This window comes from Leptosomus discolor, chromosome 9 (genome assembly GCF_034619465.1).
Source record: "Leptosomus discolor isolate bLepDis1 chromosome 9, bLepDis1.hap2, whole genome shotgun sequence".
Lineage (NCBI taxonomy): Eukaryota > Metazoa > Chordata > Aves > Leptosomiformes > Leptosomidae > Leptosomus > Leptosomus discolor.
Window position 1 is genome coordinate 393,457 of NC_141399.1, and position 110,630 is coordinate 504,086.

The 110,630-nt window shown below is 45.0% G+C and overlaps 1 protein-coding gene and 1 long non-coding RNA gene across 3 annotated transcripts; both read left to right on the plus strand.

Annotated features, from left to right (window-relative positions):
- The first annotated feature begins 1,094 nt into the window (after positions 1-1,094).
- On the plus strand, positions 1,095-19,346 carry LOC104345821 (uncharacterized). The gene is made up of 3 exons (XR_015183759.1): positions 1,095-1,138; positions 4,863-5,109; positions 19,296-19,346. It is a non-coding gene; the product is annotated as an uncharacterized LOC104345821 (long non-coding RNA).
- A 638-nt stretch (positions 19,347-19,984) lies between these two features.
- TMCC1 (transmembrane and coiled-coil domain family 1) lies at positions 19,985-104,423 on the plus strand. Of its 2 annotated transcripts, XM_086469685.1 has the most exons (5): positions 19,985-20,142; positions 22,074-22,785; positions 93,649-94,583; positions 101,015-101,150; positions 103,303-104,423. In XM_086469685.1, exons 2-5 carry the CDS (start codon positions 22,240-22,242, stop codon positions 103,615-103,617), a joined length of 1,932 nt encoding a protein of 643 aa, XP_086325811.1. In that variant the 5' UTR covers positions 19,985-20,142; positions 22,074-22,239; the 3' UTR covers positions 103,618-104,423. The 2 variants fall into 2 exon arrangements, with proteins under 2 accessions (XP_086325811.1, XP_086325812.1); XM_086469686.1 differs by lacking the exons at positions 19,985-20,142; positions 22,074-22,785 and adding an exon at positions 58,300-58,322.
- Positions 104,424-110,630: the final 6,207 nt, after the last annotated feature.

The following is a 110,630-nucleotide window of genomic DNA, read 5'->3' on the forward strand; positions in this document are numbered from 1 at the left end:
AAGGAGCCCTTCTGAAACGTGTACAGTACAGTCTGACTGTTCGAGAAGCTTCTCTATGGCTATCACAACCCTACGCACCAGTGGCAAGCTAGAGGCCACAAACCACTTCACAACCTGACACGGTCAGTGAATCCTTCCCGGAGCACTGTTGCGCAGAGCCCCTCGGCGGCTGCAGAGGGGAGGCCGTGCTGCCCCTCGGCAGGGCTGCGGGGGCGATGAAAGCCCCGCGCCGAGGTAGCTGGGGTGGCCCAAGTTACTCCGCACCGTGGAGCTCTGGCGCGGCAAAGCTGGGCCGAGTGAGGCCTCTCCAGCAACGGCTGCAAACGCGGGGCCTGCAGGGCCAGCGCTGAGCGCACGGGAGGAGTGAGAGCGGCCACAAAGGCGCCCCGAGAGGCGCAGGGAGAGGAGGGGGCGAAGGCCCCTCTGCTGGCAGAGCTGCCGGCTGGCGGTGCTCGGCAAGGCCAGCGACGCCTCCGGCGGTCACCGCTGCGGGGCCGTGTGCCCGCCCTGCGCTCGGCCAGCGCGGGGCCGCGCCTCCGGCAACACCCTCGGCCCGACGGAGCAGCCGGCCCGGGCCGGCTCTCGCCGGCTCTCCTGGAGCCCTCCTGGAGGCCGGGCCCAGCAGAGGGGACTCCCGCCGACGGGGCTCCCCCACCGGGCTCCCGGCTCCCTTTAAGGGGCCCGGTGACCTCGGTGTGTCCCCAGGGAAGGGCTCGGGGAGCGGCGCCACGGGGCGGCCCATGGCGGAACGCGGCCTGCTCGCTAACGGGCGCCTCCCTGCAGACTGCCGGCAGAGGCCCGGTGGGCAGGGCCAGCCGCAGAGCCGAGCCACACCAGAGGAACGGAACGGACGGCGGCCCCAAACCGGCGGCAGCGGCCCCAAACCGGCAGCAGCGGCCCGGCCGCAACCACCGTCCAGGGGCGTGGCACCACTGGGGCGCGGCTCCGAGGCGCAGGGCTGTGCCGGGAGTGGGCGTGCTCTCTGGCCTCGCCTCGCCCCCGACGGCTGACGTCGTCGCGCGCGCCTGCCTCTGAGGCTTCGCGGTGGCGTCGCGCGCGGCCGGGGACAGCGGTTTGGCGGCGCGCGCGGGGATGGAGCAGCCGCTGGCGACGCGCTTGGGGCGCCTCCGCTCGGCCGGTGAGTGATGGCGCGGGCCGGGCCGGGCCGGGCCGGGCCGGGGCCGGGGGGAGGCCCCGCGGGCCGGGCCCGGCTGCGCCCGTCGCGGGAGGCCTCATCCGCCTCCAGACCTGTTGTTCGGCCGCGCTTTCCCAGCGCCGCCGCCGCCCCGTTTGTCTGTGGCCCGGTCGGAGCCCTCCGGGAGGCGCCGCGGCCCAGCCGCCTCGCGGCCGCCTGTCCTAGTCACCCTGTTCTGGCCGTCGGGGGCTCGCGGGCCTCGTTGCCGGGCCCGGCGCGGCGGCCGGGGGCGCAGGTGCGCCCAGCGGGGGCGGCCGCCTCCCGGGGAGGGCGGGCTGGTAGCGTCGCCTCCTCTCCAGCACCGGGGCTCCCGCCCGTTGCCGGCCGGTGGAAGGAGCGAAGCCCTGGCAGCCCCCGCGCCGCTCCTGGGGGGCCGCGGGCCCGGTACGCGCGTGCGGAAATGTCCGCGGCGGCGCTGCTGGTGGGGGGGGCTTTTGGAGGAGTCGGCCGCGCCTGGCCTGGCTGATTTTTAGGACAGCTGGGGTTTTGGTGTGTTCCTCACCTATTCCTTGTCGCTTAGCTGAATTTTGTGAGATAATTAAGATACTATTTTTTTCGTTGTGCTGACATGAAAGTGAGCTCAAATTTTGATGTTCTAAAAGCGCCTTTAAGGCCTCTAAAAGGCCTTTAAAGCAGAGAGCTTCAGATGTAAGGCAGTGGTTTCTGAACTTTATAGTTGCCAGAAGTCATGAGGCTTAGAACTGAAACTGTTTGTCAGATGGATTTGCATGTACAGCTGCTGTCATCGATGACACCAGAAATACCTGCTGTGCATTTTAACAAATACTGTGGCCAGCAAAGCACGGGTAGTGGGTTGGGGCCTCGCTTTCGCTACAGGATTCGATCAGTGAGGACACTTAAGGAGGACAAAAGGGTGTAAAGGTGTGAAGTGAAGGTACAAAGATCTGAGTGGAAGTGTAGAGGAGGAGGAGAGTAACGTAACTGCCACTGCATCAGAAACAGTGTCCATCGGCCGCAAACCTTAAAATCGTATGTTTCTGCAAGATGGAAGCCCTTGGTGACACACCTCTGGGCTACAAGTGTGGCCATTGGAGTAGTAACAGCCTGAACCTGAGCTGGTGCAAGAGGGCCCTCCTGAGTGGGGAGCAAGTGGCGCTGTCCTTGCTGCTTGCTGCTAGTCCTGCCTTAAGCAAGATTAACGTGTTGTGGGTAGCTCTGTGTTTAGTCAGCAGAGCATTGCTCCTTCATTGTCCCTCTGGAAGTGTCCAGAGGTGAGGAAAGCTGGGTGTACTGGCTGGGGGGATTGTTCCTTTCTTGGTGCTGGCGGACTCTCTCTTCTCTCTTGACTGGGGACAGGGGGGTGCCCCAGCTTGCAGGACCTGCACTGCACAGCAACCACCGCAGCCTCACAGGGTTCTTGTGCCAGATAGACAAGTTTGTAGGAGCTTCGTATCAGCTGTGTCTAGTTTAGTGCCTGATATACCCCCTCAACCAATCAGGAAGCCATTCACAATGTGGAAACAACCTGAAGATGGGAGGAAGATCTACTTTGTGTTGATTTTTGTATTAGAAATAAATTGGGACTTCAGGCTTTCAAGCCTTTAAAAAAAGTTTTTTGTTATTAAAATGTCTGGGGTTTCACCCCTGCCATGTACCACATAAAAGTTGCTGAGATTTGTTTCTTAAACAGGTCTCTGTCATGGTTTGGGCTCTCTTGCATCTTATTTAATCATAGCTAAAGATTGGGTAATGAAAAGCTGCATCTAATTCAGATAGAAAATAGAAATAATTGAAAGGCTACTTTTTTTTTTTTCCCTGTGTGTTTAAAGAGGTACTTTCTTTAGGACATGGGGTATATCTAGCAAGTAACTCCTGTTCTGGTCTGGTGAATGGTTTGGTGCCTGTCTGTACGATGGTGGTGTTTGTATTGAGTGAGCTGCTGCAGCTTGCACTGGAGTTAGGAGAACCTTGTACTAGTGTCTTATCTGGTCTTTCAGAGAGTTGTTTTTGAACTGCTCAAAAATAATTGGTGTGATAATATCTTGGGCTGGGTTTCTAGGAATTTTTACTTGGAGCTCTGTGGGAGGAGTCTTCTCTCTCTGCTTGCTTCTCCACTGTGTTTTCCCGATCTGGTGCGTTCTCCTCAGCTGGTTTCATAGCTGTTGTCTTCTAGTGAAAGCTGGGCTTTGGGAACTGGGTCACTGAGTTTAAGCTGTTGCTCAGCTGAGCCAGCTACATGGCTTCCCCTTGATGGACCTGAAGTCTCCTCACCTCTAAAATGTGGCTAGTGGTTCTCCCTTATGTCTGTCCTCTAAGGCATTGCAAAAGCTGGTCACTGAAGTGGGCTTGGATACTTACTGACTAAATGGTGCTTACAGAGACGACCGTACCCTCTGGATGAGGATATGAGTTCTTCAGAATGAATTGGGGGCTCATGTTAACTCTAGGGCGAGAGAGAGCGTGGGATTTCAACAGTGAGACATGTTAAAGTGATTTGTGAGCAGCCAGCTCTAGGAGGCCCTGTTTTAGCAGGAGGTTGGACCAGATGACCTCCAGAGTTGTTTACAACCTCAGCTAGTCTGTGGTTCTGGGAACTCTGCGCCATGTTTAGTAGCGGGTAAACTGACAGCTTTGGAAAAAGTGAAGATACGTGAATGAAATACAATGTGAGGGTGGCAGGCTAGACGTGATTTGTCAGCACTACTAGAAAGTGAGTAGTCTGCTATAATTTAAATACTTAAATTAAAATTCTTAACCCCCCTAAACAGTCAAGACATGGGATGTTGTCATAGCGTAGTGAGCTGATTCTTTAAACTTGAATATAATCTCCAAATTGTTAAAATTGTTCCTCCAACCAAGCATGTTAAAATGGTCACAGAAGAAAAAGGAAAGAAGGAAACAAGTGATGTATGGAGTTAAATGTTTGGGTGTTTTGGTTTGTTTTTTTTGCAAAATGAAATCTCTTCCAACTTTCAGGAGCATTTTGTGATAATTCAAAAATAGCCGACCTCTTTTATTTGTAAAGAATAATCCCATTGTTGTACCAAAAGTACAAAAAGTTGTATGACAGTAACATTGAACAGATTTGATTTGGAACCTAGGCCTGCTGTACTATGTGAAATGCAAACACAGAATAGGAGGTCTCTGCCCTAAAGAGTTTACGGTTTATTACCCTAAACCCAAATTAGGTAAATTCAGAAGTACGCCAGCACTCCTAAATGTTTCTGCCATGCAGGAGCTCCCCTAGTACGTACCTTATGTCTGTGCTGTGTTGGACCTCCATCGCTCTCTGTGTTGGTCCTCGTTTTGGACAGCAGCTTCATTCTTTAGTCTGATGCTGGTCACACAAGCATTCCTGGGTGAAAATACTCAGGAAACATCAAGGCATCTAATGAGCTGGGAAGTTTTGTCTGAAAAAAGGCACTTTGCGGTGTGGCATTGTATTGCATGCTTTGTTATGATTAAACATTATCTGAATGTTTCAAGAATTTTCCTGATTGAGATAATTTAATAGGTTCAGGTACTCCAAATATGAGGTAACTTCAGAGTCTGCTTCTGATTTTTAAATACATCAAAGCTAGTGGAAACCAAATATTTCAAATAAGAGTTAATTCTTTTTTCTGAAGGAGACTCTGAATCTGTGGTGCTGTTTTGTTGCTTATCAGATGTTAATGGTCTTTCTTACTATGCTTGTTAATTTTGGCAGGTCTTTCTCCTCGACAAAGAAGCTTTGTTGCCAAGATTTACTCTGAAAGTGACTTACGCTACTGACTGCAGATGTCTGCAAATGTAGAAGCTGATAAATCATATCTCCTTCCTTCCCCTGACTTCCCTGTTCCCTGTGGAATTTATACTTCTAAGTACTTTTTAAATTAGACCTGTGTTGAAGACATTTGGATTACAACTGTGAGCATATCTATGCAAAGAGACGAGCTAGCCTGAGCAATTCAGAGGTATGTATGCCTACTACAACTTAGAACAAATGGGAAGAAAAGGCCATCTGATTATAGGGCAAAGAGAACACCAGACATACATTCTCTAGATTCAGATTGATCTGCACCATTATTCATGGTTTTAGCAGTGGAATATACATATGCACAGTGAGACTGTACAAGCACCAGAATATCCAGCTGGCGTTGCATGGAGGTTGACCTTGTTTGAACCTGCTGTAGGAATATTCAAAAGATTCCTTTCAGAAGAGCTTGTGTTGTATGACCTGAGCCTTCACTGCTTACCCGTTCAGTTCGTAAATGCCACCAAGGTCTGTGGACATTTTCTTCTTCCAAGCATTTGACAGATACTTGAACAGCATTGAAATGCACCTGGGAGGTGATGGTGGTTTCTCTGTTGGGTTAGATGAAGTGTTCAGATGAAGTTAGAAGATACCTGCCTCGAATTGGAAAGCATCTTCAGAAAAGTCTAGAAAAGGAGATCTTGCTTGCCTTCTCATGCACAGGTCATAGCGCGGAGGTCTTGTTGCACACGGAAAGCAGCAGTCTCGTAGGGCCGTCTGCCTGTAGTGTACGAGACTAGCAGGGCTGGATGGGCTTTGCTTTGTGACCGTGCAGCTTTGTCCCACACAGGTAACAGAAGATGGAGAGCCTTATCTGTGTCGGCAGTGCAGAAATTCACCAGCTTCGTAGCTGTGCTTTGCCTTAAGGCTTTTAGCTGTACTTCCATGTTGAATTCTAAACCTGGAATGAGGAAGTCAGCTAACTTCCTCCTGTGGGCTGAAAGAGGTCAGTGTGCGCTGGTAACATCTGTTGACCCCTTTCTGAATAACTGGACATGGTTATCTTTTCTGTGGTGTAGGTGTTCTTGCTAACGCTCCAAGGCAGTGGCTGTCTTATCCTTTTAAACCCAATTAATTGTGGGTTTCAGCAAAAGGTAGACAAACATCTTTGTCTTCCAGAAGAGACTGATTATTCATCAGTCTTTTTTTTTTTTTTTTTAAAAAAAAAAAAAGGAAAACTAATGTGCTGAAACTAGATACCTGACTGAATCATTCAGCATGCTACATTGCTGTACAGTATATATTTAGCAGATGCGCTTTTCTTTTGAGAATAAGAGCTTTTCTTCATGAGCTCCATGAGTCAGGCTGAGGCAATACTGGAGGGACACAGATCTAACCTACCTGCCTGTCTGGCTTAATAGCCTGGTGGTGGTGTTCCCGTAAGCAGAAGCCAAAATGGACTGTCTGCAGTGCTGCTGTAAACTGTAACTGGCAGCGAGGTGCTGTGGTTGAGAAAGGGATCCCTCTCTGTACTGCAGTTACGCCTCCTGTTGTTCTCTTACAAGCAGAGCTGGGTCAAGGGATGATAGCTTGAATCTCTCTATTACAGTGGGCAGAAAACTTAAATGTGTTACTCAGTCTGACCTGGGTATTTTTATTTGGCTGTGGTAGTTCTAAAATAGCACTGGGCAGAAAAGTGGTTTTATTTCCTGTGAACTGCTTTCATGAAAACTGGAAAAATGCACCAGAGCTTCAGGAGTGAAATGGTTTGCTGAGCTGCCCACTGCAATCTTAGTGTCTGTTTTATATAGTGTACCAGGGACTTGGATTCTGTAACCCAACTAGGTGCTTTTTTTTTAGTTCTGTATAAATAAGTTATTGTCTTTCTAATTCCATCAATTAAAATTGATGTGCATTTCCCAAAGCTGCTATTCTGAGAAAATTCCTGCAGTAGCTCTGAAAGCCTGTAAGAATACATAGATTCTGTGTGTCCCTGACTGTATATCCCTAAGCAAGGTATTAATCTATTTCCTTATCTGTAAGATGAGGTTGATCTACCTTTGTAAAACAGTACATTTCATGAAAAGCATCATTTGAGTGTTGTTATAACAATAACTGCAATTTCATTATTCAAACTCGTGTGACTAAAAGTGAATACTAACATGTGAAGTGGCAAAGAATTTGAGTATAAGGTAAAGTTTTCTTCTGATACAAGGAAATAGTCTGAGAGGTGAAATTGTGTACACTGGAGAATGTTGCCCTAAAACTGCCTTACAAGGTGTCTAAAAGGTTTCGAAGAACATTAAAAGGGCACTGAGATGTTGAGATGGATGGTAGTGCTATTGATTCAACTTGTGTGATGGGCTATGATAAGAAGTTTCCAGATGCCTGCTTACAGTTTCTTCAGAGATAAATTTGGCAAATTTCAGTATTTTTCAGATTTGTGTGAGCTGGTTGGTCTCCCTTAACAAATTCCTTAGTAGCCTGTCTTTGTCCAGGAGTTGTTGGCTGTTATGTTCCTGGAAGCTGGTTGCCATGGCGATTATCCTGTTAGCAAATAAAGGTGTTTTTCATCATCTCCAGATGTACTAGTTTGGAGCAAAAAGACTTTTCTGGGATTGATGGAAGTACTGTGCCCCTAGAGGGTCAGCGTTTCCTGTGGGAGAACGCTGAACAAGCATCTTGTGCTGTAGTGGGTCGTAGCAGCATAACAGGTGTAGTAGCATTTATCTGTAAGGAGCAGCGAGTGTGTGTTACCATGGGCCTGAGGCTGAATGGTGGTTAAAATTGGAGAAATTAAAAAAGAGCAACTTTTGGTCAGGATCTGTTATGACTGAACTTGCCTGATTCAGTCCAGTAATGGCTGACTGACTACTAAGGTGAAAGTGTCATTGGTGCAAGAGAGTCCCTTCAAGGTGTGTGGTGCTCTGATCCTCTGCCCTGTCAGCTTTCAGTTGGGGTAACCTCTAGCTTCAGTTTTCAGCGTTCCTGTTGGAGCTGGGGTGCTATTCGTTTTGCAACTGTTTGTTTTCAGCTCCTTAAAGCTGGGGCAGTGACAGTGGCAAGGTCCAGAGCCATAAAGACTCCTTGGTGAAGGAAGACCAGGTTAGGAAACGCTTCAAATGAGTTCATGGGCATAAGCAAGTCCATGATACCTGATGGGATGCACCCATGAGCACTGAGGTAGCTAGTTGATGTCACTGCAAGGCCACTTGGTTATCTTGGAAAGGCTGGTTCAGCTAGTTTCCCATCCACCCCGGTGTCCGCATATCTAGCCCATACTTCCTCAGTTTGTCTGTGAGGTTTGTAGTCAGAGCAGCACGAAGTCCTGGTGGAGGCCAGTCAATAGTGGGGTTGATACTGGGTCCAATACTGTTTAACCTCTTCATTAATGGCCTAGAGAATGGGGCCAGGTACACTGTGAGCAAGTTTGCAGATGATACAAGATGAGAAGTTGATATACCAGCTAATTGTGCTGCCATTCAGAGGTACCTGGGTAGGCTGGAAAAATAGGTAGACAAGAACCTCATGAAGTTCAACCATGGGAAGTGTGAAGTCCTGCACCTGGGGAGGAACCACCCTGTGTAGCAGGTGGTGTACCCTGTATAAATGCTGGGGGCCCGACTGGCTGGAAAGCGGGTCTGCAGAAAGTAACCTGGGAGTTCTGGTGCACACTACGTTGAATAATGGCTCTGTAAGGAGCGGGTAACATGGGTCTTGGTTTTGGCTGTGGTTATAAACCTGCATCTCCTCCTCAGTGGTAGGTTAACTTCAGCCTCATTTCAAACAAAACTGCTCCCTTTTTGTGCTGCTTTGAGTGAAGATTTTGTGGATTTCTTTTCATGTGGACTCTGCCATGAATGTGGGAGGAAACATTCTGATTTTGGCTAAGGCTTTAGATGTATGATTACTTGATTCCCATTGGCAAGCAAGTCATCAAGCCCAATTTCTTTATACCACAATCACAGAGTTAACTACTGTCTTTGTGCAGTTGGATGTGGAGGTGGATATTGAAGAGCTAGCATATTTGTGTGTGACTGCATCGCTGTGCTGTGTTTTTGCAGTTTGTGTGTTCCCTCTAAAAAGGCATAATTAGATCTGTTAGAAGAAAAGGACCATAGACGGGCATCAGTATTTTTATTAAGTCTGAAAAACCTTTATTCCTTTTAAGAAGTTTTCTCAAGACTAGTCGGCTAAAGTTGAATGTATCTCACCTTGCAGTGAAATATTTGATATGTGTGTGCCAAGAAAAGTGATTAAAAATAAATATGGAACAGTGATCATACTTCTGGTATATCAAAACTTGCACAAAAAAGGTCCCATGCTAGGGCACAAGCAGTAAAATAAACCTCAGCATGCTTGGGATGCATGTGTTTGTGTTCAGTGGAGGAAGTAGGGAGGTCACAACTCTGTGTGGTAACAGTGTGTCTACAGCTAAGCCAGACTCTGCTTCCACACCATGCTGTTGTGCTGTAATGAGCAGCTGTGGCTGTGCTGGGTTCCTTCCTCAGCAGTAGAGGAGAAGCCTGGCAGCATGCCTGTGTACTTCAGGACAGGTACTTGGGTGTGTTCCTGAGGCACAAGGGCTAGTTTGCCATTATTTGCTTGAGCGGGTCCAGAAGAGGCCATGAAGATGCTCTGGGGGCTGGAGCACCTCCGCTGTGAGGACAGGCTGAGAAAGTTGGGGTTGTTCAGCCTGGAGAAGGCTCCGGGGAGACCTTCTAGCGACCTTCCAGTGCTGAAAGGGGGCTTGCAGGAAAAGTGGGGAGGGACTCTCTGTCAGGAAGGGAAGTGATAGGATGATGGGTAACGGTTTCAAACCAAAATTTAGGTTTAGATTAGATGCAAGGAAGAAGCTCTTCCCTGTGAGGGTGGTGAGATCCTGGCACGGGCTGCCCACAGTGGCTGTGGCTGCCCCCTCCCTGGCTGTGCTCAAGGCCAGGCTGGATGGGGCTGGGAGTGACCTGGTCTGGTGGAAGGTATCCCTGCCCAGGGCAGGAGGTGGAACTGGATGGTCTTCAAGGTCCCTTCCAACCTAAACCATTCTGTGATTCTATGACTATTTCTACCTGGTAGGGTACATACATACTCAGTTATATTGTTCTGTATCTCAAGCTGTGCTTGACCACCCGAGACTTGGAGAAGTGGCTGTAATGAGTCAAGTTAAAACCATGTTATGCCTGTATCCTATTCCTGTTGGCAGCAGATTCCTAGGAATGGGTGTAGGTAAGGAGGTGTGGATAGGGTAGTCTTTTACTGGTAGGTCCTCCCAGCCTCTGTCAAGTGTTGGCTGAAGGGACTCCAAGCAGTGTATATTGGGCAAACTGAACATCTTGTTTGTAGTGAGGGACTTGCTAATGCTTAATTAGAAAAAAAAAAAAAAGAGCCATTTAAACAAATGAGCCCCAGATTAAGGCCATTACTGTTATACTAATATAATTTTTCAAGAGTTGCATTTAATTAAAAGCTTCCTGGACTACTTCACTTGAAGAAAGATCAGGAAGGACAGTTTTCTTCTGAAGAGGAGGGATGAACTGTCATATGACTATGAAAGACAGTTTGGAAGTGGTAGAGCAACACAATGCAATGCAGGCCATCAGTTTGTTAGAGTCCTGTTAACTTCTGATCAGAATTTGTCCATCTTGCCTCTTTTGTGTCACATTTCAAGCAATACCAATGCAATGAGCTGTGAGGTTTTGCAGCCTGCAAGCAGGTTTTTCCAATGACAGTGGTCTTCAGACAGTAGAGCTGAGACAACTATCACGTATGAGATGCGTATTGCTTCTTTTGAGTCCCAAGTTTTATGTCTGTAGAGAGTGGTTAAGGTACTCTGTTTAGATCAGACGAGTTAAAGATCTGGGTTACAGTATGGGGATGGTTATCAGTGGTTTGAATTAGTAGACTTTTCCCTGTTTTGGGACTAAATATGGTTTGAGTTAGTCTGTGTAAACTGTTTTAAGTCAAACTTCTACTGGCTAACTCATTTGATGCTAAATATCAGTGGAAGGCTTTCATATACCTAGTACCAAGAGCACCTGCATTAATGGGAAAAGCTGTGATTTTGCTGAGCCAAATGAAAACTTCTTTTGATCAGTCTTTTAGCCTCGGTAAATTGAGTCAACACTTCTGAAAGATCGGAGAAGTAATACTGGTTTTGAGTCATCAGGGGGAGTATTTTACTGCTCTGTGCCAGGTTAGTTCTACTTTCTTCTTTCACGAGTCATTGTAAATATGATACCTTCCAAAATTCAGGGCTAAAAGCAGATGTTAAAATCACATGTAGCGTGGGTTGGTGGTAGATGATATCTTTCTTTACAAGCCTGCTAATTTAACTTGCTTTAACCCTCTTACAATTCCAAGCCTGGAATAAACCTTTCTTTTAGAACTGTGCTAAATCTTGCCAGCTTCTGTGCTGGCATTGTCACAGATGAATCTGCTAGGAGTTAAAATGAGAGACCATAGGTCTTTTTTTTTTCTTTTTTTTTTTTTTTTTTCCTGTGACTAGCATGCTTAAAAGTCTCTCTGCAACACCTGAAATAGCTGTAGTGTAACCTTTTGTCTTCCCTTGGAAGTGGAATGAAAATACCTGTATTTCCACTTTGTGGTTCACTTGTTCCTGACATTTGAGTCAGCTTTGACATATTGAAAGTGGCAGCATCTCCTGGCAGACAAGCAATGAGGATAAGAGCAGCTTTGATCTCTTCCTCCCTACCCCTTCCTCTCCTGAAAAGATCTTGCCAAAATGTTTGGCACTGCCTAGTAATGTCACATTTTTCCAGAGGCTGGAGAATCTGATCCAGATAATGCAAATGTTAATAGGAAAAGTGGATAGTAGGAGTGCAACTGACCACAGAAACATTTGAGATGCTTCAAGGAATTATATCTGTTCCAGTGACAGATTAAAGAGGGAGAAGCTAAAAGAAACTGAATTACTGCTTTTCATCTTTGCATACTCATTTCTTGTTTTAAGGTAGGCTTTTATTGTTGCTGTTCTGCTCTGAGCAGGCTCAGTATAGGCTCCTGCCTGTGAAGGAAATGCCTCTGTAGCTGGACTTGACCACATTAATGAAACAGTTGCATCTGCTGCAGTGAAACTGGAGTGTACTTCTGGTGCTGTATATCTCTTCAATAGTGAAAATTGATCAAGCAGCTTAAAACAGTTTCTTCAGAAAACAAGCTGTGGCTTGTTTTGACAAACAGGACTGGGCACTTAAAGCTGCATTTTAAATGAGGCAGACACTTGGGAACATATATTGCTGTAGCAGTTTTTCCTTGTCATGGGCCACATAAGCCTGGAGCTTTCCCCATCCCCGAGTTTATAGGGGAGCAGATTGTGTCAGTGACCATGTTTTCTCTCTGTTCCTTATGCATTTTCCCTAAACATCACATATCTTAACTCATCTTCACTGTCACCTTCAACTTCATCTTCCACTCTTGCTGTCCTCTGGGCTGTGGGGCTTTTAGCTTCCCTTTGATTTTGCTCTTTGCCTCAGGGAGCCTGCCTCCAGGCAGCTGGGAGGGACCTAGCTGCTGCTGCTGCCTGGTTTGGGCTGTGCATCTGAGACTGGCTTGTCTGTGTCATCTTTTTCCCTGCTGGAGTCCTTGATAATCACACTGCAATTCCTTATGACTTTACTGCATACTGGAATGTAGAGAATTAAGCCGTATTGTTATAAACCCCGTAACTAATACACAGATATTCATTATTTGTCTACTCAGTTGTGAGCTCTGGCTTCAAATTGTGAATAAATGCAAGTATCTAGTGAAAAATTACTTGTTGCTAGTGATAATGTTAGCCAGTACACCTCTCTTGTAATCCTGGTCTATTTGTTCCTTGTTTACATACATACAGAGCTCTTTTCTTTGTGGAAGACCCAATATTTTGAATATTCGCTTACTCCTTCTTCACTCTTTTCCTCCAGGGAAGGTAGCTTCTCTGTTTACAAAATGCTGCATTTGAACTGTGAAAATGAAATTATTTTTGTTTAGATGAGTCCTTACTGAAGCTCATGTGAGTTCCAGGTTCTCCAGCTGTTGTGGCTGTAGCTTCAGATATGAGGTTTTTGATAACAGCATTTTGGAGTAGATGTGCCCTGTCTCTGTACTGCCTCCTTTCTTTAACCTTATCCCAGTGTTGTTATAACCATCTCTGTGATCAAATTCTTCCCCCAGTCCTGTTTTCCTTCAAAGTGGAGTTCATTTTTTTGTTTTGATTCACATCGCAGCCCTGGAAACAGCTGTGCCCACAACTGCTAAAGTGATGGGGTCTCATACTGTGGGACTGAAAATGAGCCACAGGGGGCAACAGTGGTTGGAAATTCTTCAAGTTGCCATTTCTGGTGTACTTCTTGTATTGCGACAGGCCAGCCTCCAATCCCTGCTTGGACTGTGACTGGAGATGGTCCCTTCAGATGCCCTCCAGTGAAGAACTCAGTTCAGAATGTGCGGTTGACTGGTTTGTAGAACATGTAAACATGGTTACAGGTGTTTTTCCTTTAGCAAAAGGCAGGGTAGACATGTTCTTGAGGAAATGCTGCAGTTTGGCTTTCCTTTCAATGTGGTTTTGGAGAAGAGTGTGTGAGGATGTGGCTTTTCTGAAACAAATGACTAAATCGAGTGAAAGTGTCAGCTGTCAGTCATCTCTTGGCAAACTGCGCAGTTGTGAATCACAGCCTTGTAGCTTCTTCCACGATATACGTACTTGTGGTGGACACAAGGTAAAACTACTAATTTTTAATCCGTCTTGTTAAAAGAAAGACTTGCTAATAGGCATGTTTCGTCTTGTGTCTAGTAAAACAGATGGTCTTTATAAGAATTCTTTGCATATACCTAGATCTGTCAAATTTCTTTTTCTTCTAAACTACCTGCAGGCTGCATTTTTAGTGTTGTCTCTGAACTTTTAAGCACATTCACCAAAAAAATTTATGGAAAATGTTATGATGTATGTGATTGTGAATGTTGGCAAATCAGAAGGCTCTAGTTAAATCTTTATTTAACCATGATTTAGCTTTCTTGAAGTACTGTTTTTATTAATTTGTTGGAAAATAGGCCGTGTGTAACCTATCCCAGGAAAGGATATTTTTTGAGTGGTTTTGGTAGGTTCCAGCTATGGTACTGTACACTGTTCAAAAGCAAATCAGAAGGTGGCAGCAGTAAGAGATGGTGTAAGTATGACATTAACCTTATGAGGGTAAATTTTAAGTTTGGTTCTCTGCTGCCATAGTCTTACATAACCTTACGGTAGTTTCTTCACCTTTCTGTGTTTGTGTTTTCATCTGAAAACTAGGGAAGTAATGATAATTCAGTATAATGTAGGAACATTCCAAGGGAAAATTCATAGACTGCTCACCTGTTAGGGTAACATAAACCAGTAAGTACTTTATGTAGCTAAGAAATTCATTGGGGGGAAGGAAGTGCTTTAAAGATAACCAGCGCTTTCTAGAAAGAAGGACGAGAAGCTCTGCCAAACTGTGGAAGTAGTAACATTGCCTTGCAGCCAGACTATTATGGAATACCAGCTCTAGAGGCAGCACCACAGTCTTGAAAGTCTTCTAATAAATTCACAGGTCACAAGCTATAGAAATATGGCTGAAATATTTTGCTTTGAAATGCAAATGTTTACAGGATATACCAAAACCTGAATGATTATGTATTGGTAGCTCTGCATGGTGCATAATTTTGGGGAAGACTTACCCTCTACTTCATAGCTTTGATTCAGACAACAGCGTAAACACTGAGTTATTGGAGTGTTCAAAGAGGGATGGAAAAGATTTCAGTGGCGATTGGTTGTACTGCAAAGCGGTTACTGAAAAACAGTCACTCAACTTTAAGCCACTGCTGATTCCTAATAAGGGAAACCACCTCATCTTTGGTATTTGTGTCTATGGTCCTTACACTGTGAACTTCTAACTTTGCAGAAGAACCGTTGGTCTTTATATTCACAGCAATCAATGAGCAGTACTTCTTATAGGACAGCATTAGTTTAGAGGTTGCCCATGGGTGGTATTGAAGATGCTTGATTCTGATGTGGGTGTATTCAGGAAGGTGTTTCTTAAAACGTAATTGGAAGGAGAAAAAGATCTATCACTTGTTAAGAGAGTATTTGGTATCAGCTCATCTGTGACTTCAGTGGAATTTTCTCTTATCTACAGGACTAATATTTGAGCTCTCAGGAACAAAAAACTGTGTGTTATTTTTGTTGGTCAGCAGTATTAAATATAAAGTTGCAGGAAGGAACTATTTCAACAGGATGTGGATCTGAGAAGAGGCTGATGTTGAAAAATCACCTTCTGGTATGTCTGTGAACATGCTGCCCTTGCACAGTACGAGCATGTGAACCGCTAATGGATGTAGTGGTAGAAATGGTGAATACGTTTCAGTGGGCCAAAGCATTTTATTAAAGTACCTTCACTGGTATTACCCTCAGTGTTTCTCCCCTTCTTCAGCTTGCTGGGTTGTTCATATTTTGCTTGTAGGAGAACATTGGGTGCAGAGGCTGCTTTGCTCAAGATCTTCTAATAAGGCTGACAAAGCTGGTTTAGCCCAGGATGTCTGGTCCCTCGGCCTGTACTTCAGCCACCAGATTGTGTTCCCACTGAATCCGCGGTATGAGAAGGCAGAGTGAGGACAGCAGAATTGGCATCATTCAGCTGACTTCCTTCTTGACTTCTGGATAATGTTGGGAATAGGTCAGAGGGTTTAGGGAAATCATTAGGCAGAAATCAGTAAAACCTATTGTTATCCTACTATGTTGGTTTTGCCCTGTAACTGTACAATTCACGTAAAACCAGTCTGTAGGTCTCCTTCTTTGCCTTGTGTCCCTTCTTCCTGTTAGAGTGGCAGTTTCTCTCTATTGCAGGCGGCCTTTCTCGCTGTGTCGAACAGTGTGGGCCCCCTGTCTGGAGCTCTGTGGGTTGGTTCAGTGAAGTCCTTGGGGCATGCCACCTGCTGCTCCTTACTGTTTCGTTGAAAGTAGCTGGCTTTGGGCTATTCCTCTTTTCTAAAATCTTAGGTGCAGAACCGCGGCAGAAGTTTGGCTTGCTTTACACATACTTGAAGCTGTTGGTTTTTTGTTTTCCCCGCATGTCTCCCAGCTGCACTATTTAATATGCTGAGTCTTTCTGTTTTTGTCTTCCAATTCGCGCTTTTAGCTGTATTTCATTTCTGTTATTGCATAGAGTACTGTCAGGGTTGTGGCGAGGTGGGGGGCTTATCTATATATCTCTATATCTTTGTTTCTTTTGTCCCTGGTTTTTCTTTTGGGCTTCACTAGAATTCCAGGAAATCTTTTCTTGGGTGAATTTTGGAGGAGGAGGAAGAATTGTGCCTTGAAAACTACATATATCCTTTCCATTAAAAATAGTATTGTTTTCTGATCTTTTCCCCCCTGTATTCTGCCATCTTACCTATGTTCTTTACATTTAATTATTTCTTGCATGTCTTTTTCTTCCATTCTTGCCCCAGTTCTCCACTTTGACTTTTTAAAAATTGTTCTGTTCTGATAGCTAAACATGCCTGTTTCTCCAGGTTTTGGGTAGTCATGCCACTATCCAATTGGGTTTCTTTGGTCAAATTATTTACTCTATTACTATTGTCTTTCTCTTTGAATGTTTTCCAAACCACAGCCCCCTTGAATTTTACCCATTCCTGTTTCTCCAGAGTTCCTCTTTCTGACAGGGTTAGCTGTGAACACCTAGAGCTTTCTCTCGTTATTTGCTCTGTTGCTTGTTGCTGCTGAACAATGATGCGTTTAAAGTATTCAATCTTCCTGGGGATATAAATCACTTGCTAAGGTTCCTAGTTCCTGTAATATGTGGCTTTCCAGTCTGTGATTATTGCCCTTTTAGTCTTTCTTGCTAAACTGTTTCCCTTGTTACAGAATCCATTTTGGGATGAGTTTCTGAAAATAATCTGGGATTTCTCAAACTAAGCTGGGCTGTTTCTTAACAAAGATCATTCTTACTGTGAAGCAACTGAAAAATGTTTTTCTCGTGCTGCATAGGAGGAATGGGAAGCATTTCCTACCTAAGATACCTGCTGGCTGTGGACTTACAACTCTCTGAGCTGTTAAACTGACCTGTTTATGCAATAAAACAAATATGAGGGTTCCTTAGGTCATTGTACTTCAACATTAATCTTAAGGGTTTGAGATGTTCAAATACAGCATAAATAATAGGTATTTGAAATATTGTACAAAGAGGCAGAATCTTTTCTGTTTTCTTTTGTTGAAAATAATTTTTCTTCCTGTTTCTGCATTTCTGTACTGTTTATATCTGTAATGAGCTGACTTAGCTGCAACTGGAAAACTGAGCTGGGTTTCAGTGGTAATTTCAGAGTTCATTTTATTTGCAAATAACTGTGGTTTTGAAGGGAATTCATTAAACTGATGCATTTAGAGTAAACTTCTGCTTGAATAAAGTTTAACTAAAATCTAATGGGCCAAAGTTTTTTTCAGACTTCTGATCTTGATCTTAGATACTTGTCAAGTTTTTGAAATTTTCTTTTTTTTGAAGTTGATGAAGAAAAATGAAAGAATGGGAAGAAACCTTTTCTCTATATAGATGATCTAGCTGTCTGGAGCAAAACAGCACCAGCAATACTTGATTTATTTCTGCTTCTCCAAGTTCTCTCTAATATGTATGTGTAGCATTCATGCTAAGTAAGTGGCTCTGCAATAAAGCAATTATGTATGCACAAAAAAAAAGCTAAGATTGTGTCTATTCTTCATAAGTACTGGAAAGTGAAGGAATTTTGATTAGCTCAATGCAGTAGCTTTTCAAAGTTTAGGAAAAAAAATGAACATTCTGACAGAAAATGAGAGATTTGTTTTGTATGTCAGTGAAGGCTGTGATTCACAAGGGAGAAAATACAAGTAGTTTCCATGACCTTACATCTCGAAGCTCATCTGTGGGTGGTCTGGAAAGTGGACTCTGCAGTATAAAGGCTGGGAATTAATTGGAGTCAAAAGCACCTGTTGACTTACAAGGTCCTATAGTGCTCTAGGGCATGTCTCTGAAGACCTCATTGGCAGAAGCTCTTAAGCTCTTATGAAAAACGGTATTAAAACTAAAAGAAGACAGGTAGAATGGCTACTATGTCCTGTTAGGGGCACCTCATATGTTAATAATACTTCACACGTTGTGCCTGGTTCTCCACTCATACTATTGTAGAAATGTAATTTCGTCTGTGTCAAGATCTTTTTTAAAAAAATGCGTTCACTCATTTATTCTAAGTTCTTCATATTTGCTGTCATCACTTTCTTCATATTCTAGCATCCCACTTCAGTGGTTCTGATTAACATTTTATTTCTCTCTACTTTTCTCTCTGTCTTCTTGGAGGTGGGAATCTGATGTGTAATAAAATAGTCAAAATACCCCAGTTGTGCAGAGTCTTGTACTATTCTTCTGAGTGGTAATGTATTCTGAAGCTTGTGTCCCTGTTTTCAAGAGCGAGTTGAGTAACTAACCACCTTTGGAAAATCTGGGTGATTTAGCTGTGTTTCAGAATAGTATGTGAGTCTGGGTAGAGAAGTGTAGTCATTCTATCTGCTCTCAGATGTCGTCTTGTCATCCTCTGTTGTGTTCTACAAGCATCTGGCCTTACCTTGGGCTTCTTGTAGAAACATTAACCAGATCCTCAAAATGCTCTTGAAATACTCTGTTTCCCCCTTTAGGAAAGGGGAGAAAGCCAGGATGGTGTCGGGTATGGTGTGCTTGGCCTAGGTTGGACTCAAACCCTTGAACCTTCACGCCCCTTCTGTGAGAAGGCTGTGGCTGGATCCGTTACCACGTCTCCGCACAGAGGGGTTCAGTGTGTGGGTGCTCTGCCATTGCGGAAGGGTGCTGTGCAGGGGTGGTTGCTGCAGGGGACGGGTTGGTTCTGCTGGGCTCCTGGCAGAGGTTGCTGTTGCGCACAGCAGCCGTTCAGCCCAGGTGACAGAGGCTTCCCTGTGAAATGAGCTGAAAGGTGCTCGTGTCTCAAAGTACCCTCGTGTCCTGTTGGGTGAACTCCAGATAAACAAGAGCAAGCCGTTTGACTATGCTCAGAACATTTGAGTGACTAAATAGGAGGAGAAAATAAAACTGTGAACCAGCCTGACCTTCAGGCTACAGCCCTGAAATCTACCCGTGCTTTTGGCACATACTGGTGGCCATAAACCCCAAGAGAAAACGTTCCTTCACCAGAACTTCTTGATTAACTTTTCACGATGCAGTTTTAACTTCAATTACATTTGTATCCCTTCAGTTAATTGAGTTTAGAATAGCCCAACTTCCAGAGGCGCTTGCATTTCAATGGGAAAAAAAAATAAACTAAAATTAGAAGTTGGAACCATGCTTACTGTGTTGTTTGTGTACATCTTTCCTCCCATTTCCAAGAATTGCATCTCATACCTAATTTCTTTTGCAGTTTTGTTCAGTGGAGGGACTGCTGTATGTCAGCCATGCTAAAGGGCAAGTGATGGAGGCAAGTACTAGTTTATATATTCACAGTTATCTAATGTTGTTTTTGCCAGTTTCTCCTTTTGAACTGTCTTGTTTCCCAGTGCTGCTGTGAGATAATTGCACAAATTAAGGACTATATTAGCACGTTCTGGGATGTAGTAATGTTATAACATCTGCTCAGCGTGACTGTATATGGAATTGTGAATTTTCTCTGATGTGTTGTATTCTTGTATGAATAAGGAATGTATGTTTTTGAACTTCATGCTATGAAGTACTCAATTTCCTCCCTCCAACAGAATCTAAAGGTTGTTACAAGTGTGGGGGGAAAAAAGGCACAAAATTTGAATCCTAATGCAAATAAGTGTGCTAATTAATTCTGCTGATTCGCAGTTCTTCACATTTATGGTTTTTTTTCCCCAAAAATAGACACTAGGACAAATAAGTTGTTTTAAGGATCTTCATACCAGATAGTGCAATTTGAAAACCTCTTTTCAGGCTTACAACGGACTCATATGGAAATACAAAAAGGCAGATGACCACAAAGCTCCCTATAGAAGTCTCTTAGAGAGAAGAGTCTGTGATTTCAGAAATCAGTCACAGAATACATGGGGGTAGTAGTGGCTTGTTTGTGAGCTAACTGTAGGCTGATTTGTTTCGGGTTGGTTTGTAAATTAACATAAGGCTAATTTAAGCATGTTAATGGTTTCCAGCAGATAATGCGTGGAACTCTACTCAGACTGCAGTGGTGTTCTTTAAGATCAGCAGTATTACCAGTGGTAATCTGGATAGAAAGCGCGCAGGAGATCAAAAAGGTACTGGTTAGAGAGTATATGGGGCATCTTTGACAAGAACTGCAGTTCTTCAGTGAGTCCTGACTGAAAAATGAATACTGAGGGAATTAGCTAAAATGAAAAAGGCAGTTATGGGTCAACTGTCAGGTTTGTATTTTATACACCAAATAACTTTGAGACTCTTGCTTTTTAAAAAAGCCAGTGAGGTTTGTTCGCTGAACCACTTGGTCTGTTGGGTGAAAAGGAGAATCTAGTTTTGCCTTTTTATTCCCCAAACTTAAATTGAGTGGAGACCTGCAATTCAACTTTCAGGAAAACCTGTTAAATGAGAAAAAAGAAATATTAAGGAAGAGTGAGCTCAAGTGTCAAAGCATACTATTAGTCATAAAGGCACTTGAGGTCATTTAAGAAAGTGTTAAGTATGTAAAAAAAAAAAAAAAAAAAGGTTGGTTGCACGTTTTTTTTATTCTGACACACAATTTCTGCATGAATATGAGTAAATATATTTTTCTGGGATGTAGTTTATTACTTTACATTTAATGTGTATTGATTAAACTGGCCAATGTATTTAGACTCAATGCTTATAACCTGTTCAAAGTACTGAGATTAAATCCTATATGATTCCAGTGTTTTGCTTTCTGTAAGTACTGAATTTCATCTTGCCTCCAGCTGACAGCAACGACATTTGAAAAAAAGAGAGTGTGAGGCAGCTTTTCTGTTATTTTGGATGCCAATTTGGAAAGCATTTTGGAATGTCTGTTTAACCCGTTGTGTCAGGTTTCAGATGCACAAAATTGAGAGTACTGTAATTGTAACCTCAATGCATTATGTTTCTGCAGCTGTGTTAAGATAAAAATGAATGCTTCCGATTCCCAAACATATGTTGCATTTCAAATAAATTTTTTTTTTTAAAAGCACAGGCTGCTTTCTGCCAAGATTGAGGTAGACCTCTGTGATCTGGTTTCTGTATTTATAGAAGCCTAATCAGAGCTTTCTCCTGCAAGAAAACAATGATCAGCTTCTGAGCATGTGATCTCATGGTGCTGATGTGAAACTCTTTCAGATACTGCGTCAGTCCTTCCTTCCTTCCTCATTCCTTTGCTGTACTTCTCCAATAGTATGTTGCTGTATAAGTGCTCAGCTGCAGTGTCGTGTAACCAACTCCTGCCTGAGCCCAACTGATAGGTAAGGTTGAGCTCTCAGAGAAAAGCTGTGTGTTTCCTCTCTGCTAGAGACTGAGCTACACATACGTGGTGCTGCTCCCTTTCAGATAGGTTGCTTAAACTACTTTTTAAAACGCATTTTTGTTTTCTCCGAGAACTATGTAAGACTATGCCAATCGAAACCATTTCACTTTCCTATTCATGCTTGAAGACAGATTTTCACATCTGGTTTCCAGTGCCATCAGTGGATGTTGGCAACAATAAGCCATTTCTTACTATTTGGAAATGCATAACTGATTTGGAAATGTTCTGGTTTGCATATGTTAACTACTGTGAAGTTAGGCATTCTACAGGAAGATCAGGTGGGCAGAGCAGACATTACATTTGAAACACAAAATATCAGATCTTTGTCAAGGAACAAAATTCTGCCAAAGAGACTAGCATGCTCTTCAGAAGTTTAACCTCATGTTCTGTTAGACGTTATGGGCTTGTTCTTAATAAAGAAAACCCCATTGGTTTCTCCTTGGTTCTCCCCCTTCTGAACAGCTTTTTTACCTTTCTTGCTTTCCTGTTTCCTTTGTGCTGGGCTTCTTCCCCTAGGCGATGAATGACTTGTCTCATACAAGCTTTGGCTTCTGCATACAGCCTAGATGCAACTAATACCACGTGAAGGGATGCTTGGAAAACCGATACGTTTTATTTTGTTAATGGCATGGTTTGCGCATTGGATTTTTTAACCCACTACTTTCTGCATGGATGTATAATAATGACTCTTTTGTTTAACATTAGATAAGCATGAGATCACCGTGGCACAGCTGCATGTGTAGTCACTCTTGAAGCAATTGCACACCTAATTGGCTGACAATCTTGGCATTTTTAAAACAAACACAAGCCTTTTAAAGACAGGGGACATATTTATGTATGAATAGTCAAGTAAACGTGTTGGGTGTCATCAATGGAGCCCTCTGGCACTGAACAGTTGTGTGATGACCCTGATCCTGGAGGCAAATCCCAAGATCAAGAGACCAAAAAACAGCATGAATCAGAGCAAAAATTATCCAAAATAACCCATAATGCTTTGGAGAACATTAATGTGATTGGTCAAGGCTTGAAGCACCTTTTCCAGCATCAGCGCAGGAGGTCGTCTGTTTCTCCGCATGATGTTCAGCAAGCTCAGGCTGATCTGGAGCCTGACATGGATTTGGAAAGCCAAAGCGTCTGTGCTGAAATTGATGGTGTCTCCACCCACCCCACAGCTCTGAACCGGGTGCTTCAGCAGATCAGAGTGCCACCTAAAATGAAGAGAGGCACGAGCCTGCACAGCAGGCGGGGCAAGGCAGATGCCCCGAAAGGAAGCCCACAGATCAACAGGAGGTCTGCCCAGGATATTCAATCAGGTCGGCCCAGATCGTCATCTACTACAGATGCTCCCACGAACTTGTCTGTGATGGAGATTGCTTCTTCTGTCTATGTAGGTGGAGAGGAGGCCACAGCAGCAGCAGTAAGTTACTCAGATTTACCTTTTTTCTTTATCGTCTCCTTGTATGTTTTCTTAAGCCTTTTGAATCTTGTTTTTTAAAAGCAGGTTTCTTTCAGCAAACACTAATGCTACTGTGTTCAAAAGCTTCTTCAGTGGTAAAGCAAAGAGCTTAAAAGATGCAAACATTAGTAATTTTTTCACATGGCAGGTGGCTTATTTTATATGTATTTGATCAGTGAAATGCAAGCTACTGTGAAACACGTTAGTTTGGCTGGATAGCACACCACAGTCAAAGGAGGAGTGATGGGAAGAGCAGCAGCCAGAGTAGTCCTCCTTAGCAGCTGTTACGTAGTTCCCACAACAAAACCTTGCATTTACGTAGACAACTTTTTTTCTTCCCCTATTGTTTTATTGTGTATTTTATAAAAATGAGGATTTCCAGTTTGAGCAAATGGTGCTATTGTTCTGGGCTGTTGAGAGGCTCTGGGTACACTGGCTGCAGCGTGCAACTGAGCTGCAATGCCAGGTTGACTGAATCTGATTTAGATCAGCCTGGCTACTGTGCCAGTAGTGGTACGGGATCACTGCTGTCTTTTAGTTTGTCTAATCTGTGTGGAAAAAGTGTTCACTGAAATGAGAGTCTCTGTTCTGGGACATGTTCTTGCAAAGCTATGCATATCGGCTTATTGATGATATCAAGAAGTAGTGTTTGTCTTAGAATCTCTCTTCTTTCCCAGATCAATTTAGTTGAAGCACTCTTTTTTTTTTTAAAAAAAAAAACAAAAAACCAAAAAAACCCAACTAAGTTTCTGATTTGTCTTTAGCTATAACCTGTATGTTCCTAAAATTCATTGTGGCTTGTTCACTGGAGTACAGACCCTTTGATAAAGATAGGAAGCACTGTGAGACTGATTTTTTGGTTCATATGCTCTTAACTAGAGAGGGTCTGACCACAACTCTTGGACCAAGAGAAACAGTCTTGCTAGTGTCTGCTGATGATGAGATAGCATGGTTCTGAAGCTTGCATAGATTTTTTTCATTATGAAAATTTTTCACATAACTACAGTTTCTTTGGTGTTGGCTAGATGACGATGGATTGGGGCTGAATAAGATCTCCTCAGTCATCCGCAGTTTGCCTCACGTTGCCTCTGCAGCAAGGTTGTTCCCTTGTATGTTGTTCTCCTCCCTTGAAGCCTACTTTGAAATACTCCAAGGGAAAACCTTTTCAGAGTATTCGGCAGTATAATATGCTTTCAATGTGTTTCCCTGATAGTTGTCCGGAAATTAGCGTATCTTGCATTTATAGATGGTAATTACAAAGTATTAGCATAAATTACAATATCATTCTAAGGCAGTAAGTAAAGTTTCCTCTTGGGAGAAGCGTTGAAGGAGTCTGCCTGAAGCTCTATCTGAGGTTTTTGTTTCTTGCCAACAGTTAAAAAAATAGAAATAGTGATAAAGTAGTTAGGAAAAGTGTACACTCGCCTAGGATGGGTAACTTTGCAGCTGAGCCATGCCAGTTGAGCTATGAAGAGGCCTCTTAATAGCTTCAGGTTTATTTGCTGCTGTCTCTCTTTTCATTGTGAGTGAGCTCATGGTCTTTGTTTCAGGAGAATTTTGGGGAAGTTGATAGTTTTCAGAGTTTGCACCCAAATCCAGCAACTTAAGTTCATGAGGCAAGCTCCGGTTTGTTGGTTTAAAACTGTAGTTCCTTTACTTCATGTATGAGCAGGGAGATTGAACAGGTCTAAGCACGTTAGGTAAATACTATGGGAATATGGGAAAAGCCATGGAGTGAGGTATTCTTTCTCCCAACTACGTCAGCTGGTCTGATGAGATGTTACCATCTTTGCCTAGACCAGCGGTCTCAAAGTGGAGTGTGTGCAAGACAATCCATTGGAGTGTGGGAAGAAAATATTTTTGTACCATTAATAAGTAAAATAATTTTTTGAAATAGTTTGGTTTATCTTTCTTTTCCTTTTTAACTTCTGTTATTGCTTATGTTTTATAATGTACATTATTAGTTCAGTAGTGCGTGTATATAGTTTATAAATCAATACACATGTATTAGCAGTCCATGCTCAAAAATTTTTGACTGATTGGGGTGTTCAGTCAAAGTTCGGAAACCACTGGCCTGAATGAGTTGGATCACTTGTCAGGAGTGACTGGAAAAATGAGAACTATTAATGTGATAGTACCTGCATTCTGCTACATCTGCTATGTGTGAGAACAAATTTAGGAGTCAGTCTTTGGTAGATAATGGCCTTTCATTATTGAGAAGCAGCAACTGTAGCTGTTCTTCCTATCGAGAAGTGTTTTCTATGAGCGGTGGCTCTTCTGCTACCTAACCAGGTAGTCATCTCAGAGGTGGATGTGAGAGCAGGTCTCGCTGCTGTTTGCCGTGTCCTCAGCTGGTGTGCCCTGTGACTTGAGGAAAAGGGGCTGTGCAGGCTTGCTTTCTTCCATATCCAAGAGTGAAGGGAGGGGACTGGGGTTTGAAAAGGGAAACTGAAATGTGTTTGAGAAAAGGCCTTCTTTGGGGGCTAAGCCACGCAGAGACCTCCATGACCAGTTGTTCTTCTGTAGTTTAGTGACTTGCCAGCTGCTTTTTAATATTTGCATGTTGCACCATTTTTCTGGCAGACAATAGATGAATACTGGGGGCTAATGTGACATAACCAAGGAAATACTGCCTTGCTTTTTCATCACACTTTGCGGAAATACACCTTTGTCCAATTTGGGCATTTTGGTCTGATGGAGAAGCTTTGCACAGCATTTATAGTGTGTTGAGCTGACCTCAAATTGAGGTTTTGCTCAAGAGGATTTTCCTGTGTGGTAATGAACCGATGGGTGTAGTGGGGAGAAAAGGGGACAGACAGTGAGTCTGTTGGACCAGCAGTCTCTGGGTTGTACCTGGGGCATAGCTCCCTGGGCTGTGACTGTAATGTAGGCTTTTGGAAGAGCAAGGATAACTGTACACTAAGCTGGGTTAAAAACTGGCTGGATGGCCGAGCACAGGGAGTGGTGGTGAATGGAGTTCAGTCCAGCTGGTGGCTGGTCACAAGCGGTGCCCCCCAGGGCTCAGTATTGGGACCGGTCTTGTTTACATCTTTATTGATGACCTGGATGAGGGGATCAAGTAAGTTTGCAGATGACACTAAATTGGGTGGGAGTGTTGATCTGCTCGAGGGCAGGAAGGCTCTGCAGAGGACCTGGACAGGCTGGATCGATGGGCTGAGGCCACTGCAATGAGGTTTAACAAGGCCAAGTGCCGGGTCCTGCACTTCGGTCACAGCAACCTCATGCAGCGCTACAGACTGGGGATGAGTGGCTGGAGAGCTGCCAGGCAGAGAGGGACCTGGGGGTGTTGACTGACAGCCGGCTGAACATGAGCCAGCGGTGTGCTCAGGTGGCCAAGGCAGCCAACAGCATCCTGGTCTGTATCAGCAATGGTGGTGTCAGCAGGAGCAGGGGGGTGATTGTGCCCCTGTATTCAGCTTTGGTGAGGCTGCACCTCGAGTACTGTGTCGAGTTTTGGGCCCCTCACTACAAGAATGACATTGAGGTGCTGGAGAGGGTACAGAGAAGGGCAATGAAGCTGGTGAGGGGTCTGGAGAGCAGGTCTGATGAGGAGCAGCTGAGAGGACTGGGGTGGTTTAGTCTGGAGAAGAGGAGGCTGAGGGGAGACCTTACCATTCTCTACAACTACCTGAAAGGAGGTTGTAGTGAGGTGGAGTCGGTCTCTTCTCCCAAGTAACAGATGATAGGACAAGAGGAAATGGCCTCAAGTTGTGCCAGGAGAGCTTTAGATTGGACATTAGGAAAAATTTCTTTACTGAAAGAGTAGTCAAACATTGGAACAGGCTGCCCAGGAAAGTGGTGGAATCACCGTCCCTGGAGGTATTCAAAAAATGTGTAGATATGGCACTTTGGGACATGGTTTAGTGGGCATGGTGGTGTTAGGTAAACAGTTGGACTTGATCTCAAAGGTTTATTCCAACCTTATGATTCTATGAAGGATGAAGAGTGACTAAAGTTCCTGATGTACCTGGACAGAAAGGAATCTTTTTAAAATCTTCGGAACAGGAGAATGGGAAATCTGATATACTTGGTGTTTTTAAATATAGCTTGCTTTCTTACAATCAAACCGCTATTGCCAGAAAGTGCCAGCAGCAATCTCCCCGATGCATATGAGCAAGAGGGAGGCAATCAGCTGTTCTGGCAGAGTTCACATGTTCCTTTGTAGTGGCACTTGGACCTCTGTGTGTGTGTGAGCAGGGTGGGAGCCCCTTGTCACAGCACTGAGGGAAGCTGTGGAAGCAAAGTTAATGCACTTCAGCATAGCTCCCCTCTCCCGCATGATCCAGAGGATGTGTGCTGCTTCGGGGTGTCATACCTCACCCTCCTTAACCTGAGTCTTCCAGTTCACCATTCTAACTGGGAATTGCTTCCTGATGTGCATCCTGAAAACTATGGATGCAGTCATAGATAGACTCCAAATAAACACTGTGGGAATTTTTCCTTTTTCTGAGCAATTTGAAATCCTGCTGACGCTTTGCTTTTGTGACTTGAAGGGCCTTCACAAATGCTATCTCAGTTAATAGCTACACTTCTGGAAGTGACTGAAGGTGTTGCTAAAAAGCAGTACCATTCTACTTGAACAGATGATATAGCAAGCTGGAGCATAGGAGTTTCCACATTAACATAAGGAAAAACTTCTTCACTGTGAGGGTGGTGGAGCACTGGAACAGGCTGCCCAGAGAGGCTGTGGAGTCTCCTTCTCTGGAGACATTCAAAACCCGCCTGGACGCGTTCCTGTGTGACCTACTCTGGGTGGTCCTGCTCTGGCAGGGGGGTTGGACTAGATGATCTTTCGAGGTCCTTTCCAACCCCTAACATCCTGGGATTCTGTGATTAAGAAATCTCAAATATAGTCTCTCCCCACCCCAGTCCTGCCTGAAACTTTCTCATCTCTTCCTGGAAGATGGGTGTGTGCATATGTTGTGAATGTATCCCTAACCAGCTTCAGCTATGATTGGAATTGATCAGTCTCTGAAGGAACATCTGGTTCCTGCCTAAGGCTGGTGATACAAACAGGTACTCTAAATAACTAAGAGGGTAAAGGAAAACAAAAAATGATGTGGATTCCAAACAGTAACTTTCTCTGATGTGTAAAATACCAAAACAAGCAAGAAAGGAAGAAAATTGGTTCATACATTTACTGGCTGTAGTGATCTGATCGAGGGACTTGGAGAAACCATGGTTTCTCCAGCATGGAGCTGTGCCTGCCATTCCTATCCCAGGCAGTGAGACAGCGTAAAATTTGGAAAATAAAAATGCTGGTTTGTTGTGTTATATTTTCCACAGAGGACAGAATGTTGTCTGTTCGATAGCCTATGAAAAGCGCTCTGTGTGTTGCCATATTAACATAATATGTTACAGTTATTCTGATCTGAGACGTGCTGTCTTACCTATGGCATGTGTCTGTAGGTATTAGGCTTAAAGTGTGTTGATTCCGCATGAAGTTGAAAATTAATGGTAGACAACTCACAGGCTAAGTGCAGATGATTATACACCTTTAAATAACATACGACAGCTTTTACTGACTAAATCTACAGTATAAAGATGTAACGTGTTTAAAAATCAGATACCCATAAATTCTAAATGTCTGATATGATTACTAGTAGAGCTTCTTGGTTTACGATTCAATGGAATCGGGAAAGCATGATGCAGCCACTTGTTAAATCAACCTTATAAAAGACATCAGTGGTTTTGGCATTTGAGAAGCCAGCTTAGCATTTGGTCTGCCACACTGCCATAATTTTTGACTGAATTCATGAATTGCTAAATTGCTACAACTGTAACTCTTTGTTCAACAGTTTGTATTGCAAAATTAGTTACAACACAATCCAAATGATAGTCAGTAAAGAGCCAGGTAAAATCTGAAGCTGTCAGAGCAAACCTAAGCACAACAGAGATGAAGGTAAGTGTGAACTCAACTTTAAACACTGTTTTTAAGTTATGAGATACCTGAAGTTGTTTTGCACAGTGTTACTTTAACCCTAAATTTTCCTCATTTATTTAATCTCATTGAGACTAAATTATTTAATGAAACTTAAGGAGTAAAATAATTTATTTAAAGTATCATCTGGCAGATAATGTTCAGTGATCAGGGTTGAGGGTCCTCGGGACCCCTGGGCTCTACTCAACTCTGTATGGATTGTGTACACAGCAAACCTTCACTGGATTTGTTTGTGTGTTTCATATTCGCTTTCTCAAGACTTTGCTGGTTCGTCTCCTTCAGCTCTTCATGATCTTCTTTTTTAAAAAAGTTTGCATATTTCTTTTTTCGTAAAACGCTGCTGATTTCACTTCCTTGATTTTGCTGTTTGATGACAATGAAGATATGCTGACTCACCTTGCCTCAGCAGGGAGTGTTTAATTTGAAATTCTTTAAGAATTTTATAAATCCAGCTATAATTAGACCTACAGCATTGCTTCATCTGTTGTGAACATATGGGCTATACAAGCTACAAGGACAAAGCAGCAACATATATAATGGAAAAATTGTGATTTAATCATGATGAAAACTGTGTAGCATAGAAATAGCAGTCAAGCAGTATAATTCTCATTTTTATGATTCATGTCTTCTGTCATCCTTTGATCCTTTGGTACCTACCGCTGTCGTGATGTGGCCTGTTTTTGTCTGCATTAGATGTCTGCCATCTCTATGGAGCTCTTCTGCCCCTGCCAGATCCAGCTGCACAAGGCTGCTTTCCAGCGCCTCGCTCCTCCCCGGCTGCCTGGGGTCCATCTCCACTGCTGTGGTTGGTACTGCTCTTGTAGCAGGAATTCCTGCTCTGCTATCCCTTCTTCCTTTATTTTCCTCCCAGTGCTCAGATTTCTGTCATTTAGAAAAAGTGATGGACATTTTATTCTCTTATAATGGTTGTTGTTGCACTGTGGAACGTTGAAATTGGCAGCCATGTGCTCTGTTAGTAAGACAGCATCCTGCAGCTACTACATAATGCTGCACTGTGTCTGTGGTTATTAAGTCTAAGGTTTGCCTGTGACTGCAGAAGATCCTGCTACATGTAGACATAGGAAGTCAGCAGACTTGGATTGCTGAGAAATTAGCAGTCGGTTATATTTTATTAGAGGCTTGTAAGAGCATTCATGGGCTGCTGTGAAATTGTCAGTGCTTCTTATTGGAACAGCAGGAACTTTACCTGTTGCAGATGTGTTTGTGAAGCATGGATGAGTAGGAGTCCATGCACTTTTTTCTAGGGTTTCCTACTGAAGCTTCAGACTTGTTAAACACTTCCAGACTATTTCTGTATCTTCCATTTTTTGCAGAGTTGAGCCCTGAGCTGCATCCTTCTGTGCGAGGCAAGGCTGCACAGTGATTTAAGTTTATACTCAACTCTGCCTATGTAAATTCTGTTTTAGCTTAATTAATGTTTGTGATTATTTGCTTCCTCAACTGGTCCTGCTGGAGACTGCTGCACTTGCTTTTTAACGCTAGGTGCTGTATCTGAGATACAGTTTGGAAAAGGAAAAAAACCCTTAGCTTTATGTGCATGGCTGTGTTGGTGAGGTAAGTGATAAAAGTGAAGAAGAAATTTTGTCATTAAATTTCCTGGTAGACTTAGAAACTCAGGCCATAGCAGCACAGGGCGACTGTGAAAGGCCACGACTCCTCAAAGCAGGAAAGACCTGAAGCAGATCTTGGGATCTGAGCCAGACTGAAGTCTTATTTCTTCACATGCTGGGCACGATTTTATAATTTATGTTGCATTTTCAAAATACCTGCAGTCAATGTGTGTCTTCCACTCCTGATCCAGAGTTTCTGGTGTGCCACAGATGTCTCATTAGGCTTCATTCTTCCTTTTTCAGGAGCTTCCTCTTTCTCTAGCTTGCTTATTTCATGTGACAAGGTCAGTTTTCAGCTGTCACCTGATAAAGGTGCACCTACACTTTCCTTTACATGCTTACAGTCCCCCACACTAAACATACTGCCAGGAAGCTTAGGAGGTTAATCGCCTCAAAATGTTGCATCATTAACCCAAGGGGGTTTTTTTGGTTGGTTGGTTTGCAGTATTCACCCCACACATGTTTTTATGTGTGGATGCTGCAAAGTTTTGGAGATAAGAGTCTTTGTTGCACTTGTTCTGCAAAGCTTCCTGCACAAGATCAGGACTCAGCGAGGTGGCGAGTTCCCTGGGGAATCAGGTCAGACTGAAGTGTTCAGTGCGTTGTCACTGCTGCTTACTGAGGCCACAGAGCTACCTGCTTCGGGCGTTGATATAATTTCAAAGAGGTTCTCTTACCATACAAACAAGAGCATAATAAAATCTCTTCTGGATCTTTACAGCCCTACTTTATGTGAAGACCACGATTAAGTCTGGGGCAGCTGTCAGAGTTTATCAAGGGGTAGGATAGTCCCTTCCAAGTCAACGCGTGGTACTATATTAACTTGGCTTGTAAATAGGTTGATGTTGTGTTAACTCATGTTTGAGTGGTTTTCCAAAATAATGAGTACTAGATGAGCCTGATTCTGTGTGGTGCTGAGATCCTTCGCTCCCCGTGGGAATTGAAGACATAGAGTACTTTGTGGCATAAGGGAGAGTAAATTCTTAATAATCCTCTGCACACAAAATACTTTTAGTTCACAGTGTTGTTCCGTTCTCAGTTCTCTCAGTTTCTTGGTGAAATAGAATGGTAAAATGTTATCCCGAAACCAAAGATTGGATTTGCTCTGATGCCTCATTTACATACATTTGCATGTGTAATAGTCCTGCTGCATGTTGTCAGGCTTTGTATAGAAACTGAGAAATGAGATTGTCATAGCATGGGAAAATAATGTAATAATCAGTCTTACCAAGATACTTCACTTGGTCTTGTACTTCAAGTAGCCTAAATTTAAATATTTTTGCATAAATCTTTTCTTGTGGAGGCAGCCCACTGAGCTGAGAAATGAGGATTGTGGTGGTTTGAAAATGATTGAGCCTGCGTGGGTCTCATTTTGGTTTACGGTACTATCGAAGCTTTTTGTCGGGTAACACACTGCATGTGAAGACGTGGACAAACAGAGCAATATCAGGTTCCAGAGATACGAGAGCAGTGGTACTTTGGTGAGAAATTGTGTCCGCATGAACTCGCATCAGTGCTGTGAAGGTAATGACAATGCCCAGACGCAGCGCTGTGTTGAGCCTGTGCCTCTGAAGTCAGTTCTGCTGATGGTTACCTGAAGGCTGACGTTTGCTTCCATAAAGAGAGGGGGATTTCTGAATGATGTCCTGCTCCCTTCCCTGCTGGCAGGAAAATGCATGGGAATGAACCATTGGTGATAAAGGAAAGTGTTACCCTGAGGTCTTACCATAATTTTAGTAGAAATAAAAATGCTTCAGGCACTTTTGGGCAGCAACTATGCCTGCGGTTCTGAGTGGCCACCTGGCAGAAGGTGCAGTGCAATGGCCTGAGTGGTGCTTTCCCTCAGGAGTGGGGAGGAGAGCTTGACGCACCCGTTTTGTCTGCCTCCCTGCACCCTTGGGGTGAGGTGTTACATCCTGGTTGTCATTAAAAATGTTATTGGCATGCTATATCTATATATAATAAATATATTTTAAACAGTCTTTTTTTTTTTTTTGGATTAGATGAGCAGTATGCAGAGCAGAAGCGTGGCAAACAGGTGATCAAAAAGGTAACGGTAGTATATGGGAGGAATAAAGTCAGGATTACCTCAAAGAAACAAAACCATTAAGAGCGTGTTGTGGTTTAACCCCAGCCAGCAATTAAGCACCATGCAGCCGCTCATTCCCTCCTCTCCTCCAGTGGGGTAGGGGAGAGAATTGGCAGGGCGGAAGAGTAGAACTTGTGAGTTGAGATAAAGACAGTTTACTAGGGCAGAAAAGGAAGGGAAAATAACAATAGAATATACAAAACAAGTGATGCACTATACAATTGCTCTCCACCTGCAGACCGATGCCCAGCCAATCCCCAAGCCACAGTGCCCCTCGGCCAGCTCCCCCCACTTTATACACTGGGCATGACATCGTACAGTATGGAATATCCCTTTGGCCAGCTTGAGTCAGCTGTCCTGCCTGTGATCCCCCTTCTTGTGCACATCCAGGCTCTGCTGGCAGGGCAGTACAAGAAGCTGCGAAGTCCTTGACCTAGTATAAGCCCTCCTCAGCAACAACTGAACATCAGGGTGTTGTCAACGTCACTCTCATCCTAAGTCCAATACGCAGCACTGCACCAGCCACTAGGAAGAAATTAACTGCCAGCTGAAACCAGAACAGGGCGTTAAAACAACAGAACAGAAAAATGGAGGAAGTCACAGTCTCTTTAATTGAAAGAAGAGTAAAAGACCTGTCCACATCCGCAAGGGCCGGCATTCGTATAGGTGTCCACGCTGGAATAACGAAGCCTTTTGACATTGTTAGGGGTTTATGGAAAAAAATACAAAATCAATCTTACTGAAATCGAAATCATTACAAATGTGCAAAGCCTTGGTTCTTGTTACCGCTGAGATCCTTGTATGGTTTGCTGTCATCTGGACTTAGACGCCAAGCATCACTGTTAGAGCACGATGGTAGCGAGGTCAGTCTGTTCATGCAGGGTTTCTGTGCAGTGAACGGTTTTGGGGTATTTGGTGGAAGCTCTTGGCTGACACCTGCTGGTGTCATTAGGAAGGCAGACCAGCCTGCATTAATTTAGTATCCGATTGTTTAGTGGATTTGCAGTTTTTTGCCTCTGTAGCCCCAACTGTTTCCAGGTTGCCATTTGCTTGCCTCAGGGTTACAGGAATGATAGGAAAAAGGGTTTGCTGTCCTGCAGCAAGATCCCCATAGGGCAGCTTTCCAAAGCACCACCTGCTTCATTTCTGCTGTGTCTTGACGGGAATTCCTGTGTCCTCATCCTCTTTTCAGTTTTGATGATCAGTTTTCGTAAATATTTCAAGAATCTTTGGATTTTGGTTAACAGTGTAAACCTATATTCTGTTACTGTCCACATTTTTAAAAATTACTACATATGCTTCTGGAATAACAGTTTCCAGTCTTTAGTTTGTAGGCTCTTCAGTATCTTCCAGTGATGATGTTGACCCCATGAGTATCAAAAAACCTACTAACAGTAAGCTTGCTTTCCTTCTAATGACTCTTTCCACGTAGTCACACTGGTCTGCAAACTACATATTAACGCAAACAAGGTAACGCATTCAACTGTGCCGCCCTTTCAGTATTTGTGGCAGAGTTGTGGAAGAATGAAGTTTCTCTCCAACTGTAAATAGTCTTTTAAAGCAGTCGTTTATTTGCCAGAAACGTTTTTCACAGATTCTTTTGTCCTAAACACCATGCAACGCACCTGGGACAACCATCTGTGAAAAGACAAAAGAGTGTTTTTAATAACATTAAAGAGTTTTTTATAACATTAAAACTGTGTGGAAAGTCTACTGTGGCTATAAGCAGTATGTCTTACATCTATAAAAGATCACTTAGGCTTTAACACATCTCCACAAAAAACAAGCAGTCTTCTTAACATCATACTGTAGTGTTTGCTCTCCTGTGCAACTTACGTAGGCGGTAAACATTTTTGAAATTTTTTCATAACTGATCCTGAGTAGAACATTTTTAACTTTGGCTGTAAAGGACGGGTTTTATATTGGAAAATAATATTTGTCGTCAAACAAATAGATCAGGTTAGTCATAAACCCTTCTGGAAATTATATATATGATTTTTACTTTCAGTACCTGCACCTGAGTCACGTTAAAACAGCATGAACCTTGCAGAGTTATTGCAAAGGGGCAGCTTTTACTCATTTGGGAGGGTAAAGTAGGAGTTACCCGTACCTGACAGCAAGTTGTACAAGAACCTGGATGAATTGGTGTATGAGGAGTGTTTCAGGACAACAGTGACTTACTCTCTTAACACTGGTGCTGCAAGGACCTGGAGCTGCAGATCTGGGCTTCCAGCAAGTCTGAATGGACAGCTGCGTGCCAGCATGACGAATGCGGCTCCAGCCCTGGTGACAGCCGATGCCGTTCTGCTCTCCCAGCAGAAAAGGGCGACCCAGCGCTGGTGCTTTGTAGGGAGATGGGGTTGTGTTGTTTGCATCTTGCAACTAGATAAGATACTGGCAGGTTGCTGAAAGGGCTTAATTGCAGGTTGAGATAGCAGTAGGCTGAGGGTTGTTTCACAAGCTCAGAAATTAATCTGCAGTTTCTTAATTGCTCTGAAAATCCATGCTGTACCAGGCACTGCTTTTCCCTGGCTGGTAACAGTAACCTTTGTGAAGCACAAGAGTGGTGTGAGGCTCAAAGTCCTGTTTATGGGCAGAGAGGATGCGTGTTAATGTAAGGGGAGCCAAGAGTTTAATTGTAGTGTAATTGAGATCTTAAGGGTTTAATCGTTATTAGTCCACATCTAATTGTTACAGAAAAATAACAATAATTCTGTTAAAATCATTATAAACACATTTCTTAGTTTATAACCCCTTCCTTTGGGTTATGCTCCCCCTTCCATTGCACCTCCGAGTCCTACAGTTGGTGATTTCATTCTGGTCAGGGTGGAGGTGTGTGGGTATTACAGCAGGTTGTCAACATCTGGAGTCCTTCTCTGGGAGGAATTCAGTGTTCAGGTTGATGGTTTCTTCTTCCTCACCCTAGGACGCACTTGGGGTATTTTTTAATGTGTTTGCAAACCACACAGACGTTTAGACCTTTCTTTGTTGGTCTGTGGGTCCATATGCATCCAAATTTACTATGTATAGTGCCTTTTCTGTATATCACATACTGTTTCTTTGTTTTCTTGCCCACCAACGGCTTTCTGCAGCTCCACGTCTACATGTCCTTAACTGACTATTGGCGGGTTGTTTGTAGCTGTGAGGTTTCCAGTGCCCGGTCTGTGCCCCATCTCTTATCAACCTGTGCCTGCGCTTCTCTGTCATATCCTGTGTCTCCACTCATCATGGCCTCTCCTGTTGCGATACAGGCCTGTATTTTATTATGCTACATCATACTATGGAGCTATAAGTATTGTGTTCTCTAGAAAAACCGCTTGCTACTGCTTTCTGTATGAAACTATGGTTGTGGCTCACGATGATAAACACAAGTGAAGCAGATGACCCAGAGACACCTGGTCGCTGGGGGAATTGCTGTCACAGCTAAACCAAAGGAAACTAAGCTGCAAGCGGGTCAAGAAAAGTGCTGGCAGAGCAAGCTCAGGAGAGGGATTGGTGGTATCGGAACGTTTCTGCCAGGGTGCTCATAGCAAGCAGGGCTTGTGGCGTCGCTGTTTGTGTTCATAGGCCTTGTGCAGTTCACAGAGGTCCTGTGTAACGGAGCTAATCTAATCTCTTGGTCCCACGGCATGCAGGAAGGAAGGAGATTTTACTGGGGTGTGCTCAAATAGTTTACAAAGATGGGAAGGCCTTGACTTTACTGATGAGAAGTGGAGAGTTGCCATGTTCAGGCAGCAAACTGTTGCTAGCCAGGAACAGAAATATGGTCTCTGGTAAAACTTTTTCTTTTGATCTGAAGTAATTTTTACTTCCAGCTTAAAAAAAAAAAGAAAATCTAAGTAGTGATACATACGTGTTCCACTTCCTGCCAGCATTGACTGTAGGCAGGACAGATGAGTCTTACCTGCCTGAAATAAAGCGGAGAAGGAAGCCTGAATTAGCAGGGTTTGGTACTTTGAAGCAAAGACACGCTGATGGCAGCCGCAGCCCCTCTTGGCCTGAAAGCCAAGACGCTGGTGAAGGGAAGTAGGCTTCTATTTTCCACTCCATCCTTAACCTTACTTGTGAACTTGGTTATTTTTGTGTTGCTCTTTGGGGTTTTCTTAGATGGGGATGGCATCTGTTATCTACGAGAGTGTTTTGGTGATCTGTGGATGTGAAGGGCTTTGATAGGAAAAGGTACTTGAGGAGGTTTGGTGGAGATGCAGGGGCGTGTGGCAGTGTCCCCTGTCACCCCATCACTCACGCGGCAGCAGCACCTCGACAGCCCAACCCAACCCTAGGGGTCTCTGCTGTGTGCCTTCGGCTTCCCCGCCGAGCGTTTTCATGGCAGCAGCACTCGGTCAGCAGAGGGAGCTGGGACTTCTCTGGAGATGGACACAGAGAAAATTTTGATTTTTTTCAGGAGGCTTCTGGAAGTTTTAAAACTGTAGAGACAATACCTTGGGTGGAAATAGACTAAAACTATGGAGGTCTCGTGTGGATATTATGTTGATAAATGGTGCTGGGGTGTTTGTATACCTAGCATAAATATAAAATATTTACTGATTTTTTTTCCAGCCTTTCATCCCTTTAATTTATACAACATAACTGTTTGTTGTTTATAACCACATTTTATACCAGTTGGCATATAGAAAGCTTTATGTTACTTGATTACTTTTACTTTTCAATATTTGCTAAATATTCAGATGTAATTGTATGTTACACATTTGTATGTACTTACACACTGTATATAATTTAATGCCACTGCCTCCAGGAATTCTGATGCAGTAAGCTGTTTAGAAAAACTTCTTCACACGTTTGGTGTGTTCAAATCTTTCACATTCTTCTTTAGTCTGTGGCTTTAGAAGTACTATATATTAGGCACCTTTGGAAGTGTTAGCATGATGAGAGATTATTTTGAATGGTTAAAGTGTTTTATGCTCCTGAATAGAGAAGAATTCACCAATGAATCTATTACACAAGAATTAATTGCTGTAGGAGAGTAATGCTAGGAGAAAAAGAGTTCTGATGGCTCAGTGAAAGGCGACTAAGGAAAAAAGATGCATGTGTGTCTGCGTGAGAGTATGAGCCATTTGTTAACAATGCAGATCATAAAAATGAGTTTGGAAATGCTGAGTGTGAGGCCTTGGCTACAAGAGGCAAAGGAGAATGTCGCTATCATCAGTTTTGCTAATCTATGGGTTCCATCTCAGTCTGATGTGGATTAAATTTCAGCCAGCTGGCTCCTTTCCCTTATCTATATCTCTGTCTCGCCCAGGCTCTGAGCCATGCGGCCTGATTGGGAAAAGAGATCTGGGTGTCCATGAATGAGCTGAGGCACTATGTGTCCCAGGTGTTGGCCAGGGGAGGTACCAGGTAGTCCTTAGGACTTTTGGCACCAAACCCTGTGGGTGGAAAGGTGATTACCCAGAGCCACCCATATCTGCTGTCAGACAGTGTGGAAACAGGAAGGTTTAGATGAGGCAGATAAAATGGCAGGATGGACCAGCCTTCCCTGGCTGCCCTCGTTCCAGGGTTTTGTTCAGACGTGGTTGTAGAGGGAGTTTGTCTCCCACGCTGCATTACTGGCTGTTTGACTGCACTTCCCTCAAGCTGTCCGACTGGTCATTGGGTTCCAAAATGAAATACAGGAATCCTAGGTGTGTCTTTGAACACAGAAAAAAGACCAGGAGACAATGGTGCAAGAGTTCTTTGGAGAAGCTATTTTCAGCCCTGGGAGGATGTTGTCACAGGAATGCTGACGAGCCTGGTGGTCTCCACAGCAATAAGTGTGGCATCTTTCCAGGCACGGAGACTCTTCAAGATGGTACAGATTTTCTGCAGTAGGAACTGAACGGTGTGCACAAGGCTTCTGAATATAGTCAAACTGCAGAACAAGAAGTACTGACCCAGTTCAGAGAGGAGAATGATGCAGCTGTTAGATGCAGAATCCCCTGAGCATCTGGCATGTGCTCCGCCAGCACGAGGAGGTTTCTATACTGTCTCAGTCCCATCGGTTCCCTTTGCTGTTGGCTCTATGTGGTCATTATAAAATTGAGGCCTGGTAACTGGGTAATGTACTGTCTATGCGTTTCTAAGAAAAGAGAGTGTTTTGAAAAGGAGTGCAAGTTCTGGCAGGGAACACTTCCTCTATACAGAATACCTTTCTGCATTTTGAAACCTCTGAGTTACCACTGGCAGGGCAGAATGCTACCAAACAATGCTTTCTTATGGCAACTGGGGTTTTCAGTGCTGTAGTATGCATCTATAGATGTTACTTTTGGATGACAGTTGTAAAATAAACACCTCTGTTTAATCTTTTCATAACTTTCCCACCAAGTTCTATTTAGAGAACTGCACTGACCCTTCTCATAACCCTTCGTGGCCTGACTGCAAATGTCTCCTATCTCTAGCCTCCAAGATGATTTTAAAAATAGGCTAAAACCATTTTTCCTTTACAAGGCAAATATTCTGGCCTAAGTCACCTTCATTTTTCAACAAGATTACACAACCATGCATGGCAGTGAAGTGTACTTTCCCAGTACATGCCATAGAGAGTAATTTTGTATGGAGTCAGTGCACACCATAGCATGCCATGGGAGCCAGGTCCCTGGATTGGTTGTAGCTGGAGCGTGCCATGGGATCATTTTGGCCATCGTACGAGGGCTTCCTTCCCATTGAAACTAAGGTCTGAGGAGAATGCTGGGTAATCCAGCCTTGTCCTGGTACAGAGTCGAAACTCAGCTGGGACATGCTCTGGCCCCAAGAGTTGGGAGCTGTTCCTGTTTCTGGTAGTTTTGCTCATAGACTGGAGTTACTCAGAAAATAGTTTCCTGTGTAGATAAGTCAACGCACTGAAGGGATCAGTGCTATAGCTGTTTAAATGCAATGCAAAAAGGAGCCCTCCCTTTGGATTCATGTTGCAATTCTCTGTTTGTGTTTGAGTTGTATTGTAAAAATTGTACATGATGTGTAAGTTACCAGAATAAATGCTGAGGATACAGACAAACGTTATTTGAGTATGTGGGCCCCCAGTCATTTAATAGTGGATGGATAAATTAGCAGAAAGGAGGCAAAAGCATGTAGTTTTGGAGTGTCCAGCATCAAACCAGACATTTCCTGACTTCAGCAGCTGTTCTGAAGCGGCTGAAACCTACGTCACAGTGTAGGGTGCCTCTTCAGTCTTGAGTTTGACATACAGTGAAGTTCAGGTCTTGCCTGTTTGCCTTCTCTGTCAGGGACATCTGTGGGGAGTTAACTACACGGCACTGCTCAGGATGTCATGTTCTGCTTTCGCTCAGATGAGCAATCTCCCTATCTTATGAGCATACTACAGGTCAAGTCACTTGTCTGGTGCCAGTCATACAGTGCCTTTCTGTAGTTTTCCACTGTATGCCCAGAAAACTTCCAGTACTTTCCTGTGAAAGAATACTACAGGAGGCCTGTTGACGGCAGCACATGATGCAGAGACACATGCCATCAGGTCCTAGCTGCATGCACTGCGTGTGATGCCCTAGTCAAATGTGTGTGCATTTGCATCACAGGTACTCGGGCTCTGGTTAGACTAAGTCTGTATCACGCAGGCTGAGTCTGCAACAGTGATGCAGTCATTTTTTTTCAAGTTTTGGGTTTTTTTTGTAATATCAAATCCTTTTAAATTTCCTGCTGCTTTAAAGTTTCAGGATGTGTTCAATGTGTGAAAGGAAGCACAGCAAATCACTGCCTGATGCATTGATTTTATTTACCTTTTTAAGGCTAAAAATACCTATGCGTTCATTAAAGTAACTTTGCTGTGGCTGAGGGTGAAAACACATTGGTTTGCGTTGGTCTGTAAAACACAGATTCTAGATGCAGTCAGGACAGAGAAATACGGCCGTTGCAAGGTAGCACTGCATTCACAGAGCACTCGGGTGGTTCTGGTAGTGGTGCAGAAGGCGCTTTGTGGGTTAAGTAGTCGTAGTCAGTTGAGTACTTCTGCTACCTCGAGCCAACATTTGATCTGTGTTCCGAGTTGTGTACTGACAGCCTGTTTAAGGTTTAAGTTTTACTAGTAAATCAGGCTGTGTAGTAGGCACTCAGTAACTGCTGCTGTTGTAGATGATTGGAGCAAATGAGCTGAATGCTGTTTGAACAGCAAGCTCTTGTTTAATTAGACTTGGAATATGAAATCTTTCATGGTGGATGGTTAGCTTAATCTCTGCCATCCGACAACATCCTCCATACTGGTGACATGTCTTCTTTGGATGTCCTAAGTCAAACACATATACAGGCAGGAGTAATTTATGTGGTTTTAAAACTGTGACACAGAAAAAAGAACGCAGAAGCAATCAAGCAGAGGAAAAGTTTTGATATTCTTATGAACGAATTCCTGTATGTATTTGTCTACATATTGTGGGTGAAGCATGCCTGTAACTTTGTCTCCAACATGAAAGGAATTTCTGAATAGCATTTCAAATTCACTGAGGTGTGGTTTCTTTCTCATTTCATTTTGAATAATTGCTTTTGAAAAACTGGAATTGAAGTCTTTATCTGTCATGTTAAAACACCAATCTAGTACTAAAGCAACTCCGCAGTGTCTATGGCCAATATTGCAAGTACTGGGCAAAAATAGAATGCAGAATGTTTTTTGCATCCTCTGCAAAAGTCTGGCCTCCATCGGTAGTGTTTTAGTACAGACAATGGATTTTATTTTTTAGCTTTTTTATCATTAAGGGCTGTCAAACAATGCAAGAGCCAAGGACCGTAAGGAAGCATGCATTGTCCCTCTCATCTCTGTACGGAAGACAGTGCAGCAGTAGACTAGTGGTACTGAAAACGAAGCATGCATGCTTTGCCTTTGAACAGAGGGAGGGCTGTATCAGCTGCTGAGATGCGGTAGTGCTCAGCGTCCCTTTGCACCAGAAGGCACCAGCAGAGCGAATGAGAACAATGAGGTGTTAGAAAGGTGATGGTGCTGCTTAGGGAATGTCATTTTTTTCTACAGTGTCCAGGCCTATACACATGTTCACCATTTAAGAACCGGAGTGCAGCTTTTTACGCCTCATTGTCTTCCATGCCAGGCAGAACTCAGCTGACAGGGTGTTCATGAGAATCACCTTGGCCGTGAAACTCACACTTGCTATTGAATCCTGCGTGTAAAGATAAACAGGGACCGAGAACCATGGTGGTCATCTACTTGCAGAACAAATGCACCTGCAAGTCAGCCACTGAGTTCTACTAGTGTTAACAAAGATCTAAGACAAAGAGAAGGGCTATAGGAGCCATGCCTAGTGTTTATGAAGCCCATCTGCCAACGTGAGCCTTTTGCATGGCATGTGATAATTTTTACAGAAGTTTTGTATCTTCTCACATGGTGACTGAACAGAGGACTAACCTTGCTCTTGAACCTTGGTTGCGTGCATTACAGAAGGGCGCACCCTTCTCCACACGGGAGGCTGAAAAGTGTGTTCTGGGGGGCAAATTTTATGGAAGGGTACTTTGGATAGGATCTGGTGATCTAAACTCCAAACCCTTTTCTAGTGTGCTACCTTAATGCAGATGCCAAGTCTGGAAACTCACTATGTCTTTGCTTAAGTCATGCTACTAAATTACGTAGGGGTGTGTATGACTATCTTGGGTACTGTCGACCTCAGTTCTGTTGCTCTTACCTTCTCTATCGCTTGCTGCATGGTTGCGCCATAGGTCATACATAAGTGATAGCTCACCTGTTTGCAATGTCTGCAATGATTGCAGTCGTCCCAATGATGAATGACGTTCCTGTACCTTGTAAGATGGATCCTTCCAGCACAGGCCATGGAGCTGAATTCAGGCCTTCCCCAGAATTTGCCCATTTTTCCATCTGTAAAATGGGGCTAGTAAGGACATTTGAGAATTGCAGAGCTGAAAGTGGCACTTTACCAGAATTCTCAAACAGTTGGCATTTGCAAAGTTTCATGCTTGCTGAATTGAGGATGATGCATTGAAACCAGCCTCCCCGCTTCTTTCAAACAGAATGGTAGAAAATCTCCATCAATTTTCGGATGTCTGACTCTCTGGATTGCATCTAAATCCAGATGTAACGCATGTGCAATGGTTTGTATGCTGTTATTTTATTTTTGTGCAAGAGGAAGAATGGAGAATGCAGGATATGTCTTTGAACTTCTTAAATTTATTTATGTATTGTAAAAAAAAAAAAAAAAGTAGGAAACCATTCCTGATTACTTTTGTGCTATAGAATTTTATATCTCTTCAAAGCATCATTATTTTCTTGTTCAAATGTACTCAATGTTTTCTCTTTAAGTATTGCCTTACTGCTTTGGTGTGGATGGTGGTGGGAAAGCTCCTGCCATGAGGGCATTCCAGAGAGGCAGGGGGGTGAGACAAGAACTCTGTGTGGGAAGGTCGTGAGGGGTAATTTGACAGCCAGAGCAGGAGCATGCCGTGAGTTTAAGTTGGAGGAAGAGAAAGAAACGAGAGCAAAATCACAGGCACGAGGCAATTACAAAAGGGCTTCGAAATAAAATCCTGAGAAGTCCAAAATGAAAACGCTGAGACAGGACTACATAAGAAGTTGACTTATTTCCAGAGATTTTAAGCTTTTCATTGCGTTTGGGGTTTTTGGTTTTTATGAACGTCCTGGCAGATACCTGAGCCAATTCATTGAGATCTGGACCTCCGCCTGAACAGCACAAACTAGAAATGCACATGACCTTGCGGCTGGTTTCCTGAAACCCCTTAGAGCATTGCTGCAGATAGGGCGGCAAACTAGTGTGGTCCTCCGATCCCTTTTCTGCCTGGAGATAGTACTGTGTCCGTCACTCGCAAATACTGTAAGGGGAGAAAAAAACAATGTAAGGATTCAAAAGCCGCTCTTATCAAGACCTTTGAAGAAATAAAAAGTATACCTGACTATTTCAGCATGGATCTTTATTGCATCATGGTAGTGGGAAGAGAGACTCTCAAGTATTTTCTAGTGTTTGCAACCGGGTGTTCCCTGCCGACTCCCGCAGAAGAATTACACCCCCTAGGCGCTGACAGGGGAAGGCACCTCCAGAGCTGCGCAGGGCGGCCGGTGGAGCCTGGCCCGGCTGGTGGCATTTCCCCTCGAGTCTCTTTGACACCCGGTGTCCGTGCGACCTCGGGCCGTGGCTCGGTTCTCCTGCGGTGGCCGCCCGGGGCGGGCTGGAGCAGCGCGGTGCGGGTGCAGGGCCGTGGGTCTGTTAAAAGGCAGGAGTGGGGGGCGGCGGCCGGGCCCGTGGGGCTGCGGAGCGCCGACAGCCTGGGCCTCGCCGCCGTAGCTGTGGGGAGAGCTCAGCCCTGCCGGGCCGGGGCCGGGGCCGCTCCCGGCCGCAGAGCGGCGGGGCACGGCGGCGGCACCCCCAGGCCTCGCTCTCGAGCCCGCTTTGCGGGTCAGAGCAGGGGCCGGGGGCGCGGCGGGGTGACGAGCGGAGGGAGCCCCTCCGGCCCGAAGGGGGAAAGGCCGCGCTGGCGGAGGACGCATAGGGGTGACCCTTCCCTGGGGGCGCCGCGCCACCCCGGCGGCCTTCCTCGGGGTGCCGGCAGGGCCGCGGCCGAGCAGCGAGCGGCGGAGCGGGCCCCAGCAAGGACGGCCGCGGCCCAGCCCTGCCGAGACGGGCGGACCTGCCTCGGGAGCGGCGAGCAGGGCGGGCGCCGTGTCCCGTACCTGCCCGGGGACGGAGCCCCTTCCTGGGAACTCCAGGGCTGTGCTCGGCCCGTCGCTGCCCGCAGCCCCGAGCCGCGCAGCTCCGGCCCGCGGGGGCAGCGTTTCGCCGACCCCCGGCTGCGGCGGCGGGGCCGGGCTGGGGCGGGGCGGGGGTGCCGGTGCCGCCTGTGCCCGTGCCGCCCCCCGCAGCGGCAGGCGGGAAGCACCCTGCCCTGCCCAGCCCTCCCTGCCTCCCCTGCCCTCCACGGGGCGCCCCTGGACGAGGACGAGTCTCAAGTTCTCGGGCGGGAGCCCCCGGCCGCGCCCCCCGGCCGCGCCCGCCGGCGGCCCCGGGATACGCCGCCCCGGCTGACTGCAGCCGGCTGCCGCCCGGCGCCCTCCATGCTCGGCTGCGCAGCGCCTCGTCCGGGCGCCGCGGCAGACCATGGTCCAGCGGTTCAGCCTCCGGAGGCAGCTTTCGAAGGTGGGTCGCGCCGGGCGCGGGTAGAGCCGCTGCGGGGCCGGGGCGGGCGAGCCGCGGGCGGCGGCAGCTCCCTCTTTTGTTCTTGCCTCTCGGAGACACAAAGGGGCTCCGTGTGCCGTGGGGATTCGCGGTGTTTCAAGGCAGCCCGTCTGTAGTAGGTGCGGGTTTTGTTCCTCTGACGCTGCCGTTGTCGCGTAGGTTTTGGGGGGGGTCCGCGGCTTCCTCGCTCGGTTCGGTCTCGGGGCTGGAAGAAGGGGGCATGCCCGGGGGAGCGGGGCTCACTGCTGTGCCGGGACGCGGCTGGAGCAGGTAGTCGCCGGTGACGGTTACTTGAACACGTGCTTGGTGCTGGTAGAAGGGCTTTAGGTGTCGGGAAGATGATTGTCCCAGCGACACACCTGCAGGAGCGGGAGGAAGGCTCGCCCTCCTCTCTTTGAAGTGCTCGGCAGCGCTCGCTGCGAGCCCGGCGTTTAAGAACAAAGGAGTTGCAGTGAACAGGTTTTGCTGTTTAATAATTACAAGTGCTCTATTTTATTTGAAGAAGCTTTTAACGAGAGAATAGTTAATCCATGTAGCCTTGCAATTTTGTCACTGAATCAGCCCATTGCGTGTAGTTTGAAAAACATTTAGAAAAATTCAATCCATTAGTAAAAGTGGGCTGCATAGTGCACTACAGGTGAGAAAACTGCTCCTGCAGAGCTTCCAGCACAGCCCTGTTCTTGCATCTAGCCATTCCCGTGGAGCATACTTGTCTCAGGACGTAGGAATTACAGTATTAATTGGATGCTTAAATGGCAAGCTTAATTTTCACTTTACATTTAACACCCCCCCTCCCGTGTGAGTGCGCGTGTGTGTGTGTTTGTAAAGGTTTTTAAATGCATTGATCTAAATTTTAAAATGCTGTTATCAGCATTTAAAATAGGTCAGAATTCACATCCTGCAGACTGTCTTGGGAAAAGCTATGGCCTTGCAATAAGTCGGTATCTTTCTTACTCAAAAAAAATCACAGATGAATATCTCATCATCTTGAAACTGATATGACTATTTTAAAGGGGTATGAAAAAGTGAAACTTGCATCTGTTAATGGTGTACTCTGTTCCATGTCAAGAGCTGTGCCTTCAAGCAGTAGAAGTCTCTGCAGGCACTATGGAGCTTAATCTTCCCCTCCAAAGAGACTTGATCTAGTTAGTAGTGAACTTTGTGTCTAAGCTCTGTTTATATGGGACAGCCAAAATAGCTTTAAATGAACTCCTTTGAATAACTCATTTTAATTCTTGTTTATCAAGTCAGGCAGGGTGATTTGGAAAAATGTTTACACTGACTTTTTTTACTACAGGAGAACTGTTTCCAATTTGTTTTGCTAGTGTGCTCTCTCATTTTTTGCGATGTCTGGCACAATTGTGTCTTTCATTGAATTAGCTCTGATTTTGTCAAGCCTACGTTAAACGATTGTCAGCCATGACAGCTTCTTAACTTCTTTGTTTTAATTGTAAAAGATGCGCAACTCTTACAATATAATGAACTGAAGGAAAACATGGGAGCTTAGTCCGTATTTACCGAAATAAGAAGTGTAGCTGTGCAAAAGAACAATCAGAATAGATTATGTTTATCCAGGTTTGGACGTAGGATGAGAGCTTCTTGTCTCCCTGCTTCCTCACTCCTCTTTAGAATGGGTTTGGGAAGTCCCTCTGTGTTTGACTGTTTGGGGCACAGGGGGGAAGGGGTAGCAAATGGTGTTACAAAGCACTCTGTCATCTGCTAGAGGGAAATGACAGAAAAGACATAGAATTTGCAATATATTTATTAGCTGGAATGCAATGACTGCCAGACTATGTAAAATAAAGCAGTACTTTATTAATATTTCTTGCACAAAAGTCTGGATTCTTTGATGGTTGATGACTTAGACTTCAAAGTCAGCAAATGCCTGTGTAGGACCTAGAGCACCTGCTCCCAGGATGTATTCACTTCTTGGGTGAAATAGGACATTATTAAATGGTGTGCCAGTGTTATGCAGCTGCAAGGTCAAAATTGCAGTTTCTAACCATATTTAATGGTGGAGGCTTCAAATAGAATGTGACTGTGCAGATTTGAGAGCTTTGAACTGAAAACTGCTGCCACCAGTGCATGTAAAACTTGAGCAAAGAAAAAAAGCAAACTTCATGCAAGAAGGAAAAATAATGGCTTCGTGATACAGGGTTTAGCCTCAAATAGCTCGTTTCCCTTTCCAACATGGCTGTTTGCACTCCGTGGCTTTGATCAAATCCTTTAAGTTCTCCCAGTCTCTGTCTTCCTTCTATGAATGGGGTTAATGCCTGCCTCTTATTTACATAATGGCTCTCAAATTTTGAAATACTGTTCTGGGGAGAGCTGTATAAGCACTTAACCTTATACTAATTTATGAAATGGTTTGCATTTGGTAACCCATTTGTATCAAGAATTTCAGAAAGTTTTGCACAGACTTACCTTCGAGTGTTACTTTTTATTTCACGTACACCAAATCAGTATTTAGTATTTGTAGGTTACTGCTTGGATTCTGTGTTAATTTGCCGACCTAAATGTCTATAACCGTTAAAAAATTGAGTCTTAAGTTATTGCACCTTTACTCTTAAGACCTAAAGGAAAAATACTTGATTTTTTTGGATTAGTTCAGCAAATGTCTTCCCCAGACCAAACTCAGATTGTTCACTTTGGCTGTGTCCTGTCCCACCGTGTCCCCTCGCATTGTTTTTCCACCCTCTGCCATAAGTATCCAAAGTGCTTTCCAAGTATTTTGGTTCAAACTGCTCTCCATCTTGTACTGTTTGGAAATCCTTGGAGGGCCTGCAATTGCTGTCACCCAAGACCTGAAGAAGTGCTGTTGCTGCTGTGTTATGTTTAGTTTGGGAATTCCCTCACTCCTGGAGTGATAGTACAAAACTGCATCCAACTTTTACTCAGCTTGACTTTGTCCAGGTGTTTTAGCTGGGTTGATGAAAGGAGAATAATGAAGATAAACTGAACTGTATTTAAGGAAGTTTTTCTAAGTTAAAATGCATACCCTTTCTTTTAAAGGTTCTGCTCTCCCAGAAGAAATTCAGGTGAGCCAAATGCTGCTTTCATGTATGGCTGACGTTTTGGCTAGAAAAGGCCAGGTTCAATTTAAAGAAAGAAAAGGCCCAAAAAGGTACTTTTTGTGAATTGCGATGATACTCAGTTCGTTTAACCAGCATGTTAAATGTTAAAAATTTTGGACTGGACTATTTTGCTCTTAAGTACTGTATGTGTTTATTAGCATCTGACCTGCCTCTGTGTTGTCACTTAGGCGGATTGCGTTTATTTACGGGAGAGGAACTTTAGTGAGTTACGCCAAAATAGCCTTGCAATACTTTTACTTGAGCTACGAAAATTCTTGCTAGCCTGTCTAAAGGTTGTAGCAGGTGCATGTGCTGTTGTGCTGATCGCATAGTCTGCACTCCTCCTTGTAGTTGGTACGAGTAAAGCTGCTCCAGCAGTGCCTCCTTGGCTCTCTCTGGGTCGCTCATCTCTTGCAGCACATTTGGTCTCAGGCAGATAAGCCCCAGCAGTTGGTGTCACGGCCCACGTGGGTTGCTGCTCTTCAGCTCTGTTCGTTACCTGGTGTTGATGGATCATTTCCTTTATGCTGCTGACCTTGTGTTTTTGTAGGTGTAGGGTCATCAATGGGAGCCTCTATCGACAGATAGATGTTTGGTAAAGATGAATGGAGTACAAAATAACTTTTTTAGCAATCTAAATTTACTATGAGCAGTTATGGACTAATGTATAATGTTAAAGCAATTAACCCCTTAAGACTGTGTCCCTTAAACTGTCACCTAAAGACGTTCCTGTGCAGAATCGTACTGCTTGGGATTCAAGAACTGTGTGTCTCAGAATAAAAAAGGTAAATAATGGTCTTTGCTGAGTTCTGTAGATTTCCAGAGACCTATTGCTTGAATCTTTCATGGCTATAGCCTTATTTTTGTGTGCCTGCCTCTGTCTTGAGGAGGGAAAGTCCCTAAAGAAGCTTGTAATGTGACAGAAAATTGCCCCATCCTTTCTCAAGTCAGTAAAACAGTTACCCGTGAAGTTAATAGTGACTTGATACTTCTGAGCCCCGGGGCCTGTTGTTGTGTGGCTGTTCCTTGTCTGTCAGCATTGTAGATGGAAGAAACACATTTATTGAGAAGATCCACTGTTGGAGGTGCTTAGCTCTTAAGAATTTTTTCCTGTCTGGAGTGAGCTCATTTTTACAGCAGGACGTTTTATTGGTAAACCCTTGCCAAACATCAAGAAATATCAGGCTGTGGTAACCGCTTTATCAGGGCAGAGCTGTCCTAATATTCAGTATTCAAAGGCGAAATTACATTTAGCAAAGGTATGATGTTGATTTCATTTTTATAGCTAAAATTGTCAAAAGGTGAATGCTTCTGTTTATTTGGTTTACTTGATTTTTATGACATACATCATCAAAAGTCCTGGCCATGTTCAGAGCGCGTCTGTTCACTATTAAAAAATACAAAATAATAGCTCTCATTGAGCTCTCGGTAAAACTGTTCATAGAGCTGATATCTAAGGTAGTGTGGCTACAGTTAATAGTGGGGGAGAGTCAGAAGTAAGGGGAGGGTTTGGAAATCTGATGCATTTCAACCCTATTCTCATGTTTAGTAGAGCAGCAGGCAAACAGCGTTCCTGTGGCTCTTCAAGTTCTGTGCTGCTCACAGAACTGAAGTAACATCACTGTGCCCATGGCTGAGCAAAGCCAGCTGGATGGTTTGATCTGGTGGGACCTTCAAGGGCAGAAAGACACATGCGTTGCTACATCAGTTGCTCAATGGTAGATTACCTTTAGATCACCTTTTTCTCGTGATAGATGTGATGCAGCTTGAAGCAACTTGCTGCTCGGGGGAACTGATAGAAGGTCGCTCACCTTCACAGCAGACTTTCTGACGTGCTGCAAGTCTGTGCCTGGCATACCTCACCGTGACTCAGGTATGTGCGCTCCCTTGGGTCAAGCGGGGGATTAGCTTATCGCTGTCAGTGCAAGGGCAGTTATTCAGAAATTTCCTGTTGCTCCTGATGGAAAGGCAGGTCTGCTTGTGTTGGCCGGTTTGCGTGCCCTGTTGTAGACAAGCCAGCTGGAGCTTCACAGTGTATTACTCCTCTCATTGTTTAGTTTTGAATCTGTTCCTGCACAGGTACTTTGTAAGGCTTACTGGGTAAAAGGCTTGTCTAAACAAGGCTGAGAGGTGGTGGGATGAAAATAGGTTTGGCATTGCTGGCCATGCTGGTGTTGAATGACTACTGGCAGTGATTAGAACTACCATGAACTTTTCTAGGTAGGATGGGTTCCTAAAGAAGCGAACATGCTTCCACTGCATGGTCATGCTTGGAGGAACATGTGGGAGGATGTTGCAGAGATACCACCTTTGTCTTACAAAAGGAAAATGAGCTTCTGGCAGTCTGTTTTAAGAAGTAGGAGTAACAGGTTTCATAAGGAGGTTGTCCTGTCTCAGTGTAACAGCTTCGTGAATGCCATGACAGTGCAGAAGTAAAAGAGACTTGAAGCATCTTCCCACTTTGGTAATTAACAGGGTATGTGAGCCTACACCTGCAGAGATATTAGAGGTAGGACTAGGGCTTCTCTTTGTGAAAAAACATTGCCTATAATCCAAAGAATTACCCCTGTACCTGCCAGCTGGGAGCCTGGTGCATCGCACGTGATGGCTCATTGCCAAATAGAGGTATGATGTTAAAGGATGTAAACACAGACTGCAGGTGGAATGCAGTTTACATAAATGCATCTTTCCTTTTAATAATGAAATTGCACAGCTTGTGGCAGTTTGTTCTGCAGAATATCATCATACTTTATAATAGATGCTTATATGGGGCCAGATAGCAATAACAATTGGAATTCCTTACCAGCAGTGATCAAAGGAAGCATTGCAAGCATTGGCATCTTTACCTCCGAATTAGTTACCTTTAGGGGTCCTTTGTAGAGATTTTGGCTTGTGTAGTGTTTGCCCCTCTCCCTTCCATTCCCTGTGATAAACCAGCTGGCTTCTTCCTCAGCCAGTGTTTCTTCAGAGGCAGAGAAGAGTTTGCTCTCGTTGTGCATGTCTTTCCATTCTGGATGTGACGATTAGTGGTAAAAATGCATATGTAAACTGAGTCCTTCTCAGAAAGGATAGAAAAGAAAGATGAAATTCTTCTCTGCAGCAGCCTCTCTGCCCCTTTGCAGACCCCTTGCTAAATGCAGCGTACGAGGGAACAGCCAAGGGGTGCAGCAGTGGGCACGCCAGGCTGGGCTGCCGTGGCTCCGCCGTGGGTTTGCCGGCCAGGCCCTTCCAGGCGAGTGTCCGTGCTCCTGGGGGGTGGTCTGGTGCTCCAAAATGGGGTTTGCTAGAATACTGGGGGGTGACAGGACAGGCTTTCTGAGATGCCGTGACTGCTGTAGCTGTCACACATATCCCCTCGGCCCTCTGGAGTCCATCAGAACACGGCACACCTTCTTTTCTGTACTGTAGTTACTGGTTGACCTGTTACTTTGTGTAGAAGTTCACAGCCCTACAGCGTGTTAGGTCTTAATTAAAGAGAAGAGAGCAAGTGTGTTCCATGGCAATTAAGAATTAGCAGAACCTTGCAAGTTAAGTTTCTTGCCTGCTTTATGTTTTTGGGGTTTTTTTTAGATGTAGTTTAATATCTTGTGTGTCTTAGAAAATATTTGGGTTTTCAACACCTGATTTAGGGGTTACAATAAGTTAAAATATTAATGCCCGTGCTGCAGGCTTGCAATTTAGCCTTTCTTGTGTTTGGATTGATTCTTTCCATCCCACCCTTAAACAGGTCTTCCAGGTTCTACAACCAGTTTCCCTGCACAATTCACAACAAGAGGAAGCTGGGGCTAGTCTCATCAAATAACTCTGTCCATACTGATGTTAAGTAAATTTTAAGTCAATGGAAGTTTTTGTTGGTATACAATAAATGAAGTTGTACGTGCAGTTCAGACTACTCGCTTTGGAAGTAGTGTGTCTGAATAGCCCATCTTTTGGAGACAGAAATTAATTCATTTGAAAACGTAGCCTAAGTTCCAGGACACTTTGATGAACATTGACAGGAAAACTACAGGAGCAAGGGTTGTTTTTTTTTTTCTTAAGACACAGTTGGATACCACTGAGATCACCGGTATTGAGTAGGGAATTCAGCTTAGGAAACATTCCCCTCTTGAGTTATGAGCTTTTTAAAATAGACAGGAAAAATTGCTAAGGAAATAAAGCAAGGTTCTAATCCTTCAAAGAATTGCTATGGACATTTTAGTATGCATAAAAAAAGAAAATTGTATGTGGATTTGAAGTCAGAGTAATAAAATATTTCAGCAACAAATTGTAAATGCTATCATTTGACTTTGGATAGGGCAATCACAAAGAGCATACACTTAGCAAGAATGGAGTCCAAGATCTCAGAAATGCAAACTGTAAAGTTTTACTACAAGAGGGTTTTTTTTGTTGTTTTTGTCTTCGGGCTGTTGGTAGACACTCAACTGCAGAAAAATACTTTTTCCATGTTACCTGCATACATCATTGTCTTAGTTAACTCTCAGAAACCTGTGAGCACCGATGTCATATTTGGAAAATCTGTAACTAGTAAAAGTTCCGGTTCTAGAATCAGTAACTACTCCCAAAGAAAATTAAGTTTGAAGGAGTGCCTAAATTAGCATGGGATTGCCTTTGTGCAGGCACATTTTTTTGCTTGCTCAAGCAGGTCTGCCTTGGGAGTGTGCTGAAACCCACTGCCTTACACCATCAGTGTGGAAGGACCTAGGATCCTCTTGGTAGTGAACAAAAGCTTACAGGGGAGAGAAGTATTTCTTTCGTCAGAAATAAATTATTTCAGCCTGATGACATTGGCAGCAGGACAATACGAGCAGAGGAAATGGAGAGCTTCAAGTTGGTGTGGAGGAGGTGTTTCACTGGAGGCTGGATTGCGAAGCATGTGAAATATTAGTGCAGAACTTTTGCCCACAGGTCTTCAGTATTTGGGACTACTGTTTTGGAATGGGACTAAAGTGTCTAACAATTTTCTGCATTTGAATAAGCTTTTAGTTGGTGTGTGTTTGTTCTTTCAGTGAAATGTAGGTTGCCTTTCCCTTTACACTAAAGACCACCCGCTCCCACCCCTCAAAAAAAGAAAAAAAAGGAGAGACGAGGTATTCCTCTGCTTTTTGAGCACAAAGCATTAATTTCAGTAGGAGCTGGGCATATCTTGGGATCAGCCCTATTAATCTCAGAAATAATAGTGTATTGCAGAGGTGTGGAAACTCAGTGTCCTGGAATTGAGTAGGGAAATTAAGTCTTAGTCATAGTTATTATGCGGTAGGATAAAGTGCTATAAATTTAAGTACTTGTCAGATTTGGAGCTATTCCCGCATTTGTTTAGCACCTTCAATATTAATGTTCTGAATGAAATAGTTGCTTAATTAAGGTAATGTATTGGCGTTACTCTGATAACTTGATCTGTTCCATCCTTCAATCTTTTCATTAGTTTACATCATTAGTTTACATATGAGTTCATTTAATTTGGAATTTTATTTCTTTCCCTAAAATACTGTTTAATACTAGCTACAGAAGTTCAGAGGTATGCTGTAGCCTCCATACGTTATGTAAAATTATCCTTTTTGTACCATAAGAGAGCTGAAGACATACCAGTGTTTGTACATAGACTGCCAGAAATAAATGGTTGCATAAAACATAAGATCTTAAGCACTCAAAATTAGACATTTCAAAAATTAGGTAGTCCACTGAACAGGTAGAAAAGATTGTGGATTATCCAAACAACTTAGCTAATCAGTAGTGAGGAAAGAATTTGTGACTGGACAAATGAAAGTCTTCATGCGCGTTCTTTCGCTTGTGTCTTGCTTTTAGAGCGAGGGAGATGTCCTAGCCTAGAGCGTCGCTCATGTCGCAGTGGTGCTGTGCGTCTCTTGAGGCCTGCTGTGCTAAGGGGGTACAGCTCTTCTCGAACACATGGTTAATTCTGCAAGAGAGGAGGCTGTGTTCCAGCTACTCCTCCCATTTTGCACTGTCGTGTCTCTAGCTAGTCAGATGTACCTCCGACACCATCTGTAACCGGCAGACATATATTCTTTGTATATATATCATAATTTTGAGCAACTGGCACATAACTCAGCTGAATACTGTTTTTCATTCCCTTTGACGTACCTTTCGTCTAGCCATCCAGATCTGACTAACAAAACTGCTACCAAAGAGCGAAGACGTTTGAACCTTTTACGTGTAATTAAATAATTAAAAAATAATAATAAGCTGTATGAAAAGGCCTCCTGGTTCTGTAGTATCATTCAGGCATTTTCTTCTAGCATTTTAATGGTAAGCAGTGCACATTTGGAAGACTGTTCTAACTATGTTTTGTTGCTGGGCCTCAAATGTCGAAGCTTTGCGTGCTCTCTTGACACTCGAGAAATGGACGTACTATTGACCAACTTCAGCTTTGCTTTTCTGATATTTTTCATAAGTGGATATACAAATATTTGCCTGGTGAATTGGTGCTCTCCATGCTTCAGTGTATGGGCCATAAATTGAAAACGGTTTGTGAGTACCAAGAGTCAGCAGCAAATGAGCGTTTCACACACCTGGGTCAGAAGCGTTGGCTGTGGAGTACTCGGGTGTGTGCTGACGGCGTCAGTGCTGCTAGGGGCAGAGCTGGGGGAAGCGGGGCTGTGCGACCCTCAGCGGGGAACTTCTCACACCCAGGTTACACCGCGGGCTGACTCCTTGCTCAGAAAGACGATGGCTGCATTCCAGGGTTGAACCTGGGGTAGCTGAGGCTCAGTATAGAACCGGATGTGGAAGGAATTCCAAGGTTTCTCAAATGTTTTTGGGTCTGTGGTATCTTGCAATTTCAAGGGCAGCTCATTGCTTAGATTGGCAGTTTGACCTGTGTCATACACTTAAACCAAACTATCACAGTATGTTGCAACTGTACACAGCCTCTAGGCAGTCTAAAGCTCTAGCATTCTTTTAAGAGAAAACCCTCGGCATTGTTTACCAAGATTAGATTAGTATGGGGTTTGAAAAAACTGTGATAACTTGCAATACTGGATGTAATCGTTATCTACAGGAATTCCACACATTTATCTTAAATCCAGGTACTATACAGAATGGAATACCTGCCAGAAGAAGCATTTTTCACATATTAAGGGAGGGTGAGCGTCTTTCTATAAACATTATTTTTTTTACATAAAAGGTACATGCCAGTGTTTTTTTGTATCCCGAGATGGAGCAGGCATTGCACATCTTTTATGCATGTTTCCCCTGTGACGATCAGGGATGTTGCAGTAGCTTCCCTGAGGTTTGGCTGTGCAGCACCTGTGCTGGAGCAAGCTGTGAATTAGCGAGTGCTCTGCTTCAGTCAGACAGGAGGAAAATGAAATGCTGCTCTCTTCAGCATTAGAAGCTTCAACCGTTTCTTACTCACCAGTTCTTAGTAGAGTGTTTTCTTACAGAAGTATGTAGAATACAGTGGTTGTTCAGATCAATACAGTTTTCCTTAAGAAATAATTTAAACACGTTTAAACTCTCCTTTTAAAGCTAGAAAGAAAACTTCCTGTATGTTTTGACAGTTTATAATCCTCAGGAGGTTGTATTGTATTGAGAGTCTTATCTGTGCTGTATTGAACATCCTGACAGGATCTGTTGTTGTTCAAGCAATTGCTGGAAAATTACAAACCTTTTTACCTTTCAGGTCACTTACTCGAAACAGGCCCAGTACACAGGGGCCTGGGAGTCTCTTGCAACCTGGGCACTGCTTAGACTTGTAAAAAAAAAAAAAAGTATGGAAAGGTGTTAGAAACCAGAGAGGTCGTCCAGCACCGTAAGCTGATTCGGTGTACATGGAAATGGAACATTAAATACGTTAAGCATGTTTTAATTGGATGCATCTAATGAAGATGCAGAGTGGCTAATACTCTCCGTGCATGGTCATTTCCTGTGTGTATATTTCTCTTTTGATTTAGAAGCTGGCAGAAGGTTTCTCTTGTTCTTCTTGCTGTTACTTTTGGAAATCTTAATTTCAGTGAGGAGTTCTGTGGGTATTCTTAGTGATCAGAAGGCGGGTAGTCCACAGGTAAAGAAACCACCCTGGCTTCCCCAGGGGGCAATGGATAACTGATGTTACAGCCAGCATTGAATTTGGGTGCAGTTGCAAAAGAGGAGGGAAAGCGAAAGAAATGGCTTGATAAAGAAGTCAGTAGAGGCATCTAGCAGAAATACAGTGTGTGCAGACATCACATAGTCAAGTATCACGTCTGCCAACAGAAATTAAGCTGTTAAAATCTCTTTGACAAACTGGAACTGCCACAGGGATGTTGGTCAGTGATTACAGTCTTTGGGCAATCACAGACTCGACTGAAGCTATGAACTGTGGAACTGCAGCTCCCAGGTCCTGTACCTCTCCGTCTTAATGACCTTGAGCAGATGGCTTTAAATTGTTGTGCTTCAGTTTTGCTACCTCTGAGATCAGCTGACCCCGCTGTGGGAGATGCATATTCCCCTGCTGCTGCTTCTCTTTCCTCCAAAGTGTTTCCAGCTAAGAAACTCGATATTGGCTGCACTTTTTTTCACACACTCGTGGAATTGCAAGCTAACGTAACTAACTCAGGCATAGTCTTAGCAACACTTTGTATTCATAACATTTAGACAAGTACCTACCCACCCTTCCCATTTCCAAAGGTAAAGAAAAAAAATGACCTGACATTTTATGTTAAAACTGCTTTTGGTAGCAGTACCTTGACTGTTAAACGCGTATTCTCCAGTGTTCTTCGTCTATACCTTCCTTGCCACCTAACTTCTAAAGCAGCCTTTTCTTTGAAGGGAATATTTATGCTAAGTGACTTTCTAATGACTGTCTGCTGTAATCCACAAACAGGCAAATCCACTCCAGTACTGCTGTTTGCAGTAATGCAGCCAGTTGAAGCAACCCAGAACCTTGAAACAGAGAAGGTCTTACGTGGGTCACACGTGATCCCTATCGGCATTGTGGGAGTACAGTGACATTCAGATACAGGACTTTTTCTTTTATTCCTTTGACCTATAAATAACATTAAAGTATTTTTTTAGCAGGAAAGAATGAGGCCACAGCACCTACCTATACATTGGTCGCCACACTCGCTATTATAGCTTCAAGAAAACACCTTGCAGCATTAGTATGACTTACTGCTAGGTAAGGTCAGTGGTTTTCTTCCTGCCCTGTGGTGTGCCTTGCTGTTCCTCCCTTTCTGTCTCTCTGCTTAAAGTTAATTGTGGTTGGACATACTCTGTTTAAAAACAAAATAAGGAACATAGTTGGAAGGGGGAGAAATAATAATGGACTTAAGGGTATAAATCATATTGATTTTTAACGTAACCAAATGCATGCTTGAGCCTGTTTTTTAATGCATCTTGACTCAGAATAGCAGAACATAAATTTCAAGGAACTTTCTCTCTGTATTTTGGTATCCTAACTCCTTGACTGTTGGAAGCAGTATAAAATCATGGGAACCTGAGCTAATTTACTGTAATTTCAAAGTAATGAATATGTATATTCAGAATTTCTACTGGAATTCTCTGAGCTTTTCTGCCCACCAAAAAGAAGATAGGATTTTAAGTGGTCTAGCCGGTAAGAAAGAGAGCTGATAAATGGACTGCCATGCTTTATAAAGAGACTTTCTCCATGCTAGCACATGCTGACTTCTCGCGGTATCTGGCCAATTTTGACTAAAGCTAGAATAGATAACCTGTCTTCATTATGCCATGTAGACAAACTTCCAAAAATTTGGGCTTATGTATCTGCAGTTGCACCAGCATTTTGCTGTGTAAGTACACTCCACACCTCTGCCCCTGCCCATAGCTCTTTTCACTTTTATCAGAATTTTTGCATTCCACATAAATTTAATTTCTGAATGCTGCTGCTGCTCTCTGAAAACCCTGAGATTTGGGCCAAGTGCTCTTCCAGGCAGGAGGTGGCACAGAACACCACATACACCGCTGCACTCCAGCTTCTTGCTGTTCTTAAAACTCCTGGACCTCCCTTGCTGTCCTTTGAGGACTTTCGGTGTAGTGCTCAGGACCCTTTGTTTGTGCGTGTGCTCCTGTGCCTTGCTTCAGGTGTGGCAGTAGCTGGCGAGTCAGCTGTGCACGTGCGCTTGTGTATTTGTGCATGTGTATTTATGCATGTACATTAGTGTCTGATGCTCATTCCAAACTCTTTAAAAGTAGCTTTCATCATAATCTAATAGAATGGTGGTATGAGGTCACACAATGGTGTTTTTTCTTAAGTATCTATCCATGCTTTCGGCCTTCTAGGAAACTGAAATACACTTGGTTTTGGCCCAAACCACAAATGAACAATGCATTTCAGTTTTAATTGAAGAAATTGCTATGAAGTCTCTTAGGGTGCGCTGCCTTACTGGAGCCCACCTAACCACAGAAGTATTTGCTGCTGACAGGAGCAGACCCCTTCTTCCCCCTTACTTCTGGCCGTGTGCTATTGCAGCTGCCCTTGGGTTGGACCTAGAGATTGTGCAGCTGTGGGGAGCCCTTTCAGCTGGTTTATAATATTAACGTTCAGTGACATGTATCGTTATGTCCATAATAGGCTTTGGAGCTTGTTGGTTTGTGCTAAGAGTGGAGATGAAGAAGAAAATACTGCCTTTCATGCCAGTGGTGAGTGAAAAAGCTAAAGACTATGGAAAGAAATCATTGTGCCGTTTTAGACTTGAAATAATTGGGTGTAAAAAGGCCAGGCAAGGAGCTCTTGTTCACAGCTGCGGTTCAGTCACAGTTCACATCATGTGGCTGCATCTCCCATTTATTCATAGCTAGACAGAGTCCCTGGCCACGTGTTCTTCTCCAGGGCAGTGCTGAAAGCTTGCTGGACTCGCAAGGGGCTCGGGCACCACTGGAAGTTGGTTCTGGAGTTTTCTTAAGTAAAATACCATGAGAAGGTCTTCATTCACTGTGTGGGAAGATTTCTGTGGTGAACTATGAGGGACAGTAGGTTAACTTTAGCATTTTATTGGCAGTCTGTACTGGTGGTTTTATTGTCTGTCCTTATTGATGGAGGCAGGAGAACTATGAAGATTCAGAGTATCCTTTTACATGAGCCTAGACCTAAGCATTTTGTTGGATATTTAAAGTTCAGGCCCATGCTATGTTTCATGTGATCTTGCTTAATATTAATAACATTCAGTGTGCACTGCACTTTACTGATGTATGTTTAAAAACCTGATCTCCTCTGTGAATATTTTTAGTATTAGACTATCTAAACCCAGCAAGAGTACAAAGGGTGGCTTCCCCAAAATGGTGAATGATACTAAGTGGTTGTCTGTATAGGAGATTGTCTTTTGTGTATCTGGAACATTGAACATAAGATTATGGGCATACAGATAATCTCATTTCCTCAGGAAACTTAGTGCTGCTGCTCAGAAACACAGAAAATGGACCCAGATGTCACTGGAGAATTGCTGTATATCAGTCAAGACAGATGTTTATCCCACATGTTAAACTTTGAAATTGTATCCCTTCAGAATCTTCTTGTCTGGCAAAAGGAATGTATCTTGAGTGAGTAAAAATCCCGAGTTCAAAAGGATGGAATTATTGTAGATTCGTAGTATGAGTGAGAACCAGAGAGCAGCCGTTTGCAGGCACTCTCCAGGCATTGCCTTTCTCCAGTAATCCTGCTGCTATAGGTTCATACTAGAATCATAGAATCATGGAGTCATGAGGTTGGAAAAGACCTCTAAGATCATCAAGGCTGACCGTCAACCCAACACCACCATGCCACTAAACCATGTCTCGAAGTGCCACATCTACAGGCCTTTTAAATGTCTCTAGGGATGGTGACGCCACCACTTCTCTGGGCAGCCTGTTCCGGTGTTTGACCACTCCTTCAGTAAAGAAATTTTTCCTAATGTCCAAACTAAACCTCCGCTGCTGCAACTTAAGGCCATTTCCTCTCATCCTAAAAATAATATTACAAATAAATTTCTACAATGTTTGGTTCTCCTTGCTGTCTTGAGAACAGTGAGCTCAGTCTGCATGAATTTGTGCCTGAAGAACACAGGTGAAGTAGTTGTTTGCAGCCATTTCTTGGAGTGGGTCCTGTTGCTGCTGCCACAGTCTTCCTGCACTGTAGATCCTCTACTGATTGCAATGCAATTTCCTCATCAGCTGAGCTGGAAATATTCCCTCCCTCATGCCTCAGTCACTAAAACACACTGGATTCTTAATTATCCGCCACAGTTGCATGCTGTCATATCGTTTGCCTGCAGTCTCCTTCCGTTGTCTCCCTGTTCTGGTGTTTTCCTCTGTAGCTGTTGGGCTCAGCTGCCTTCCAGATGAGTAGTTAACTAGACAGATGAGCCTCCCAATGTGTTTTGGAGTGAGATAGTTACTTTTGCACCCTTCCTGCCTTCTCTCTCCCATAGCAGTATTTTGAGGTATGGTTTCTTTTCTGGTGCTGTTTGGTTACACATCCCAGCTATTATTTAACAGAGCCTTTTACATAGCTATTTCATCTTCCAGTTAAATGGGGGGACACGACACAGCAATGACGCACCAAACCAGACCTTCAGTTTCTTATTTGTCAGTAATAAAGCTTGTCTGAAATGTTTGGAGAGAGAGCTTTTAAAAACAGAAAGTTCAAAAGTAGTCTTGTTAGCAAACCGAGGGGGGAGAGCTTCAGGTTCTTCTACTGTTCTGATCTCAACAGAGCAGACATAAATCTAGTAATGTCTGTGTTCTTCTGCCTTTATTTAGGGAAAGACTCGGAACTCTGCTGTGGTGGCTTGGGAAGATTTACTAATCTGGCATTTAATTTCTAAAGAAGCCCATACTCTTAGGTGCTTTGGTACATGGTGCTGTGCACCGTCTTCCTGGCAGTGCCTCGCTAAGTCTGTGCCTGTGCTGCGCGCTACAGCTACACGCAGGGGAAGTAGAAGCCCACACGAATTGGCCTTGGTCAGAGCGCTTCACACAAGTGAGTGAAATTATACTCATTTTGAAGTGTGAGGTTCGGTATGAAAATTCAGCTTTACAGTAATTTATTCCCTATTCTGCTGTGTTGTTTCTGTAGTAGTTTTTCCAGATTAGTGTACTCTCATTCTCCTGAGTGTTGTTGCTGTTGCTCAGGCTGATGGTTGAGTTGCTGGATGTCATGGGCTAGATTTTTTTTTTTTTTTTTCCCTTCCATGTAAGCTGGGTTAAATGTATATATTGGTGAATACAGGGTAATGGAAGGGATAAATTTTAATGCTGCTTCAGTGCTTTTAACTAAAGAAGCTCTTGCATTTAGTTACTGTGGACAGACTGGTCTGTAAGTCCTTTTTTTGCTGACGCTGATCGTCTGTGTGCATGCTGTTTGCTGAGTTGCCTGTGTGGCTGGCCCTGCTGTGTCGATGCTGTGGAGCCAGGATCAGGTTCTGGCTGACAGCTGGCTGGGATGGGATTACCAAAGAGATCACGCGCCCTGTCAGGGTTTGGGGAGCTTGGCTTTCCCATCTGGGGTGCGCAGCCCCGCTGCTGAGGTCTCATTCCCGCAGGCCCTGCCTGCTTGGTTTTAGAAGGAAAACGTGCCCCTCCTGCCAGTGCAGGGTCGAGAATGGGAGGCGGGGTAGTGAGCCTGGGGGACAACTGGGGAGCAGAGACCGAAGTGCTAGCTCATCTGCTCGCAGGCAGTCTGGGTGTAGAAGCCAAGAAGCTCTGACTAATCTGGCGTGTGATGAACAATTAGTGAAACTTGTGCAGCTTTACAGTACCAGTGCTTTATTTAGCATGCTTGCGTTTCGCTGACTGCGGTGCATTAAACCTGACTGTTCAGGCTGTTCTGTAGATTCTAGAGATCACCCCTGAATTCTTGTCACAGTTCATCTCTTGGACAACTTTTAGTACACTTGGACACTTCTCAAGGATCATCCTCCTCTTACCTGCTCATGCCCTGGCCCTTCATGATCAGGTTTCATGGGCAGTGTTTGTTTCCAGATATTTTTGTTGAGCCAACCATCTGGAATGTGACCTTTGTTTTTTTTTTTTTTTAGTGTATATAATTAATGGTTTTAGCAAGGTAAAGGGAAATTTTACATTATTCAACTTAAAAGTTTAGAGAAAAAATCATTTAAAGTATTAAGATTTGTTGAAGGGCCTATATGTATGCTATGTATGCTGTAGATTTTTTAAAGTTTGGGTGGTTCAATCCTGCCAGTCAGTGTGAGGACCTGCTCCTGCGTCTGTGACTTCCTTGGGGCCTTTGCTGACAGGACACCTCCCAGGCCAGTGCCCTATGCTGCCACGGCCCCATGTACGGCTGGAGTAGCAGATTCTCCACGCTGGAATGACATAAAGACAGCATTTAGCTATTCCATTGGCATGTACCACCTGAGTAGTCATTTACTGTCTCCTCTAGAGAAGAGGCAGCAGCAGAGATGAGATGACCTCTGTTCTTTACCGCTGAAGTATTGCCATACAGTCAAACGGCATAAACACGCTCCACGAAGAACTGGTTAGTGCTGTCTGCTAGTCTGAGGTCCGCTTACGGTAGAGCTCCTTCAGTTTCATAAGACTGTTTCCTTCACAATTAATCATGACTCTGTAGACATTAATTTTGTGAGGCTGGCATAATGCATTATTGATAAATGATAATCTGGTGTCTGTATTCATTTGGCAGTAGATCCAAAATTATGTATACCAAAGAATTTAAAATGCAACCCAGTAATTGGAGAATCACAGAATCACTGAAGTTGGAAGGGACTTCTGGAGATTGTCTAGTCCAGCCCCTGTGCCTAAGGCCGGGGCAGTTAAAGCAGGTTGCCCAGGACCATGGTGGGGGTTGGTGCTGACTCCAGGGATGGAGTCTGGGCAACCTACTGCAATGTTTGATCACCCTTGCAGTAAAAAAAATGTGTGGTTTTCTTGGTTTATTTTTTTGTTTTAATGTTTAAAGTGCCTCGTAACTTCACAGTGAATAGTTTCAGCACAGAGAAATCTTTTAAGATAAAGTCTTTTCAGGACTTAAACTTGTTTGAAAATTGCAGTTGATTTAATGCAGTAACCCAGGAATCCCATTGGACTGAGTCCTTGAGGAAGGGAATTTTGATGATAACATGGGTTGTAAGGAAGATGCAGAGCCCTTTGTGCCCTCATAGACTGAAAATGGATACTGAGATAGCAGGGGAGTAGGAGCAAATACTTAAAATGTAAAAGTACATAACTATCTAGCTGTTCCTCCAGGAGGCCTGCAATAAAAGTAAATAACTGTTCAGTACTTCATGTAGTATGGTCCAGGCAGTATGTGAAAGACGGCAGTTTTCTGAAGTTTCTCTAAATAGAGATGAAATGCCGAGAAGATTTAAAAAGAAAAACTCGACTTGGTTGTGTGAAATACAGACCTTGCATGTTGCCCCAACTGCTTGTGTTACCGTGAAGACTGCATTCTATATGTAGCTGTTTTAAAACTGTACGTATACTCTTAAAAAAACCCTCACTGTGCATCAGCTACTATCTGTCACTCTGTCTAGCCATGTGTTTCAGGTTACTGAGGATTACCAGTCTAGAGTTTCTTCTGCTTCCTTCTGAGTAAACCTGATTTCTAGACTAAATGACTGCTGTGTTCCAGGAGGTAATTACCTGAAAGATTAAATAGCTTGTATGTAGAGAATGGTGCTGATGTCTTGGAAGCCATGGTAGTATTTCAGCTAGAGGCTTGCTACACAGCGATATAAACCTTATTTCTATTGATTTTATTGCTGAAAGATTAGCAAACAGTATTTATATCCCATTTTATAGAAAGGGCAGTAAATTGTGTTATTATGCCATGGAGAAGCAACGCTTAATTATTCAAGTAGCTCAGTGGATATTTTGACCAAAACTCCATCTTCCAATGTAGAAATTAGTTCTGTTTTTAACAACGTGAGACACTCTTCTGCAATTATTTAGCAGAGTTGCTTCTGAGAGGGTATTTTAATGCACTACTTTTGACTTGTCTCCTGGGTGAGGTTTGTGTGTGATCTTCTCTGTATGCTCTTTGTTGTCTTACAACAAAGCTGAGCTGCCTTCAGCTAATCAATGACAGTTTTCATTAAAAACGTGTGGGAAAACTCCAGTCAGGAAGCAGAAAATGACTAGGTACTTTCAGAGAAGTTTTATTGCCTGCTTTGAGGTCAGGCTTTTGAATGGGGAGATTGGTTAAGCAGTTAGAGGTGGTACAGTGAGAAGGCAGGACTTGTCAGTACATCGCTCCTTTGTTTGTACATGGCTCCCTTTCCTGAGATAGGTGACGAAGGATGAGCAGCTGGAAGCGGAGAGAGTGCATTTGGTGGAATTTGCTATGTCACTCCAGCCATCCTCTTTTAACTGGCAAGTGTTAGTCCAGATAAGGTAGGCTAATGAGGAATAAACTGCTGTGACTGTTCGGTTATCTGGGGTGATTTTACTGAAAGTTCAGTGAGCGACTCGGGCAGCGGCTGTGAGCAAGATGATGATACAGAGCTGGGGCGGTGCGGACAGACGCTTCCTGGAGGGAGTGTGCATCCGTCGGCTGAGGAGGATGCTGCCTTTGCCATGTGGTTTCTAAGCTGTTGATTGAAAGTATTGGTAGTTTAAGAATTTCTCCATGAGCTAGCAACAAATAGCAATAAATTTTATTTTAATGCTAGTTTAAGCACTAAATATGTTATGTGTTTGTATGTGTTCTCTTCGTGGCGCTGCCACGCAGCCACAAAGCCTTTTGGAGCAGCATGTGCCAAGAGCGTTTGTGTGCACATGGAGCAGCCGTGGGCACAAGTGGGGTTTTGGAAGCTTGCAGTGCCGGTGGGCAGTGACTGGTGTCCCAGTCAGGCTGGCGGTGGCCTGGCACGTCTCTGTGCAGCTGTAAACACTGCTTACACTGGTTTGGAGAGGTGACCGTATCTGTGTGGGCTCATTGTGACCCTGGTGGGACCTTATCATCCATCTGAGTGGTCATCGACACTAGATGCTAGGCAGAGCCTGTATGGTAAATTGAGAGTAAGAATGAATTCATGTGTATTGGGATCAATGCATTATTACAGTAAACCATAGGAATGTACCAACCTGAGTTAGACCAAAGCTTCCTTAATTAATTTTTATGAATTTTTTTTAGAACATGCTTTAAGTTAAACCAGACTGAGACATACAAAATTTTTAATTTTAATTACCAAAAAAAAAAAAAAAAAAAGAGGTGGGCACAAGAAAGGACTTGTTTTCCAAATATTCAGCAGTATAAAAGCTTAAACCAGTGTGAGGGAAAGGCATAACATGATAATTCTGGCGCACTGTCGGATTATCAACAATCCCTCCACTGCGGTGGCTTCTGCAAAGGTTCACATTTTTGTTACAGGTTTAGAGCATGCCAGTCCTAACACTGCCGATACACTTGCTGAGCAAGACGATGGGACAAGGTTACCTTTGAAAACTGATCATGGTTACTGATCAGTTGGCAGGGACTGCTGTAAGAACAGAAGGTGTGCTCACTGGCTAAACCTGAAATGCATTTATTTCCCAAAACTGTAAACTCAAGTGAGGTAGCAGTAAGTCAGAAAACAAAGCTTGTGTTTTGATGTTGACGGAAGCGGAGGGAGGAGCACAACGCTTCTTGTTTTTAAGCCCACCTCTTGTTGTTGCAGTTTTTCTAAGTATTTCTGCAGTTCTTGCACCTTTTGCGTTTTCCTGTCTCTAAACAAGACCTTTGCTGGCGTTGCTATTGAGCAGGGCTGCTAAGCAAAAGCAGGAATCAGGCGGGTGGCAATAGTGGCAGATTGGTGCTGGAGGCCAAATCGTGGTGGGGCCACCCGTGGGACAGCTTGTAACAGAGCAGGCTTCCCTGAAACAGGATCTAGTTATTACAAATCCAGTGAATATACTAATGTGGATTATCCATGTTTGTGACCTGAAAAACTGTGAGGGAAATGTACAGTGGGTGGCTCTTAGACTTAGTATCCACCTCTGCTTTCCTTGAATGAGTGTGGTACAGACAACCAGGCTGATTAGCAATTAGCAGAACATATTCCATGTGGAAACATGCCTGGTGAATAAATTAACATCTTAAAAATAACTTTCTTTTTGCAGATAGATCTGTTATGTATAGATGGTGAATGCAGTTGTCTGGCTGCAGAGCAGCAAGCTGTGAAGGAACTTCTCTCACTGCTTCTCCCCCAGAAGAATAAATTGTCTCACCACCCAACAGTTTCCCAAAACATACTGGATACGCTTACTATGCTTATTCAAGGCATAAAATGAAAGCTTTGTCTTGACATGTTTTCCCCAGAGAGCTCATTTACACCCCCAGATCTTGCTTGGGGTCTGTTCTGCCCGTCGTGCCTTGTGGACTTGCGCTTGGCAGAGGAGGGCAGGAGGAAGGCTCCCTGCCTGCTTCGCAGAAGAACCTTGCTGGCTGTCCCGCCACAGAGGGACAGACCAGATGCATCACATCTTATAGCCACGTTTCCAGTCCAACAGCTCCTCCTAATTCTCTTGGGGCATCCCAACTGTGATAGGGCACCCTACAGCTGCGCAGGGGGCACTGGCTGGGCTATGGGTGTTTCATTTGTCTCACCTGGGACTGTGCAATGCACAAGGCTTCTGTGCTATCTTCAGCAGGGCAGGTTTTGAATTTGTCTGCAGTTTGCTCCTTGACTTGTAGTAGGAGTCTGAGCAGCCTCCTATGGCAGGTTACAGAGGAAGAGATTTTGAGGTTACACCTCGCCCCGAGCTCTAGAAGAGTGTAAAGCTTGTCATTCATCCCAGCAGTCTTCCCGTTGCAAGAAAATGTGAGGTGGTGTTCTGTGGACTATGGGGGTGTTTTATTTGGTTTCTAAAATAAACTTCCAAGACCATTGCCAGCAGATGTGTTTTGCTTTTTGGTTTTATTATTCTCCAGAAAACAACACTCTCACTTCAGATGTGTTCCTGATGGGGTCAGCGATGAAGTATTTTTAGCAGACTCGGTAACTCTTCTGCAGGGCATTCATGCCTTGCTTGTTCAGAGCTGCAGTTGCTTTCTCAAACATGCATTCGGGGCTTCTGCCAAGACACCCAGGGTACTTACTGCTTCGTATTACAAGGTCCTGCTTTGTCAGGGCAGATTCAGCCTGACAGGGCTGGAGCTGGTCTCTGCTAACGTAACTGCGGTACAGCATGTTCGGCCGGCAGAGGGGCGCTGGGGTTAGACTGCGTGCTTCCCTCGCTGCGTACCCAGCATGGAGGGCTCGCTGCCTGCCTACGAAACCGTACGTCTTGTGGCTTTCTCCTTTCTCGTGTGTCAGCGGTGTTAGGGTTGTGAATGTGGCTGGTTTGCTGGGCAGAGACCTAAGCCACCAGCAAATCCTCAGGTTCAGCACTTTTGTTTGCTGCTGCTGGAGTTTGCTTTTTAAAAAATCAGGCTGCAAGCTGCTGCCTGTTGCGACACCGAAGGAGTGAAATCCAGTATCTTCTGTCTGTGCTCTCGTAAGACTGGATGAGAATTTTTTTCTCTGCTTGTTGCTCTGTAGTAAGCGATGTTTGTGGCCCAGCCTGAGCTCAATATTAAGATAAGGAAAACTGCTTGCACTGCTGAGGTGCTGTTTGTCTTTTAGGTGTTTGATCTGTCCTTGCTGTGGAGGTAAAGATTTTGTGTTGGGAGAATCCCAGTGAATGCAAAGAATCTTCAGTTTGAATGGTTTAGTGATTAGAAAAGATTTCTTTTGGGTTTATGGTTAGAGCTTCTGCAGTTACAGTAAGTGATTTCTTCCAGGGAGCTTTAAGGTCAGGCTTCCTCGTGGTAGTCCTCCGCAAAATATTCTGGAATTTGTCCCAAACAGCACAGAATATGGAGATCATGTCAGAAGGTGCCACGTACGGATTTAGTGAACAGCAAGGAATGTGAACAGCAGAGGAAACATGGTTGAGATCAACTTTTAATAATGTTTAGAATCTCTTTAGCATTTAATTATTGTGTTTCATCAGGCAGTTCTAGGAAAATCCCTGTTCTTCACGAGAGAAATGTGCTTTTTTGAAAGTCTGCCTGCATATCCTAGTTTCACTGGAAGTGTTTTGGTTGACTCTAAAATCGGGTTCTTCATTAAGAAAACAATGGTGAACCCCGTAGCAGTTCCCTTCCCTCAATCTAGAGGAAATTTCACCACCCCTGGGATGGCTGGCAGCGTTAGCACTGATTTTATCTCCCCGTTCACGTTGTGGTGCTGTGCCTGGCGACCTTTCTGCCTTACGCTGGCTCTTGTGAAGGCAGGCTTTGTTGGAAGTGGGTTCGGCTTCGCTTTGGCATCTGCTGGCTGGTGAGGTGGGGGACCTTGCTCTGAGGTTACGGCAGGTCGGTCTGGGCTGCGGGGTCCCAGCCCAGTGGGCACATGTGCCCAGGGAGCTGGGGGAGCGGCTGCGAGTCAGCGTGCTCCGGAGGGCCGAAATCGGGAGAATGACACACTGTGTTTGGCCGCGTACGCTTGTTCCCAGAGGACAGAGCTGCATTGTCGGGACAGAGAAAAGTGAAAATACTAAAAGCATTCAAATTATTTTCTTTTCATTTGGGGAGCCTTTCTCTTTTGTGGAGCTCTGCTAAGCAGCCAGGCGGCACGTAGAGCCACTGACAGAATTTTAAGGTGAGCTGGGAGCAGAAGGAACATCTGGGCTGGTATGGTTTTTGCTTTTCTGCAGCTTATAGGGAAGGGGGTTTATGTTTTTATATGAGACGTTATCAAAGCTAGGCTAAGATGCCTGGAGAACTAGTACAAAAGATAAGTGACTGATCTGTTTAGAAGGAGAAAATGTTTTTAGTCAATCTGTTTTCAGCTTTTTTTGTGGTACATATTCCATTTTGATGACTGATACTTTGAGGTTTAAAAATTCAGCTTTCTTGTGTCATCAGTTTAGCTGCAAGTACCTGGGTCTTCAGTACCTCTCCAACAAAGCCAGGAAAGACCAGATTTTCTGCTATTCATATGCCTACAGTTCAAGGAAATATGGGTTAAAGGGAAGAAGTTTTGTAGCGGAAAGGACATGTTATATGTATTCTTTTATAAGCTGTCCATGGAAAAACCAGCACAGTGCTACATATTTACAAAACTTTTTTGTAGGTCATCTGCAAGGAAGAATTACGTATTTGTTGTTGCAAAGAATTTTGAGTTGTGGCAGTTTCTTTTTTGGTAAAACAGAGGGTGTTTGGGTTTTCTCAGTGGTTTGTTTTCTTGTGGTTTTCTTTTTTTTTTTTTTTTTTTTTTAAATAGTGCTTTGACATTCTACTTTCACCACGGCCACCAAGAAGTATCAACCCAGGACAGCGACTTATTGTTCAGGATGATTTGTCATTGCTATTCAGGATGCTGCAGCTTCCTCATAATAACCAAGCTGTTAAATTAGCAGGATATTATCAATTGGAAGCTTCATTGTTGTCATTAACCTCGAGAAGGTAGCTGTTAAAATAGCTAGGGCAAATAGCAGTTCATTTTTTTACAGAGCTAGGGTCATATCCTGAACAATTTAATTGCTAGTCAGATTTCCCTGTACTGTGAAACATCTTAAGAGATGATCATAACCCAAATGAAATCTTAAACAAACCAAGCAGAACGCAACAGTCTTAAAACAATGAGAGGGCAGCAGGGGAAGGTGAAGTTCCAGACACAGAGAAGCCCTAATAAGCACACTTTCACCGTGGTGGGTGGATGTTCGGGAGAAAAGAACTGAAATTAATCCAAATTGGAATGTCTGGAGCATACGGCCAGAGCGTCAGGAAGCAGAAGAGGATGCCTGTCAGAGGAGGGTTGGGCTGGTAGGGATGGGGTTCAGGGTGAGGCAGCAGAAACACTTGGGGCATTCATGGCAGCTCTGCTTCCCAGCAGCTGGTTGTCGGGCTGAGGATACGCCCTTGTATTCAAAACTGGGGTTTAGCAAATCAACAGAAGAAGTGAAGTTCAGAGGGGAAGCAGCATGAAGATCGAGGTTTCAGAAGGAGCAAAACTGAGCTGAGGATGAAGCCTCTCAATGAGGACACAATAGAGTAGGTTCAAGGGATATTTCCATGGTTTTTGACTGCAAGAGTGAAGGTAGAGATGCTCTCGAGGCTAACACTAGATAAGAGCGCTTCTGGAAGAAGAGTGTTGTCTAAAAGGACAGATGTAGAAACAACACATTCATAAGGTGTCCAAATGCGTAAAGCAACACCAGAAGTCAGAACTGGCAATGGGTGTGATGTGGGTGACAAACCAATGAAAAAAAGGTTAAAGACAGTGGTATCTTCCTGAGCAGTATGTAGTATTAAAAGATTTTTAATCAAATAGGGAGAAATGCAAAAGCAAATGCTTCCTGCTTTATGAAGAACTCGATTCCAAAGACAACATCAATTCAGCCATTTCTTTGCCATCAGTAATGCATCAGTTTGGATTTAAGGTTGCATACGCTATACCCTGTAGACCAGTATTTATTTGGGGAGGCAGGGGGTGCTAACTTGGGGAAGATTGATGGAGAAGACAAATATAACCTGAAAATATTCAAACACAAATGCTGGTTTCTGTGATAGCCTTCCTGCCTCTGTCATCTGTGGGAAGGGACAGAATTGCCTGATTTCTGTCAGTGAGTTGAGCTTGAACACATCTTGAGAGCATTTGATCATTATATGGCTCTCTGCCCACGTACAATGGTCTGGTGTGATGTAACTTCGTAAGCTTCTGGATAGGATCACCATGAGCGAAGGTTATCAGAGCTCATGACTTCTGGATTGATCAATCCATGAAGTTGCTCAAATTATTATTTCGCTCTTTAAAGAAAGGAATAAATAGGGATTGTTGTGTGCCACTGACTTCAGCAGGCGCTTGTACATCATGAACCCAGAGTGCACACAGAAGCAGAATTCGTATTTTGTTTGATACTCGCTCTGAAACCTGCAAAAGCAAGAACATTTTCTTTCGTCTGGATTCCTCCATGTAATCAGTGGCCCTCTTCACAGTTTGCATTCATGTCTTGGTTTTGCGTTCTGGAATAAAGGAGCCTTCTCTAGAACGTCTTCACATCATATTTATGGCTTGTGGGGAATCTACTTTCTTCTGCACCCAGCCTGCTGTGACATTATTAGTTCTAACTATGTGACTTAAGAATTTACTTCATGAATCATATTATGCAAATCTGATAGATGGGCTTGCTGAAATTTATGTGCTGCTATCGGTGAGTTTCATCGGCTTTTCTGGTTTTAGGATTGTTGTAAAAGTTCTGCAAGTTCTGAATACAGGTTTGAATTTTCAGTTATACTGTGACTTCCATCTGCTTGCATGGCCGAAGAGCATTCAGAAGCAAACAAACAGAAACAAAGAAAAGAAAACATACTGCTTTGCAGCTGTAAATGACTGTGGAGGTTAAGCTCCTTTAGAAATCAGTAAGCATGTTCTGAGGTGATCTTTCGCTTTTGATCTGAGAGGAGAGGTGTCAAATTCAATGTAAGACCTGAGATGTATTACTGAGTTAACAAATTAGCCTCTGTCAGCTAAGCTGTAGTAACCCGTCATGTCATGTGCTTATTGCACATTTTAACTCATTGCCAGGTAGGAACAGAATCTTGATCTACAGCCTTTAGGTTCAGGCAAATGCATCCTCGCAATTGCAGTGGCCAAGACAACTTGTGTTTTCAAATACTGCAGTTAACACGCAGCAACTCAGCACGTCGATACGAGCTCTTTGTTGACACTTCAAGGATGTTCTGTCACTGAATGGTAAAAACTAAACCACCAAGACAGTTGCTGAAGGATGAGAAGATACTTTTTGTGGGGACTTTTTTGTCGTTTTTGGTTTTGTTGGGGTTTTTTTGGTCTTTTCTGATATTTTGATAAGAAAGTGTGAGAGGGTAAAGTTTGGTAGCTCAAAAATCTTTTAAGTGTAACCAGAAGTAATCAATTTGGTAGATATCCAATACAACTGAAAGCTGACAAATGAAGTTTTGTTTAAAGGAAATGAAAGTGATTTCAACCACACCTGTTTGCCTTTCCAAGTTGTTATTGCAGAAAACATAGTGTAAAGACTAAAAGAAGTGTTTTGGGGGGTGAGGGGGTGTATTCTATATCATTTAGACTTATATCAGATACTGTGATGGTGTTCACGCCAGCAGTATTGAGAAGTGAAACACCAAGCCTACTTGGAAATTTTCCATTTCATCTCTGTGCAGTTTTTAGGTTGCAGCTTTATTGGTAAACTTAATCCTTTATGCAGACTGGGCATTTTGCCTTGATTGTGGTTTCTGCTGAGCCAGAGCGATGTTGCATAGCATGCTAAAAGTCTTTATTTTGTATTTTACCACATCAGGAAGAAGGAAGATAGTTTTTTATATGTAGATTTCTATCAGATCAACCAATTCATTGCTTATTAAAAAAAAAAAAAACAACCCACCACTAAAAAAACCCCAACATTTAAAGACCATCACCCATTTACTAATCAGGTATATTACATTTTAGGCTGTGTCTAAAGTTGGTACTGGACTGTGAATGCTGGAATTTTGTATTTGGTGCCATTTGAGGAAAACCAGAGCTATGAAGTAGATATGCACAGAATGAATGATATTGCACAGACCATCTTTGCACTGTCCTGTCTACAGTGGTGGCTGTAGTGTGGCTCATGGGATGCTAGTGGCAGCCTGTTGTGGTTTCTTGGAGACAGGGAATAGCAGCATAAGGTGCCCTCAAAACTAAGTGCTGTTTCTTGTCAGCAGTAAGGTGCTTCAAGCCTGGTCTGCTGTTGCCTCTGGGTAAGACAAGGAGTAGCCCTGGAGACACCTTCTCCTGTTGGCAAGCACAGCTTGGTAGTTACTTCTGGATGAGTGTTACTCTTGGATCAGAGCTGCAGGTGTTGGACCATTTTAGCTTTCAGAAATTCCCAATGAAGATGAAAAGCAGGAAATCAAATCTGTTATAAGGAAATTTTTGTGGCTTGTGGTGAGGATATAAGAGTTCTGTAGACGTTAAGAATAAGCAGAGGAGCGGTTCAGAGTGTCAGTGTTAAACTCTGGAGCACTGGTCAGAGCTAGGATGGAGTATTGTACTGAAAAAGGGCAGTGGGTGCCAGAAGCTGCCTTCTTGATCTGTTAGCTGGTGAGAGGAGGTTGAAGACAGTGGGTCTGTTCAGGACAGATCTCAGGAGCTCAGTGCATCTTCCCACCTCACCAGTTTTGTCGCTGGACTGCGTTCAGCTCTGGCCAGTGCAGTGCAGCATTGGCACCCCGCGGGCTGCAGGGCACCGGGGATCCTGGTGCGGCAGCAGTGCCACCTGCCCGGCAGCGGAGCCTCCTGGACAAAAACGGGACCCTGCTGTGCTCCATGGGGCATGTCGCCTCCCCACTTAGGTGGCCTGTAGCGATTGACCATTGATTATAACAGAGCAAAAATAACTCAGCAAATTCTGAGCAGTATCCTAAAGGATCTGGGTTGTAGTTTTCCAGTATGACTTGTACCTTAGTGGTGTAATGTGTAAGCGTTCACCATTCCAGGGTTTTTCTAGCTGTGGGGTGTCAACACGGAGGTGGGTGCGACAGTGGAATGGCTGGGGGTGCTGGTGGCCCTGGCGGGGCTCTGGAAGCATGTCAGGCGGCAGTGCATGAGGGGCCGGGAGCTGCTGTCCATGCAGTGCCCAGGCTCTGCCAGAGCGCCACCGGCATGTCCGCCCCCCTGCTGCGGAGAAACGGGAGGTAACGTGAGGGTCTGCCTTCTGCCTGTCAGGATCGTACCTTGAAAACAGGTAGGGGACACCTGCACCCACAGCTACAGCTGCCCAAAGAGGATTGTTCTTAGCTGCTATGAACCATAAGGTCCCAGCAGAACAACCTAATACCTTATATTGCTATAGAGGCGTATAGTGTTGGGACACCCGAAAGTGCTTCATCCCAATCCTGCACCCTCATTCAAGGGGAACTGAGCCCCTCTCCTCCAGAGCCTCCTTCTCCCTGAAGGTCTGTCCCTTGCTCTCATGCCCCAGCAGCTGGTGGAGAAAGCACACAAGCCCAGAGGGGTCCCTCCTTGCCATAGGTCACATGTCTGCCCAAGTTTGACTTTGCTTTCCCTTTGCTTTCCCTCGTGGCTAGAAGTGGATTGTCTCCCAGATGTCCATGAAGCAGCAGCAGCCAGTGAACACCCCGACTGCTGGTTCTGGGCTGAGGTGCAGGCAGTCATCTTGGGTTTGTCAGTTTTTCCTGTACTTGGAAAAACTGAAAGGAATGGAGACTGAGGACAGGGGACTTTTTTCCCCTTCCTGAAGGGTGTCAAAGGCTGCCTCTGTACGTTCTGCGTGCAGAGCACTGTAGCCCCCAGGCCGGTCACTGGGGACTGATCCATGCCAGTGCCCATGCACAGGCTAGTTCACACAGCTAAGGGCTAATGTCCTTGGAAGGGATTAGCCATATTGCAGCCCTGTGCCAGAGCTACCCTTCAGCTCCCTGCAGCACCCCACTGCCCTTGCTGGTTTTGTGTGCCTTCTAAGATGACACGCTGAGACTGGGGGAGTGCGTTGGGTACCCTGGGAAGTGACGTGAGGGACTCTGAGCATGGAGACCTGCTGGGCAACGCCAAAGGGCTGACCCAGGCAGTGGCTGGCCAGAGCAGACCTTGGTCAGTGCGACTCCACGTCTCGAGATGTCTTTCTCAGAGGAACCCTTTGGCCTCCTCAGGAATACAGCAGCAGGAGTGTAAGTGTAGACCAGAGGGGACACAGAGCCTGTAGCTAGACAAGATCGGGCTCCACTGACGACAGGAATACACCAAGGGGGATGGACAATGGGTTTCTCAATAAGAAGAAAAAAGGAAGTCAGTCAGCCATTTCCATTCAAGACCAGCAAACTTCTGACTTGATATTATACCACCAAGCTAGAATTTTCTTCTGCACCAAGATCTCTTTTACTTTAATGGGATTTTGTGCGGTTTTGTATGTCCTTTGGACGGAAGTGTTTAAAGTTCCATTCTATGTTTGGAAGTGGAGCTTAATTAGTACCAACAAATTAGTGTAAAGAGAGGTTTTGGATCATCACATGAATAGCTGGAACAGACAAGCTCAGCAAAAACTTTTTAAAGTCTCTCCACACTAGGTTATAAATATTGAGAAGTCCTTTTCTAAATGGACATCATTTAACCATGAATGCAAATCTGATCCAGTAGTAATTTGGCAGGCGGCAACGAGATTTCTCTCATCATTACTGTGGAAAAGTTGATTTGATGCAGCAGTAATTGGGAGAATGCCGTTGGAAAATGTCCTTGGTGTTGATAGCCTCCTCAAGGATCATCTGCCTGTTTGGACACAAGTTGCTCTCTGATCCCGTTCATGGAGCCATCTAATCACAGCTCCGGAGATGGACTGCCGTTTGACAGGACTTCAGTTGTGAGCTGCGTCATCAAGCCAGCGATGGTCTGTTCCTTGAGATCCAGAGTGTTGGTGTTGTATGCTAAACTGATTATAAAAAGCACCATCAATACAGATTCCCATCAGGGCTACAGAACACAATATTTATGGGCTAACCTTTCTCTTTCTCTCTCCTTAAGTGCTGGTAGAAACGTTTTGAATACTTCTGGAAGCATGTGTGAGGAACGGAAGGGCTCTCTTTCGTATGATGGTTAAAACTGGGGCAAGAAGCTGCAAACAGTAACACAGAAAGCAAGTCCTATACAGGGCATCCTTTGAGTGAAATATAAAAAAGACAAATATAATCAAAACTAACTTTATCTCAGTGGGTATGTACAGAGGAGGGGAACTCCGGTTCTGGGCGGTGACTTTGGAGTCTAGGAGCTTAAATTAGAAGGTAACTGTTAAATAATGCATAGCTTAAAGTGCTTCTGATCCAAGTGGTACCTTATACCATTAGGCTATTGCAGCTTTTACAATCACAAACAGTTTTATAATTTGTCTATGCCAGCAAGAGTGTTAAGGTGGCTTTAGCCCTTGTCCCTGGGCAGTTAAGCATGGGAACAGACTGTCGGATTTCCATTTTGGGGGTTAGTATGGATCAGGCCCAGATATCTGTGATTAGGTCCTGCAGCTGTGCAGAAGCTTACTAATCACCACATAATTAACCAGAAAGTCTTATGGAGAGGCCTCATACCACTGAGATTATTGATCTAGGAGTAGCATTTGATTATTCACTGGCTATGTCAGGTTCTAGTCAATAAAGGCAGATCTTGTGGCTTTGAATTTTCAGTAATCTTCTGTCCGGTTTAAGGCTTTATGGTAGCAAGTAATTTAACTTTTCCACCTATTTACTTAAGCAAAATACTGTAAATTAATTAACTGTGTAGGTATTCTTACATCCTGTTAGTTTGCATTAGTAGGTTTAGAGGATATAAATCTCATTGCTAACTGTTGCCCTTTCTAGGGGTTCTGTGGAAATTTAGCGAAGTTATGAATTTGAAGTTAACTATAAACAATTTCTGTATCTGGACAAAGCTTAGAAGTGACCATCCAGTTCTTTGAGAGCTGTTAAATATTTAATAGCACATATTGCAGAAACAGGTGCAAAGATTCAACTAGGTATTTAAATAAAAGTATTTTCAAACTCCGTTAGTTCCTCCCACTACTTGCCTAAGTCTGATTTCATGGTTTTCCGTCTGCACAGAGTCAGTGGAAGACATCAGAACCTCCTACCAAGAGACATCCTTGTTCAGCTTGAAGTGCTTATAAGCAGCTGCAAAATGCACAAAACCCAAGCTGAAATGGCTTACCAGGTTGTATTTTCAGCATTAATTGTCAGTAGTTGGCTTTCTGATCTGAGGTCCTTACCTGAAGGCTTAGTGCTTTACCAGCTGCGAGGAGAAATTGTAGGCAATATGGCCCATTTTAAACCTTCATCGCGATCTATCATTGTGTTGTGTCATTTTATACTAAGGTATCTTTTATTTGTCTGAGAAATAAGATTTTGAAGTTGGTGGTTTTTAAGGGGAATCCTCCTTACCCTGAAAGCAGTAGTAGTAGCTTTTAAAACGTTAGGAAGAAAGGCTTCCTTTCCTGAGAGAAAATATCTGTGGGTCCAGATGTTTTGCCGAGCACAACAAAGGAAGTCTCTTTCTCTTTCCTGTTTTTTCTTTCCTCTTCTGTATTTTGTCAAGCTGGAATTTTCAGTGTGGCTAAGATCCCTGTACCCCAAGTACAAGAAAACTGTACTCACAGAACTAGGACCTGCAAATAAGCAGTGATGCAACCCCAGTCGATGGCAGCCATCCTAGAGGCTGTAAGACAGGAAAACTTCACTGTTCATCATTGTGTCATGCAGCACTTCCCAACTGAGGTGAAATATTTTAGAGATGAGTTGTGTGTCTTTGCAGCTCCCAGCGTTAAGAATCCCTTTTACCTTGACTTAGAAAAAGCCACAGAAGCGAACCGTTCTTCAGGCACGAGCGAATGAAAAGGGAAGGAGGATGCCATTTTCTGTTGATGGATTCAAGTGCCATGTCAAGAATAAGGTTTGCAGTGATAGTAAGAGGTGCAGGATAATAGTTCCTGAAGCGTGTTTCTGTGTTTTGGTTAAGGAGTTAAACTGCTTGAGCATCTTCCTGCCTGCCATCAACAGAGTCCTTTGGAGCTGAAGTGATCTTGAAGTACGCTGTAAAGCAGGTGTTTTGTACTCCTTGTATAAAAATACAGTCATTTTGGATTTATTTAGGGGGGATTTCCTAGTGTAGTTAGAAGAAAGCTGAGCCTGTTACGTTTCAAGCAGATCAGGAGAATTATGAATACTTTGGACTTTAGGAAGAATGTTTTCTTTCTGAAGTCCTGAAAATGAGTTGACTGATGTTGAGTGAGCAGTCCCAGTTAACTTTGGCAATGTTTGCTGATTTTGAGCTTTGTTTTTAGTCCACGTGCTCTGTGCTTAGTGGCTGACACATCTTTAGTTGAACTGGCAGAAAAAACACATTAGACAATATAGATTATAAATTTGAAAACTGTGACAACATTTACAATAATTTTACTAGATTACAATTGGAAGTAGATAAAACTAATGTATGCACTGTACAGTACACATGTATTCTGATGAATATTCATATTATGTTTAGCTTGGGTATGAAAAAGTATGGAGAGTGTGCAACCACAGATTTAGTCAGTCACAAAAAGTACATGATGAAAAACCTGATTTAACTTAAAAAGCTATCACTCCGGTGAGTATCAAGAGTTAAGAAAATGAAAACTTAACATACACATCCATGCCTAAGCTGCTGTATATACAAGGATGTATACTTGTTTAAAATATGTTGGCTGCCAAACAGCTCCTTCTGTCTTTGTCTGAATTTGATGCAGAAGGAGGGATGAAATAATTTGGGCATAAGAGAAGGCTGAGTCTGAATTTTTTTTTCCCCCTGTCTATTATGTTGGTCATGTGATGTCTTTAGATATTTAATCCAATATTTGTAATTTGATGTGCTGATACCAAGCGCTTGCATTTTACCACCTTGTAATTGAGTTCATACCACTCGCTTGGCTTCCCGGCTCTCCTCCCTCTTACCTGTCCTTCCCTTGGAGAACCTGATTCAGAAGGTTCCAAGCAGATCTTGGTTTCACGAGCCGTCAAGTTTTCCTGTACCCAGAGAGAGTGAAAGGGGCTGCTACTCCAGCTTACTCTCCTTTTATTGAAGTGCTGTGTGCAAGCGCTAAATTGGCCTCTTAGTAATCCTTCCTGAATTGCCAAGAAGCAGTACAACTATAATGCCTGGGTCTAAACAGGTATTCCAAACTCAGGATCTTAATTAGTGACTAGTCTAATTCAATACTGGATTTAAAAAGAAAGAAAAAAAGGACTATACATTTAGTTTGCCACAGATTACTGAAGCTTCTGCTTTGCGCTTGCTGAATTCAGAGTTCTGCCTCTGTTTCTCCAAATGTTCCTCTCTGGTTTCATGTAGCTTTGCATTAAATGGAGTGATCCTGTTTCTGCTGCACCAGGAGGCTGTGCCAGGACGAGCTCTGATAAGGGCATGGTTTGAGCACTTGCACGCAGCGTTTGAGCACGTGCTCACTCTTCCCACTTGCCTTGCCGTGTGTCAGTTGTACCGGCTGTTCAGTGCCTTTACACGCAGCGGTCTCAGAAGTAAGTAATGCAGTACAGAAACCTGAATCGTAAAGCTTTAGAATGCCCCAGCTCAACAGGACGAAGTTACATCGCTATTTCACCTGAGCTAGCAAACTGTAAATCTGATTTTTCTCTTAAACGTGCCCACAGCACTCTGGGCCTCGGCATGTGTGGTGCACCGGCGGTACCAGCCCTGGTCCTGAACCCTCTGCTCCTTCTGTCTTTGAGGACTTGGAGCCAATCAAGGGTGTCCTGCTATGGTGCTGGCCCAGTTTTCTTCTGGTAATTATAGTCTGCCTCTTTAGACTCCTCCACCATTTCAGTTTCAGGGTTTTGTCTTCCCGTAACTGTTATGTCCCATTTTCCTGGTTTCACTGACGCAGAGCGTGCCGTTCCGGTGTTGTGTGAGGAGCTTGCCAACACTGGCTTCTCTTCCCGTCAGTTGGACCTCAGATGTTCAAAAAAGGCATTTCACACGTGAAATACTCTAGATGAGGGAGAGGGCATGGAGGTCACCTTGTCTCCACAGTCTAAGCACCGCTTTAGGGAGCAGCACCGTGAAGGAAGGATCACAGCTCCCTTCTTGAATTCTCTACCAGTTTTTCTCACTCTCTCACTTTGTGTTTCTTGTTACTTAATATTTGGCAGCATTCAGCGTTCCCCAAATATATGGATCTAGCCTCTGCTCTATTTTTTCCCAAAACTTTTTGGTTTTAAGGGGTCTTGGAAAGAGTTCTCATCTTGTTAAAAGGGTCATATGAGCATCTAATCTCCATAAGTTTTTAAGCTGCATCAAAGCTCATTTGCCCTCCTCCCCCCCCCACTCCCCATCCCTCCTCTCTCCCGTTTCCCTAGGTAACGTCAGGAAAGAAATACTGTAGAGTGCAGACAAGCTGCCTGTCGCTGCAGCTCCCTTGCTGCTGATGCAGCCGGGGGGCTCGCCAGTGGAGGCCGTGAGAAGGGGTGGGGAGACGACCCAGAGCAGCGAAGGGCTGCACACGAGCATGGGTGCTCGGTGCCCCCATACCCTCCCTGCCATTCTCAGTGCCGTCTGGATTTACGAGGCCTTTTCTGTTCTCGGCTTGGGTACCCAGGAACATCTGTGTCCCCCACGTTACTGAGGCTTGATCCCATCATCTGGCTTCTGCTGTGGTAGCAGTCGTCTGCTGTGTGGGGCTTTCGGAGAATGGAGGCGAGGGCGGCAGCGCCGCAGGAGTCGTTGCAGCAGTGAGACTTGCACGGGCGCACTGCTAGGCTGCGACTTGCCGGAGTTGTTTGAATTTCATTTGCATGGAAGAGTAGCTGTCGGTGCTCTTTTATGATGTTTCTATTTCTTCGTGGGTATAGAAGTCTACTTTTAACAGCATGGAACATCAGCACGTTGTTGCTGCCGTTTGAGAGTGTAACAAAACTTACTGAAGAGAACATGCATTCCTCCTCAATGCGGAGTGAAGCTGATCTCTCTTAAATGGAGGTGATATTCGGCCTGGTAGGTTGGTTTTGGTTTTACTGCTCTGTAAAACTAGTGAAGGCTGTATTAGGTAGAATAATAAGCATATTTTCATGGATTTTCGTGGATTTGTTTGTAGTGCTATACAGTGAAATGATCTTTCTGAATAGTGGTAAAATTGCTGTGGCTCAAGCTAAACTGCTTCCTAAATAAGGCTAATGATATTCTGTAGAAGACATTTCACCTCCCTTCCTTTCACCTCTGTATGATGTGATCTACTATCATTAATAGATAAAAGGTGGTAAAAATCTGAAGGTTTCTCAGCAGATATATTGGGTTTTGATAGTGAGATCTGTCATAAGAATGTAGAAGAGTTCCTTGAAAAAGTGAATTGTGACCTCTTTTTTAAAAAAAAATAAAATTCTTGTCATTGTGTTAGATTGCGATTCCAAATCTAGTGTGTGCCCTGAACTTGCACAAGTATAGAAGTTGTTTCAGTTTCTGTATTTAGCCTGGACGTTTTTTTTTAGCGGAGATTTCTCACTAGACTCTTGCAACAGGGTGGATGCCTTTTGGCCTGGTTCTTGCTTCTGGTTGGTCTGGAGCACAGCCGATAAGTCAGAAGTTACCTGGCAGACGTGCAGCATTGCGCAATGCAGCGCAGTGCATTGTTGTCAAACTTCTGCGTACCCTAGATGGCTGGCTGATTTAAAAGATTTTGCAGATGTGGGGTGGGTTCCTTACTTGGTATGGATCAGTGACTAATACCAACATTTCTTTTTAAAAGCCTTCTTTACAACACTTTGCTAGATTGAATTCTGTGGGCTATTTGTTAGAGCAATGCTGTCATGGTCAGAGGAACTAAGCATTTAGTATTCCCATGAAGTAATCAGTTTTTAGAGACCTTCTTGCCATTTAACCCTGAGAATACCCACCCAGAAATGGTAATATAAATGTCAGTTGAATTAAGATTTCCTGTAATTTCTGGGTTTTGCAGTCATTTTGCAATCATTCAATCAACTACATTGCAGTTTTGAATATATGGTAATACAGGAAGTTACGTTGTTTTCGTTTCCGTTCATGCTCTGTGCAGGTTTCTGCTTCAGTTACCACAGTGGTGCTTCCTGGGATCTCTAACCCAGAGACCTGCTGAACAAGGAATGGCTTTGAGGCAGCGTAGGTTGTAGCAGCGCGTTACTGAACGGGATCAGGAGCAGCCGTTACTGGTGCAGCAACGCTGGTACTTGTTGCTGCGTGTTTGTGCTAGGCAAAACAACAGTAAACTCCCCGCTGCAGCATGTGGGTCTGTACCAGGGACTGGTGCGACGTGCTACAGCTCGGTGACTGTGTGCAGCCCAGTTGCAGAATTGCACCACGTACTGTTTGGATGGCCACCTTCCTTTTTACCTTCCCTTCATCCCCGTTCTCTAGATCACAAAATGCTTTTGTGAATGTATCTTAATCTCCACACCAACATGGCTTGTCTTCTGCATGAATCAGACTTTTATTGTTCTTTTTCTGTGCAGTGTTTTCATTCTCAGTTCCTGTTCTAAATGCCCCTTACAATATACTTGCTTTTTCATCATAATGCTTTTCCAGAAACGCCATCTGACATATCAGTATAATGTAAGACAATGGGGTTTTTGGCTGTTTTTCCTCTAACCCTGGTTCCTGCAGAACACATTTTCAGGTTTTAATTCCTCTTTTTTTCTCTTTTTTCCTAATGAAGAATTAATTTTGCTCTTACTAATATTTTTTCCATGTTGCCCATCTTTAAAGTCTGTCAAGAGTTTTCTCCTCTGTTACACTGCAGAAATTTATATTTTATTAATTAACATTTCAGTGAAGAATTTCTTCATGTTATCTGTGCATTACTGCAAGTTAAGAGACTGATAAAAAAAAACCCAAACCTATGAAACCCAACCACTGTCGTGTCTGTCAGAGCCTCTAAGAGTCATCTGGCTTGAAGGGACAGACAGAACCAAAACACAGAAAGTTATGTCCTTGTATCCACGCTGGCTGCAGACGTGCTGCATGACTAACGCAGTAGGAAACTTCTAAAAGCCCACTTCATTCTGTCGGTTTTGGCGTTCCTGGTATTTTAGCATTGGAAGCACTATCAATTAATGGTTCTGAAGATCTTCAGCTTAGATTATGTATGGCTTGGCTTTGTGATCATCTATCTCTGTCCTAGGTGAATAATAGTATTTGCTACAGACAGGAAACACCAGTGAGACAGAGAACAACAAGGGGAGAAGCAGCCATGAGGCGAGGGTGACTTTCTAAAAGTGAGTCCAAAGGAGTAGGGCTTGGTGGCATAAGGTGGTGTGGGTCAGAGCTGTCCCAAGCAGGGTGGCAAGCCTTCGCTTTACACCTTCCAAATGTGGCAGTAAAACACCTTCTCTCTGACAGGGAGGTCGACGGTAGTGGTTAGGAGTTGGTGGTTTCTTCTTGCACCAGTGACAGCTGTGGTTAAAATGCTGTTGCTGGCTCTGTTTTGTACCTGAGTCCTTCTCTGACAATTACTTTCTAATTAGAGTTCAGCCTTCCAGGAGATCACATTAGTCTACCGAAAATTTTATTTAGTGATTTTTTTAAATAGCGGTGTTTCAGTGGTGCTGTAAATAGAGCATGTAGTGTATAGGTGGGCTTCTGTCCTGCTGTGCATCTTTGAATATCTGGTTTTAATTCTCCTTGAATCTTGCTGCCTTGTTCTGTGTGTGCTGGGGAACGCATATGTCACCTTGATTCTATCGATTTGCTCCCCATTTGTCTATCTGTTATCCCGTACAGGTTTTTTGGCCGAAAGCTGGAGTTTTAAAAATAGTGCCTTGTGTTGAACACAGACTGGGAAGCTGTATAGCTTTAAATCTCGCAGCCCTGGCCCTTTTCTGCAGCTGAAGCAGATGCTCCCAGCTGCAGGAGAGGTGTGCAGCCGCCTGCAAGCCCTGTGCGGGATTGTTGGTTTGCACCAGCCGCGCCGGCACTCAGCACACAGCGATGCTGGTTTTGGCAGAAGCGCTGTGTTTGTCCCGCGGGTGCCCGGAGCCCGCGCAGCCTGGCAGATGGACGGAGCCGGGTAGGCAGCACGGGCGGCTGCCGAGTGGGACCCAGCCCTGGGCCGGGGCTGCAGATGGCCACGCGCTGGTGTTGATGTGGTGCTGCTGTACCTGCGTGTGCTGTGAAAGGGACTTCTGTCAGCCAGTGAAGGTGAGAAGGTGGTGGAGCGTCACTGGAGCAGTGTTAGCTTCATCTTATTTGGCTGTTTTATTTAAATCTCCGGTAGAGCTTGACCTCTTTTTGTGGCATCAGCCTTTGAAATGCTGCATTTTCCTCCAGGCACTGCTGTTGAATTTCTGTGGTGGTTTTTTTATATAGCTTTTCTTCACTTCGGAAGCTAGGAATGATGAAAAAGCCTTCTGTCTGAGTGAGTGTTGCAATCTATAAACAAGATCGAATGCGGTGCTACTTATTGGGGGTTTCTGTTGTTTTGGGGTTTGTCTTGTATGATGCTGTGAATGATGAAAGGTTGAAAGAATGGGCTAGTAAATGCAGCCCGATGTCAGAGAGAGATGTTTGGATGGGTAGCTTTTTAAATGTGACGTCTTGTTTTGCCATTTCAGCTGTGCAAAATGTATTTTCAGGAAGTAGTAAACAAACTGCAGAATCTTTTCTTTTTTTTTTTTTTTTTTCCCCCCAGGTTAAAAAAAAAAAAAAAAGAGTAAGAGCATACTGCTTCCCATGGAGTCGGTGACCTTCAGAAATGAACACGTACTTTTCTTTGGTTTCATTTCGCTGTATAGCTAGGCGTTGCCCTTTTTCAAGTCTGAGTCAACAGTAAGCTGTATTCCCCTGCTCCCCCCATTTATTAGTTATTGAAGAGATGAAGAGAGACAGTAAGTGCTTTGGCACTCTGATCTTCAGTGCAAAATACAAGATACTTCTCTTCAGGTCGTCGCAGTTAACTCTCCTGTCATTGTGGCTCTGGTGTTTGGGGAAAAAGGAAACACTGGATCCAGACTTTTGTTTTTCCGTTTGCCTCTGCTGTAGATGAGTGTTCGCCTAGGGTTTGTTATCATCTGCAGAAGACATGGTTGAGAAATGGCGTAGTGTTACTGTTGTGTTTGAAGCATGTATGTCTAATCACATTTATTTAATAGACTCATTATTTTCCTTTGGGAAGATCTGGATCTCCTGTACTGGGACATGTACCTTTTCTCCCTGCGTTCAGCAGTCTCCATAATAAGTGACACACAGGTGGCTCTTGGGAACAGCTCTGTTGGAAATGCAGAGTTGAAGTGATACAGACTGCTGAGGTAGAGAGCAGGAAGGAAGGAGGAGTTTATTTATATTTGACATTCCAGGTTGATAGAGCTGTGTACTTTGCATCTTAGCACGTGTAACGTCAGGCTAATACATCACCTCTTGAGAGCTGGAGGGGGAAGTGGGGAGCATGGGATACCGTGTTCTGTGCTCTCTAGATCAGCCATGGTGGCTCTGCTGCCAGAGAAGCTTTTCGCCTTGCATTGTAGAGATGCTCCTGCAGGAAGATTTGTCTCTAGGTGGAGTTCTGTTTGAGGCGTCTCGGTTTTTACAAGAATGCTGAAAGCAATGTAGTGATTTCAGTATTTCGTTAATTCAGTGTTTCCTGTGGATTTCTAGACAAGTATCCTGTTGCCTTACTCTGCTAGGTATTTGTCATCCCTTGGATGCACCTTTCTCTTTGATATCTCATTGCTTTAGCGTGTTCTTCCAGGTTGCTGAAGGCACATGTGCCATGCATCTGCAGCCCCAGGGAGTGTGGGTGTTCTTGTGCTGTAGTGACTGCCCTTGCCTACATTGCTTCTCCTTGCCCTTCACAAGCTAAGTTTGCCACTTGGAGCAATCTTACAGATTTAGCTGGTGCTAATGCAGGAGCACCCTGCATCACTTGGAGCTGAGCAACAAGCTACGTTTGAACAGGCAAGGCATCTGAAGCCAGGTCTGTTGCATAGCTTTCTGGCAAGTGTGATACTAGCTGATGTACTGTGTGTATGTCATATTAGAAAGGCTTTAAATAAGAGCACAATATGTCAAGAAACGCTGTACAGGAATGGCAAAGAAATATGTTCACAGGAAACATGAATCCTGCTGTTTTGAAATACTTGTCTTTTTGTATAAACTCTTGATAGGATCGACTGCTTCCAGGATGAATTTTAGTCACAGTCACGCTCTGTGTTGTACGTGCAGAAAATACTACAATTGAAAGTAAATAAAAAGAAGTGAAGTAAGTGTAGAAGTCCAGTTGCTATGCTCATGTACAGTAGCCCTTTAGACTAAATGCGTGGAGGTGACTCTTGTGTTAGACATCAACAGAGAAACATCTTCTGAAAAAGGGGGACGGGGGGGAATCCTTGATCTCGCATGTGGCTGTTCTGTGCAGAGTGATCACGCAGAGACGTTTGTTCTCCCAGACTCCAGGCCCAGTTTGCTCTGTTGCTTTGCAAGTCAAATTTAACTTGCAATCTGAAAATTAACTCTGTTCTTTATAAATGAATATGTAAGATGCAATAATAATCTGTATTTATTAGATAGCAGCTTGAAGCATTAAAAAAAACAACCCAAACTACTCTTTGGGAAGTGTTACCAATAATTTTGTCTCTGAGGTGATAAGATGTGGTTTCGTTATACTGGGGAAAACAGAATGAGTTAAAAAAAAACCTGCCACCAACAAAAACGCCTGCAAAAAACCCTGTCATTTTACGTAGTTGCTTTTTGATAAAAGCTTGTATAAACTTGTTTCGAGACCCACCCTCTCCTCCTAGTTCCTCTACTTAATTTTTGTTCAGCTTTACCTCATTTCCTATCATTATTGTTGTAACTTCTGGCCTGATTGGCAGTCCCTCTTTGATTAAAAATCTGCAGCTGCTAAAATAAACATCCATGAATGTTATTTTGGCCGTATCTTTTGCTGTGTCATCCTTTTTCACCTCAAAAAGCAAGTTCCTTCAAGCCCTTGTGTATAATTCGGTTCGTTCTTATTTTTCCATTCAGGTTGTTGTGTTTGTTCCCTTGGACTTGCCTTACTGATAATGTTAGTGTTACCTCCCTGTTTATTCAGCCAGCACCGCTGATTTTCTTCTTGTCTAGTCTGTAGCTTTGGAAAATCATTACTGAATGGGACCACCAAGCCTTACTCTTTTGCGTTCAAAAGTATCTTTTCTCAAGATTTCAGAAGTTTGACGTCAAGAAGGTAAGGTGGTAAGTGGGTTTTTAAGAACTAGCGGGGCCATAGACATCATCGTCAGGGAGACGTTAACACCGTGTCGTGTCAGTCCCCTTCAGTCTCTAGGGTTTAAATAAATACTTGCAGGCAGAGCTGGTGCCTGGTCTGGTGTGTCTCCGTCCCTTCGAGCGAACAGCTTGTGTAATGTTCTTTGCCTCAGCCCACCGCTCCTGATGGGCAGTCGGGGGTGCGTGTGTGTGAACTGCAGGTGGGAAAGCTGCAAGTCAGCTCTGCCGCTTGGGTGACCCCTTAGCCAGTTAGTGGGGGATGGCGTTTGCTCCCTGCGAGGCGTGGTGGCGTGGCGCCCCGGGCGGGAAGACACGAATGGGGAAGGTGTAGAGCCCGCCAAGCCCTGCTGCGCTGGAAGCCTGTGCTGCAGGAAACGCCATGGCCAGCGATGGGGCTGTTCCAACAGAGACTTTCCCGAGCTCCCCTGTGGAACAGGTTACGTAGGTTGTGACGGATGCCGCGTGCTGTCTTCTGATACAGCAAGTACGATGTCATGTGGCAGCAGCATCTTCTGCCGTTGCCCCCACCCCCTGCGACTGATGAAGTTGAAACATTGGTCTCCTTTGGGGATTTCTGCTGCTGACAGGAGGAAAATACGGCTGGTTGCTTTGTAGCTGAACTCTATTTCTGACACTAGAAGCAGCATATGAAGTCACGTCTCCATTTCATAGTGAATTAGGTGACAAGGCCATGGGAGAGTCGTGCTGCAGCTGCCTACCAGCTGTCAAGTTGCGGGTGAGGGTTTGTGAGTGTGCTTTGGGCCATAGGTTGGTGTATGTTTCTTTTGGCACCATCACCAACTTCAGCAGTCCCAGGTCACTTTTCCCTGCTATGGTGTTCCTGCAGTCCTGCTGGTACACAGCATGTGCAGCCTTGTGGGGAACCAGGTTTGGGAACTTACTGAGACTCCTGGTTCCTTATCGCTGGGTCGGTCCCCAGGCCAGCCCATACCTCGGCCGTGCCAGGAGCTATTCTTTCTGTCCTGCTGCTGTGCCAGTGCAAAGTTAGGCAGCGTCTTGGCACCCCCTGCCAAAGAACGGGGATGCTAAATCGTGTCCGAGTCTCTCGAGCGTATTGGGCCGTGGCTCTGTTGTGGTTGCCGAGTAGCTCTTCCGTCCCTTGTTGGGTGCCTGCCGTCTCTTCCCCTTTCTGCAGCGTGAGGATGTGCTGGCGGTGCGGGAATGCTGGGATCCACGTGCATGGCTCCGGGTTGGCAGATATAACGTGAGCGCACACGTGTTGCAGGAATCATCGCTTGTGATTGTTCACCTACTGTGAGTAAGGTGTGAAGCCATTTCCTCTCAGCGTCACCAATGCTGGTTCCCTGCTCTAGCTGTTATCTTAGGCAGGCAAAGGGATTGTATTGGAGTTTTTTCTTGTATTTTTTTTTCGGGATAATTTTTAATTTTTTTTCTCTCACAGTGGGTTTTTTCCATAACCAGGATGATCTTCCCAGCATTTTGAGGGTTAATTGCCCACAGGCAAAGGCTGTTCATCTCTCTTTTGGAAGCCCAAATTATAATGTAACCAATGAGCTGTACTATGAAAAATACACAGCAAGACTTCCTTGAGCTGTCCATCTGTTTGTATGCTTTCCTTAGCCAGTTTTCGTTTTTATTTGGATTTAGGAGCCTAATAGGGGTAGCTCAAAACGGTTGCTGGCAATGATGGCCAGCAGTTTCTGTGGGTGAGTAGATGGAAGCCTGTTAAAATGCAAAGCTGCTATAGTTTTTGAAGATTCAATTGGCCAATAAAATATTGCAGGATAACTGCACAGTGTGTCGTGAGGAATCACAGCAGACCTGTTCTTTGTTTTTCTTGTATATTCTTCTTGGCAGTAAAGCCAAGACAGATGTTACATGGTGCAGGAGCATGTATGTGCGCTGGGCACTTGCTGAGGGAAGGTGGATTCTTAAATGAATCCACACCCGAGTGGACGGTTGTGTTTCTAGGGATGGTTCAGTGCAGCAGTATTTGGGTCTTCTGGCTATATTTAATCAAGAGGTGAATGGACAGAAATCTTCTCCCTTACATGTGCCATTACACAGGATTTGCAATGATATAAACATGCAATTTGAAATAAATAGCGAACCAAAGAGTTGGTAGTATCAAATGCGTGGCAGTGTTGCAGTGGACAGACGAAAAGGGTTCCAGGCCCAAGTTTTTCTTACAGACATAGCCACAAATGTAGTATGTGGGCGTGGAATCTTTGTTCTTGGAGATACTTGAAAGCCCCTGGACAGCTGGCCCTTGGTGGCACTGCTTGAGCAGGTGGGTTGGACCAGGTGATGTTCAAAGGTCCCTTCCGCCCTCAACTGGTCTGTGATTCTGTAACATCCTTTAAAAGGCAAAGCATTAGAAAAAGCTGTCTCCGCCATAGGTAATAAATGGCTTATTGCATCACCCAGGTGGGTCAGGCAGAGTAATTTGTATTACTTCTTTTGTTTACTTTTGTGCCCATGATAAATTCTGCAATATGCTATGTCTTTGTCAGATCCTGTAGGGAAACTACTGGCTGTCTACTCACAGGGCAGTAGGGTTGATACCACCTTGACTCAGATGTTCAGAGTCATGTGCTGCGAGTGTCATGCGGGGAGGTGATTTTGGCTGATGATGCATTTAATTGAGTATGCTGAAGGTACCTCGTAGTAATTAAGTATGTCTTTGTTATACCTCACAGGGATGCTGTGCATGGCTTCCTAAAAACACGCATTTAGATGGTTTAATGCAGATCTATACTGATGGCCTTCGTACATTTTTTTGCATTGTACGGACGCTGAAGTAGAGAGAAATGAGGAAAAATGCAGGGCCAAATGAGAAATTGCAGTGTAATTACAAGACACTGAGGTCAACAGCTGTGTCTCTGTACCAAGAGTTGTGATTTTCCTATAGCCATGGGTTGTCAGGCTCTCTGTTTCATACCTCTTTAATAGACAGCTCTTCTTGAAGTGCAGGGCTTGTGGAACTACCCTGAATTTGGGGATGTTACTAATTCAGTGGAAACTGCAGCAGCATCCAAAAGATGATTCTGCTTCATGTGACATGTGGTTTGTTGAACAGATGTTTGGGTACTAGTGTTTCAGACACCACTGCGTGAAAGCAGTTAAAGGTATTCTCCTTAAGCCTCCTTTGGCTCCTCAAAATAATAAATATTGCCAAGAACATGTTGGGATGGAAACACGAAAATTTAAACTTGAGAATTATGCACACTAACAGTGCTGTTAATGGGGGCTGTTTCCAACCCGGGAAGTCTAAAACCTGCGCTCTGTGAGTCTCCCGGATTTTTCTGCTGTGTCGTTGTCCTGCCTTCAGCACAGTGGGGAAAAGGAAACAAAACGAGTTCTGAATTTTTTCGTGATTAGTTTCCCCCTCGGGGTGCTGGATCACCGGGAGGTGTGACGAACCCGGGTCTGAGGCGCCGTTCCCAGCTCCCCTGTCTCACCTTGCCCTATATATTTTTATTCCAAGTAACATGACGCTTTTCAGTCCCATTTTCAAAGCTCCCGTAAGGGAGGAGGAAGCAGGAGCTGAGCACTCTCCTTCCAGCGGGCTCGGTCTGAGTTCTGCTGTTTGCTTAAGGCAGCTGCACTGCTTCTTAAAAAATGCCATCAGTCGTCTTGGTGCAGGACTCTGTGGCCTTTACTGAAGGAGCTTTAAAAGAAGGGTAAAACACCTTGAAAGGAACTGTTGTGTTTAGTCTTCAGCGATGCCAAAAGGCGAAATCATAGGTTCTTTTTGGGCGGTGTGTTGCAGAATACATGCATAGAACAGCTCTTACAGGAGGGAAAGCCTGACAGTGCTGCAAGTGCGAGGAATTTGGTAAGATCTTGCGGGGCAGAAAGCGTAAGGTCCTCACGTGATTTCATTCGGTTCATGGCATAATGCCAAAGCAGTTTTCAGTATACTGCCTGGTGGGAGGTCACGCAGGCCCACTCTATCTGGACTGAGTCAATATACTGGAAAATTGTATAGCGAGGGAGACAGACTAATTGAATTGTAATCCTTATTTTTATGGAAACATTGACAGTTACAGTATTTCATTTACCAGCATCGTTTCAGGACAGTTTGCCAGTCATCTTAAATCAGTGATATGTCACCAGCATTCCCCTCAGCACCCAGTTTGTGCTGAGTCTTCCCTCTCTAAAGCCTTGTCAATACGAAGAAAGTACTTAAATCATCTCAGTTCTGTTCCAGAATAGCACTTTGTACAGCCCTTTGCTTTTTAATTGGAAAAACCCCTTCTTGTTATTCCAGAATAGTATCTACATAGCTGGTAATTGTAATTATCCCAACGTGGTTTATTCTACTATAGCTGTTCTGGTTTATTTTCTGTCACAGGTATAGGAAGATAACCTGAGGAGATAATGCCGAAGTCAGTGAACTTTAAAGGGGGCAGGGTGGGGCGGGGCTGGGAGGAGGTTTCTACAATTTTTTTCTCTCTCAAAACTCTTGTCTGAGAGGAAGAGCGTACTCTTAGTGTAAGCTACAGTGACTATATACACACACACGCTCTCTAATTAGACCCAACTGGGAATAAATTAAGCCAATAGAAACTCTTTATTGCAAAGTAGTGGTGAAGTCCCATTAGTTCTATGACACTGAAATGTGCAAATTTCAGCTCAGAGTGAATCAGTGCTGTGGAAGAGCTGACAGCCCGACATGATCAACAGTTGTTTGGTTCTGGGACGCTGGGTCAGCCCACTTGTGCTCACGTTTACCACTGCCCAGTACAAAAGTACTTGGGGAGTGTGGGGTGTGGAGGAGAGGGAGTTACTGCAAATTACTTTCTGAAAAATTTGCGTGGAATTTGTGGATCTTCCTTTTTTTCATCTGCCTTTAGCACTAAAATGTCCTTCCTCTGGAGCAGGTACAGATCGTTACAAACGGATTGACAGGGTTATTTCTGAGAAGCCAGCTTGTTTTGTAAGGCAATTAAGAAGAGTAATGAGATTGTATCGGTGTGCTGAATAGAGAAGTCCACGCTGTGCTGCTTTACGGATTAGGGCAGGTTGGCAAAGCAGTAGGTGGAGCTGCGTAACGTCCGAAGCAGTTGCGCCACAGGGAGCTGGTGACCGCTCTCTAGGTCAGGCATGCCCTGTGCATGCAGGGTCTTTGTTTCCTTCTAGACCGTAGGAAGAAATAAATCAGTGACAGTCCTAGGAAAATTTTAATGAAATTACAAATTCCAAGACGAGGTACCTCACCAGATATGTACTACGTGGAGATACATGTGTCCCTAGATCTCAGAGACGGTGTGTTCTCTGGACAGTACTAATGTCATGCATGTTGTTGGTCCTGCTGATTAACAGGCATGCTCAGCACTAACTTTCCACTAATCTATCCAGAGATCCAAGGTTTCTACAAGTAAACCCACCTAAGAGAGCAGGTGATATTTCTGCATTCACTGCAGACGGAAAACTGATATTCTGTGGTTTCAGCACCTGAACTCCTCTAGAGGATAAATAGGTTGAGTTTTCTGTCTGTCTAACCACTTCTCCTATTGATGTGATGGCAAACAGAGCACCTCAGCTTAAAGCTGCTGGGACGGAGCCTTGCTGACCCTGCTGGGTGCCAGCTGGGGTTGCTGCAGCACACGGGAGCACTGCTCAGCTACTGCAGGGCCTTAATTTCGTTACATTAAATGTAGAATATTAAAACTAGAGAGAGGGACACAACTAACTCTAATAGCATTTTTTGTTTTGTAAAGTATATGTTCACAGGTCAAATACGGAAATGCCTTCCGCATTTGGGGTGCACGCTGGGAGCTGGTGGTTGTTCAAATAAAGTAATCTGGGCTGCTGCCCCGTGTTTCGATCGAGCTGCTGGCTCCAGGGAGGAGCAGCACTGCGGTGGGACTGTGCAGCGGGTCCGCTCGGAGCTCGGGGCACGAACCGCGGCTGGTTCATCGGCGCGTTATGGGGCTGGTTCCTGCCGCTGCAGAGGCCGGAGCGTGGGTTTGGGTTTGCTGGGTTTAAAATCAATTCAAGCAGGCTCCTTTTCTGAAAACGCGAGCGGCGGGGGTGTGGAACGGCGCCTGGGCCTGCCCTGCAGAGCAGCGCCGGGCCTCGGTAGCGCCAGCGGCCGGGCCTGGAGAGCTGCGCCGCGGGACGGACGGAGCAGGGAGGCCCCGCGCTGCGGGAGCCGCTGCGCTGCCGGGGGCCGGCGGGTCCCGGCCCCGTCCCGCCTCCCCGCGCCGCCCCGGGGCTCCTCCCGGCTGTGCCCGCCGCCGGGCGGCGAAGGGCCTCCCTCGGCCCGCGGGGGCGGGGCCGCTCTGCCGCGGGGCGGGCCCGGGCCCGGGCGGGACGCGGCGGTGGCGGCGGCGGCGCAGCCATGCGGACGCCCGGCGGGAGCCGCGCGCGGGGAGCGGGCGATGCTGCTGGGCCGGGCCAAGGTACCGCGGGGCGCGGCGGGGCCCCGGGCGGGCGAGGGGGCGCCGCGGGCTCTCCTCGGCCGGAGGTCGAGCCCCGACCCGGGGCTGCGCGGGCTCGGCGCTTGGGACCCGCGCCGTGAGAAGCGCCCCCGGTCCCGGGCAGGGGGTGTCGCCGTGCCGCGGCCCGGCAGCCCAGGGAGGAACGTCGGCGCTCGCTCTTATTTGACGCGGCTCGTTTGCGCTGGAATCGCGTTTAACTTTTTTTGGCTGGAAGTGGGGCTCGTCCTTTGACCCTGGCCGTCTGTGGCCTTCCGCGAGGAGGCCCCTGCCCGCGGGGCTGTCGCTTCCAGCCGGCGCTGCAGCCCGGCGGCGCGGCCCGGAGCTCTGACGGCCCCGTGTTCCCCTCTGAGGCACAGACCTTCGCGGATCTCTTGTTTCTCGGCAAGGTTCACCACTGCTCGCCACCTGACGGACAGGTGAAGCACTAGGAATACCTTGGGTTTGCTGGGTGCTGGATCTGTGTGGATTTTGCTGTTTCACAGTTACCTTCTCTGTCGTTTTACTTGCCGGCTGATGGAGCTTCTGGCCTTACACCAAAACTTCAGAGAACTCAGCCTGCCAAACCTGGGTGCCCTGTCTTGCGATGTGCTTGAAATTTCAGTTGTTTGAGGCCATTAAATTGGCTTAAGTATGAGGGGTTTTGCTTTTTTCTCAGCTTGTACTAGATGAAGTTCAATTTATCGATACCGTACCCCGGCCAGGTGAAAAAAAGTGCGTTTTTGCAGAATTGCATCTGTTTGTCAAGTTGGTTAGCACAAGGAAGGAAAGGTTTTATATTCGTGAAGCTGTTGATCAGTGCTTATATTTCTCTCTCTCCTTGCCTAGATCGAGCGACTGGAAGTCAGCAGCCTAGCGCAGACCTCCAGTGCAGTGGCCTCAAGCACTGATGGCAGCATCAATGCAGACTCTGTTGATGGGACCCCAGATCCTCAGCGTACAAAAGTGGCTATCACACACCTGCAACAGAAGATACTGAAGTTGACTGAGCAGATCAAAATCGAACAAACAGCCCGTGATGACAATGTGGCAGAGTATCTGAAACTGGCCAACAATGCAGACAAGCAACAGAGTGCCCGCATTAAGCAAGTGTTTGAGAAGAAGAATCAAAAGTCAGCCCAGACCATCTTGCAGCTGCAGAAGAAACTAGAACATTACCATCGAAAGCTGCGGGAGATTGAACAGAATGGCATCCCTCGGCAGCCAAAGGATGTCTTCAGGGATATGCATCAGGGTTTGAAAGATGTTGGAGCGAAAGTCACTGGCTTCAGTGAGGGAGTAGTAGACAGTGTAAAAGGTGGGCTTTCCAGTTTTTCCCAAGCCACGCATTCAGCAGCAGGAGCTGTGGTTTCCAAACCCCGGGAGATTGCCTCCCTCATACGGAACAAGTTTGGGAGTGCAGACAACATTGCTAATCTGAAAGACTCCTTAGAAGAAGGCCAGGAAGATGGGACAGGAGGCAAGGGTCTAGGTGTCATTCAGAACTTCCAGTCAAGCCCAAAATATGGCAGTGAAGAGGATTGCTCCAGTGCCACGTCGGGCTCAGTGGGAGCCAACAGCACAACAGGGGGCCCTGTGGGAGCTTCTAGCTCCAAAACAAACACTCTGGATATGCAGAGCTCAGGGTTTGATGCAATACTGCATGAGATTCAAGAAATTCGAGAGACACAGGCAAGACTGGAAGAATCGTTTGAGGATCTTAAGGTTCGCTATCAGAGGGATTACTCATTAATAATGCAGACTCTGCAGGAGGAGCGGTACAGGTACGTACTTTCATACTTTGTTTCAGTAGTAAACACTGGGAGTTGCAGAGCACCGGCATCCTGGGTAGTACTGCTCAGCAGGCTGTTCCCAGCAGCCTGATTTGGATGCGGTCTTCTCAGGATTTTGCCCTCCTAGCTTTGTCTTTTGTAAATATCGTTATCTTGCTGATCATCTCCCCTTCTGTATGAGAAAGAAATAGCAAGGAAAAAAGTTATTTCATAGTGTTCTCAAGACTAAAACATCAAGCCAAAGAGGTTTAGAAAGATGTCCCAAAACATTGATGCAGTTACTGTTATCCAGACAGTCCTTTGCCCTGCAAAAATCCTGCAAAGGTTTGGGTCAAGGCAAGAGACAGGGGACTATATGGACAGGATCCTGACCCTGCCTCCTCCAATGCTCAGATCCATATCTACCAGAAAAAGAAGCATCCAGCTTTCTTAGGGCTCTCCAAAAAGACATGATCTTGCCTATGTGCCAAAACTAGGCTATCCCCTTCCCTTCTTCGCTCAGCCCCACAGTGGCAGGGTTCAGTGAAATGCAGCTAAATTAAATGTCGGGTGTTGGCAGTGCTCTTGTCATGGAGGTCCCCTGGCTCTGGAAGTGGATAACCAACGTCTCCATCAGCCTTCCCCTCGCTGGAAGGAACGGAAAGGTGGAGGAGTTGCTGCAGTACTGCCAGTCCCTGATCAGGTCACAGGGGAGAGGTGACAGTGGCTTCAGGGAGGCACCCTGGCAGTGTGGTGTGGCAGCCAGCTCCCCCCACCACTGAGGCTACCCCCACCTCCCCCCGGGAGAACAACCCGTGGAGAGGTGCTGAGGGAACGCTTTCCCTTCCTCTCCTGTGCTGGGTGGGAGAGCTCTCAGCAGGCTGCCCCCCATGCTGTCCAGGAGAACCCCTTGTGTCCTCCCGTCACATGCTGGGAGCCAGGGCTCGTCTGCAAGGCTCCGGAGGGAAGAGTCACCAGCTGCCCTTTAAAGCGCGCTTTTTAAACTTCAAATAACAAATGCAGAGAGGCCCAGCTCCTCGTTCTGATGGGGGACAGCAGGCTTTTTGTAACAAGGTTGCTTACGGCCTTGGTCACTTCGGGCGGGCAGCGAAGCACAACCCGGGAGAGCTGCTGGCTGTGGGGACAGGCTTCCTGAAGTACCGTGCGCCGCTCGCTGCGTCAGTTTGCACAGTACGACGTGGAGTTGCCCCACAGCTCTTCAGACATGCTGGTGCCACATCACTGGAAAAACATTTGAAAAGGCTTAGCCTGCCGGGATCTTGTAGAGACAGCAGGCGTTCTGTGTGCTTTGCGAAGGTTGCATAGATAAAGCCAGACCAGCACCACTTCCTAGTCCTGCTTTGCAGCAATCAGCGATTTGGCTGAAACCACTGCCCAGCACAGCAACTTTGGTTCCTAGTGCCTCATTGTCACAAAGTCCCGTAACAAAGTGATGCGGTGTTTGATCTTCCGCTCCCCAGTAGAGAGGGGTCCCGTTGTCTGTTGCTGTGTAGGTTGTTGTTTCATGCATACAGCAGCAGCCATTCATGGTGGGATGCTATATGCGGGCACAGTACAGCTGAAGGAATGGCCTGAAAGTACAATGGGAGACCTTGGGGACTGATGTATGTCGTTAGCTAAACTGGCTGGTTGCTGAAACGACTTAGCAAGATTCACGTAGGTCCTCATGCTAGTGCAGTATGACGTCATCTCTGTCGTGTGGTGTTAGCCTTGGCTGAGTGCTCCCCTGAGGTGAGCCCGGAACCTGACCGCTGACCAAGGCAGCCTGGAGTGAACAGCTTCTGGGAGAATCTGTATTTGGTTTATAAATGCTTTAAAAGATAGTAATTTAGACCTGTCATTTGGAACATTGATGCAAATTAATTAAAGGTGTGACCTTTAAAGAGGACCAGTCAAACAACACTACATGCCCTTGTCTCTGCAGGCTTTCAGAGGTGAGCAGGTAACTGCACGATCCGCAAGGAACTCGTGGGTTAATCACAGTGAGAATAATACCTTACTGTATAAACCTAGCTTGTTTGATAGCTTCTGCATTTTAAAACATCATGAAGTTGAAAGCCAACATCACCCTGAGAACCAGAAGGTAATGGGATCTGTCTGAAAGCAGAGAGGGCTGGTACCTGTTCCTCCGGCTAGGAACCCCTCTGGTTCCTCAGCTCTCTTCAGAAAAAAATTAAAAGATAGGAGTGGAGGTTGTGGTTCGAAGCTGGGGGGCTGGGGATTCAGATTAATCATAACTGGTTTTAAAAGCTATAAATACCTCATTGCTTTATTTCTGGGAAGCTTTCAAAAACAAGCACGGAGTTCAGTTAGAGCTTAAAAAAACTGTTTTGGAGAAGCTTTTGCTCACAGGGCAACACTGAGTGTTGGTGTTGCACCTGGAAGCTGGAACAAAGCATGTGCCATGAAATTTCTCACCTGATCTTTGTCCATTTCCTCTTTCTTAGACGTTCTACTTTTTTGCAGGTTCTGATCTTTTTTCCTTGCGTGTTCTTGCAGTTTCTGCTTATCGGCCACGGCTCCCCTCGCAGGTTTTCCGTGACCTCCTCAATCTCCTCCCTCCCTCTCCTTGCTTCCAGATCTTGCCTGTCAACCCACGTAGCTACCAGTTCACCAGCTGGCTTTGGGGCAGGGACTTGCTGGTGCAGTCGCTCCAGTTCTCCCGCCCTGGTGCTGCAGGGTGCCGGACTAGCCTGGCGGCGCCTCGGCGAGGCTGGGGCAGGCTGCACTGCCCTGCCCGCCTGCTGGCAGCACGTGCCGGCCCCGGGGCACTGCGCTGCCTGCTGGGGCTGAGTCATCACGGAAGGAAGATTCTGGCGGCGCCTTGGCCATCATTGTGTTTCTCCGGCACCGGGAGAGGGTGCAGAAATAGCCTGTTGCTTATCTCATCGGTTGGAAGGTGGTGGTTGTTTATTGATGTGAGCAGGGACTTTCTGTGCTGTCGAGACTGAAATAAAGTTCCTGCTGAGTATTTTCATCATCCATGTCCCTTTAGGAACCTGTTTGTACATGGTGAAGTCATGAGCTCACGCATTTGGAGTGTGGCCAGCCTGAGGGTTTGGGTTTCTTCCCAAGCCAGGCATCCTTGGAAAGGGCACTTAGGTCTCCCACGCTCCTGTCAGGAGAGATCCGTCAGCCAAAATGCTGGACGCTGGTGCTTTCATTTATCTGTTTCTGGCTGTAGTCTAATTGTTGGACTTCAGTCTGTCCTCATGATTTTTGAAAACAGATCCAATGTGATAAACCTTTGAGGTCGAGAAGGGCTGAAGAGGCCTTTCTGGAGCATGGCCAGGCAGCGAAGGCGCATGTTGTGTCAGGCGGGTGCTGCCCTGGCCATGAAAGCGCTGAAACATCCCTGCAAAGCTGTCGTCTTCTGCCAGGGGAGGTTCGGAGCTGGAAGCACAGCGCGATGCAGGTGCCAAGAGCAGCTCGTGCTCCCTCAGGAGCAAGCTCTGTCCCCCGTGTGTCGTCTAGATAGAGAACTTGGAGTGTATTTCAAATAGGTACTGCTTTTAGCTATTACTCTGCTGTTGAAAGCAGTGTGTTCAGAGCATAAAAAATGTATTTGAATAACTAAGATCAGGGGAAATTTTGTGTGACATAGCTATAAAAAAAGGTCCGTCTTGAGAGATGCTTGAAGGGAGGTATTAAATGGTGTACACAGTGTACTTTTAGGATCAGTTTGGTCAGTTACTTTACTCACCAGAGCACATACTGAGTGCAGGTAAAATGTCTTTTTCATCACGTCTCTCCCTTATGTACACTGTATTAGCTGTCTATTTTGCAGCTATTACTTCAAAATGCCATAATGCTTTTTTAAAAAATGAAACATTCAAATTGTGTTTCTTAGCCTTGTTCAAATCAGTTACCCGATTCCCAATCAGTGAGCCTCAGAAATTGCACAAAAATCTGACATGGCTTTTTTAAATGAAGTGTTCCCATCTCTCACACTTCAGCTGAGCACCCCAGCAGTTTTCTGGGTGCCTTCCACATGAACATTTCAGATGATCTCCGAGAGACTTGTGACGGTCGTCACTAGTCTTATTACACAGGAAAGTTTCTGTGCTGGAGCTTGTTAATCTAGAGGGTAGTAATTTTAAGGAGAAATTTCACATATTATCTAGTAAAAAAGTAATTCTTGGACTCCAATGACGAATTTTTCCATACCTGAAATAAAATGGAATTTGATCGTTCAGGGCACTGCTGTATTCACAGACAAGTTTAGAGTCTGTTGCACAGACAGTGGCACTCGTATGTTAGAGAGGGAAGCATGAGTATAATCTTAACCCTGGACAGGCGTCCTGTGCCTTTTACTTTTGTAATACCTCTGAGTTAAATACGAACTGTCCTTCAGCAGGAGAACCCTTGCTTCAGGCACTGTAAGTCACAGGAACTCCCTTAGCTTTTCCAATTTCAATACCAGTAGAGAACAGCAGGAAAAAAAAAAAAATTTCTAAACTGTAGTTAACAGGACAAGGAGTGAAAGGAGATGAATGGAAGAAATGTCATTTCAAAAATAAGTCTGGGTAGGTTGGGGAGGGGATGTTTGTCTTTTTTTTTTTTTTTTTTTTTTTAAATAACCCAATTCCAGCAGTTGCCTGACACACAGTTTCTGAAAGCGCAGGTTTATTAACAAACAGAATGTATTTATTAGCAAACAGAATATGTTTCAAGTAATTGATGCTGCCTTTGGGACTTAGAGTGGGTTTAGTTGTGATTTCTTGGTTGTGGGCAAGTTGGGTTTTTTTAAGTTGGGTGGGAGCAAATGGCAATATTAATTATCTGGGCTCCTTCATTAGCCAGCCTTCACACGGCTGTTCCCTTGTTTGCACTTGTCGTTCTTGGGAAGCCAGTTTTGTGTGTCCTGTCTCGGTGGCACAGCTATCATGGCACCTTCCTGGGCTGAGCCATGTCAGCTGGTGCCTGTCTTAGTCTCGCTGCTGGTTGACCACAAGTGTTTCATTGCTGGAAATTGTGGTGCAATGTCTGACTCCTCCTCAGTTTAAAGCAGTGTTGCATTGGGAATGTGAATGAAAGTTCTCTTCAGACTTTTCAATTAAAAACAAAACCCCAAGGCTATTTTTAAAGGCTAGCTTTTGCCCACAGACTCTGAGTATTTAGCTTGTGAAACACCAAAAAATTCTTGGAAAAAAAAAACAGAAGCAGGATTTTTGTCTTAGTTTCAGAACTTGTAATTAAATTCTTTGTTATAGATAAATACTGTTCGTTCATTTGGGGAGTGGGTGTGTGTGTGAATTCAGAGGGAGTCAGAGGGGAACTGAAATTAAACCGAGGAATTATCTCTGTGTTGAATTCCTTAGAAATTTCTCGATTATTAGTATCAAGGGTCAGATGATAAAGAGCTGTACGGTAAGCTTTTTCCACGCCATTATGATGAGTAGACGGTCAGTGGAAAAACCCCAGTGGCCACAATAGCTGTTCCCATACCTTCGTTACTGTCAGAGTGTCGCTTGCAGTGAGCCCAGCGTGAGAACCTAGGGAGGAGCATGGTGGAGGAGGCTGGTGTGGATGGTGCCCAGCTCCCCGCTCCCAACCCTTGGACTGTGGCCTAGCTGTCTGTCCATGTTCACCTTTTGGCTGATTTATTGAGGCATGAGGTGCTTGTGAATTTGGACTTGAAATTCCAAAAGTGAAGTGCTACATACAAGTGCAAAGTATCCCTAAAGTGTTTTGAAAGTGCTAAAATAACATTGCGGAGCCATCACTGAAGTCAGTTTAAAACTCCCTCAATGAGAAACAAAACTCTTTGTCTCGGAGTTGTCGTAACTCAGGTTTTTTGGGCAGCCCTCTTCTTCAGGGCTGCTCCCAGTCCATTCACCAGTAGCAAACTGAAAAATAAGCAGGTTAATGATTGCTGTGCCCTCCTTGTAACAAATATGATGGTCTTTGCTAGCTAAGTTGGATCATTCATGGGAGGTAAACAAAAAGATAAGTCAAAGATATCCATGGGACCTCACACGCAGAGCTCAGACAGGACCATCATGTTCTCTGACGCATCAGTCACCTTTCATTTCTGTGTCAGTTTTATGCCTGTTACTGTTCTGAGTGTAGAGGAAAATGCTTATGAGCTTATGGTATTAGAAGGGAACTGTTTTCTTTACACAAAAGTTTGGGGAATAACTTACTCTACTCTGATTCTGTCCTTGATTTTGTGCATCACTTGTCAGTTGTCATTTAACCACTCTGTGTGGTTTTCCCCAGGCTAGAGAACATTACCTTGCCTGGTAGAAAGGATTTCCTTAATTCCCAGTGAGAGGGCCTTATGTCGTAACGCGTGCTTTTGTGGCGACTGAGGCAGCCACGCTAGTTTTCAGTAAAAAGTCTGTGATGTTCATCGATTGATTGTTACTTTTGCTGTCTTCCTCTCATTAAAGCTCCTGTACCATGTGTATCATTTCTAGATGTGAAAGACTCGAAGAGCAGCTAAATGACCTGACTGAGCTCCACCAGAACGAGATCCTCAATTTAAAACAGGAGCTGGCCAGCATGGAGGAGAAAATCGCCTATCAGTCTTACGAGCGAGCCCGGGACATCCAGGTGGGTGCCAGAAACACAGAGACTCAAGTCCTGCCTTCCATCTGCTCTGTCTGTAATTCCTTTGCTTTTGAAATACTTCTGCGATTTGATACTTGGTTTTAATCCTTGTAGCTTTGTTGCTCAGCTGCATATTGACGAGTTCCAAAGGGGCCCTTACTCCACTTCTGACCTTGGGTGTCTCTCCAAGTAGCTTCTTCCGTAGAGAAGGCATGTGCCCTTGCCCCCCGCAGGCAGGTTTGTCTGCGGAGGGAGCCTGCCGCTTGGTCTGGAGCAGAGCTTTTAAGCTGCAGCAAAGTGGGAGCCTGTGTCCACCTTTTGTACAGGGCTTTGTAGGGTATTAGAAACCAACGGGCCGTGACCTGAGCACTTTTTTTACAGCAGTGTTCCCAGCGAAAGGGTGTGTTTCTGTGTCACTAATTTTAGAGCAGTGGTCACATATGTCTAAGGAAAAATAGCTTTGTGTATCCAGTGTCTTGAGTCAGGAAACAATTCTTTCTGTTGGTTTTGCCCAAATAAGGAGGTATTTTTAAAAGAGAAATTTCTTTCCGTATGTAGAAGACCAAAGCTATGGAAACAGAGATTATGAAGTTGGAGGGCCTTCCACAGAGCAAAAGACCTGGGAAATGATCTAAGCAGCCACAAAGGTCTGTTCAGAAACAGGTCTGACATCCATTTAAATACTTGCTGTGCTAGTTTTAGCAGGGAACTCAGTCCCGATCATTGACGTGACATATTTATAGCGTGAGCAGAGAATTGTAGGTCAAAGTTCTCCCTCTTTCTTCCCCCCAAGGTACTTCAGCCAGGTGGTTTCCTCTGGAGACAGAGTGGCTGCACTTTTGGCACTCTTGTAGATCTAGCTGCTGCAGGTCCAGTTGAGTCAATGTCCTTCCAGGTTGCTTACTGTTAGAGGAGGCTGAGCAGTACGGCTGCCCCGTACTTGCAGGGACCGTATCTGAAGAGAAGCCCCCATGTTTCATTGACCTCCGCAGACATGATGCAATGACAGAGAAATGTAACAGGTGACAATGACCTTTAAGTTCAGGTTAAAATAAATCGGTGTCTGTGGACAGTGGTGCCATGGCCTCCGACAGAGTAAACAGGAGTCTTTCCCTTGGGGGAATGTTGCAATATTCAGGTTTTGTTCTCCTCTCTAGTTTAACACAGCAGGAAGAAGTAAGGTTGAAAACTTAAATTGAAGTGGGGATTCCTCAATGGCTTTTTTTTAATCTTAGTTTTCTGATTCAGCACTTTTAGTGTAAACTTGCAAATTGGGACAGACTATTCCTTAGCATTCCTGGGGAAAAGGTAAGTGTTGAGTTTTCTTACATGAAGAACTAGTTAAGAGCATGGGCCAGTGCTGCAGAGGAACAGAGTCCCAGTTCCTTTTTTCAGTGATCCGTCTGAGAGAGACTGCTGCTTGCTGCAGACTTCTAGATGTTACCCAAAGTTGGCATTAGTGTCCAAGATCAGCAGTTCTGAGGGAGGATTAATGGAGTTGAATGGGCTCACAGAGGGGTCGGAGAAGCACAAGCTACTGCAAGGAAAGTGGTTGAGATGGGAGACTCTGGGAATGTGCATCCCAGAAGAGGAAGAAGAGGAGGAGTGCTGACTAGACACAGCACCTTTGTCCTCTCAGTAGTCTCTTGAAACCAGAGCTGAAGCAAGCAACTCGCTGGGTAACACCCCCTTCCTGGACAAAGGCTGTCCGATTGCTGAGGGCTGTCAGCATCCTCCTCCCTCTGGGTGCGATGGCCAGGCAGGAAGGGTGGTGAGGTCCCGGGTGGCCGTTGCGCCACATGCAGGGACAGGCAGCTGACAACGCAAAGTGGCAGCTGAGGTAACAAAGCCTGACTTCTGCCCAGCCTGTCATCTCTCTGCTGAGTGTCAATGAGATGACGTGGTGTGTAGCAAACTGCCTTGCCTAGTTAACGAGGGGCTACTCGCCCTCCATCATGTGAAGTGGCACAGCTTCCTCTGCTCCTGCTGCAGGATGTGAACTCAGTGCAGTGACTCATGTCCTGCAGGAGGTGCGTGGGGCGTGAGGAGGGTGGCCCTGGTCTGGCCCAGGTGGTAAGGTGGGAGCCATGGGCTCTCCACCACTGGGGTGGACTTGTGGAGTACTGGCAACCCAGCAGTGTGTTCTTGCCAACAGGAGGCACTGGAAGCATGCCAGACCCGCATCTCCAAGATGGAGCTGCAGCAGCAGCAGCAGCAAGTGGTGCAACTGGAGGGGCTGGAGAACGCCACAGCCAGGAACCTGCTGGGGAAGTTCATCAACATCCTCCTGGCTGTCATGGCTGTCCTCCTTGTCTTCGTCTCCACTGTGGCCAACTGCGTCGTGCCCCTCATGAAGACCCGCAATAGGACGTTCAGCACTTTATTTATAGTGATTTTCATTGCCTTTCTGTGGAAGCACTGGGATGCCATCACCGGCTACTTGGAACGGTTCTTGTCTCCCCCCAGATGATGGCGGCAGGAATTGGCTGTGTCGCCCTCCTTCTGGCGCTCCCAGTGAGCCAGCGTGGCAAAGATGAGTCAGCAACTACTCCGCTGAAGTTTTAAAGTGTCCGAGTGAATTTGTTTACATTTAGAATAACGTTTTTTCTCTGCGAGATGCATTGCAATAGTATTTTTTAGATTTTATTGAAGAACTCTTTTTGGCGAGAATCCTGGATAATTTTTATGTAGCATGGTTCTCTTTGGATGCAAATCTTAAGATTCTTTAAAGTGTACAAAAGAAATAAATAAAATACAGAAATTTGGAGCATACCAATGGGCAATTTAAATTGTGGCTTGAACCACTGTACTAAACCTGTCAGGAAGAAGAGAACGTGGTTAGCTTAAGATGAGCGAAGCTAAATCTAGTGCATAGCCTTGAATGATGGTACCACAGCAAACCTGTAACACTAAACTTTTACTGTGAAGTCTGCTCACATTCCATGTCCAAATGTATGCGTTCAGAGTGGTTTCTTTCCTTAAGAAGAGAAAAACGACGTGTGGATCTCTTTCCCAGCTCAGCGTCTGGGTTTGCCATTTGTGCTAACCTGACTTACAGTAACTTTCTCTAAGGCTGGCTAACTTTGCTAAGCATATGAAGTGGAAGCCTCATGCCGTACGCAGTAACTGCACAGTCGTGCTACAGTATTTTGAAGTAGTCCTTGAAATACTTATCTTTAAGCAGAAGCCCTTGGTCGCACTTTTAAGGTTTTTTTTATATATGTATATTCACAGATTAAAAAAAAATCCGAACAGCATACTTGAAGAGTGTAATACTCAAACTCTCAGTGCTTCCTTATTGTTTCTAATAGGATTTTTTATTATAATTATTATTATTATTATTGGGGGTTTTTTTTGGAAGGGGTTGGGAGGGTCGTTACTTTTTTTTTCCTTTTAGATAAAGAAGTGATGTTTTTAAATGAAGAAATGCGTGAATAATTGTGAGCCGTCTTGTCCTGAAACAGTTTTGAGGAGGACAGAGAGTAGTTTCTAGTGCCAGCCTGTCTGGGATGCAGCGCTGTTCATATGCCATTTATCTGTCCTCCTGAGCATACTGATGCAGCATCATGAAAAACATCTGTCTTCTCCACACATTTCTGTCATGCAGGGCTTTTCTTTCTTTTTGCAGATGTGAAGGAGGGTATGTTTATGTTTCTCATTTGCACATCATCTCTCATTCCTGGCCTCAGGATAAGAACAAGGAATTCCTCTTCAGCCCTTCCTAGGGAAAAGACAGGTTCTTTTAAGGAAAGAAATACTGAATCAACAGTCCACATAAAAGAATGGTTCTCAGAAATATCTCTGATTTAATTTTTTAAATAAATCCCTAAAAAGTGAAACCAAAGTTTTCCTCCTGTCAGGCTCTGGTAAGATCATTTGTGTGTCTGTGTTGAGACCTTCTTTGTATGCTGTGTTCGTGTGGTGCGCTGTGAGAGCATCCTCTTCTTCAGCCGTGGGGGCAAGTACTTGGTGTAGACATCTTTTGAAGCTCTAAAGGAAATGTCAGCTTCAAGTGCAACTCTCAAGTCCTAGCGATGTGCCGTTGCTGGTGACCTGTTGGTACTGGCCAGGGAATCTGCGTCCACTCTGTGCTGTTTTGTTACCTGGTGTCCCCTTCACCGTAACACAGCCAAGATTCAATTTTCTTCTCCATGAAATCCAAAAAGACTCCAGGATTCTCTTTTAAAACCATTTATGGTGTTTAATTAGATCTTACTGTTTTCCTTCCTTACAGGCTTAAGTTTCCTCCCTAGGAACCAAATGTTGCTCAAGTGACCTAAACCAGTTGAAATTTTACGCATGCAGAACATGTACCTCATATACGTATACCTGCCGAGGGCCAGGACTTCATGCTATGATGCGAATTCTGGGTTCTGAGAAATTCCCTCAAACTAGGCTAACGGCCTTGAGGGTCTTGTGATTGCCAGCAGAGGCAAGCCCTCCACCGTCCAGCCGTCCTTCCTTCAAAGATTCTGTCTGTTTTTTCCATAGTCACGGGAAACTCAGGTACCCCGCTCCCCAGGGATCCCGGCACACCTCTCTCTGTCACCATGTGCGCTAACCTGCTCCTGTCCTACTTAAAACACAGATTGCCAATTGCAGACTCAAGCCAAAAATAGTCGTGCATTCTACAGAGTTGCAGACAGCAAAGATTGCATAAACCTTCCCTGGCTAGACCATGCTTCTAGCTCCAGTGAAACGCTGTTCTGCTTACCACCCTTCTCTGGCTGATTCAAATTATGTGGGTAACTATGGCCTTCCCATGGCGTAGTTTTTGTCAGAAACAAAGGTGTGAATAACAGTAAGAAGTGATTTGGCACGTACTTGAAAAGCTTTGTTGCCTTTATTTCTGAAACCTGGCCTTTGCACCTCTCTTTTTCTCAGTTTTGATCACGCTAGAATTGCTCGTGGTAGGTTTTTACGTGGTCAAAGCAGGAAGGAGTTGAAGGCCAATGGATCTGGACACTTAGTGCCACTCGTCCATAGTATTTGGAGAAAATGTTTGTCCCCCTTCTTTGTATCCTAATTTCATTTCATTTAGTGTCTCAACTCTGTGTCCTCTTCAGTAAACACCATTTGCTACTTTGCCAGAAGGCGCGGGCTTAATAGAAACTTAGCACCTCAAAACTGTTTGGTGAAGGCCATGTACATATGGTTCTGGACAATGTCTGTCTGTCTGTCTCTTTCTCTCTCGACAGTTTCTTCCATTCCAGAAAGCTGTCTGCAGTAATGCCATAGATGATGTTGCATCCACTTTTCATATCCTAACACAACTGCCATGTGTTTTGCCTTTTGCATTAGCAGAACGTTTCGGGGTTTTCCTCCCTCTTCAGTTTGAAGGTCTGTGATGATTTCTGATAGCTTAACAATGATTATGTTGTTGGAAATGTGATTCTAGCTTTAAAGCTCCCTTTCCTTGTAAGTGGTTGTGTTTGCTGTCTTGATGAAGCGTTTCTGGGTGACACGTAGAAGACAGTTTCCGCCATGGGTGTGAGTGTGTGTGCGAGTACCGTTTATTAGCCTTCCTTATGGATGTAAGCTCCCTAGTGACCATCTCTGAGTTGCAGAATGTTTCCCAAAACATTTCATATTCAGGGGTTAAACGATTCTGAAATTGCTTAGATATGTTTAGCACATATCAACTTGGCATATAAAAAGGGAAGAATATAATGGACTGTGTTAGTTCAAAAAGCAGCAGCTCTTAATTGAAATTCAGTGGTTCAAATGAAATTATTCCGTTTCCCCCATTTGCTTTCTCAATGTAAGGAAGAATATCGATGCAAAAAAATTACCATTTTAAATTTTATAAAGTTCTTTTTTCTCTCAGCCTCATTAGTTTAGTTTAATGATACTCAGCATGCTCACAGCAATTATTTCACTAGTTTATTCCAATCCCTTGAGTTCATAGGGTCTCATCAGATTAAATGTTGACTTCTGTACATGTTGCACTGGGACAGAAAAGCACTGTCTTTCAGCTTTAGAAATATGCATTTTTTTAAATTAAAAAAAAAAAAAGCGCAGCATTATAACAAAAGAAGCCAAGCTACAAAGGGGTTCAAGATTGGGTAGTTTTGCCAGTGTTTAAGTGAATTCTGAATGTGGCTAAAGAGTTAAAAACCCTGTGTGTCTGTGTTGTGTATGCCAGGTGGTATAGTAGTAGGCAGTTGACTTAGCTGTAAGTGTGTTTTAAAAGTGTAAAAAAATAAACAGAAAAACTCACTTGCACGGGTTGAAGAGTACAGAAATGACACTTGTGAACGTAACACTGTAGTTTATAGATCTTAAGCTGCTAATTGTTGAGAGAGATTTACATTTGTCTTGTCTGGTTGTCGCAGATTTATCTGTGACACTTTTACTGTATATAAAAAACTTTAAATAAAGACCTCAGCTATTAACGCTGGCCTAATTCGGATGTTTCCAAAGGGATAGGGGGTGGGAGGGTGGTCAAGAAGAAAAAGAGGGATGTGTTAAAACTGCGCTGAGCCCTAACAGCTTAAACTTTGAGCAGGTTCTCCGTAGATCCGATCATCAAACTGCCCATATCATCAGCTGTGCAGCGCCTGGGCATGGCGAGAGTCAGCTGGCTGCGTTGTCTGGTCTCAGTAGAGGAGGAGCAGGAGCAGCACTGCCTTTGCCTTCTTCCCCATCCGTTTCCTTCCCGCCCCCCTGAGCCGGGACAGCCCCTCTGCAGGGTCGCTGCCATCCCCGCAGGGGCTTGCCCTGTTGGCCTGGCTCTTCTCTGCCCACGCTGCCTGCAGCACCGTGCTGCCAGCCTGCTGGGGTGGGTGCAGCGGGATGGCTTGCCCCAGCCAGGAGCAGGTCCCATGTTTTCCACGTCTGAGCAGGCTGTAAGCAGCCGCCCTAGTTAGAGGGGGCGGGGGCTGCCCCTTGCTGCTTTGGGCTTCTGCCTTACCGGGGTTGCAGGATCGGCTCGGTGCTGAGCTGCATGTGCAAAGCAAGGTGCGATTCCAGCCTCGCCTGTGTTTCTCGCATGGATCTTGTGATGGAGCAGCTCCGGGCCCCAGCTCAGCTTTGACAAGGAAGCATTCAGCTGGTGGGACAGCACTCGTTAACCAACAGCCCGCTCCCTCTTCCTCTGCGGAAAGGCGAGAGTGTATGATGTTGGTTGGGCCACCACTAAACATATGTATTTTGTCTACTGTGGTTCATAGAAGAATTTCTGAATTCTTCAGTAGTTGTACAAGCTGGAAGCCAGCAAATTCCTCACTGACGTGGAGAAAATACTTGTTTCTCTTGGGTTTTGGTCACATGGTCCTGAGAACACAGAACTGAGCAGGGAATGGCAGCAACTTTTTTAAGGGGAAAGGGACCAGGTAATTTTGTCTGTTTTCTCAAAAAGATTTAAGTGCTGTAAAATCAGCAAGAGATGAAAAAAGCAGAAGCACCTGTTTGCAGTGGTTTTTCTCCCCCATAGTCTCCCCACAACCTGAATGCAAATTCCAGCTGATGATAGATGAAACAAGTGCACGGGGCTGCTTTTGCGAGAGCTGTCTGGCTCAAGGTAGGAGATGGGTGCTGGTTGTGAAGTTTCATGTTTTTGCTCTCTTTTGGAGCCATCACCTGATAGGTGCTGGTTGGACTCGCTATGGTTCTTGAACGGGGCTTGGGATCAACGAGGGGCATGATGACCAAGGATGAACACAGGGGCCTTCTACTCTCACGTCAACAGTTTTAATCCTATAATTTAGAGGACCGGGAGTCTAGCTCAGCTTTTTGGTTAGTCTGTGGGAAGTGGTTTGATAGCTCCACCCAGGTCCTGGGGCCAAACAGGGATGTGGCAACGGTACAGCTACACTGAGTTGCCACAGTAGGGATGAAGGATTGGCTGATCTTTCCCACTGGAGCAGTCATTCTTAAAAATTGCAACATACTGGTGTGTTGACAGTGGAAATTTGGGCAGACAGCTCCCTACCACAAGACATCTGTCTTCAAGTTGTTTCTTAACAAACACTAAATCCACTTTCTCTGTTAAAAGACAGTGTTGGTTCACGGTCTGTTGGCCTCAGTGGAGCCTCCCTCACCGACTGCAGTTCAGCAGGAGTGGGAAGCAGGTTCTCTGCTGCCCGAGTTGGCATGCAACGGTACCTCCCTGGGCAAATCGGGTCTGCTGAGTGGTTCATTCCCGAGCCAGATCCCCTCTGAGCTTAGGAATGAGAGTCACCACGTGTGTGTGCTGTCTTTGTATCAGCCTTGTGCCAGCCCTCGCCCAAAAGGGTAAAATAGGGAATGCTGCCTGAGGAGAAAAGCAGGAACAGGATGGGAAGCTGTGCTGTGTTTTGAGCCTCCCTCCCCAGTGCCAGTTGGCCTATAGCCCTGCCTGTGCACAGCTGGTGTTCAAATCACCTTGTAACCAAGAGGTCTGAAGGAGTTCAGGAGCTCCTCTGCTGTGCGCACAAAAGCACTTGAATCCTGCAGGGGTGACTACCAGATATCTGCCATGACGGCCCTGAGGACATTCCCATCTCCCGTTTTTGAAAACCTTGATGGCTAACACTAGCTATGGTACGTGGGGAGCAGGAGCCCTAGGTGACCCACCAGCCTGTCCGGCCAGCACAGAGAAACAGGTGAGTGTGACACTACATTGCTCCGTCTCGTCGCTCGGCTCCTCGTTTCCAGCTGGTTCAGGATTTGGTGCTGCACCCCCGTGTTTCTCCAGCCCCCTTACTGTGAACACAAGCGCTGAGTCAAGACAACTCCCATTCACCCTTGGCCTTGCTGAAGATGCCACTCGAGGGGAGACTCTTGACACAGGCGAGTGGATGGAGGGGGAGGGAGCTTCTCCGTTTGCTCGGGAGGGAACATGCACCAGGAGGCACGGCTCACCTCCTCTCCGGCACACCTTAAGTGCCTGTTTTGGAAATGAACGTCCTGCTTCTGCGGGGGGGTGGGGGGTGGTGCTGGGGAATCCTGAGAAGAGAGCAGGGATCTTGTGAGGAGCAGGTGACGCTTCACTGGTGGAGCACCCCTCAGCAGAAAACATCTTCAAGGAAATTATCAACCCTCTGAGTCTCCCGATGGCGGCCTCAGGCGTCCTGGTGCGGTGTCGATCCTCGGGAGGGGCAGACGCCGCTCGCCCAGGCGCTGCAGGAGCTTTGGGTTTGTTCCTTCCTGTCCCAGTCTGAGCGAGGACAGAACGAATCCTGTTCCGTGATTTCACTGACCCTCCCGAGGCCGTTTCTTTGAAAGACCTTTTGCTTATTTCAGATCCGCCCTGCTCCCGCATCGCTAAGGTCTGCGTCTCCCTCCCGCACGACACCGTGGCGCTGGGGCCGGCTGCTGTTCCGCCCGGCCTGGCCCGGCCCGGCCCGGCCCTCTCCCCGCTGGGGAACGCTGCCGATGGCCGGAGGGGCTGACGGCGCCCCCAGCCCCAGCGGCCGCCGAGGGCGTCCGGGCCCTAGCGCCCCGGGCCTGCGAGGGGCCGCAGGCGGGAGGGAGCTCCGGGCCCGCGGCTACGCGCAGAAA

Bases quoted from the DNA above. Each gene is read 5' to 3' on its own strand.
- TMCC1 (XM_086469685.1), top strand. From the start codon at position 22,240: ATGGAGCCCTCTGGCACTGAACAGTTGTGTGATGACCCTGATCCTGGA. The intron at 22,786-93,648 runs GTAAGTTACTCA...CTCCTTGCCTAG, and splicing joins AGGAGGCCACAGCAGCAGCA to ATCGAGCGACTGGAAGTCAG. The intron at 101,151-103,302 runs GTGGGTGCCAGA...TCTTGCCAACAG, and splicing joins AGCGAGCCCGGGACATCCAG to GAGGCACTGGAAGCATGCCA.